We start from the raw sequence: 103,928 nt of genomic DNA, 5'->3' as shown, positions 1-103,928 counted from the left end.
TACCTAATTTATACCCTGAATAATCGTTCTACCACATATACATACACAATTTTTATGTTGTACAGTTTTATTAAACCCTTCGTGACCAAACCTTTTTTTGCATGGTTGGTTGCAATATTAATTCTGTTTTTTTTGCAGGAGGACTTGAAGATTTTAATGGCACCATTTTTGGCGACATTTATTTTCTGGGTTAATAAGATTTTAGCAATTTTAAATTTTTTTTTGCAAGCCATGCATGTACACCCACCGTAAGGTCTCTATTTGCCATCAAAACTATCGGCACCCAGCGACTGCATCATGAGGGAATCATAGGATAAGAGAGGAAACCCCTCTATTCCATGCTATTCTAAGATTAGACTGCTGTAAAAAAAACAAAACAAAAACTGTTTAGACAGTAACCAAAATTTTTAATTGATTAAATATTTAAAGCACAACTCGGACAATTCAATAGCTCTTGGGATGTAGAACAATCTTGCCTATTATCTTGATTACCTATGTGCACAAGTTTACATGCTCTCCTCCCTCAGTTTTACTCTTGTACTAGCTTGTCTCCTGGCTGTGTTGATTTCTCTTAGGATCTGTAGGAGTGGTGAATAAAATATGGACTAAATGAGGGAAGTGGCTGCTGCTCCCTGCTCAAAGAAGAGGAAATAGGGGTAGGTCATGTGACTATGCGCTCTGTGTTTAGCAGAGAGAGGTGTACCTGTTTCACTACTTGTTTCTACTACCTATAAAATGCCCCTCCATGTCATGAAAACTGGCAGGCTAGTCACCATAGATCCTGCATGTGCACTAAGCAGTGTTCTGTGGAGTTACTTGATGGAATCTCATTAGTAAAACCATTCTAATTGTGCACATGAGATCCAAGAGATTAAGATGATGTTCAATGTCTAATATTTAAATAAAAAAAATTGGTCACTAATTAAATGTATCTGTGCTTCAGAAAGGACAAGAATGCTCAGTGAGAAACTAATGATAATTCCTGTGAATACTCCTTTAATATCACACTTTAATTCCCTCTCACTTTGCCCTAGTAATCCTCAAATTGTGGTCCACACACCAAAAAGCAGCCCCTCAATTTGGATTCTACACAATATGCTCCAATTGTGGGCTCTTCTTTTGAATCCCCCTTAATGAGCCTTCTTTCCAACTAATACACCCACTTATATGCCCCTAAACTCCTAATGATACAGTGCGTACCATTTAATAAAAAAATTAATTGAATACTTAGCTTTCTTGTTTCCTGTTTCATCTTTTTGGTCTCTAGGAGGAGGCACAAAGTGGTCACTACATGTGAGCAGCTTAGAGCAAGAGGTGTGATGCTGTTACATCATAAGCAGGGCTCCAAGTTGCACATTAAGGTGGCATGGGCTCTGTAGTGGTGCATGGAGCTATGTGCCCCACTACAGTACTCAAATCTGTAAACATCCCGGGCTCCGTTCAACCTCCAGCAAACTGAATCTACAGTGCCACTATGCAAAAACCAAAAAACTAAACCAGCTATAGTATCTCTATACATAACTCCACACAGTTTTTTTTTTTTTTTTTTACAAGCACCATTTCCAGACACATTACATTACATAGTCCAAGTAAAATCACCACACTATGACCAGTACCATTGTCACTACATAGTTACTAAATAGCATCTGCTATATAAAGGGCCTGTATAACCACCATAATTTAACCATATAGTGGTAGATATGAGACGGATTTAACGTGTTTCTTAACTTTTTTTAAATTTGGCCCACTCAATAGTGCGTAGTGTCCCTTCAATTTTTCAATTTTATGCCATTTCATCTTATACAACCTTTTTAGTTCCTATATACTCCCTTGCATTTTATAGAACACCATAGTACTTTTAGTTTAATCCCTTATCAAGTTGGACCGTTTTCGTTTTTGTGTTTTCGTTCTTTACTTCCAACCTTCAAAAATCCAGAATGTTTTATTTTTCCATGTACATGTGTGTGCTTGTTTTTTGCATAAAAAATTGCACTTTCCAGAGACAGTATTTAATATTCCATGGTACGTAGTAAGTGGGAAAAATGGGAATAAAAATCCCAATTTGGTGCGAAAATGCATTTGCCCCCATGTTCTTGTAGGCTCTGTATTAACGCCTTTCACTTTTCATTCGACACCTTCACCAATCTTCTGATGCTAAAAACTTTGTCATACTACAGTGTACAGATAAGTGCATGGTCTAATTCTTTGCGGTACAGGATGACATCTTTATTTTGGGGGCTGTATGACCTTTTGATCACTTTTTATTAAAAATTTTATGGGTTGTGAAATCGCAAAAAGTGGCGCTATTGGGATATATGAGAGGTTTGCTGATATAGTAACTAAAATCCATTCACTTTCGCATTTGTGTTTAGTAAATGTCAAAAAGCTAAACCTCTAGACAGTCACATCTTGTTTTGCTACAGAGCAGGATTTTATTGCTCTTTTTTGCACCCTTTTCATCAGCTAAAAATCTGTATTAGTTTGCATACAACTCTGCAGTGCTAACCACAAATTTCCTGTGAGAGGTACCAGTTTTATTTTAGTTATAACACGTGTCTCACATTAGCACATTTTTCAAATTAAAGTGGCAAAAAAAGTTTTGCAACTATGCTTTTTTTATTTTTTAACTTCAGGTTTTCATAGTTTTTTAAATCTGGTACATAACTTCTTAAAGCACTCCAACTAGTGTTTATTCTTCATAAATAAATGTATAAATCTTAACATTTACTCGATAATTATTTAAAGCTCAACTATACTAAATAGTTCTAAAAGCAAAAAATAGCCGCACAGACTAAACAATTGATCCAAAATGTATGGGTGGACCAAGATACAAGTAGTGTCCAGCTTGCAATATAGAAATAAATGGTTGGATCTTACCCGCCACAGACAGAGGAGGGTCTGCTGAGTGGAGCGAGGTTGCAGTTTTAAACAGGAATCACTTGCCTTATTACACCCTAATGGATAAGCTAGAAAACCCTGAAGTGCCTGCCCTTACAAGCCAGTCCCAGAACTGTGCCTTACTATTTGGGTATCCCTAGTATGTCCCTAAAGTGCATCTGAAGCATTACCAGAGGCAGCATATAACCGCTTCTTTCAACTGGGAATAACTGAAGTAATGAAAACATAGGGGGGAAATTGCCCATGCGTCTCTTGACGTACAAGTCGGGCAGCGTGGAGGCCAAAAACTGGCATATAAGCGATGATAAATTCACCCCATAGTCTTCTGCTTCAGTTAAGGTAACAGTGGTAACAGGTGGTAATAGAGTAGAACACAGTGGTGCGGAATTAATTCAGAACCGATAAAGATAAATGCCAGAAGTGTTATTTCAAATTCCTTTAGATCTCAGAAAAAATATAAATATTTATTGAAGATAGCTTCTTTAGCTTTAGATAAGAAACTCTTGTGATAACATCTTCTGCCTCTTATTTACCTTATTCTTCATCATAAGGCTCTGTCCAGACTGTGTTTACTAAGGTATCAGAGGTATATACGTCAAGAAATTATTTATAGGCCATCAGTGGAAGCCGTTGACATATTCCATAACACAAACATACAATGGCATACATTGTCTGACTTATATTATTATAAAAATATGCATTCACACACCAAAAGGACACTGTTTTGGTATATGTGTGGTTAAACACTTTATGAACATGGCATTAAACCCTTAATGACCAGGCATTTCCATTTTTCACTCCCCACCTTAAAAAATCTTTGAAAACTGTAAATTGTTCCTCTTCACAGTTTGTTATGTAGAAAGCAAGCCCTCACACAGTTCTTTACATGGAAAAATAAATGAATGCAGTGAAATCAGTGAAAAAATGCATTTGCGCAATTTTCTTGTGCGCTTAGTATTCCCAGTTTTCACTGTGCGCCCCAAATGAAATGTCTACTTTATTCTTTGGGACGGTACAATCATGGGGATACCACTTTTGTATAGGTTTTATAATGTTTTCATAGATTTACAAAAGTTAAAACCTGCACAAACAAATTCTTGATTTTGCCATCTACTGGCGCTTATTACTGTATGGATTATTGATCAATTTTTATATGTTGCAAAATGGCGAAAAAATTTTATTTTAGAATTTGGGCCCTATTTTCTGTTATTATACTTATAGATTGGACATTTTGTATATGTATTAAAGAAGCATACATATTATAACCACAAGGAAACACACAATGTACAGGCGGTCCCCTACTTAAGGACACCCGACTTACAGACAACCCATAGTTACAGACAGACCCCTCTGCCCCCTGTGACATCTGGTGAAGCTCTCTGGGTGCTTTACTATAGTCCCAGGCTGCAATGATAAGCTGTAAAGTGTCTGTAATGAAGCTTTATTGATAATCCTTGGTCCCATTACAGCAAAAAATCTTTAAACTCCAATTGTCACTGGGGCCAACATTTTTTTGGCTGGATCTACAATGATAAAATATACAGTTTCTACTTACATACAAATTCAACTTAAGAACAAACCTCTGGACCCTATCTTGTACGTAACCCGGGGACTGACTGTATATCATCTACTAAAGAACATGTGATATACCATATGCATGCTTAATATGTTAATATTGGATAAAAAAAACTAAAAATAAAGTTATAAAATAAGATGGACTTGTGCAATGTGCCAGTGGGACAGACACATGTTTTGCGGAAATGCACAGTTTAGTAGTGACAAAGTATGTTTAAAAAAAAAAAATTATATATATATATATAGTGCATGCAATGAGGTGAATGGATGTGAAGGAACCGAATTCTATACAGTAACATAACCATGGCATGTATATCACAATGGCACCTAGGCTGTTTGGAAGCTCTCTGTAGTCTCTGCTGTGGCTTGAGAGAGGTTATTCCTATATATGCCCATCAATAAATATATATAGATATACTGTATAATAATTATTATTAGTTATTTATACACCACTATTCATTCCATGAATAGTACATTCAGTAAGGGGGTCACATACATTACATTAAGCCAAGAACAAATGCAAGTACAAAATACAAAACTACAATGATAAGGAGACAAGTGGGAGGAGGACCCAGCCCATGAGGGCTCACAATCTATATGGGGGGAAAGGAGACGTGAGGTGAGGGAGCAGAGCATAGCAGTTAATGTGCGTTGTAGGCGATCCTGAACAGGTAGGTTTTCAGGTTACGTCTTGTTTTGTAACACCATTTATATTGCGTTTCAGAACGCCTATTAGTCAAATGTGTAATCAGTTCATAATCTCTGTGAGAGCCCCTCTTGTAGACACCCCCTACTCTCTGATGAACTTTGCAATGGCCTCCCCGCCTGATGGTGCACTCTGGCTGTGAGGGCATGCCCAGATTGGTGTTTGATCTCCACGTGTGACTTTTGCCTGCCACTGTTATGTCCCCAGTATAACTAAATTGTCCCGCACTGATTCATACGGGTATGCGACTTGCAGGGGTAGTGCAGTCTCCCAGCTCAGCTACATGCAATACAATAAAACTTTAATAATCCCAAACAAGGGAATGTTTTTTTCGCCACATCAGAGAAAAAAAAAAAACCACATACATACTGTACATACATAAAAGAAAATACAAAAAAATACACATTTTTTAGATATAATATACTATCATAACATACCGGTATTACAATAAAAACAAAAAAAAAAAACTATATAGATAAAACATTGCACAAAATATTCTTCTTATAGGAGGACAGTGAACACTACCGAGAGCTCTCAGCAGCATTAAATAAATTAAATTGCTGTTGGGACAAACAGATTTCTAAACTTATTTGTCTTCTAAGCTGCCAAAAAACGACTAGAAAATAAAACACTTCTTTTATTTAGTAATTCATAGAGCTGGTGCAATGTCATGCTTATAATAGACCTAAATTTGCCTAAAGTTTTCTGTTCCTCCGTCTCAGCAAATCTCTCCAACTCCATAGCAATTATGACCCAAAACAAGCTATTACATAAAACAAACTCCTGATGTGTGTAACATTAATCACTGCACATTGCCCAAGTGAGATGACATTTCACCATTACACTGACCATACTGGATGCACTGCAACCAATCTACTACAGCCAAACACAGTGATGATCACATGACCATCCAGGCAGGTGCAGGACATGTGATGTGGAGATGTGACCAGGGGCCATCTTCTGTCCTGCACAGGGACAAAGTCACAGGTCTGATTAAAGGGCCAGTATCATTTTAATTCTCCATCATAGTGTAAAAATAACAACTAATGACATATTAGCTTATACTTTAATGACCCATTTGAATATGAATTCTGCTTTTTCCTGGAATACCCTTTTAAGTGTTTTTTACTTACATTAAACAGGCCGAAGTCTCCGCAGGATAAATAGCCACAACTGACCTTTAGCGTATACATTTTCCTGTGTTTAACTTCCATCAAAAATCCACACCCAAATTTTTATAAAGCGGTACTTTATTGGAGATATGTGTGCTTATTCCTACTGCTGCTAACCAGCATTTCCTTTTTTTGTTAACATCAGGACGTAAACCAGATCTCTTTGCCCACTCCACAAAATTATTTATCCTATTTGCGCCACATTATTCCAGCCAGTTCCTTCTAGCTTACAATAAGCCATACCTTATTGGTCAGTAGCAGCATTTTAGCCCATCCCTGTCTACATGGCATCACACCCAGACGAAGTTTGGCAGACACCCTGAGGTGGTTTTTTTTTGGCAGGCATTTAGGTACACATTTCCCCACGGAGGGGAAATTCACAGTGTTACAGCAACAGAGAGTACAGTACAAATAATAACAGAACAATAATATCAGTGATAAAAGAACAAGAAAAAATATAAAAAAGACAAAAAGACGACAAGCAATGATCAGCAGTAATACAGGCAGGAATCTTGCAAGCTGTCATGGCTGAAGTCACTATATTTAAAGTGACACTTCAACATTGAAACAATATTTTCCTTTTTACCAGGATAAGCTTATATCTATCTTTATATAATAAAGATTAAAAAAAAACCCTATCCCACCTCTTCATTCTTAATCAGTAGTGTTATTCTTAGTGATATCCTGTCTTAAGTATATCTGCACTGTAAATAGGCCTTTTATGCCCTTTTAATATATATGATAAAAATACATGCAAGGTTGGCTCTTTACATCTAATCTAAATGTGAGAGACTTCAAAAAATCAAGGCAAGAGATTTTAGTTACTGCGTTCCCTTCAAAAACAAGCCTTTAGCGCCTCCCAGTGTGCAATTTAGAGTAATGTTCTGTCACATTTTATATGCATTCCTGAAATGCCAATGGGGTAACATACACAGAGATTATTGGTGCTGGGTTTTGCAGAAGTACACCTTTAATGGACACATTACATATAGCTCCAAGTCTACTAGCAGGGGCAGTGTTAAAAAACACACTACTACATTTCCATATTACTGTACCTCAAATTTAAAGGGCCATTCATTTACACCAAGCAATTAAGCAACGTGCCCCCAACCAGAAGAGGGCGTGAGTGCTCCTCATCTATACATAGAAAGCTCAGCAGCAGTGCCACAAATGTGGACAAATATAGGACATATCCTATATTTTTCAGTGTCTCCGTCCACTTGGTGAGTTGTGTGCTCACCACACCGTAAGCATGCCATAGACCTCTATGGGGGCTGTGATTGGGTTGCAAATCGTGCAGCTAGATCATGGCCCCATTACGGTTGTGAGCACATAGCCTGTCAATAACAATCACTAGTTTATAAATAAAAATTGCCGAGTATACAGATCTATGATCAAGAATATCTATAAGCGCTGATAGTGCTCAATGTTCTCTTTACAACTTCACTCTTAAAAAATACAGTGCAATGCATTGTGAATGAGGCTTGATATCAGGAGTGTTACACAAACAGATAAAAAGTATATATATAAAAATTTCACTAATGGGCTAGTCTTACAAATACAGGAATGACCCAAAAGATGCCCTGATGTGAGGTGGATTTACACCTAATATGATGGTCATCATAGGACTGCAAAAATTTGTTCTTTACCATCCATAAAATTGGGAAAAACCTCAAATAAATTTGTCAACCTATATACCCTGTGCGCAGCGAGAAGGTACTGCTTCCCTATAATGCATCATTTCCTATAAATAGATGGTAGCAGCGTGATTCTATTATTATGAAACAATCCATTTCCTAAAAGTATGGTCACTTTGTGATTTGCGCTTACAATCCAACAGTAAAATGTGACACTTCCTAAATCTCTGGAGCCATTTCACTACTGTTGGATTATTAAGAAAGAAACTAAAAGAGTAGCAAAATAGTATTATGCTGGATTTGCACAAAATGTAATCTGCCGAGTTGATGAGGAAATCCTGGTGTGACAGCTGCTTGGACTGGTCTGTAAGTCTGTGAAATTGGTGGCTGCTATGGCTGCAAAGGATGGATTTATGTAAGTACCAGCAATCTCCTGCTTTCAGAACTCACAGAGCTGTTCACATATACAGATTCTGTTATAGGGCTGCGATGTGCCAGGGCGTTGCTGCGGACTCAACTGATTTTTTTAATTTTTTAATAATGTGCGAGTTTCTAATAAAACCAATAAGATGAGTGACATCTTCTTAAATGAACCAATTATAGCTGGGTGGTATCAGTACAATAAGTAATAAAACAATATTCCAACTTTCCACGGGAGGCCCCTAGCTATTCCCAGGCAGGAAGAATCTGATATCCAGGAACTGCTAAATGCAAACTACATTGTCCCCATAGTAATTCATACTCAATTCAGTTAAAAATGTCTGCCTGTAAGAAATGGAAAAACTCCAATCATACATGCAGATCCATTTACAAGAATGTTGTTTATAATTCAATTAGGTTTATTGGAAAAATAAGGTCCCTTACACACCAGCGTGTGTAAGGGACATGTCAGGTGTTCAATTCGCATCAGACTCGCAGCATGTCCTGGCTGCAACATCTGGCCCAAATGCTGAGAAACCAGAACTCAACCCAGCATGTCAGCTCAGTTCCGGTCGTCATTGTTCGGGACAGACGCTCCAGGAAGCACACGCAATGAGAGTGATATGATTTGGATGCATAACACTCACTAATGTGTAAGGGGGCTAATGCCGGTCACTGTAAGTGCTAATACACACCACTCTATATATAGATTCTGCCAAAAATATAGGGTTCATTGCTTCTTTTCCCCCCACCGACAGCAATATCCGCTTGCGGAGCCAAAAAACACACAGCAGCCATCCATTTATTTTTACAGTAGAGTAATGTAGAAAGTTGACCCTTATTCATTTGTGGAAAGTGATAAAAGAGTTTTCAATAACAGATTGACCGGTTAAGTTTCCAAATGCCTTAAAATCCCATAAATATAAAAGATGAGGGATAGATTAGGCACATCAATCAACAGAAGTGCAGTATCACTGGTGCCATTAATGTGCACTGCCAGGGTAGCAACAGCTCCACCAATCTTTAAATTCTTAGAAATATGGAGCAGCTGCTGATATTATATCGGACTTAAAATCTGTTAAAGTTTTTAATAAAAGTGTTCAAATGCTGCTCCACAGTAGAAAACAATGTGTAACTGCATATGAATGAGAGTCTATGTAGTGGCAGACTCAATTAGAAGAGCAGGATAGGGCTGAGTAATAGAGTAGCAAAGAAAATGGGTGCATAGCTGCATGAATAAGTGTAACTTCCTCCCGCTCTGACAAGGGCGCACTGTAAATTGCTGTGAACAATTTAGAATATTTGAGCCATGTACAGAAAAAGGTCATTTCCTTTGTTCCGCTTGATGGACTTTTTGCTTGTGACCCCAATACTTTGTTGCATACCAGTCAGATAAATACGTTTATTATGTATGCCATTTATTAATACATGGAAGAAAAAGGACAGGCATTAGTCAGATTATATGTGCATTGTACATTATGACCTGGCTTAGGAGGTCACATTTCAGAAGCTGAAAAATATTCTCCGAGTACAGACTAATTTGATGTGAAGGATCTTATCTAAGCTATCAGTGACAGAAGCATACAGGCATCCTTTATAACAGAATATATTACCGCCCAGAAGAACATTTCTTAGCTGGTTTGGGAAGTCATTTAAAATGTAGCAAGGGAATAGGGGGAGGGGATACCATATCACAAAAGGCAGCATACACATCAGTGTATATAGAGATATGGAGGATCTGATACAAGCAGGAAGTAAAAAGCTTATTTCAGCCAGTGGATCACATCAGGGCTCCACTGCATTTATCAAACTGTACTATTACATAATACTTGTAAATGTGGCTCTCAAGAAAAGTATTTTCTGATTTTAGAAAAACAAAGGAAATGTTTAGAGGAAACAGCTACAAGGGGTAACTTAAAATAAATTTACCACAGGGATAGATTATTCCAAACCAAACCTACTTACATGCTGGCATGCACCTCTTCAAACTCTTGTTCTTTTTGCTTCCAATTGCTTTTAGACAAAGTATTTTAAAATTATGCAGATGATCCTCGGGGGCCTCTGGCTGTGTCATAGAAGCCCCTTCTGGCTTTGTCCAAACCTCCATTTAGAATGGAGGTGTGAATAATTAGCACGACGATGGTGCTTCTGTGATGTAGCCAGGAGTCCCTGAAGCTCATTTGCATACATTTCAAAAGCTTTTTTTTAAACTTGAAGAACTGATCCAGTTTTTAGGAAGCACACTCCACCATGTAAGTGTACTTAGTTTATTTGCACTTACCGTTCAACGTACAGAAACAAATAATGCAGGCACTGCTCTATACTTTCCCATCTAAATAACACAGGGTGCAAACGCAAGTGTGAAGCCTTAGCAGCATTAATGGATGGGTTTTATACAAAATAATCCATGCTTTGGGTTTAGACTCCGCAGATTGGCGGAGAAGAAGGCTTGGTGCCCATTAGTGAGTTAGAAGAAGAAACACGCTCTGTGAGCTTTAGGAATTAGCCAGAGCGAACTCAGGTCAGTTCAATCCAGAGATACAAGATTTGATCTGGAAAATACTGGCAGCGCATGGAGTGAGCTTCTTGGACCAAACTTGTTCATGGGAAACAGGACTAAGTGTGGAATTCAGGCTTGCAATGTAAAAGCCTAGGCAGAGACCAGTTTTTGCCAAGGTTACATATTGCACAGCAATTCTGAAGTTTGAGGCCCTGTCCCAAAGTTATAGATGTAATGTTTTCCCTGGTGCTTTGACATCTAGGAAAGGGGAAACTGCTTCCTGTCTGTGCTATTTCACACATGTTTTTTATTATTTATATCACCGGCTGGCAATTCCCCTGCCAGCCAGTAACCGTGTAATGCACAAGCCACCATTCTTCATGTACGAATTGTCCTCCATTACTACTAGTTTCTTTTTTGGAAGGAAACATTCGAACATGAAGCAGCAAGGATTCTCAGCCCGTTTCCGTATATTTCTTACCTCAATATAGCACAAAGAACTCATCAGGTCAATCAGAAAAAAAGCCAGGAGTAAATGGGAGATTAAGTTGAATGCTGGATTAGTTTGTCTCGATCTGCTGCATAAGGAATCAGCGCTCAGAGCTATGCAGCTTAATACAGTTGTAACATTAAATCGCTCTTCCAAGAGAGTGTGCAGAAAGAGGTCACTGGCAGCGGGCCATGGAGGTGGTGACGCGGGGCGGGAGCGCTACATGCTAAACTTCAACTAGAGGGATTACACTGCAAGGGAATACATCAAGCCAGGAAAATCTTTGATTGTACAGCTGAAATATTATTCCACAATTGTCCAATCCATACATATTGATGGCAACTGTCAATAATATATTTTATGTATAAGTGAAGGTTGGCCAAGCCGAAAAGTTTGCCCATGACACAATTACAGTTATACGGATATTCCAGGAATAAGCATAATTAATATTCATTACAGGGAACATTAAATTATAAGCTTATAAATAGTTTTAAAAAAAAGTTTGATCCCCTTAGCAGAAAAAGGCAGTGATCATACACTATAATAGAGAATTAAAATGCTAATTATGGCTGCTGGTCATATGTCCTATAAGTGCACTTGTAGGACACAGTCATGTGACCATCTCAATGTTTGGCTGTATTTGGTTGCTTGCAGTGGGTTTGATGTCATGGAGGGGGCAGGGCCTATAATGATTAAGAGATGGGGCCGACATCAATCATCTGAGAAGTCTTTGATATCTGTGCAAGCAGGTCAGACAATAGTCACTTATTGGAGGCTCAAAGGAGATTGTGTTCCCATTGTGTTGGCGGGGGACAGGAGGGGTATATTTACATGGCCATTTTGGTAGGATTCAGGCAGTACCTTATATGTAGCACTTTGCTTGTTGGTGGATTCAAAGGGGTTGTCTTGGATTTCAAAAACATCTCTGCTCCCTACCATAAATGTATGTTATTGCAGCTCAGCCATATCATGTTTTCCACAGCTCAGCTGCAATAACAGCACACACTGTAGCCAAGCCAAGACATGGCAGACAGAGCCTTTTAGGGGAGAAGAGAGTGTGTTTGTACATGGGGCTGTATGACTGTATGTTGTAGGGATGGATTTTACTGGGATAGGAGGCGGGGGGGGGGGGTTACTGGATGATGATCTACATGGAGGCAACCAGCACATAGCTGGACATACTGATATGGGGGGACGGGGTAATATATAACACGCTGGTGCATGGTACCCCAGTAAAGTTTGTGATACATCCAGTGATGTAATGAGCAGTGAAGGCAGTTACACACATCGGGGGTGATTTATCACTTCTTCTACAACAGTTTTCTGGTGTAGAAGCAATGGAATAATCGCAAATCCTTGCGCAGTACAAGAATTTGCAATCAAAATTGCGAACATGCCACCTCCACGCCCAGAGGCGCGGCCGACGCTGGAAGGGGTGCCCTGTGCCTGCGTTCTTTTGCAAAACCAGCAAACTGTCCATTGATGTATCCGATGATGCCCGCTATCATATGCCAGCATATGATAAATATCCCCTATCATTACTATTAATAGAAAGGACAGTTGTCTGTTAGATCATTACTGGGAGCAAAGCATAACAGGAAGGAGCGGTTACTGAAAGGAAGGAGCGGTTACTGAAAGGAAGGCTGAGGGGGTAAGTTGTATTACGGCAGTGTATTGCTTTGAAAAAGAAATCAAATGAGTGGGCCAGTAATAAAATGTTAAAAATAATACTATTTAAAAAAAAAAAAAAAAAGTAATGAGTCTCCTCAATGCTCCATAAAATGGCCAAACCCCTACATATAAAAAAAAATTAAAAAATAAAAATCATAAAAAACATATAGCCACATCCTCAATAACCTATACATTAAAATAAAATTATTACTAAACTTGTAAAAAAAAAAAAAAAAAAAGAAAAACATGCCAAAAATTTTGATTTTTGCGCAACCAATCAAAATATGAAAATGACTCTTCCTGGTAATTGGCTTTTCTGTAGTCCTCCACAACGGCACAGACAGGAGGGATTCCCCGACTTCCCAGGGACAGAAAACAACGTGAAACCCTCTCAAACTCCAGTTTATATTTGAGGAAGTTTATTGTGTGAGCCTTATTAATAAGACTATCTACTTATACTATCAAATTTTATTTTTTTTGGGTGGGAAAATCCTGCACCGTTGTGGAGGACTACGGAACATCCAATTACCAGTGATAATAATTTTCACTTTATCCCTTGCCCTCCACAACAGCACTGACAGGAAGGATAACAGAGAATAAGGATTTAGAACAGGACAACTGCTGAAAGCACTTTCCTAAAAGAAAGAGCTGGGTTAGGGCCTATAATCAAGTCTGTAGTACCTGAAGAAAGTAGAAGGGTTTTCCAGGTAGCTGCCTTGCAAACCTGTACATGCTCTTTCCATCCAGGTGTTGATACAGTTGAGTGACCTTCAGTTTCAGAGGGATGGGTAAACCTTCCAGCTGGTAAGATTAGGATGTGGTAGATTTAATCCATCCTGCTACTGCAGACTTCCGGGCGGTAGCCCCTTTGCAGTTGTCTTGAAACTGTATGAAGAGGTGATCCAACTTCCAGAAGCTCTTTGTAACCTTCAGATTTTCAGAACACATCTTCTAATATAATGTGTGGTATGTTTTTTTTAGAAGATCGTTGGTTGCAAAAAAAATGTCAGGTAACCTTTTCGATGGAGGTGAAATTCTGAAACCACCTCAGGGAGGAAAGCTGGGTGGTGTTTTAGGATAATCATGCCATCTTGGATTATTAAATCTGGTTCTTTGCAGGAGAATGCTTGGATTTCCCCAATTGCTTTGGCTGTGGTGATCACCAGAAGGAAAACCGTTTTGTATGATGGTACTTCAGAGAGATGCTTCAGAGAGACTTTCTCTAATGGCTCAAGGGGGACGTTAGTTAGATGAAATAACACTATTGACAGATCCCATGTGGGAATAGACTGATGTACTGGAGGTCTTATTCTTTCCGAAGCTTTAAGGAATCTTTTAATGCATGAATTTTCAGATAGTTTGGTGTCCAGCTACAGGCTCAGGGCTGCAATATGTACTTTCAAAGTACTTGGTTTTAGACCTTTATAAAATCCGTTCTGGAGTAAATCTAGATTTGAAGCAGTGTTGGCTGCCGGTATATCCTCTTTCTTAAGGAAGGTCTTTTATGCATTCCATGTTTTTAGGTATACGCGAGTTGTGACTTCTTTCATGCTTTTCAACAGGGTGGATATGACTGTCTCAGATAGGTCCTTCCCTCTTAGGATCAGGACTCTAACTATGCTGTCAGTTAGAGTTGCTGTAGATTTGGATGATGGACTGGTCCTACTTGGGTTAGATCTGGTATCAGGGGAGCACTTGACAACTGTAGGAGTACCAGGAGCATAGGTCTTTTTGTCCAGAATGAGGCAATGAAGATCACCGAGGCTGATAAGCTGACTGCTGTATTGTTTTGGAGAGACAACTGAGTAAAAACATAAAGCAGGCACTGTGGCCAGATTTGGCTTCGTGGATCTACCCCATAAGGATGTTCAGTATAAGGAAGGGAACAAAAGGGTTGTAACTTGCTTGTTCTGTCTTTTAGCAAACATGTCCTTAAAGGGGGTCCCCCATTTTTCCACTATTATGGAAAATATTTTGGGGTTGAGCCTCCAATTTCCTTCCCTTATCTGTACTTGTCTCAGGAAGTCCGCCTTCACCTTTAACTCTCCTTTCAAGTGAACAGCTGAGAGGGAAAGGATGTTCTCCTCTGCCCAACTGAAGATTTGTTCTGATATCGTAATGAAAGACTCCCTTGGTGATATGTTCTTCCTATTGGTCCAACCAAAGCGACATGGACCTAGCAGTATATATAGATGCTATGCTCGGTCTTTGGATAGCCGTTGAAGCTTTCCAGGTTCTTCTAAACAAGGTTTCAGATTTTTTTTTTCTATACGGTCATGCCGTCCTGGAGATAACTGCTATAGGTGCGTCCACTTTCGGCATTTTGTCCCAATGATCACCATCTTTTTCAAAGAAAGGGCATTTCCTTTTAAAATTTTCTGTGAGGGCGGGCCTCCTTTGTGGGTCTCTCTATTCCTTTATGATTAGGCTCAAGATATTGTCATGGACTGGGAATACTCTGGATTTTTTTGTATCCCAGACCCTGAAACATCTTGTATTGGATTGACATAGGTGGGATAGGGTCCTCAATGTCCATTGTTGTGCGTATGGCTCAAAGAACTTAATCTGCATCTTCCAAGAGACATAGGGATAGACCTGTGTAATCATTTTGGCTTTCTTCCTCCTGTGAGTCTATTTCTCTCTCATTGAGGGGGTTGTGTGACTGGATGAGGTTTCCGGATTTAGGCCCTATATGTAGATGGCCCAGCTGTTTCTTCTTTTGGCCACTCAAACCTCATTTTTGATAGCATTTTTAAAGATTTTCAGGAACGACGGAGACTCATCCACAACTACTTTCTGAATGCAGTTAGTACAGAAGGCCTTCTTGTAGGAGGAAGAGAGCGATTTTTTGCAGACTCCGCATTTCTATGAGGGCTCTTTGGAATGAGTGGACTCCTAAAAATAGATAAAGGGTTAAGCAGGTTTCTTTAAAACAAGTACTCTTTTAAGATCAACTCCCTTAAGGTCGAGACCCCCTTTAATGGGGGAAGGGTCCCAAGGGAGGTACAAACCCGGGCAGTGGCATCGCAAGGTTCCACAGAGATGCAGGGATTTGGCTCCATAGCTAAACCTGAAATAATAGTGTTAGCAACACATACCTGTGCAGGAAGCTCTTAAATTTCAAATTTGGCGCAAGCTCTGATTCACTTTACTCCAAGCCCCGCCCCCCGAGCTGTGTGATTGGTCCAAGTGCCCTGGCACTGGAACCCGGAATTAAGGAGAGAAAGGGAGGACATTGCCCTGCTTCTCTCCATTCTGCATGCCGCAACCTCCAGGGGAGTACCAACGGCTGCCCAACTTGCCTTCTGGGGAGGTCTTACAGTTTAGGAGACATGGAGGTGTACCTACACCTCTATTGCCATGCTCCTTTCACTCCCGGGATTCCAGTAGGCTGATGCGAAAGATTGGCCCTCCTCCAGGGTCGGACTGGGGCCCACCAGTGAAATTGATTTTGGGGGCCCACCTACTACTACATAGAAATATTCTGGGATAAGGGAATTTCTAAGCACTGGCGGGGGCAGTGAAGTAAAGGATAAGCTAAGCCCTCCCTCTCTGCTAGAGCTCGGCTCTTGGTTTGTGTACATGGGCTGCAGGGGTGACGTTATCTGAGGGCATTAATGCTAGAGATAGTATAAGAGTTACCCCTGGTGTCCCGGGCTTTCTGCTGGTGGCTGGGCTGTGGTTAGGGATAGTATAAGAGTTACCCCTGGTGTCCTGGGCTTTCTGCTGGTGACTGGGCTGTGGTTAGGGAAGTAAGTGTTCGCACCAATAAGGAAATGCTGAAAACCTTTACAAGAACTGATGACAATAAGCCTACTCTGGTGTCCTCGCACCACATAGACAAGTCACCCCTGGCTCTCTGACCCTATAGATATAACAGTACATAAATCTGAGCGCTGTCTTACGCTGCATTCACACTGCCATTGCCCGTTGTACCGTAGCACAGTGGGCAACGACAGCGCACGGGGAGAGGAGGAGGAGGTGTGCGCAGCTCACCCCCGCCCCTCTCCATGGGAACATATGATGCATGGCGCCGTACTACAGAGAAAGATAGGACATGTCCTATCTTTTTCCGGGGTATGAAGAGGTATGGTGCTGCACCGTACCGCTCCCGTTGGGCGCCGTGCGCCCATTGCCGTCTGTGGTGGTGTGAATGTAGCCTTAGAAGGTAAGATCTACAATACAGATCTGACACAGGAAGAAGTAGGATCTAGTACCTCACAGGTGACTTGTCTTCTCCTTCACGTCCAGAATCGTCGTAAAATCTGGTTGCAGAATTTTCTGGCAGATGTGTTCAGCTCTGGGAAGCAGATCCCCCTTACTGCACCCCTAAAAATACCACAGTTACTTACAGTATAATGTCACCTGGATAAAACAATGTCATAAACATTGCCTCCCTGCAGATTTTAATAAGCTCCCCAATACACACTGCCATCCCCCTCTATATTTTATTAAGGCTCCCAATGAACACTGCCATTCCATGCCCTCCAAATTTTATTAAGGGCCCCCCTCCCCTCCATAATTTATTAAGGCACCCCCCTCCCCTCCATATTTTATAAAGGCCCCCCTCCCCTCCATAATATATTAAGGGCCCCCCTCCCCTCCATATTTTATTAAGGTCTCCCCCCCTCCCCTCCATATTTTATAAAGGCCCCCCTCCCCTCCATAATATATTAAGGCACCCCCTCCCCTCTATATTTTATTAAGGGCCCCCCTCACCTCCATATTTTATTAAGGTCTCCCCCCCCTCCCCTCCATAATATACTGGGGCATGCCCTCCTCTCCATAATTTATTAAGGCACCCCTCCCCCTCCATATTTTATTAAGGGACCCCCTCCCCTCTATAATTAAGGCACCCCCCTCCCCTCCATAATTAAGGCACCCCTTCCCTCCATATTTTATTAAGGCACCCCCTTCCCTTCATATTTTATTAAGGGCCCCCCTCCCCTCCATATTTTATTAAGGTCTCCCCCCCCCTCCCCTCCATAATATACTGGGGCATGCCCTCCTCTCCATAATTTATTAAGGCACCCCTCCCCCTCCATATTTTATTAAGGGACCCACCTCCCCTCTATAATTAAGGCACCCCCTTCCCTCCATATTTTATTAAGGCACCCCCTTCCCTCCATATTTTATTAAGGCACCCCCTTCCCTCCATATTTTATTAAGGCACCCCCTCCATAATTTATTAAGGAACCCCCTCCCCTCCATAATTCATTAAGGTGAGGGGCCTCCGTTGCATCCGATCGGAGGCCCCTGCCATAGTGACAGGAATCAGGGCCCACGGGCCAGACCGACCCTGGTGACAGGAGTCAGGGCCCCCCGGCGGGCCAGACGGACGCTGCCCTCCTCCCACACTCCTTATCCTAACAGGGACAGTAAAACGACTGGAGTCGAGAGAGAGGGACCTCCATTTATTGGGTTCACGTTGTTTCCTGTCCCTGGGAAGGTGGAGAATCCTTCCTGTCAGTGCCGTTGTGGAGGGCAAGAGAAAAAAAGCAATAAAAAAAATGATCAAAAAGTCACCTTTACACCACAATGATTCCAAGAAAAAGTTCAACTGATCACGTAAAAAATAAGCCCTAATACAGCTCATTTAACAATAAAAATATGAATGTTATGCGATTTTCTCCAAATGCATATTTTTCACCCAAATTATTCATGCATAAAAAAAGATATATAAATGGGATAGCACCACAATTGTACTCATGCATAGAACATAAATAAAATGTTATCTATGCTGTACAGTGTATAAAGAATAAATTAGGGGCATAAGAAGCTTAAAGAAGAGCAGATCTTATCAGTGTGCTTGATTTACAATCCTTCAAACTGGTGGTAGATGTTCTTTAACCCCATAGCGCAATAAGACGTACCCTTACGTCAACCCTCACGGGCTGAGCCTTCTTCATACTCATCGGGCGTTTGCTTCATAATGAAGCAAAAGCCCGTCGCTAACACCCGGGTGTTAACCCTTTGATCGCCGGCTGCGGCGGCATTAAATAGCCGGCGGCATGTGGGCGCCGCCATCTTGGCTGCGATCGTCACTCCCCGTGACGTCACCGGGGAGCGGCGATCCGTTGTCTTGACAGCCTCGGATCACACAAAGATCCAAGGCTGTCATGATAGAGGCCATTACAATGTGCGATCTGCACATTGTAATAGATGGTATGCAAAATCCCCATATACTGCCATACTGTAGTATGGCAGTGTATGGTAGGATCAATCAGACAACCTAGGGTTAAAGTACCTTAGAGAGTCTGAAAAAATAGTAAAAAAAAATAAATAAAAGTAAAAAAATAAATAGATTATATTAAAAAAACAAAAATTCTAATCACCCCCCTTTCCCTAGAACTGATATAAATATAAATAAACAGTAAAAATCATAAACACATTAGGTATCGCCGTGTCTGAAAATGCCCGATCTATCAAAATATAATAACCGTTTTTCACTGCGTTTTACCCCGTAGCAGAAAATAGCACCCAAAGTCGCAAATTGCATTTTTTAGCCATTTTGAAAAATAGAAAAAAAAATCTATAAAAAGTGATCAAAAGGTCACACAGTCCTAAAAATAAAAGCGTTGAAAACGTCATCAGAAGTCGGAAAAAATTACACCACCCACAGCTCTGTACACGAAAGTATGAAAAAGTTATTAGCGCAAGAACACTGTAAAATGAAGAATTTATTTTCTGTACAGGAGGTTTTAATTTTTGTAAATGTATGAAAACATTATAAAACCTATACAAATTTGGTATCCCTGTGATCGTATTGACCCAACGAATGAAGTAGATCTGTCATTTGGGGCGCTCAGTGAAAGCTGTAAAAACCAAGCCCACAAGAAATGGCACAAATGTGTTTTTTCATCATTTTCACTGCATTTAGAATTTTTTTCCCGCTTCCCAGTACACGGCATGGAATATTTAATACCATCACTATGAAGTGCAATTTGTTACGCAGAAAATAAGATATCACACAGCTCTGTACATGGAAAAATAAAAAAGTTAGATTTTTGAAGGTGGGGAGTGAAAAATAAAAACGCAAAAACCCCTTAAGGGGTTAATAAAATGTAACCAATCCGTCGCCAAGACAGCCTAGTTTAGTTTAGTTTTAGTGTATAGTGGTAGATTTCCTTTTACATCATGCCCACTCCTAGATAAAGTAGCAACGGATAATTTTAAAGCATTTCTGCATATGTACATACACTTATGCTACATGCACGTATCTGCCAGTAGCAAAGACGGTATCTAGTCGCTATAGTTGTGCATTATGCACTGACAATGCCAGGGCCCCATAGTAGACTTCTGAAGGGAGACCTCTACACCCTCAGAAAATATACATATATGTATTCTCACACATTATACACTCATGCGCACACATTTAGGCATATATACATTTATACACTAACACAGATCCTACAGTCCCAGCAGCTGCTGAACACATGGGGGATGTAGACAACAGGAATCAGAAATGAGAGATTCCTAGTCCTGTCGTTCTGCTGTGGAAGATGTGTATTATGTTGTACAATGTGCAGCATAATGTGTGGTGCACATCCTCCATTCTTTATTGTGTCTTGTTGGATTTCGAGGCCCCCATAGCAGCTGCCATGGTTGCTACTGCTGTATGCCCCTGGACAATGTACCATCTCTGAACTGTACGGCTGTGGCGCAACAGATAGAGCAGGTTCCATTCCTGCCCTTACTTGTGGTGCAGCCACTCAGCTCCCAATGGAGAGAAGGGTGAGGAGAACTCACCCCTCCCCTCTCCACACGGCTTGCGGCTCATATCTGCTCCTCCGCATGTAGCCTCTGCTTTTTAAAAGAAGGGTTCACACTTCCAACTGTTTATGATAGAATACATTGGAAATGTGGATTTAATGTGCTTTCCCATGAAACAAAAGGCACACAACTGGTTACTAACAAATCTATATATCGTTTTCTCAAATGAGAATGCACAGAAGGCTTTTAATAGCAGTTTTAAGACCTTAACGACGCGTGCTGTACTATTACACGTGTGCGGGTACACGTGCTGAGCCCTCTCCATAGCCGGTAAGTCTTTGCTGCATGTGCTCGCACCGATCGCGGGTGTTATCCCGTCGATCGGCACCGCCTTCTTGGTGACGATCGCTGCTCCACGTGACGTCATCGGGGAACGGTGATTGGTCGCCATGAAAGCCTTGGGTCTTCCAAAGACTATTTGCATATTTTAATGAACAAGGTGGAAAATCTAGTAAAATCCAAGCCAGCAAGAAAACGGTGTAAATGTTTTTTTTTCACCATTTTCACTGCATTTGGATTTTTTTTCCCGCTTCCCAGTACATGGCATGGAATATTCAATAGGATAACTATGAAGTGCAATTTGTTACAAAGAAAACAAGCCATCACAGAGCTCTTTATGTGAAAAAATAAAAAAAGTTCTAGATTTTTGAAGGTGAGGGGTGAAAAATGGAAATTAAAAGACAAAAAAGGGCCAGGTCGTTAAGGGGCTAAAAGGGAATCTCTAATGTTGAACACAATGGGTGGATTTTATTATCTCCTCCACTGGCGTACGGAATCAAACCTACAGAAGGATAAACATAGCGTACATTTCAGCTAAAACCGGCACAGGCTACAGTAAAAATTGCATAAAATGACAAAAAAAAAAAAAAAAAAAAGTTGCTATTGAAACCTTTTCATTCATTTTGCGCCAGAAAATTGCTCCACTGAGGCAGATTTATCAATGTGTTTTTGTCATAATCTGTCTGGACAACGCCTTTCATTAGATAACAACGTGATTGTGTAGTCCGACTGTTTAGACACCCCTGACCATGAGAAAAGGGGTCAGATTGTCAAAAATCGAATAAAAAAAATCAGGTTGAGCATTCTTCCCTATGGGATCGTCGGAGATTGCCAAATACTGTTGACAATTTCCAACAATCCATTAGTATGAAATGGAGCAGCAGAAAGCATGCCTGACAATCAGATTGTTATACTCTATTCTCACCAGCCATACGAGCACCATTCAAATGAAGCCAATATGGCTACTACCATAACAGTTACTATTACATAATACTATAAGACCCATGGATCCTCTGCTGAAACATCTATGGAAACTAGAGCATAGTATCTGGAGACAGGATAGATTTTGCTTATCATATGGTTAAGTTTACAAAGGACCATAAATGTAAAATGACAAAGCAGAGGTGCCACATGGAGCAACATGAAAAATGTAAAAAAAGAAGATGCAGTTCCATGAGGGCAACATGCCACTCTAACAAGTATACCATTCCGAAGCATATCTGTGTTATTGTACATAATATGAGGCATAAGTATCATATAAGCGATCAAACAACTCAATTGAAATGTAACCTTATGAGTCCGGAAAGTTGTAGGGGACAAGTAACTTCCTCACAGAACCAGATGTAATGGCAAAACGTCAGCCGCTACAGGGTTCGGTCCGTGGCCAAATCATGGGCCATCCAACAGCCCCTTCTAGACTGTACTGGATTTTAGTTATAATTACTTACATATTCCCATGGCATAGTTACACCCTATAGCCCTTTCTTCATAATTGAAAACTCATGTTTTGGATAATAATACAATATTTTTTTTAAATGATTTAGTACCCTACAGTTCAGTGAAAAACTAGATTACATCTAATAACCCACATTGTGGATTCACTGGCTCCACCCCAATTTACAGTGACTTTACTAGAGGTGTTAAAATATGCTTCATACATTTATCTTTAGAGCAAAAGGTGCAAGTCCAAGCAAGGTTAAGAAGATTATGTTGTGCTGTATCCGACTGATAGATCAACTATTAAGAAGATTATTTGTGATGAGATCAGCCCTAAGTACAATCTTTTAACTGGATTAAAGCCCTGATGAGAGAGAGAGAGAGAGAGAGAGAGAGAGAGAGAGAGAGAGAGAGAGAGAAAAAAAACATAATTAGCAACCAAAGATCAAGTTGTGCTCCAGTTTGTTACAGCAAGGATGAGCCACTATTACCCATGTACCTACCTAGACACAGCGTGAGGGGTTTACAATAAAGGATTATGATGAGAAGGCAGCTCCATGCAAAATATTAGAATTCATTTTCCTTTTTTTCTATTTGTCAAGAAAATGGGCCATCTGCTAAAAACACCTTTAGTAATATGCAAGGGGCTATATAATATATACACATTCGTTTTTATATGTTGTACAACTGTACATACATATAGACACATACAGCAGCCCCCACCGTCTTGCTTGAAACTTACATCATAGATCAGCATCATGCAGTGGGTTTGGTTTAGCCAAACTGTGGTTGGTCCAGCAAGAGCAGCATCCACTTAAACAGCATTACCCAGACCAAACGTAGATGTGGATAATTGGACGAGCCCTTAAAGATTCTTATAAACTACTTCTCCAGCTGTTATGGTGAATTACCTCAGACATATACCGCAGCTGCCACCTAGTGGTAGCCAGGAAGAAAGCAGTTGTTGCTGAGAGGAATATGTAATGGTTATTTGTGCTCACCCACGTTACAGATGACTGCAATCATTTTTTACCTTTAAAGATACATAAAATAGTTTTTATTATTCATTATTTTTCTGACCAGAAAGAACAAGATCGTATATATATATTTTTTAATTTGTCCACTTCACACTTCTGAATGAAAATCGCTATAAGAAGAAGAATGAAGAAATCAGGTGATACAATTTTGAGGATAACTAAGTATATGCAGTATAAGTTATGCATGGAACAGAAAATTCACAGCATTTTATACACACTAGGCAGTGATCATGAAAGGATATTAAAAAAAACTTAAAACAACAAATTGTTTATTGCTGTAATAAAATATTTATCAGACTAAAAACCTGTGAGGAGAGACAAGAGAGCCCTGACTTATCTGCTTATGGCCTCCTGGTAAAAGATAGGAGGTCATGAAGCTGGCATGAATGTTAAGACCACTTTGTAAAGTGTTGAATGTCCTCATTAATTTTTACTCCCATTCTTTCCTTTCCTTCTGTGAAAATTGTTATACCAGCTATCCAAAAATATCCAGTCCAGCGATCACTGACGTTGCTGGTGAGCAGCGGTGTCGCTTTAGTACTGCAGCCATTCATGTGACTGGTCAGCTAGTAATATATTGTCTTTTAGGGCCTCATTTCTAGACAAAAAAAACAGTAAAGACAGTCAACTTATGTGCTGTACACACCAAATATAGCCATTCACATGACGAAGACCAAGAAAAGGGTGAATTTGCTATAAAAAGTGACTTTCCTATAAAGTAGGCCAATGCATTGTGGCCAACGTATGCTAACCGAGTGGCACAAGTCAGCAAAATACATAAGAATATACACTTGTCGTCCACCTCCAATGCACAGAACAATCATAGTGTGAATTATGAAGAGTTACCTTTTCTCAGACCCCAAGTAAAAGTAAAACCCTTTATACAAAACATGCAGACATTGTTACTTTGTTAACACTGAAAATCAAGGGACATTTTGTAAATGTTTTGTGAATTCTAATAAAATATAACTTGCTTAGACTAAATTCACAGAAAAGTGTGCTCGCCGTCACGTAGCAATGCAGGCACATGTCGGTGCCTGGGAGAAGAGCGCTCACCCTCGCCCCCCTCCATAGAGAAACATGACGCACGGCGCCATATTCCTGGGAAAGATAGGACATATAAATAAAGCCACAGTTAATAAAGGCAAAAAAAGGCATTTTAATAGATCAGTTTAAGACATGAAACATAACACATTCATCTTAAATACTATTACATAAAGCATGGCAAAGATAAGAAATGTTGCTCCATAATTAGAAAACTTAATACGACCTGCCAGGAAAACTATACCGTTTTACAATAAATACGGTCCATGCCAAGTGCTAAGGGGTAGAATCAGAAGTCTCTTGTAAGAAGTGGGGGATGAGGCATACTCTACTTCATCTTCAGACAGTATTGAAAGGTCCTCTTCATCTCAGGGATTACTCTGTTGTTCTGACTTGACACTGTTTAGAATATGGGGGGGGGGGGGCATAAAGACAAATAAGGTCATAAATTTATGAATCTATTTATGAATCTGTAAGGTTGGTCTAGCACATGAGAGATACTCTGGTGGGCCTATAGACATCTGACATGCTTGCTTCTGTTGGCGCTCCCCTGTATGTCCACTCTCCCTCCATTAACCCTTTATAAACAGTAAGTGTATTTGTGTTTAATGTGTGCTTAATTTATGCTAATTGTGTGAACATGTATTAGAAGTTTCTATGTGTGTTCTATATGTGTTGGTATATGCTGGATGTTCCTGTGAGGTAGTGAAATGTATGTACTGTACAAGTAAACTTGTGTGTTTATTACATTAGTAATAATAGTAGTTACTTTATTACTTTAGTAGAGGGGTGACAGGTCCTCTTTAATCTGTGGAAAAGGACCATGTGCTCATCCATTTCCATGGACTATGCAGAGTCCATGGACAGAGCATCATAGTGATATTTAACAAGTTCCCAACCTCCCGTTGTGTATCCACGGTGCACATTGGGTACCGCTGAATAGAGAGGGCACACGCGCTGCAGCAAAGACCGATCGCTATCTGCGGCTTCAAAAAGATGGCGGCCCGTGATGTCATCGGGGAGCGGTGATCCGTCGCCATGACAGCCTTGGATCTTTTGGAGACCAGAGGCTGTCTCGTTTTAACCCATTCATTACAACGTGCTATCAGCATATTGTATTGAATGAGGTGGAAAATACTCATATACTGCCATACTGTAGTCATAAAAAAAAACCTAAAAAAAAAATCATCCCCTTTTCTCTAGCAATGATATAAATAAACAGTAAAAATCATAAACACATTAAGTATCGACGTGTCCGAAAATGCCCGATCTATCAAAATATAATAATGGTTTTTCACTGCATTTAACCCTGTATTGGAAAATAGAGCCCAAAGTCGAAAAGAGCACTTTTTTGCCATTTTGAAAAATATAAAAAAAATCTATAAAAATTGATCAAAAGGTCATACAGTCCTAAAAATGATATAATTGAAAACATCATCAAAAGTCACAAAAATTACACCACCCACAGCTCCGTACAACAAAGTATGAAAAACTTAGCACCAGAAGATGGCAAAATTAAAAAAAATAAATAAATTGTACAGGAGTTTTTAATTTTTGAAAATGTATGAAAACATTATAAAACCTATACAAATTTGGTATCCCTGTAATCGCATTGACCCAAGAATGAAGTAGACATGTCATTTGGGGCGCACAGTGAAAGCCGTAAAATCCAAGCCCACAAGAAAACGGAGCAAGTGCGTTTTTTCACCATTTTTACTGCATTTGGAATTTTTCCCCGCTTCCCAGTATATGGCATGGAATATTCAATACCTTCACTGTGAAGTGCAATTTGTTACGCAGAAAACAAGCAGTCACACAGCTCTTTAAGTGTAAAAATAAAAAAAGTTAAAGATTTTTGAAGGTGGAGAGTGAAAAATGGAAATGAGAAAACAAGATAGGGCCTCACATGTGAAGACACACGTGGCGTTTTTAGGCCATTTTTTATGGGCCGTTTTTTTTAAGTGCGTTTTCAGATTGTAAAAAACGCATGCGCTAAAAAACGCATCTGTTTTTCGAAAACGCATGCGTTTTTGTCCGTTTTTAATTGCGCAAATTCGGAAAACCAGACAAAAACGCACTAACTAAAAACGGCCCAAAAACTGCCTAAAAACGCCACATGTGTCTTCACGCTTAGGCGGTTAATACAAGCTCTTCAGCTGGAAGACGGGGACACCTGTTCTATGTACCATGCTCTGTCCAAGGAATCTGAACAGAACATACATTGTTTTCCACAGACTAAGGGTGGTGGCACACGTGGGGTTTTGAACCCGGTTTTAGGCAGTTTTTAAGCAGTCCGTTAAAAACCGCATCCGTTTTTGACCATTTTTCCCTATTATCTTAATTAGGATAATTGGAAAACTGACAAAAACGGTCAAAATACGGATGCGTTTTCAAAAGCATACGTTTTTAAAACGCATGCATTTTTTAACGGACTGCTTAAAAACGACCTAAAAACTGGTTAAAAACCAGGATCTTTTTTAGTTATTGTCTGTTGTTTCTGGGGTGATAGGATTTGCTGTACAGTGGTATTTATTATTTCTGAGGTGGCATTTTATGCTGTATTGTAGTTTTCTGCACGTTTAAGGATAATTTCACACTACCGTTCAAATCTCTGTTCCTTACCTCCGTTAATAAAAGTAAAGAGGTTTAATGGAGATTTAAAGGGGTATTCTAATTTCAGCAAATTAATGTTAAGGTCTGTATGATAAAAAGTTACATACAATTTTCCAGTATCCTATCTGTATCAATCCTCACAGTTTTCTACGTTTTCTGCTTGTTGTCATTCTATAGGAAGCTTCTCTGTTTGCTTCTATTGGATAGAAATCTGTCCATGGTCACACAGGTGCAATGCTCATTACAGGCAGTCCCCTACTTAAGAACACCCGACTTACATACGACCCCTAGTTACAAACGGACCTTTGGATATTGGTAATTTATTGTACTTTAGTCCTAGGCTACAATAATCAGCTGTAACAGTTATCACAGGTGTCTGTAATGAAGCTTTAGTGTTAATTCTGATTCTTATGACAACCCAACATTTTTAAAATCCAATTGTCGCAGAGACCAAAAAAGTTCTGGCTGCGATTACAATGATAAAATATACAGTTCCGACTTGCATACAAATTCAACTTAAGAACAAACCTACAGACCCTATCTTGTATGTAACCCGGGGACTGCCTGTAGTATCACAGAGAGTAATCAGAGCTTTTTTAAATGGATGTAAGGAACAGAGACTTGAATGATAGTGTGACCTTGGCCTACAGTGCTGGTTACTGGTGTAGCCCAATGAAATTGAGCAGTATGACAATGAGGCCCTTGGACCAATAGGACTGACATTAGGAATCATTTACATTAGAATTCAGACCGACTGGAAGTGTTCTACAAGATAGCGATATAGCTGAATTGCATATAGCCAACGGCCTCTAATATTAGCATACCTTGATTGGGGGCCCACATGAATGGGTGCTCCCCCTCTGAACTGGACCCCTAGCTACGCCACTGTTTATGCAAACCCGTATTCTAAGTTAGAGCAGCTGATATATTCACAGAAAAGTCTGAAGACTTGTGCCCCATGTGTTTACCTTTGCCCTGGTTTATCTGGTAGGGGAAGGCACCATATTTTCTATTCAATATCCTAAATACCATTACTATGGCCCTACCTACAGAAGCATGTATTAAAAATAGATCTGTACACTGAACATATTTGTATTAATCTGTGCGCATGTATGAAACCAACAAATTATTACCCCTTGGTGTCCATTTTCTCCACCACATTTTCCTTTGCTTTATCTTCTTCCTTTACATCTGTTAACAGAGATTTGGCGTTTGGAGTTTGTATAAAAAAGTTGACAAAAATATAACATACAGAGAACCTGTCACCAGAAGGCTGAATTTCACTGATGATAGATCCCAACAGACAATGCATAGGACATTCCATGACAATTACTTTCACAACTGATTTCCCCTCAGTTTGTGTAATATCCACGGCTAAAGTCCTGCTCGAGTCCTGGAGTGATGCCGCTATTCAAATCACAATGTTCGCTGGGTAATTAGCAAATCACTAATTCCGGCCCCCGCATGTTGATATTCAATTTCTTTCCCTCACAATATCCTTCCTATGACTAGCCCTCCCTTTCTGAAATCGGCTTACCGCACGGGAAACCTTGCAGTGAGCTGCTCAGTGGCTTGATGCGCCTCACTACGAACTGCACATGCACACCAGCTCTTTCTAACTCACTGTGAGGACGGTGCTGCTTCTTCCCCGGACGACCCCTCCCACTGCATAGGCCGATGGTGACTGCCGAGCTTAATGCAGCAGTCACCACCTCCTATTCCCATCAGATAATTAATCAGTTAGTCTCATCACATCCTGAAGTCATATTTCATCATCTGGCTTGCAAACTCCCTAGTTAGGATACGGCTATATATTTGGACAGTGTGGGCCATTGCCAATAGTCCATGTAATTCTAGTCCCTGTCGAGTTAATGAGAAAGTGGGAGGAGGACACAGAGTGTTGCCTAGTTTAATGACCGACCCCGGTGAAATATCTCTTGTACAGGCAGGGTTTTAACAGCAAGGGATAGCTGTGGACTGCCTTGTTAGGGCAGGAGTCATTGGGTGATATGCTGAAAATAGGTGTAGGGTCAAGTTAAAGCGGTTATCCGGGTTTAAGAAGTTACTTAGGGCCAGGCTGGGGCGGGCTATTTAAAAATAATAATCCTTTACTTACCTCCTCCGATGCCGCTGATGTCATGCACCGGGGGCCACTTGTTACAGGGGCACGGAAGCGGCGCACAGGGTGCTTCCGGCCGGCCCCTTCCATCCGTCCCTATCTCTCAGCATTGTAAGCGCTGGGAGATGGTGTCGGATGGGAGCTTCCGGTACATCAGCAGTGCTGGAGGAGGTAAGTACATGTTTACTATTTTTAAATAGCCCACCCCAGCCTGGCACTAAATTATTCCTAAACTCGGATAACCCCTTTAAGTGCCTGTGAACAGAGCCACTGACTGGGGAGTTTGCAAGCTGGATTATGACCTGTGGCCTCAAGATGTGGCGAGACAAACCCATTAATTATCTTATTGTCTCCTTCACAGTTGTTGTCCCTGTCGTGTTACTGAAACACTATTGTGGACTTAGTACAGAGCCCATATTTCAGTGAACACACTGACCTTGGCGATTCCTAGTCTTGATATCAGGGATTTTAATATTTCATTTTTTAGCCATACTGTATTTATATTTTAATTAAAGAATAATAAAAGTTATGTTTTAATAAAACCATCTTGCTTATATCTCGTTGGACATAGACGGCCTGGTAAAGGCTGGACCCAAAGATTCACCTTAGGTCTTAAGAGATTCTTGCTTCTTTCATAATGAGAGATGAATACTGCTGACTACCAGAGACTCCCCGTAGTCTCAGATCACAGTTGTGCCCTTATATGCAGGTAATCATTTTGCAACTTTACAGTCCCTGAAGATTGTGAAAAAAAAAAAAAAAAAAAAAAAAACACTACTTGCCCCCACAAATCTTGCACTAGGTATAAGGTCCCCTGCACATGACTGTGCTCAGCCTGTAGAAATAGACGTGTGTGCTGGTCAAATCCCACAGACCGAGCACAGTACAGTGAAAAGGGAAATATGATGCAATAATTACAGTGTGGGAACTGCTGTACGGCTGACATAAAGGGACTCCATGGATCATATTTCCATATGATGCAAGGATTCTCATTCATTGCACTCAATCCTTGGATCTGCCAAGAGCGTGGTCCATGTCAAAAGGCTGAGAACATGCATGTGCCTATCACAGTAAATCAGGTTTGCCTTAAGAACTCCTGTTCCGTCCTATTTATGTAACCTACTTCAACAAAACATTGTTATGTACTGAAAATACAATCAATATTATTTATGTACATAGATTATTCAAATTATTAATACTTTACCAGATTTTTTGTCATCAGGTTCCTTTTTCTCTTCTTCAAGTCTTGCTTTTTTGGTTCCCTTTTTGTGATCAGCTACATTACGTCTTCCTCCTTCACCTTCATCCTCAGAATCTGAAAACTCCTCCTCACAGGCTATCCGCTTGTCAGATGCCCTTACTAGAAAACATAAAAACGGCAACATCAGAAGACTGTCAGAAGGACCGTCATGTGGCCCTTACTTGTTTTATAGGCGCATAGCAAGGCACAGAAAGGAAGGAGCACCCTGCAGCTGCCAGGAATTTAGTTTCCTCATTGGCCACTTTTGTAGGCTACAAAATTTTAGCTTGGGGCCATGTGATGGCATTTTTTTGCAGGATGAGATGCTTTTCCCATTGTTACCATTTTGGGGTCAGTATCCCCTATTGTTGAAAATATATGACCTTTTTTCAGGTCAGGAATAGAAAAGCATCAATTCTGTACTGGATTGTTCTCTTTTTTTTGGTGTTCACTGTATATCCCAATAATCATGTTATCTTTATTCTATGGGTCAATACAATTACGGGGATACCATACATGAATATTTTTTCTTAAGTTTTACTAAATTTATAGGTTTTATTTTAAAATAAAAACTACGTAATAGAGTAAAAAAAAAAATCACAGAAAATACATATATAATATTCCCTGTAGTTCTATACAGTTCTATGGTGGGGCCCACGCACAAGTATAAACATGTAGAGTAACAAAATATATGAAATCAGTATATATAATGCATGCTCAATAAACACTTTTACCAGCATATTAGGATTGACTCTTACTGAAAAAACATATTGGGATCGTTTCTTATTGGAAAATCGGGACCGATTTTTGCTGCAAATACTTATTTTTAAGGTGACTTATTTTCATTATTGAGAATATACACAAGGCTTCCTTTTTTATATGAGGACGACTTTGATCATAACGCAATTGGTTTAATACCTGTGTTTATTGAGCATGTATTATATATACTGATTTCATATTTTGTTACTCTAGATCAGTGGTTCTCAACCTTTGTAATGCTGTGACCCCGCAATACAGTTACTCATGTTGCGGTGACCCCAAACCATGCGATTTTCAGTAAAAATGCAATAAAATCCTGGCTACAAAGGCTTTAGGCGACCCCTGTGTTTTGGTCGTTCGACCCCTGCTGGGGTCACGACCCACAGGTTGAGAACCACTGCTCTAGATGTTTATACTTGTGTGTTGGCCCTGCCATAGAACTACAGGGAATATTATGTATGTATTTTCAGAGATTTTTATTCTATTACGTAGATTTGTATTTTAACCGGTTAAGGACCGGGCCCTTTCCTGTTTTTTCATTTCCATTTTTCACTCCCCACCTTCAAAAATCTATAACTTTTTTATTTTTACACGTAAAGAGCTGTGTGACTGCTTGTTTTCTGCGTAGCAAATTGCACTTTATAGTGATGGTATTGAATATTCCATGCCATGTACTAGGAAGCGGTAAAAAAATTCCAAAAGCAATGAAAATGGTGAAAAATTTTCTTGTGGGCTTGGATATTACGGCTTTCACTGAGAGCCCCAAATGACATGTCTACTTTATTCTTTGGGTTGGTACAATAACGGGGATACCACATTTGTATAGGTTTTATAATGTTTTCATACATTTACAAAAATTAGAACCTGCTGTACAAATTTTTTTTATTTTGTCGTATTCTGGCGCTAATAACTTTGTTGTACGGAGCTGTGCGTGGTGTCATTTTTTGCGACATTTGATAATATTTTCAATGATATCATTTTTAGGACTGTACAACCTTTTGATCACTTTTCAAAATGGCAAAAAAGTGCCATTTTCGACTTTGGACGCTATTTTCCGTTACGGGGTTAAACGCATTGAAAAAACGTTAATATATTTTGATAGATCGGGCATTTTCGGCCGCGTCAATACCTAATGCGTTTATGATTTTTACTGTTTATTTATATTTATGTCAGGTCTAGGGAAAGGGGGGTGATTTGAATTTTTTAGGTTTTTTTATTATAATTTTTTTTAAAACTTTTTTTTATTTTTATTTTTACTATTTTTCAGACTCCCTATGGTACTTTAACCCTAGGTTGTCTGATCGATCCTATCATATACTGTCATACTACAGTATGGCAGTATATGGGGATTTTCCTCCTCATTCATTACAATGTGCTATCAGCACACTGTAATGAAGGGGTTAAAATGAAATAGCCACGGGTCTTCAGAAGACCCGAGATACCATGGAGACGGATCGCCGCTCCCCGATTACGTCACGGGGAGCGACGATCCTCTTTGAGGCTGCCTGCAACTTTGCCAGCAGCAATCGCTAGCACCGATCGCGGGTGTTACCGGTAAGTCTTTGCTGCAATATGCAGCAAAGACTTACCGGCTATGGAGAGGGCTCAGCCCGTGAGCCCTCTCCATGCAGCGGGACCCGACCACCGCCGTGAATACACGGCGGACGGTCGTGAACCAGTTAAAATAAAACATACAAGTACTGCCACAAAGAGGATTTTTGGTGTTTGAATCATAGCACCCATTTATCCTCCCATAATGCATTGGTGAGCGTCACCACACAATTCTAGATTTGTTTTACTAAATTTGCCAAATAAAACTCTAATGTGGGGAAAAATCTTTTTTGCATCGCCGTCTTCCAAGTAGCATAAAATTTTTAGTTTTTTGGCTACGGAGCTGGTTGATGGCTTGTTTTTTGCGGGACATGTTGTACTTTGTACCCCAGCATAATACTGTTGCAAAATTTTTTTTATCACTTTTTATTGCATTTTTTGCAAGATTAAATAGGTAAAAAAAAAATCTCAATTTTTGGCAGGTTATTACCGGTTTATTTCACATAGGTTCAATAATTATTTATTTTTATTCCAAGGGTTGTTACGGACATGGTGATACTATATATGTGGGGTTTGTGTTAAGATTTAGACTTTTGTGCATTACATGTATCTTTTTACGTTTTAGGTCTAATGGGCATTTTTATTAATTCATTTTTTATTTAAATAACCTTTTTTTTTTTTTTTTTTTTACATCTGATACTGATGTATTGCAGGCTATCAGCTGTGTCAGCCTATGCACATGCATAGGCTGACACTGTGCCTTTAAGATGACGTCATGGACGTCCTGATCGGACCCCAGGGCTGCCATTGAAACGATAATTCTTGTATTATGAACCACTTTGGCTCTTTTGGGGGAAAAATAGACTGTGCATTTGACTTTGTTCTTGCCGGAGCTTTCAGATATTCCATGCCGTACTCAGCCCATGAGCCCTCTCCATACACCCGCAGTGTGACGAACTATTACACCATACATCGGTAAGCGGCAAAATGACAGTATCTTTGGAACCACTTCACATGATAATAATTGTTACTTATTTTTGTCATAATATGCAGGAGTGTAACATGACAGAATACTTTTTATAAAAAATAGGTTTTATAGAATTAGCAGAAAAATGAAAAATGAAAAATGTAAAAAATATGCAGTTTTGTCATTTTTCCCATCATTTTTTAAAATAGGCAGTAAAATTATATACATCTTTGCAAAATTATTATATGTACAGTATTAAACCATCACCATTTTCCAGGTTGACAGAGAGGCAGAGGGTGCATGTGCTTTTGTAAAGTGTCTTGTCTGCTTTCTTGCCTTTCAAATGGCCATATCTCCTGTACAATGGCACCAAGAAGCACAATTCTGGTGCCCTATCAAAGGTGAATTTCAGGAAACAAAACCGGAGGTGTATACACTGTTAAAATTAGAATCAGTAAAATCTTTATTTAAAAATCACATTTTTTACTGCAAATTTAACAGTGGATATCTCCAGTTTTGGGTCACCTAAAGAAGCAAACACAATATTATTTAAACCCCTTAAGTGAAGCGCCTGAAAAGGTTCTTGTGACCGGCATTTTTAGCGTATTTTCGTAAGCAGTGGTTTAAGGGCCATAACTTTATTTTTTGCATGCTACCTTTAAATTTTTTTTACTTAGTTTTCTTTGAGACACATAGGGGGACATTTACTATGGTGTTTCCGCCAGTTTTGTGGCGCTCTCACCACATGTTCTGCTCTCAGACCTATTTATTAGCTGTCGGGGACAGAAAAAATAACTTTTTCCGTCTGCTCCGACTCTTCTCCGAAAAGGGGCGTGGCTTTGGCGGAGTGGAAACTCAGACAGAATTAATATGTGTCACAGCCATTTTTGGGCGCTGTAAACTGGCGGAAAGTAGACCAAAAGAAAACTGGTCTAGCAGGGACTGTTGGACATATTTCTGGTGCTCGGGACAGATTTTGGTCCCAGGGACAGAAAATGGTCTCGGGGACAGAAAATGATCTCGGCGCCAGAAATGTCTCTGCACAGCTCTACAATATTAAATGTGTGTCTTCTTTCCGAGAGCAGGTCGGTAACAAAGCCAATGCAGACACCGACACTTTAAGTAAATGTCCCCCATAGAGCTTAAAATGTGATAAAAGTTTAAAGTTTTTTTTCTTTCATTTTTATTTGGGGTTAATAGTGGAAAAAATTCCTTTGTCATTTATAGAATGTACTTTTTTATTTTCAAATTAACTGAAAATTAACATTATTAATGAATTCCCTATTTTGTTTGGGGCGTTTGAATATAAAATAGATAGTTTCGGGCAAACGGGGCAGTGTTTTTGTAGACCCCTGTGGGACATTTTCACTTTATTTTTTTTTTTTAATTTTGCTTTACTATTCTTCTTGTTTTACAAGTTTTCCCCTGTAACTGGGGCATCAATAAGGGCCCCAGTTACAGAGAAAAACCTCCACCTGTGACTGGTGGTGCTGATCAGAGCTGGACCTGGTCTAATTAGTAGCTCTGATTCACTCTTTAGATCCCGGCAGTCACGTGACCACAAAGTCTATAGAGCCAGCAGCAGAGCTACTTCAGAGTGATGCAGTGAGGAGCGGAGAAAGGAGAAGCAGTAATAAACCACATTTGCCTTCTCCCTAGGGTTTCTGGGTTTCACTGACAACCGGAGACCCATACCTGTTAGCGTGGGAGCAGTAGAAAACTGCACCAACGTCTAAAGACTTTTGAAACAGGTTAAGGGTGCACCCACACGTTCAGTTTTTTAAAATAAAGTTCTTGAAGCCAAAAGCAGGGGTGGATCATGATGGGTGAGAACATGCCATTAAGAAGTGCTGCTCCTACTTTATTTTCACTCCACTCCTGGTTTGGATATCAAAAACTGCACCTGAAAAACTGAATGTGTGGACACACCCAAAAGGATTCTCCTCTTTAAAGGACATCAACCATGAGTTTAGTGAAGGAAGATGTGTCCTAGTAAATATACTTATATACTTCCTGAGAAACATTGTTCTTAAGGATTTCTTTTATTAGAACTATATCCTGCGACCCTGGAAAAAGAGAATTCTAAAAGTTATGCAAATTACCCAGGGGCGCTCAGGCTAGCATTTTAATGTATGCACACCTTCCCAGTTCCGGGCTGGAGATACAGGCATTACTGAAAAACCCTGACTCAACAAAGGCTAAATGTGACTCTTCTCTGCTCATTTTCACATGACTTTGAAGATTTTTTTTTTTTTTTTTTTTTAGGTAAAATGGTGAGTTTTTCACAGAAGAAGAAATTCTAGGGTGGTAGTTTAGTGGGGTAAAAACTGGTGACTGGTTCCCTTTTATCATTTACGCAGATGTCATCAAACCACAACTCACTTCTTTAGGACACAAATAAGGCTCATAGATACTGGGCCATTTCACTTGGCAAGAGATACATTTGTAGAGTTGATCATCTGCTTAATTTCAATGTGAAATCTATAATGCCGTTACAAATAGCAAACCAACTTACTTGAAATTCGTTTGTCAGGATCTTCACCTTCCTCATCACCACTGTCTTCTTGAATGGCATCCTCTGGTATAGCCTGCATCTGAACACCAGGTGCATGTGGCAACATCCGCAGGTTCTCAAACAGACGCTGCCTAAGATAAATAGAAAAGAAAATTCATGGGGATAGACCACAAAAGAATCTTATTTAGTCCACAGTGCTATACATAACATCTTACAATTCACATTTTTCAATATCCAACAATAAGAAGAATGTTAGTGAGATCTGCACTGTTTGTTTTCCAGTCAGGTACACTCACCAAACTATGCATCCACAAATATCAATAAATTTAAAGCAGGCTGTGCTCATTAAACATATATAAAATATAACTTTTAATCAATATCAATAAAATATTCAACAATGAAGGTAAAGTATCAACTAGCCAGTCACCAGAACTAGATTAAAAGAAGCCACAGGTCACTAAAAATCAGAATTACAAGTTCAGATATGCCAGTGACACGTTCCCTTTTATTGCAAACCTTGAAATTATCACTGTGCAATAATCAAGACTCCTTATAAGGGAATCAACAGCAAGGAACAGCAAGAAGAAAAATAGATTGGATCTCACCGGTCTTCTGTGTGTAGGTTCCTGAAATAGTCCAGGTGCGTAGGGCCTATTAAACCCTACAATCAGCTTGTTACCTGGTGACCCAAGTGCTCCTATGCACCTGGACTATTTCCCAATTGGATCAGGAACCTACACACAGAAGACCGGTGATATCCAACTTTTTTTTCCTTTTTGCTGTTCCTTGCTGTTGATTCCCTTATAGGAGTCTTGATTATTGCACAGTGATAATTTCAAGGTTTGCAATAAAAGGGAACGTGTCACTGGTATATCTGAACTTGTAAACACCATATAGTTCTGATTTTTAGTGACCTGTGGCTTCTTTTTATCCAGTTCTGGTGACTGGCTAGTCGATTATGCACTTTACCTTCATTGTTGAATATTTTATTGATATCGATTAAAAGTTATATTTTATATATGTTTAATGTGCACAGCCTGCTTTAAATATCCAACAATAAAACAAGGACGGCACAAACTAAGTAGATCTTGACATGGGACAGTTTGCCCCTGGCAGACCTACCTGCTAGGATATTCGGGGCAGGGGATTGTATAATGAAACTTAACATATTGGAAACCTTGGAGACTGGTACTTGTGATGAACAAAGTGAATGGAAAACACAACCTACTTTATTCCTTATGTCCAAAGTGTGGAGGGAGATTGAGTCCCTCTGGAATCTGGTAGATATATTTCCATTCACCCCTCTGTGGAGGAACCAGAGTTTGGGGAGGCCCAAGCTCATGGCTTTCCCATGGATTGAAAAAAAGGTTATATATATTCATCAGATAATTAGGTATGGAAACATGAAATCTTTCTCCTCCATCCAGGAAGAATTTGGGATTCTACAATCCTGTTACATCTCAAATGTGCAATGTGCACTACTAGCAATAGGGCCTTAATGGAATGGGATAGATTACTGTCGGTTATAAATGTAATGTGGGCTTCAGTCAAAAAAAAAATTAAAAGTAAAAAAAAAAGTTTTATAGTATATTGGTAACTCAAAGACATCTCATGTTCTCAAATAGAAAAATTGGTAGTGGAAGTGGGGGTTTTAGAGGACCAGATTTGGTCAGACACCTGCAGAGATATTAGTAAGATACTCAAAATGCCTGCACACCGACTGGCTCAATTGTCTATACTTCAAAGAACATATTATACATTAAAATAAAAAATCTCAAAATTTTGGGGGGAAATTTGCTGTAAAAGATGTGGTAGGGAGAATGCTGATGATGTGCATATCTTATGGATTTGACTGTTAATTAAAAACTACTGGGTAGAGATCATTAAGGTCTTGTGTTACTCAAATTCCTTTGAATTTTATGATTTGTGTTGTGGGTATTTGGCGAGGGGACGTTTGTTTGGATAAAGGGAAATATGTAGCTAAAAAAAAAAATTGTTGTTCCTTGCCAGGTTTCGTATTATAAAAAAATGGACCTCCCCGGATCCACCCTCACTTGTTTTTTTGGAAACAAACAGCCAACAAGACAATTTTGGCCAAACGTTTTTGTGTCCCAAAATCAAAAGGCTCACATTAAGTTATGGTCCAAATGGCTGGAGTTGTTTTTTTCACCGGATCAGAAAAGGTTAGTGGGGTAACTCAGCAAAACTTTGATGACAGGGGCTGAGGCATAGGGGAGGAAGAGAGATCTATTTTTTTTTTCTTTTCGCAAGGCGAGAATAGATCAGATTAGTGCGATGTCATCAACTGAGGGTGGGAGGGAGGTGGGGTAGAAGGTATAATGTGGCCTCCATAATCCTTAAATGGAAGAGGCCTGGGACGACCACAACTCTGTCAGTACTTGGCCATCCAGCCTAACTAAGCAATCGTGGGAGAAGAGCCTTGGTGAGAGAGGTATAGAAGGGCCCCAAGATCACTGTGGCTGAGCTCCAGAGATGCAGTAGGGAGGTGAGAGGAAATTCCACAAAGTCAACTATACTTGCAGCCCTCCACCAGTCGGGTCTTTATAGCAGAGTGTGCCTATGGAAGCCACTCCTTAGTGCAAGACATATGAAAGCCTGCATATCGTTTCCCCCCCCAAAAAAAACATATGACTCCCATGAGAAATAAGATTCTCTGGTCTGATAACGATTGAAATTTTTCAGTGTTAATTCTAAGTGTTATGTATAGAGAAAAGCAGGCCCTACTCGTCACCTGCCAAATACAATCCCAACGGTGACACATGGTGGTGGCAGCATCATGCTATGGGGATGTTTTTCAGCTGCAGGGGTTGGAAAAGAGGAAAACCTCTTTCAGAGTGCTCCAGAACAACTCTGTGACCATTCCTGACTGGCCCAGTCAGAGCTCTGACCAAAACCCAGTTTAGCATTTCTGGAGAGACTAAAAAAATGGCTGTACACCAACGTTCAACATCCAACCTGAGGGAACTGGAGAGGATCTGCTAGGAAGAATGGCAGAGGATCCCCAAATCCAGGTGTGAGAAACTTGTTGCATCATTCCCAAAAAGACTCATGGCTGTACTAGCTCAAAAGGTTTTTCTACTCAATACTGAGCAAAGGGTCTGAATACTATTAGTTATGTGATATCAAACAAGAAAAACTGAAATAAGTTAGCAAAAATATCGACATTTTAGCTTTTTTTCTGGCACTTCATTGAAGGATCATTTATTTAGGTAATAGACAAATTTTCTGGAGCAATAAATGCAATCGCTGTGGGTATATGCTGTAGTTATCAACCAGAAGCCCACTACAGCCCCCAAGAAGAGTGAGAGACATATGTATTTGATCTGAGACTTCCAGTGTTATAGTTTGTATGATGCAAGGAGTCACTGCCTTCTCGCAAGAGAACTGTCTGGTACTATAATCCTGTTTCCAGCATGGGACATTAATCAGTGCTCCAGGGGCAGTGCCTGGTCCATGAAATACAACCTGCTTATGGTCTGTATATCACAGACAGAATATCTGATCTGTCAGATTCGCCCATGGTGTCTGTCATTTGCTAGAAGGAATCTGCCATGGAGCATTGTGATGTAGCCTGTGGTGCAAAAGATAAGGTGGGCTGGCAAGAGGAAATAATAAAAAGAATTGTCAAAGTTGCCACTTCAGGGTACATACGAGCAGGTTCTTTGCTGTAACCTGTCATGAATCTGTGCTAAAATTCCATGCGATATACATGGATTTCTCGGGAGATTGTGATGCAGATTTTACTGTATACAATGCAATGGGTGGAATCAGTTGAAAAAAACCTCAGCATGACTTGACCGTCTGCAGATTTATAATCTGTAAAATGAAAGCTATAACATGTCAAGTCCATATCCTGTCATATGAAGAGCCTTGGAAGATCTAGATACATGCTGAGTTGCTGGTTCATAACATCAGTGATAAAATATGACTCCATTACACAATAGCCTGCCAAGATCAACCGTCTTACTTTATTTTCTCCATGTATTCAGGGGTATTTTGATTGGTCATATTAGAAGGACTAATGTGCAGCTTAAAGTCTGGACCAAAATATTCAAAGTAGTCATTGTACGGCAGCTCTGAAAAGACAGAACAGAAGACAGAACATAAAACTACAACCTACAAAATATCTACTACACTACTACTACTATAACCGTAAAGCAAAAGGAAAAAAACACCTTGGAGGCTTTGTGTGTCAAAGGAGCAAGGAGATACCGTAGTGTCCCCTTATTATTCTTATTAACTATTAAATACAAAGACATTATTTTAACAAAACTCAACTAACACCCATATGCAGGATATAAAATATATTTTTATATCATTCAGTTATTAGATCTCTATCTGCACCTTACATTTGAAAACTTGACTTTAGCTTCCTGTATTTCCAGTTTAATAACACAGATTTAATGCATTTGAAATCTGAAATTCCTATCTTTGAAATGGACAGAACCAAGGTTCTATGTGCTGAAAAGACCAAGATAGGATGATGTGATGCCCCCCCATCTAGCTCAAGCAAAAAATACTTTTTTAGAGCATTTACATATGCGTTTGGAGCCGATTACATATTGGTAAGCAGGAATGTTTCAATATAAAATATATCAATATTTCAGAAAAACTTTATTGTCTGAATAATCCTTTAACATGCAAGAGTCAGGAGATTTAAACTACCCAGCACCAGGCGGGTCACAAATGGGCTGGATTGGGAATGATTCAGTAAATTTACTTACCATTGGGGATTTCACAATCCAGTGCTACAGCAGTCTCATAGGTCCAGCAGCGAGCTACATTGCGGATGGTGTACCCACCTCCACCAAGCATCAACAGAGGCAAATTAAAAGTCTTGACAACCTCAACACATTTTGCGTGACCTGTAGAAATCAATGATTCTGCATCAGTCACAAGTATAATAAAGAAATAAAAGGTAAAAGTATATATTGCTGGTCGCGCATATCTTTATTCTCTTGGCATAAAGGTGGCGTGAAGGGGAAAATAATCACAATTACTGGCAATTTGTAAGTTACTGCTTTTACACCACAAAACTTCCCAATACAAGTCCTGATAAATGTCCTCCCATGGCGCTATTCACCCGACCTGTGTGCAATCCTTTTCAAAAACATAATACAAGAACATTGTGGGAAAGCAGCCTAGAGGAACACACATTCCCAATCTATCTATCAAAGCTTCATCAGTTACATCAGAAGTGCTGGAGACCAATTAGGGGTTTGCTGACTGTGATGTTTGATTTCATGTAAGAAATATGGCAGAAGTCCGGTCCAAAAAGTGGAGAGCACTGGCTGCACAGCAGTAAATAGCTGTCACAGCAAGGTATACTACTGTATACCTGTATATACTACTGGGGGCTGGCCGGCTGTATACTACTGGGGGCTGGCCGGCTGTATACTACTGGGGGCTGGCCGGCTGTATACTACTGGGGGCTGGCACCAATGCATTTCCTACCCTCGTCTTATACTCGAGTCAATAGGTTTTCCCAGTTTGTGGTGGTAAAATTAGGGTCCTCTGCTTAAACTCGGGTCAGCTTATATGGCAATTATTTGCAGTTAAATGGGGCCACTGCTAAAACAAAAAAAAAAAAAAAAAAAAAAAAAGGGGCTAAACACACTGGTTACAAAGTGGTTAAAAGTGACTTTACTGTAAAGTAGAGGTGAAACAATACATAATGCTGTGAATGACAGGTCACACAATTCAGTTTAAGGTTCCATTCACAAACACATATGGGCGACGTATATAAAACATATATACGTCCTCCATAGCCGGCAACGGCCACACGGCGTCGCAAAGGAACGGTACCTGTTCCGTAGCCAGTAGAAAGATAGGGGCGGGAGTGAGCGGCGCTTACCCCCTCATCCTCTCCAGGGCGCCAACATGTGCCCGACGTGCTATGGTACGGCGTAGTGTGAATGTAGCCTTAAAGGAATACTCCAGTCAAAGCGAATTCATTGAATAATGCTTGGTGCAGGAGCTGAAGGGAGGAGAAGGATTCATTCACTTTATTCCTAAAAAACATGCTTTTGCCCTTCAGGCCTTACACAAGGTATAATTCACTAAAATTAGCTGTGACAGAAGTGTTCCCTTAAAACATCACACAATAAATCATCTTAAAAGCAAAAGGAAAATTCAGTGGCAGTTTAAAAAAAGATCCTTTTTTTTCAAAATGCTAAACTGGAAGGCCTTGGAGACAATTAAAACATTTTCTCAGATGCAATATTTAAAGATTTTTTACCTTTTACTGTCAAGTTGAAACATCCAAGGCGATCCCCAGACAATGAATCTGCTCCACATTGTAATACCACCGCACTGGGCTGGTACATTTCCATCACTTTCGATATAATCTAAAATGTGGAAATGAAAATCAAGATGTTTTTCCAGCATTTATCACATGAAGCAGCACAATGTTGAGAAACAGTACGCAATATACTCACTGGTTTGAAAATCTGTCCATAAGATTCATCATCAATCCCATCCCTCATTGGGAAATTAACAGCATAATACTTTCCTTTACCTGCCCCAATATCCTAAAAACAAAATTTGGATCAATGCAAAACTGATTTCTTGTAAAGACTTTAAACAATTACAAAATGTAATGTAAAAACACTATATAACATAAAAATAATATTAATATATTATCTTAATTAAGATAATTTTGAAACAAGGTCAAAAAACGGACTGCTTAAAAACGGGTTCAATATGCCATGTGTGCCACCCCCCTTACTCACCCCCACCCACTTTGCCCTTGTTGAAAAGAGCAGTGCAGGTGTCCCAGCTTAATTCTGCCTCCTCCCACCAGAATGTGTGAAACAGTGAGAATATCAGCGGTATCCCACAAAATACTCTCTTCTAAATTCACCATTCAGTGAGAGGGACAGCTGCATAAAAAATAAACACATACTTACCTCCGTGGTAACCTCCTGGTGTTCCGTGCCGCAAGCTGCGTTCAGACCAGCTTCCAGCTGGCCGTGGTGGCCTGAGCGCAGCTTTCATGCCCCTTTATGGCACGAAGAGACCACGGAGATAAGTATGTATTTATTTTTTAAACCGACGCCAGTCGACCACATAGCAGTTTTTTTGGGGACAACACCGTTAAATGGAGAAAGTAATGGAAAGTCCCACACAGGTGTGAATTGGGTTTTACAAACAAACTGTGCCTCTGTATTGTAAAGATACAGATCAGTCACTGAATCTGAACATTGGGTTTGAGCTTATGTCAGTTGGAGAACATGGCAGCTATGGTATTGTAAATCTGTTTTTGACAGAAATAATCAATAGCATCTCAAAACAGCAGATAAATGGGCAACGCAGTTAACATTTAGTAACTCTATACATACTCGAAGATCTCCAGTGCCTGGGAAATATTCCCCATATTTATGAAAAGACACAGTCATGACACGGTCAGTGGTATAAAAAGCCTCTTCAACACCATCACCATGATGGATATCAATATCAATATACAACACTCTTTGGTGGTACCTTGAAAAAAGAATATTGTATAATAAATTGGCAATACTGCACATATCACTTTGCAACAAAAAAATGTAATCTCGTAGTACATAATGAGAAACCACATCTTTTCTATACAGACACTGGTAGCCACACTGTTAGATTTTTTTATTAAATTATTTTTTACTGTTTCCTTATAAAGAATGGCTGGACCATTGTACAAGCTCTTATACCTCTTGTGTCACCGCCTTCATCCTCATAGAATGTAAGTTCTTGTTTCTTATTGTCCCATGTGACTGTTTGTTCTGTGTAAATGTAATACTATATTTGTATATGTCCCCTATGATTTATAAAGCGCTACAGAATTTGATGGCGCTATACAAAAAGATTATTATAATAATAATAAAACGGGTTGGCAGCCTTTCAATAGAAAGTGTCAGTGTAATATTGGGACACCAACCATTAAGCCTATGCATGCTTTAGTGTCCCACATTGCACAGTGTCCGCTTCCCTTGGTCCGGAGTGCTCAGCACCAGAGTACTCCCCGGCTTTACTGTACATCCGCTGTAGGCGTACAGAGCACCAGAGAGGATTCCTTTGCATCTACATTTTTTTTTATTATACAGGGCAATTTGGGCCACTAAATCATCAGTCCACAAAGACATGTAGTTAGTTAATTGGCCTGAATGAAAATGAATTCTTATAGAGAACCTAAGTGCCCAGATCCGGTGGTGCCTCCAGTCTTCGCTATGGGTCAGACAGCCCATGACCAATATAACTACAGCTATGATGTAAAGCGGTCACTGGAGCGATGCCTCCACAACAGGAAACATCAAGGCAGTTCCTTGATGACTGATTGTCATGTCCCATCTGGCCCATAGCAAAGCTCAGCTCCCATTACGCACCTGAAGAAGGGTATGCACAGTACTCTGTTTCTGCACCCAAGATGACCATTTCTCAGTTGTGCTTTGGTAGAAATGAATCTAATCTTTCCTTATGGCCTTGGGCATTTTTGTAACAGGATTACAGAAGAATAAACCAAAGACAGACAAGAAAACAGAGCATGTGCAGTGAGGTATCCAGATCAACTGCTGCAACAGGGTACAGTGACTGACAGCCAGAACCAGCGGTACATGCCAGCTACAGGAAATTCATTAAAATTTGTCCAGCCCAGCCATTTGCTAACTTCTAACTTGATCCAAGAACCACATGGTCTAGGATTCACAGTCGTCATCTACTTCTAACCGTAAACCCATAATAAGGCCAACAGATATGAACAACTTCAAACTCACTTTAGTAATTCCAGAATGGCAAGAACAATATCATTGACGTAACAGAACCCAGATGCTTCAGATTTCTTAGCATGGTGTAGCCCTCCTGCCCAATTTACAGCCATGTCTGTTTGCTGGCGATTCAGTTTCACTGCACCAGCTGAAAGATAACAGGGAAAACATCATTGTTATAAATTTCCATCTATATATCATGTACTATACACTGGTTATTAGCAGAATATACTGTACTATTCTTATTTCTTTCACATGGGAAGACAAGTGAAGAGGTTAAAAGACATCTAGCACCAGGATGAACGATGAAAAACTGTATGCAAATGAGCCCGCAGGGCTCTGGTCACCTTTAAGACATATGAAGCCAGTAGACCCTCAGGCTCAGTTGCATACAGTCCTTCCTCCTGGTGGTAGATTCCCTTTAAGCTACACAGTGAATGAAGCATTCTATAGGGGTTGTGCCAGCATGAAAAAGTCTCTGGGATAAAAATAAATTTAAAAGCAAACTGGGTTAACCATGCAGACGGGGTCCCTTGTAGCCAGAAAGAGTCCCTACCACAAAAGGGGACCGTGGTGATCTGTGTGGCCATATTTTTCTGTGGGGTGTTAAGCAAGACTGTGAAACATTGATTTATATTCCAGGGGTGTAGCTGTAACTGCTCCACCCACACCTTCCATATGCTATTAGTGACTGCTGTAGTAATCAACCAGAAACCGGCTACAGCTTTTACCCAAAGCTGAGATGAGGGGCTGTGGAGAAGTTTGAATGCTGAAAACTTAAATTAAAGCAATGTTAGGCCAGTTTGCCAGTGGATAATGGCTAGCTACACTTCTGGAAGTTAAAGGCATTGTAAACATACACAAATGTAATTTTTGCATTTCACTGGCATAAAATTCGCCAAAAAGATGGTGTAAAGCTTGACTAGACAATCTTAAGCATTGCAGATCTATCATTCAGCATAAGAAACTTTGATGAATCTGGTGCAGTCGAAGACTGTCTATTCTAGTAGGAGTGCTTTCCAATGCACAAAGCGCCAACATCAATGCTCTTTCAGTTCAATGTAACTACCTTCAATATCTTTTCACTGAATAAATTAGAGACACTAAAAATTAACTTTTTTATTTTTTAAACAATACTAATAAAAGTTATATTTTAGCGTCTCTAATATATTCAGTGAAAATAACCTCTGGAGGGACGTAAACTTGATCAGCTTAGGATAATCAGTGATACCTCCAATATCTTGTTTATAGATACGTACAAATGTAGTGAAAGCACACTTACCTACAGAGCCTCCAGTAGACAGTTGACAGAATTCAAAAAGGCCATCAAATACAGGACAGTCTTCCCCTACATTAACTGAATATACAGGCAATATATGTGTTATATACAGTTCCAAAGATCTAGGTTTACAGATTCAAGAGATAGTACATGACTTCACATAAACGAGACGTACCTCTTTATTACAGACCAAAATAGGCATTTTAGATTTAAAAAAAAAAATCTGCCCCTGAAACAAATCGCACAGCAGTTTTCATTTTTCCAAAACAGATTAGAAAATAAAAACTGCAGCCTGAATGGTGTGGAAAGGATCAGTCATTTCTTACCGGATAATCAAGAAACAAAAGCATGGAAACTGTTATTGCAAATCTATTGAAAATGAGGGTTTGCAAAGATTTTTTTTTTCCCGCTGCTTTTTCTTTCTCTTACTTTGACTGAGCAAAACTGAAAGCACAATGGAGATGTTGCCAATATTTTGCCAGCCTATGTATAAAAAAAAAAAATTCTGGTAGCATTTTAATTAAAATCATCTATACAATGAAATGTAATGGTCATTTAAACACGTTGGTATTTTGTAGAGGGAAACATTAACATTTGTTAAAAAATAAAAAACCAAAAATCATGAAATATGTTATTAAAGAAACCATAGAAGTTTTGGTAAGGAATTCTCTAAGTAAGCCGTGCTAAGGAAGTTCTGTATGCAGAGTGCATGGCTCTTACTTCTGTAAAATGCCTCTGCCCTGCCACACATACAGGGGATCCCCAACTTATTGGGGTTTTCCACTTTCAAAAAAGAATTGTTGTTTGTGTAATAAAAAGTACAATTTTCCAATATACATTCCGTATTGATTCGATTGGAGTACAATGGAGGTATGGTGGTCCTTGGGTCTCCTAGTCGAGACCAGTTGTTCTCCTGTAGTATTTGGGTTTTACAGATGGGGTTCCCCGTTCTGATGCATTTGTACATTTATTAAATTGTCAACATTTATCTAAAGCTAACATTTGCAAAATGTACCACATGTATGTATCTGATCTCATAAAATCACAGGAAGTCCCCATGGAGGATGGGGAGAACTAGAAGTCTATGGAGGCATGCTGTGATTTCATGTGATCAGATACATGGGGTAGATTTTGTAAAGGAACTTAAAGGAAATGGCCCTGGTCAGTTTCTACTAGTCCAACATGAAGGATGCACTTCTGTGAGAACAGGAAGGAGAGACGTTAAAGGTCCCTCTCCCACATCCTCCCACCAGTGACTACCAAATAACCACACTGGGAAAGGATGCAAAAATTATTTATTTAGTATGTTAACTTCACACACTAAATATATAACATAACATAATCAAAGAAAAAAAATGGGAAAGCATATATACGAGGGCGGTTCAATAAGTACCCATGTTAGAAATGAAGGCACCATTTTTCCAAAAAAATTTATTTTCTTATATTTTCTTTTCTTTTTTTTTATTTACAGTACCCTTTTAGAAAGATACACTTCTCCCAATGTTCCTGTCATTTTTTAACCCATCCATAAAATAGGATTAGACGAACTCTCGAAAATACGCCTCTGTGTTGGCGAGGACTTTCTCGTTTGAGCTAAATTTTAAGGGAACAAGAAAAAGTTGCAGGGAGCCAGATCGGGTGGATACAGAGGTACGGCTGCAATTCATAATGCAATTCATGCAGTTTGGCAGCGGCGGCAACTCCGGGTGAATATGCTGGTGCACCTTCTTTTTCACCAAATGCGGCCATGTCTCCTTCAATTTCTTTTGTCGAAGCGGTCAAATAACTCACTGCAGTATGGTCCGTGTTTAAATTCGTTGAACCAATATCTAACTGTGGTCAGAGATGGCGAAGTGTCTCCATAAACAGCAATTAACTTTGCTTTTATCTCCTCACATTTTTTCCCATCCAAAAAAAAAAAAAAAAGCGAATTACCGAACGATACTGCTCTTTTTTCATCTTGGCGAAACAAGTCTTACTCAAATGGCTGCCAAATCCAAACTAACCAATCAATCAGTCTGCAATTTGTTTTGCTGTCGTTTGATAGATTGAAGCACACGATGATAACACCAACTTCCCTCAGGAACGTCGTCAAACACAGGTACTTATTGAACCGCCCTCGTATAGGCCGTCATGGTGGACTAGAGGAAACTAAATCTACATTTCCCACTATGTCCCCCATGACGCCCATGGATACCAATCAAATGAGACAGGCCTAGTGTGGGATAACAGACTGAAGAACCTTATATACAAAGGTCTCTAGATCTTGGAATATCCAATCTGTAATGTTTTTAGAATGTAGACATGGACAACCAGGTAGCTGCGCTACAATCTGTTCCATTGATGCTCCTCTTTTTTCGGCCCAGGAGGTAGATATAGCTCTGGTGGAGTGGGCTCTCAGGTTGATGGGAACGGTTCTGGATAGAATAGCAGTCTGCTATCGGCGCCTTCAGCCATCTAGATATGGTTGTTTTACATGCCTTTTTTCCATTATTTTTCCCCTGGAATTGAACAAAAAGATTATTATGCAATTAATCACCAAGGATTAATCATTTCCAGATGTTTAAAAACAATGCACCTTACATCAAATGTGTGCCACTCAGCTTCTCTGGACGATGAAGGCTTTTCACATAAAGATGGAAGAATAATTTCTTGATTCTTGTGGAACTCTGGAGACCACCTTAGGATGAAAGGTAGGATCAATAGTTATTATGGTTCTATTATCCAGAATTCTGAAGTATGGCTCTTGAACTGAAATGGCCTCAAGTTCTCCTAATCTTCATGGTGATGTAATAGCGATTAGAAATACAGTCTTTGGTTCAAAGGGCCCTTTGGATAGGGCTCTGACTTGCTGAGGCCATAGTCCTTGAAGGAGATTGTCTTGAAACGTAGCACTCCATCCTGACAGACTGGCATCTGTCTTTATTGTTATCTGAGGATAACGAATCCAGCTTACTCCCCTGGCTATATGTGACTCCTAAAGCCACCAGCAAATTTCTGGTTTTACTGCCATAGAAATGGAGATCTTCTCCTGTAGGCCAGAAGGAGTTTTGTCCCATGCAGACAGGATCCAGTGCTGGAGAGTTCTTGTGTGGCTTTGGCACCAGCAGGAATGCATGCTGTTAGTTGACCTAGCAGTCTCATCGCTGATCTGACTGAAACTCAGGATTTCTTACTGAATGATCTGATCTGATTTGAGATGTTGATCTTCTTTGTATGTCTGGAAGAAAATAAGTTTGTGCAAGTCCAACAGTACTCCCAAAAACTTTGAGTAAGGGGATTTAGATTAGAGATTTTTTGGAAGTTTATTATCCATCCAAAGTGAAGACAGTTAAATTTCGAGATGAAGTTAAGTCTGCCTCTGATCTGGCTGATGATGTATACCCACTGGGTCCTTAGGAAGGCCACGATCTCTAGCATTATCTTTGAAAAAACTCTGGGAGCAGAGGAGATACCAAAAGGTAATGCACAAAATCGAAAGCGATGGGTTACCTCTTCTGGAGAGATAGTAGAAAACTTCAAGAAATTTTGAGAGGAGTGATGGATGGGTATGTGATAGTAAGTGTCTCTTAAATCTATAGTGCATATATAAGAGCCTTGGTGAATGAGAGGTATGGCGTATCTTACAGACACCATATTGAATAGTCTGTAGATAATTAATCGGTTTAAATTATTCAGATTTATGATAAGACGGTTTGAGCTGTTGGGTTTTCTGACAGTGAAGAGAGGCAAGTAAAACCCACAACCATGGTACTCTGCAGGAACCTGCATTACAACAGAAGTTGTTGAACCGCCTGCCAGATTATTTGTTAAGAAGCAGATAAAGATGGGTTGATGAATTTTAACCCCTTAAGGAAGCAGGGTTTTTCGGCTCATTTCTCGCTCTCCAACTTCAAAAATCCATAACTTTTTCATTTTTACGTGTACAGACCTGTGTGAGGGCTTATTTTGTGCATAACAAATTTTACTTTCCCGTAATGTTATTTATTTTAACATGCCATGTACTGCGAAGCTGAAAAAAAATTCCAAATGTGGAAAAATTGAAAAAAAAACCGCGCGTTCCCGTCATGTCCTTGTGGGCTCAGTTTTTACGACTTTCACTCTTCGCTCCAAATAACACGCCTTCCTTTATTCTTTGGTTCGGTGCGATCGCGGTGATACCAAATTTATATAGGTTTTATTGTGTTTTAATACATTTTCAAAAATTAAACGAATGTGTACAAAAAAGAAAACACATTTTTTGCCATCTTCTGACGCTAATAACTTTTTCATACTTTGGCGCATGGAGATGTGTGAGGGGTCATTTTTTGCGAAATGAGGCAACGTTTTCATTGCTACCATTTTGAGGTCTGTGCGACATTTTGATAATTTTTTATTTCATTTTTTATGTTATGTAAAAAGGTGTAAAAGTCGCATTTCGGACATTTGGGCGCCATTTCCCGCCTCGGAGGTCACCGCCGCCTGTAACCGGTTTTATATTTTGATAGATCGAGCATTTTGGGACGCGGCTATACCTAATATGTTTGTGATTTTTACTGTTTATTATGTTTTATATCCGTTCTAGGGAAAGGGGTGTGATTTGAATTTTTAATATTTTATTAATTTTTTTTATTTTTTAAACTTTTTTTTTTTAATTTATTTTTTTTCACTACTTTTTAGACCATCTAGGGTACATTAACCCTAGATAGTCAGATCCTTCTGTATTGCAATATATGGCATTTTTGCAGCACATTCATTACAATGAGCCACTGGCTCATTGTAACGAATCTGCAGATGCCAGATAGACCCGAGGCTACCATGGCAACCGATCGCCTCCCCCCGATGACATTCGGGGGGGCGCGGCGATCGTAATAAAGATGGCGGCGCCCACGCGCCGCTGTCTTTTAAACGCCGCCGGCGGTTTCATCGGCGGCGTTGAAAGGGTTAATAGCCGCGATCGGTGCAAGCACCGACCGCGGTTATTAGCGGTGGGGGTTTGCTGCAATATGCAACAACCCCCACCTCTGTATGAAGAGGACTCAGCTCGTGAGCTTCATACATCCCTTATACCTCTGCGCCGTAGAGCTACGGCGCAGAGCGTTAAGGGGTTAAAGGAAAGAAGACTTGAGAATTCTATCCGGTGGTAGATGTCCTTTAAGTTCATTCATCTCATGTTAATTTATCTATACACCACTTGCATACCGATTTCCTGTACATATTAGATAATTTGTTCTAGTATTTTGTGAGTACGAAGATTTAGCTCTAGGTTTTGCTGTTTTTTCAGTATATTTCTCCTGTTGCTTTTCCTTGCCTTTCCTTTAACCCCCGATTCCTCCTGGAAAGGAAGGAGAAAATTTGATCCCAACAGATTATATATATGTGTGTATGTATGCATGCATGCATGCATGTATATACTCGATTATAAGCCGACCCGAGTATAAGCAGAGACCCATAATTTTAATCACAAAAACTGGGAAAACCAATTGACTCGAGTATAAGCCTCGAGGGTGGGAAATGCATTGGTCCCAGTATACAGCCAGCCAGCGCCATGTAGTATAGCGCCAGCCAGCCAGCGCCATGTAGTATACAGCCAGCCAGCCAGCGCCATGTAGTATACAGCCAGCCAGCCAACGCCATGTAGTATACAGCCAGCCAGCCAACGCCATGTAGTATACAGCCAGCCAGCCAACGCCATGTAGTATACAGCCAGCCAACGCCATGTAGTATACAGCCAGCCAGCCAGCCAACGCCATGTAGTATACAGCCAGCCAACGCCATGTAGTATACAGCCAGCCAACGTCATGTAGTATACAGCCAGCCAGTCCCCAGTAGTATCCGGCGAGCCAGGCCCCAATAGTATATAGCCTGTGTACACTATGATGCGGCCGCTGATGATGTCATATCGGAGAAGACAGAAGACGAGCCGCGCTGAGCATCGGGGACGCTGCAAGTGGTTTTTTGGTTTTTTATTGACCTTTAACCTCTCTCCTTCCTGTTCCCATAGGGGTCAAGGGCATCCCCCAGGTTGCCGTCATGAGCAACGTAGTGAGAAACAATTTTTGGCTAAAAGAAGGGTGGCATTTAGTCAATATGGCTCTATGGGAATCTGTCATCAGCTGTATTTGTGAAAAATGTGCTGAAAGGATCCATTGAAAGAAACATTTAAAAAGCAGATTTAACCCCTTAATGACCGCCCTATCGGCTTTTTACGGCGGTCATTAAGGGTACTTCTTCTGACGCGTACGCCTTTCTACGGCGGCGCGTCAGAAGAAGTTTTCGGGACACTGGGTCTCGCTGGTGCCGGTGTCGTGCTGTGATATCACAGCCCAGACCCGGCACTAACACCCGGGATTGGAAAAACTCTGATCCGGGGTGTTTAACCCCTTACACAAGTGTGTCCCCCGTGTAAGTGTGTCCCCTGTGGATCGGACCCCCCCAGTGTGCAGATCCGGGGGATCTGATCCCTCCTGCCGCTGCCCCGGGTTCCGACGAGTGACCCGAGGCTGTCGGCTCCTCTCTGTGCCGGGTTCCGCCTCCTGGCAGGACCCGGCTGTGTGTAACTGAGCATGCTCAGTTACTTACAGTATACACTGCAATACAAGTGTATTGCAGTGTAAAGGCTTGAATAAGCGACCGGATGATCGCTTATTCAAGCCAAGAAGTAGAAAGTGTAAAAAAGTAAAAAAAAAAATTAAATCTTTTTATAATATAATTAAATAGATAAAATAAAAGTCCCATAATCTCCCCAGTAACACATAAAATGCAAATAAAGTATATAAAACACAAAAAGACGTACATATTAGGTATCACCGCGTCCGTATTAATCTGTACAATAAATCGAAATCAATATTGAACCCGCTCGGTGAACTACGTAAAAAAAAAAAAAAAAAAAACTCGAAAAACTTCCCATAATATACAATTTTCCATCAAACACCATCACAAAAAATGTTCTAAAAAGTGATCAAAAAAAGTTACGTTCCCTAATACGATACGACTGAAAAGAACAACAGTTTTCGCAAAAAATAACCCCTCAACCAGATCTGACAACAGAAAAATACAGAAGTTATGGCCCTGAAAAGTTGTCAATAGTAAAAACAATGCGATTTTCTCCAATATTGGTTTTGCTCAGGAAAATTGAGCAAAAATAAGAAAAACTATATAAATGAGGTAACACCGCAATCGTAGTGAACCAGAGAATAAAGATAAAATATTATTTTTACGTTACGGTGAGCGGGGGGAAAAAAATGCTAACAATCCAAAATAAAAATTGATGATTTTGTTTGTGTCCCCCTTGAAATAGTTAATAAAATCTCAAGAATAAGCTTTAGACTCCCAAAATAAATTATCTATACATTGTATCTCATCCCGTACAAAATAAGCCCTCATATATTTGCATTACCAAAAAAAAAAAAAAAATGTATAGGTCGTACAATGTGACAATACAAATCTGCTGTGAATGGCACCTCCATTCATTCTATACTTGGCCGTGCGCCCGTACAGCAGTTTACTACCACATATGGGGTATCAGTAAACTCGGGAGGAATTGGGCATCAAGCGTTGCAGTGCGTTTCATCATTTAATTTATTCTGAAAATGTCAGTTTTGGCCTAAATGAATGTATTTTCCAAAAGAATTCTATAGTTTCTAAATCGCAGGTCCATAATTTTTAACCCATGTGAAACACTTAAAGGGTTAATAGACTTAATAGAAGTTGTTTTACATATGTTGAGGGGTGAACTTTCTATAGTGGGGTAATTTATGGGGTTTTACCATTATTTAGGCCTCTCAAAGTCACTTGAAAGCTGAGTTGTCCCTCAAAATGTGAGTTTTGGCAATTTTCATGAAAATAAGAAAAATCGCACCTAAAGTTCTGCACCTCATAACATCCTAGAAAAATGACCGGAAGCATAAAATATCATCCCAACATAAAGCAGATATTCTGTAAATGTTAATTATCAAACTTTTTGGGTAGTTTTACATCTTGTCTGGAAACCAGAACATTTCAAACTTGGAAAATGAAGAATTTTTACAAACTTTTGCCAAATTTTCACTTTTTTTCAGAACGAAACGCAAAACTTATCACTTAAATTTTATAACTAACATGAAGTACAATGTGTCACGAGAAAACATTCTCAAAATCACCAGGATATGTTAAAGCGTTCCGAAGTTATAACCAATTATCGTGAGACATGTCAGATTTGAGTCATTGAGCTGAAAACTAGTGTCGGTGATAAGGGGTTAAAAAGCAGTAATTATTCAGAGGCACAACAAAATCATTTTTGAAATAAATATTCCAGAGGCTGTTGGTAGCTTCCATCATGTAAAAATGGCCTTTCTGATGACAGGTTCCCTTTAACAATTTTCAACATAAAACTTGATACCATTTATCTCTGTTTAAGACCTCTAAAGGCAAGGTTGTTGTCCTAATGCTTGTCACTGCTTTTGGAGAATGACACAAGATAACTTACATGTTAATTACAGTGTATGTGTAGAGTAAAAGGAAGAAAAAGAAAAAAAACAACTTACATCTCTGCATCTGTTTACTATATTCAGACATGTTGTCTGGTCTTATAGATCGTAGAAATTTGATGTATTCATCACTGTGATACTTTGTCATCTCTTCAGCTGTTGCCTTGTGAGGACGCTAATAAAAAAAGCAAAGTAAAATAAGCAAACATAGGGGCAGATAATCCCATGCTTTAAAATCATTGCACCATATTTCTAATAGCATGTGAGGTTGAGTGCTGTCTAGTCGGACTTAACACATCTATTTGGTGGGGAGTTTGGGTGTAAAAAAAATGTGCTAAAAAGTTTCTGCACACAGTCGCAACCCAAGCTGCTCGTGCTGTCATAAAATTGTTTAAAAAGAGATTCCGATTGCCGATGTTAACCCTTACATGCCACGGTCAAGCATAGTCATTGCGTGTAAGAGGCTTCCGATGAGGATCTGACCTCTTCAGAGAGCAGGGCCCTTCCTCCAGACAGGACCCAGCTGTAATTTACTGAGCATGCGCAGCATCCTCAGTGAATTAAATAACATAGTGCAATACATTTGGATTGCAGTTTATTAGCTCAACATGAACAAACAAAGGTTTTTATTGATTAAATAAAGTGAAAGTTAAAGTCCCTTAAGCGCCAACATTTCCCATACCCATCTAATAAAGTGCAAAAATTAAAATCGAGCATCCGTAACAATATGTGACTAAAAGTACCACTGAAAAGAACAACTCATCAAAATATGGCGATGCTAAAACAAAAAAGATTTTCTCTATATTAAAATTTCTTGTGTAAAATTGTAAAAATATACATAAACCTACACTCACCGGCCACTTTATTAGGTACACCATGCTAGTAACGGGTTGGACCCCCTTTTGCCTTCAGAACTGCCTCAATTCTTCGTGGCATAGATTCAACAAGGTGCTGGAAGCATTCCTCAGAGATTTTGGTCCATATTGACATGATGGCACACAGTTGCCGCAGATTTGTCGGCTGCACATCCATGATGCGAATCTCCCCTTCCACCACATCCCAAAGATGCTCTATTGGATTGAGATCTGGTGACTGTGGAGGCCATTTGAGTACAGTGAACTCATTGTCATGTTCAAGAAACCAGTCTGAGATGATTCCAGCTTTATGACATGGCGCATTATCCTGCTGAAAGTAGCCATCAGATGTTGGGTACATTGTGGTCATAAAGGGATGGACATGGTCAGCAACAATACTCAGGTAGGCTGTGGCATTGCAACGATGCTCAATTGGTACCAAGGGGCCCAAAGAGTGCCAAGAAAATATTCCCCACACCATGACATCACCACCACCAGCCTCAACCGTTGATACAAGGCAGGATGAATCCATGCTTTCATGTTGTTGACGCCAAATTCTGACCCTACCATCCGAATGTCGCAGCAGAAATCGAGACTCATCAGACCAGGCAACGTTTTTCCAATCTTCTACTGTCCAATTTCGATGAGCTTGTGCAAATTGTAGCCTCAGTTTCCTGTTCTTAGCTGAAAGGAGTGGCACCCGGTGTGGTCTTCTGCTGCTGTAGCCCATCTGCCTCAAAGTTCGACGTACTGTGCGTTCAGAGATGCTCTTCTGCCTACCTTGGTTGTAACAGGTGGCGATTTGAGTCACTGTTGCCTTTCTATCAGCTCGAACCAGTCTTCCCATTCTCCTCTGACCTCTGGCATCAACAAGGCATTTCCGCCCACAGAACTGCTGCTCACTGGATGTTTTTTCTTTTTCGGACCATTCTCTGTAAACCCTAGAGATGGTTGTGCGTGAAAATCCCAGTAGATCAGCAGTTTCTGAAATACTCAGACTAGCCCTTCTGGCACCAACAACCATGCCACGTTCAAAGGCACTCAAATCACCTTTCTTCCCCATACTGATGCTCGGTTTGAACTGCAGGAGATTGTCTTGACCATGTCTACATGCCTAAATGCACTGAGTTGCCGCCATGTGATTGGCTGATTAGAAATTAAGTGTTAACGAGCAGTTGGACAGGTGTACCTAATAAAGTGGCCGGTGAGTGTATATAAGTGAGGTATTACCGTAATCAAAGTGATCCATAGAATAAAGATAACATTATTTTTATGGTACAGTGAACAAACAAAAAAAAACAAAATCCGAAACCAGAATTGAGGATTTTCTTTTTCTTCATAGCAAGAGTTAATATAATTGGGGGGGGGGGGGGGGAGGGAGTTAATATAATTGGGGGGGGGGGGGACGTGGATGTGATGTACATACGTCCCTGAACGTCCGTGTGAAGGAAGCATGTAACTATTGTAGCAGTTCCTTATTTTATTAAAATATACAAATAATTATCCTGCATGGGAAAGGCTGAAATGTTAAGAAGCACACAAATTTCCGAGTCAGAGTTTTAGTGTTAGGACATAAACATTGAAGGTAAATGAAAATATAAAAACAACTATGAACATAAACATGTTTGGTTTGACAGTGTCAAACCAAAGGCCTAATCTATCAAACTGGTGAATTAGTACTCACTGGTAATTCAGTTTCCATCTAGTCCTCCATGAGGGCCCACTTGGAGGATGCCCCTTGATGTCTGTAGGAAGAAAAAAGGTTAAAGGACTCCTACACTCTCCCGCCAGTGTCTACCAAATAACTACACCGATGGAAGAGACAACACAATTTATTTAGTATTTTCAAGTCACATATATATTATAGAATTATTGGCTGCTGCAGAGACAAGGCTGTTAGCAGGGGATACCAGCTCTTCTTTGGCCAGTTTGGACAGATTAGAATCACCCTTGCCTGATATAGAAGGATCTTCTCGAGGACCCTCACGATCAAGGGAATAGGGGGAAAAGCATAAGAGAGAGGCTCTTTCCAGTTGTTCTCTGGTCTCGTTTGACTCTAGGGAATAGTACAGACGGCACTTCAAGGATAGCCCAGATGCTGGTTAGATGAAGGAAGTCCTCCTGATTGCGGCACCACTCGTTTGGTAGGACATCTCTCCTGCTAAGGTAGTCTGCCTCCCTATTTAGAACACCCCTCAAGTGGATGGCAGAGATGGAGAGGATGCTAGCTTCTACCCAGGAGAATATGGTACGGGCCAAGTTGGAGACGACCGGGGATCTTGTTCCCCCCTGCTTTCTCAGAGAAGATACGGCCGTGGTGTTGTCCGAAAGGATTTGGACAAGGTGGTTTATCAAGTGAGCCGCGTTCAACCTCACGGCTTCCCAGACAGCTCTTAGTTCCAGGTAATTTGAAGGCCTTTTGGATTGGGATAGAGTCCATGAACCTTGGGCGAAGTGAGAAGGGAAGACAGCTCCCCAACTCGTACTGCTTGCGTCGGGCATTATGGTTACACATGGAATGCAGTGCCAAGTGACTCCTTTCCCCAGATTTTCTGACTTCAGCCACCATTGGAGGTCTCTTTTTATGGAGGATGGGATGATGACTTTCTTGTCCTGGCCAGACGGACTCCTATGCCAGGAACGGAGAATTCAGCTCTGCGGGATACGGGAGTGGCTCTGGCTCCAAGCTACCGAAGGGAGGCAGGATGTGAGAAGGCCCAGGATCTTCATAGCTCCTCTCATCGATATGGAAGTTCTCCTCCCAAAGGATTAGATCTGATCTTTTAAGTTGTCTGCTTTTCCCTGAGAGAGGAAAGACATCTGATGAATAGAACTCAACAACACACCGAAAAAGATCTTTTGAGTGGAAGGTGATAAGTCTGATTTCTGTATATTGACTAGCAACCCCAGGTCTGAGAGTTTTTCCAGGGTAACGCTTTTGCAGCTGTAAGACCTGGTTTGTCCTTCCCTACTATTAGGAGATCGTCCAAGTACGGGATAATGGAGACATTCTGTAGCCTTAAGAAGGCTACCACCTCCACCATAATTTTGGTAAAAATTCTTGGAGCTGAAGAAATGCCAAAAGTACAGGCACAAAATTGGAAATGAAGAATAGAGCGCTGTGAAGAGAAGACTGAAAATCTGAGATATTTTTGAGAAGAGGGGTGAATTGGGACATGTTGGCATCCCGAAGATCTTTAGTGCACATACAGTAATTATAGTGAATAAGTTGAGTGGCGAATCTTACAGACTCCATATGAAATTTCTGATAGGTGATGAAGTGGTTCAGCGGCTTTAGATTTATGAACATCCGATTTAACCATTGGTCAGGAACAGTGGAGAGTAGAAGCCCGACTTCTCTTGATCTTGAGAGACTGGAACCACCACAGAGATGGTCACAGATAAGACAGTGAGTGGAGGGGGAAGCAGAAGATAAAGGGATGGACAACCCTTGAGGGGGGAGGGGGGTGTCAGATTGAATTCTATCCTGTATCCCTGACTGGATAATGTTTAAGACCCATGGATTTGGTGACCCTGGCGTCACTGCTTCTTCCTGGAATCCTCCCTTGGGGTAGCTCCAGCGACTCTGTTTACCTTTCCCTTGAAAGGAGTCCATGGGGTTCTTGAAGGGACGAAAGGATGCCTTCTTAGAAAGTGCTTTGTTCTCCGAAAATCCCTTCTTTTTGTCGGAGGCCTTCTCCAGGATGGCATCCAATTCATGTCCGAATACAAAAGCTTCAGAAAAGGGACACTGCAGAGCTTGGTTTTAGAACGAATATCACCGTCCTATTGCTTCAGTCAAAGAGCCCTTCTTGTAGCGTTTGTTAGGGTGCCCTATTTGGCTGCAAACCGGTTACCTTCAGCCGTTGCATCCACAAGGAAGGCAGTGGCAGACTTCAACAAAGGAACACTTTCTAGAAGAGCATCCCTAGGGGTACCCTCCCGGATGTGGAACTCTAGCTCTCTTAGCCAGAAGAAGAGTGTTCTTGCTACAGACGTAGCAGAAAGATTTGACTTGAGGCTAAGCGTGGAGGTTTAACAGGCTTTCTTCAGCAGAGCATCAGGCTTCCTATCTATAGGATCCTTCAGCTGCGCTGAATCCTCAAATGGAAGGTCCGTCTTCTTAACCACCTTAGTCACCTGGACGTCCACCTTTGATCAAGAGGTTTCCAAGGATTGGGATTCATTCCCAAAGACGAGACGTTTTCTGAAATTACGATCTTTTTCTCAGGGTCCTTCCACTCCTCCATGATCAACCCCATCAAGGTATCATTTACAGGAAACACACGTTGCTTTTTGGCTTTAAGACTGCCAAACAGCTCGTCTTCCCGAGACATGGTGGGAACATCGTCCTCAATTTTTAGAGTCTCCAGCATAGCCTTCAAGAGGTTATCCAGTTCATCAATATGGAACAGGTGATGAGATTCTGTTCTCTGACTAAGTTATCCTGATCATGAGTATCAGCTAGCGAACAGGTGCCTCTGAGTCACAGTCCTCATCATCCAGGTAGGAATCCAACACAAGTCTGGGCTTTTTCTGAGGTTGATCTCTTTGCGTGGCAGAGGAGACAGAAGAGACCACGTTTTCCTCAATAAAGGACTTTAGCTCGTCCATAAAGACCTGCAGATAGGTTTCTTTTACGAGTCCGGCATGGAATGGAGACACATGTTGCATTTTGGAGCAGTGGCCTTACTCTTCTCAGACTTGCTAGATTTCTTGGATCTTTCCGTTCTATCTTCTCTACCTTTCCCCTTAGACTCTTGATCCTTCTCCTAGGAGGGAGGGGGGAGGGGGCAGTAAATGAGATACTAACTTGTGGTTCGAAGAACATAAGAGCAATAAAATAGAACATGCCATACAGCACCACTTACATGAACAGGGTGGAGTAGGCCCAAGTCTGCCTCATCAGCCATAATGTCTGGGACGGCAAGAAACACAGAACCACAGACCTCAGATCAACTACCTTCTCTAGAGGTTTAAATACTTTAATCGGGGAGCCCATCCCCCATGCAGGTGGCTGCCATCAGTGTGCAGTGTGTTAATTTCCGCGTTCCGAGCGAAAGCCGCGTCATCGGAACGTAAAGAACTGTAGTTCCGGCGGGGTCGCGCATCCTTGCGCGCCGCTAGAGGACGTACACCTGATCAAGACCCAGGGAAGGTGCACTGGGAGAAGGCACGGCGACCGTGGATTGATCCGGAGGGGAATTTTGACCAAAGTAGGCATAACACCAGGTAAGCGACGTCTCTCCCCCCCACTTAAGAGGAGATAGACCCTCTCTTGACCTGACCCCTCTAGGGATAGGAAGAACACTGGCAGGGAGGCCTTTAAACTCTTCTTCCTGTCCCTACACTTGGAGGGGAATCCTCCAAGTGGGCCATCATGGAAATATGAAATGATTATTCCCTGCAATGGAAAATAACATCAAAATAAACACTTTTTCACCATTTTGCAACACATAAAATTTGATTAAAAGTGGCAGAGCTGCCTATCTGAAATGATTAGTGTTGAGGTGGGAATATCATAGATGAATGTACAATACTGTCCCATTTTTGGCATGAAATCCCCTTTAAAGGGAACCTGTCACCAGGGATTTGCGTTAGCATTACAATATAAATTGCATGTGTTTTAACTTACCTTGCATCCTAACAGAATCCTAGGGTAGTCAAAGGGGCTGGGCTTTGGTTTGGATGCATTTCAAAAAACAACATGTGATTTGTCTGTACTGCAGGCTGCCTCCATCTTTGTGCTCCTATGTAGCTCCTCCCTCTCCCACTGATCTCAGCTCACCAGGCTGTTCCCTCTGAAGGAGCAGGAGGGAGGAGCTGTACCGGAGCACAAAGGTGGGGGCCGAAAGCTGAGTAACACAGACAAGTCACATGTTTTTTGAAATGCCAAGCCCCTGTGACTAGACAGAGGATTTTGTCAGGGCGCAAGACAAGTTATAACACACAATTTTATTGTAATGCAAATACTTATAAAAGACAGAAAGGTATATTTGCACTGCAGGTGAAGCTTCTGCCTTTAGTGAAAATGAGGTCCCTGGTGACAGGTTCCCTTTAGTAATGTATATACAAAACTTGATTTTTTTTAATGAACTTACATATATTTCCATCTTTCTGTAAAGTCCATAGTTTAGAAGCAAATTGTGAGTCATTCGTATCCGGTGAGGCTTCATAGGATGCCCTTGGCCATAGTAGTAATTTCCAATGTCACCTGTAGATAAAAATTTAAAAAAATATTTACATTTAATGTCATACAGGTGGTCCCCTACTTAAGGACACCCAACTTAGAGATGACCCCTAGTTAAAGTCGGACCCCTCTGCCCACTGTGACCTTTGGTGAAGCTCTCTGAATGCTTTACTTTAGTCCCAGACTGGAATGATCCGCTGTAAAGTGTTTGTAATGAAGCTTTATTAATAATCCTTGGTCCCATTACAGCAAAATTTTTTGAAACTCCAATTGTCAACAGAGCACAAAAAAAAAAAAAAACAAATTATCTGGAATTACAATTAAAATATACAGTTTGACTTACATACATATTCAACTTAAGAACAAACCTCCAGAATCTTCCTTGTACGTAACCTGGGGACTGCCTGTATATAGAATTTAACTTGACAAGATGTCCCCAGTTGAGCCAAAACTATTTATACCCTCATAACTATTTTATTTTTCGGCCGCCAAGTCGCCTGCGCACACTCCTGTCTGGTGCACAGTATCACAAGGTACTTGCATGCGCTCTAGTCTGGCATCAAAAAACACAAATCTCCTGCTTGCTCGAGTCTGGTATAAAGAACAATTCCCCTGCTCACTTCAGTCTGGTAATAAGTTCAAAAAGTCTCCTGCTCGTTATGAGTCCGGTATCTAGAAACACAAGTCTCCTGCTCGCACCAGTCTGGTATTAAAAAACACAAGTCTCCTGCTCACTGCAGTCTGGTGTACTGTGCTACAAGTATTCTACTTGCTCCAGTCTGGTGAAATGTAATACAATCAGTTGATGAGGGGAACTTATTTTTTTCTGAAGTCTGTGATGGTGTAATTTATGAATTTAGCATATTAGATGAATTTGTTGCATTTACAAGCTCTTACACTGTTCTGCCAATTCAACCTCACTGAAATACCACGCGCACCGATAAACTGGAAAACCCCCAAAAGGGGTTTTCTCATTAACCCCTTAAGGACGCAGGGTATTTTCGCTCATTTCTCTCTCTCCGTTTTCAAAAATCCATAACGTGTACAGAGCTGTGTGAGGGCTTATTTTGTGCGTAACAAATTTTACTTTCCTGTGATGTTATTTATTATTCCCTGCCATATAGTGGGAAGGAGGAAAAATATTCCACATGTGGAAAAATTAAAAAGAAAAAAAAAAAAAATGTGCGTCACGTTCTTGTGGGCTCAGTTTTTACGACTTTCACTCTTTGCTCCAAATAACACCTCTACTTTATTCTTTGGTTCGGTATGATCGCGGTGATATCAAATTTATATAGGTTTTATTGCGTTTTAATACATTTTTCAAAAATGAAACGAATCTGTACAAAAAAAAAAAAAAAAAATTGCCATCTTCTGACGCTAATAACTTTTTCATTCTTTGGGGTACGGAGCGGTGCGAGGTGTCATTTTTTGCAAAATGAGCCGACGTTTTCATTGCTACCATTTTGAGGACTGTGCGACGTTTTGCAAATTTTTTATTACATTTTTTATGTCATGTAAAAAGGTGTAAATGTCGCGATTCGAACATTTGGGCGCCATTTCCCGTCTCGGAGGTCACCACCGGCCGTAACCGTTTTTGAATTTTGATAGATCGGGCATTTTTGGAGGCAATACCTAATGTGTCTGTGATTTTTTACTGTTTATCACGTTTTTTCATATCTGTTCTAGGGAAAGGGGGGGCGATTTGAACTTTTAATATTTTAAATTTTCTCTTTTTTTCACCATTTCTTAGACCATCTAGGGTACATTAACCCTAGATGGTCTGATCGTTCCTACCATACACTGCAATACTACTGTATCGCAGTATATGGCATTTTTGCACATGATTCATTGTATCATGTGCAAATTGTAACGAATCCTCAGAAGCCATTCAGCCTCGGGTCTCATGAAGACCCGAGGCTACCACGGCAACCGATCGCCGCCCCCCCCCGATTACGTTCGGGGGAGCGATGATCGCAGGTAACAGTTGCCAGCGGCAAACAACATGGTGACTCCCGCAATCGGTGCAAGCACCGACCGCGGGTGTTAGCAATGGGTCTTTAGGCCCTCTTCATACACCCTTCATAGCTTTGTGGCGGATATATCCGTCACAGAACGTGAAGGGGTTAAAGAAAGCTCTCAAATCTTAATCCCCTAGAAATGCTGGCATGATAAAGCTGGCTTACTGTATATACTTATTTATAAGCCGACCTGAATATAAGACGAGGCATATATAAGACGAGTACACACCATTCCGTGCCCTGTACGGCTCCTCTTCTATCTTCATGGTGGCAGGCTCTAGGTCCGTGACAGAACAGTGGGCAGAGCCTATTCTTTCTTCACATGCGCCAGGTCCGTGACAGCTCATTGTACACTCAGAGCTGTCGCGGACCTGCCGCCCACTGAGTTGTCGGGCATCTAGAGCCCGCCCCCCTGAAGATAGAAGAGGAGCCATCCAGGGCACCGGAATGGTGTGTACTTATATTGCGCTGAAAAACTCATAGTACAGCAGATGCTGTTCATGTGAGAGGAAATTGACTGGACAAGAAGATGTGCCTGACCATATGCAGGACCGATATAGACAGGTTAGAATGAGATCTGTGAAATGCTGTATGTTTTGTTAACATTAAATTAGAGAATGTGATATTCTGAGTAATATTATAACCACTGAGTTTCAGTCACACAAATAGAATTATACAATGGTCTTCTACAAATAAATCATCTGCCAAAATTCTATCAGTGTATGAACAGCAGAGGTTTGCCACATCTTTAGTAATAAAGTTCAAATGAATATTTTGGCACCATTTAAATACTGGTGCAATAAACAGTGGGTTGCAAATGTGACAAAATCAACAAAGTATCAAAAAGTTGTCCAAAAAACAAAACATGCTTTTGCAAATTAAAATATTGCGCCATGTGGGGTGCATATGTATTCGGCTTCCACAACACAACTCTTTGTAGGTCCACCTATAGCTGCCATGACAAATCAGTATGTCACTACCAGATTGCACATCTAGAGGCTGGAAGTTTTGCTCTTTGCATAATAATGTAGCGGAATCACATTGGTTGGAGAACACTTCCAAATGGCAATTTTCATGTCAAGCCACCAATTTTCAATGGATTAAGATTTGAAGACAGAATAAAATGAAAAACCCCAGGAAAACACTATGGAGGGAATTTATCATACAATGTAAGCCACCCACCCCCTCACCCCCCTTTCCACACGGCACATACATCAAGAGGCTTAGACCTATGTATCGGTCGGTAGTTACGCCAATGGGCAGAGCCTGCCGTAGTTTTGTGCAAGAACCTGTAAACATTCAGCAGTGAATGTTCACAGGGCAGGATCCCCTCTGGGAACCTACTCTGCCAATGGCCACATCCCGTTCATGTCCGCTGCACACTCACTTTATTATTTATAGAGCACCATTAATTCCATGGTGCTGTACAATCAGTAAGGGGTTCACATACATTACATTAAGACAAAAACAGGTGCAAGATACAAAATTACAGTGACCAGGAGACAAGTAGGAAGAGGACCCTGCCCTCGAGGCCTCACAATCTATATGGAGGGGGGGAGAAGAGATGGAGATGCAAGGTGAGGGAGCAGAGTAATTAATGTGCGTTGTAAGCTAACCTGAACAGGTGGGTTTTCAGGTTATCAGGATTGGAAAGAGGGGGACAGTCTGACACATTTTGGTAAAGAGTTCCAGAGTATGGGAGCTGCACTGGGGAAGTCCTGGATGCGGTTGAGAGAAGAGATGATGGTAGTAGAGTGAAAGTCCCATGAGGAATGGAGATTAAGTGTGGGGCGACAGGTTTTGGATGCTTTGTAGGTCATGGTTAGTATTTTAAATTGAATTCGCTGTGTAATGGGTAACCAGTGGAGAGACTGTCAGAGAGGAGAGGCTGAGGAGAAAGGTTAGCTGGATGGATTGAAGGGGTGTTAGAGAGTTAACTGATGTTGCAGTAGTCCAAGCGAGGGATAATTATAAAGGCATTGACTAGTAATTTTGTGGACTCTGGATTGAGGAAGGGTCGAATAAGAGATATGTTCTTGAGATGAAGGCGACAGGTTGTAGTAAGGGCCTGTATGTGAGGCTTAAAGGATAAGGCAGAGTCAAAGATGGCTGCAGGGCAGTGGACTTAAGGACTCGGGAGAATGTGGAGCCATGAACTGTCATGGTTAGGGATAGTGGGAGGGATGTATTCGGTGGAGGAAAGATTATGAGTTCCGTTTTGTCCATGTTAAGTTTAAGAAAAAGGGTAGAGGATTATATGGCTGATAGACATTCTAGGAATTCTGACTAGAAGAGAAGAGATATCTTGACCAGAAATTCAGATTTAGAACCTACCGGTAAATCAGTTTCCACTAGTCCACCATGATGGCCACGTGGAGGATGCCCTTTGACCTCTGTGGGAACAGGAAGGAGAGAGGTTAAAAGTCCCCTCCCAGCATCCTACCACCAGTGTCTACCAAATAACCACAACTGGAATGGTTGCAACTGTATTTATTTAGTATGTTTAGTCACACACAAGAATACAACAAAAACAATCAATATTATGGAGGGGAATAAATAGGCCGTCATGGTGGACTAGTGGAAACGGATTTACCGGTAGGTTCTAAATCTGAATTTCCACCACGTCCCCCATGACGGCCACCTGGAGACTTATCACATGAGATGATAAGTTAGTGTGGGATAACCGATTGGAGCACCTTCTTTCCGAAGGTCAGATCTTTATTCTTTGGAATGCCCAGTCTGTAGTGTTTTAAGAATGTATTTTGGGAAGCCCAAGTTTCTGCCCTGCAGATTTGGTCTAACATAGCTCCCCTTCTTTCTGCCCACAAAGTACACATGGCTCTTGTGGAGTGAGCCCTTATGTTCGATGGTACTGGCTTGTTCTGTAGACTGTAACACTTTGAAATTGTCATCTTGAGCCATCTAGCGATAGTGACCTTAGATGCCTTTTTTCCCTTGTTGGGTCCCTGGAATTGAATGAAGAGGTTATTATCTACTCGCCATTCCTCGGTGGATTGAAGGTATTTTAATACAATGCGCCTTACATCAAGCGTATGCCATTCAGCCTCCATGGAGGATGTTGGATTATTGCAAAATGACGACAGGACAATTTCCTGATTTCTGTGGAAATCCGAGACCACCTTAGGAAGAAAAGCAGAGTCAAGAGTTATAACAATTCTGTCATCTAAAATTTTTAGGTAAGGCTCTTGTATGGAGATGGCTCAGAACTTTCTATTGGTTCGAATGGACCTTTAGTTAAGGCATTGAGAACCAAAGTAAGATCCCAGGTAGGGATTTTAGTAAGGACCTGAGGACGGATTCTAGAAGAGGCGGTTATGAATCTTTTTACCCACCTATTATCCATAAAGCAGAAGTCAAGAAAGGCATCCAGGGCAGACACCTGCACTTTTAAAGTGCTTGTGGATAGTCCCTTTTCTAGTCCAGCTTGCAGGAACTCCAACACCTGAAAGACATAGGGTTATCTTGTGATGGAGGTTTATCTCCACAAAAGGATACAATTTTTTTTCCATATTTTATGATATATGGCAAATGTCACTGGTTTTCTACTCGCCTGTAGAGTGTTCACCACTTTTGAGGAAAGACCTTTCCTTAACAGGAGTTCCCTTTCAGGATCCATGCCGATAGGTCGAAATAGCTCGGTCTTGGATGAAGTACTGGGCCTTGAAATAGGTCGCTCTCCGGAGGAAGTAGGATGGGTTCCTGAAGAGCCATGGATCTCAGGAGAGGGTACCAATTCTTTTTCCTCCAATTTGGGCAGATTAGTATTACCCTGGCCCTGTCCAGGTAGATCTTGCGTAGCACCTTTGAAATCAGGGGAATTGGGGGAAAGGCATATGCTAGTGGCTGGTCCCAAGTACGGCTGAATGCGTCCAGAATCGAGAATGGATCTCTTGTGTCTAGAGAATAAAAATAGTTGCACTTTGTGTTCTCTCTTGAGGCAAACAAATCTATGAGTAGCTGCCTCCATAGGGTGATCAGTTGGTCGTAAATCTCCTGCTTTAGGCACCGCTCGTTCGGTAAGAGTTTTTTTGCTCAGGAAGTCGGCTGTTAGATTTTCTCTTCCACGAAGATGAGTCGCAGAAAGAGATAGGCAATTGTCCTTTGCTCATCTGAAGATCTTTTGCGATAGAGCCAGTAAGTCTGGAGACCTGGTTCCTCCTTGCCTCCTCAGATACGATACAGTGGTGATGTTGTCGGATAGTATTAGGAGGTGTGAATTCCTTAGGTGAGACTTGTTGGATCTCAAATGTCTCCCAAACCGCACGCAACTTGGAGGTAAGTTGGAGGATCTGGTACTGATTTCTTGTGTCCATTGACCTTGTACCAGCTGATCCTGGAAACAAGCGCCCTAACCTGACTTGCTTGCATCTGTCTGGATGGTAATCAAGGGCTGTTGGATCCATGGGACACCCCTTCCTTTGTACTTAGCCACCAAAGATCTCGTTTCACACTCAGCGGGGTCTGGACTTTCTTCTCTAAACCTCTTGGTGACCTGTCCCAGGATGAAAGGATCCAGCTCTGGAGTGGCCTGGAATGGTTTTGGCACCATGATACCGCTGGGATACTGGCTGTCATCTGTCCTAAGAGCTTCATAGCTGTCCGGATTGAAACACTTGGCTTCTTCCTGAATGATAGTATGAGGAGTCTGATATTGTCCTTCTTGTCCTGTGGAAGAGAAGAAATTTGACAGCATGAATCTAAGATTACCCCCAAGAATTTTATCTGGGTAAGGGGGGGGGAAGATTTGACTTTTGAAAGTTGACGATCCACTCCAAAACTTGTGAATGTAGAAATTGTGAAATCCCGAGACTTGACTAGGTCTAAGCACCCGAGTGAAGTTGCCCCCCCCCCCACCTTGTTGAAATCAAACAAAATTGGTGTCAAACGTTTGTGCTGGTATGTGCAGCAACAATTTTCGTTTGTGCCGCTATTGTTTTTAAGATTTTAATGAGTTTCCAGAGGTCATCAGAGGTCAACCAGCCCCCCCACATTGCCCAAACCAAACAAAGCTGGTGCCAATCAATTCTGCTACGTTTGTGCTGCTCAAATTTTTGTTTGTGCTGCTTTTGTTTTGAATATGTGAACAAAAAATGAAAGGTCAAAAGTTCAAGCAGCCCCCCCACATTAACCGAATCGAACAAAACTGGTGTCAAACGTTAGTGCTACGTTTGTGCAGCAAAACTTTTTGTTTGTGCTGCTATCATTTTAAATATATTCATACTTTTTTCCAGAGGTCATCAGAGTTCTTTTCTTCCAAAGAACAAAAATGTGTTTGCTAGCTCCCCCTGGTGATCAAACCAGGGAAGTGTCACTAGGTTTGTTTTTTACCAGTTCATCCTAAATACCTTTAACCTATGTAAACACCTGAACATACCTTAAAAATGATAGCGGCACAAATGAAAATTTTTGCTGCACAAACGTAGCACTAGCGTTTGACACCAGTTTTGTTTGATTCAGTTAATGTGGGGGGGCTAGTTGTACTTTTGACCTTTAATTTTTTGTTCATTTATTCAAAACAAAAGCAGCACAAACAAAAAATTGAGCAGCACAAACATAGCAGAATTGTTCGGCACAGTTTGGTTTGGGCAATGTGGGGGGGGGGGCTGGTTTACCTCTGATGACCTCTGGAAACTTTCATGAATATCTTAAAAATGATAGCAGCACAAACGAAAATTTTAGCTGCACAAACGTAGCACAAACGTTTGACACCAATTTTGTTTGATTTGGACAAGGTGGGGGGGCCAACTTCACTCAGGTGGTCTAAGCTGGTACAGGCTATAAATCAGAAAGTCGTCCAAGTAGGGAACGACAGACACGTTCTGATCTCTTAAGAAAGCAACCACCTCTATCATCAGTTTGGAGAATACCCTGGGAGCAGTAGAGATTCCGAAGCGTAGTGCACAAAATTGAAAGTGGAGAGTTTCCTCTTCCAAGGAAAGAACAGAAAATCTTAAATATTTCTGAGAGGAAGGGTAGATAGGAACGTGATAATAAGCGTCCTTTAGATCTATGGTGCACATAAAGGAGTTTCGGTGAATGAGGGGTATAGCAGATCTTACCAACTCCATCTTGTAGTGTCTGTATATTATGAAGCGGTTCAATCCTCTCAAATTTATTATGAGGCGATTCGATCCGTTGGGTTTCCTCACTGTAAACAGAGGGGAGTAGAAACCCTGTTTTTCTTGATTGACCGGAACTCTCAGGATGGCCCCCAGTTGTAGCAGGTTCTGGACCTCCTGCCAGATGGTGACCTGTGTAGAAGGAGATGACGGTGATGGATTGAAATATCTTTGGGGGTGGGAGGGGGGATTCTATTCTGTATCCATTTTTTACAATGTCTCTTGGCCAGAGATCTCATGTTATCTTCTCCCACTGTGAGGCATAAAATGTGAGAGTCTTCCCCCAACCCTGGCGTCACTGCTTCTTACTTTTTGATGGGTCACTATTTGAGGAGAACAAGAAGCCACGACCTCTGCCTCCCTTGGGATAGCTCCAGCAGCCTTATTTGCCCTTTCCTCTGTAGCTCTCCCTTTGGTCCTTGGGGCCACGAAAAAAAAAATTTGATTCCAGGTCGGTTTTCCGGAAATCCCATCTTCTTGTCGGCGGCTTTCTCAAGAATGGCATCGAGGTCCGGGCCGCAGACGAACTCACCAGAAAAGGGGACTCCACACAATTTTGTTTTGGAACGGATGTCTCCTCCCCATTGTTTTAGCCAAAGCACTCTCCTGGATGCGTTGGATAGGGCCCCTTCTTTAACTGAAAATCTGATGGACTCTGCTGAGGCATCAGCTAGAAAGGCTGCCGCCAGTCTAAGGAGAAGAATATTTTCTAGGATTATTTCTCTAGGAGTATGATCCTTAACGTGATTTTCCAGCTCCTTCAGCCAGAAGAGTAGTGTCCTGGCTACAGAGGTAGCCGTAAGGTTAGTCTTGAGGTTCAGCATAGATGTATCCCATGTTTTCTTGAGTAGTGCTTCAGATTTCCGATCCATAGGATCCCGAAACTGGCCTGCATCCTCAAACGGTAAATCCATCTTATTAGACACCTTAGAGACTTGTACGTCCACCTTAGGACAAGCGTCCCAAACATCCGAATTATTAGGCTTGAACAGAAGTAGTTTCTTGAAATTTTTGGAGACCGTTATTTTCTTTTCAGGTTCTTGCCATTCTGCCGTAATCAGATCTTTCAGTGCATCATTGACGGGAAAGACCCTTGGTTTTTTGTTTCTCAGTCCTCCAAAGAGGTCCTCTTCGACTGATCTAGGAGGGATTATGTACTCGATATTTAGCATATCCCTTACTGCCTTGAGCAGTCTTTCCATTTCCTCAATAGGGAACAAGTACGTGGCTTCTGAGTCCTGTAAATCAGAATGCGTTATTTCTGAGTCTTTATAGGAACAGGATGGAGATTCTGAGACATCTGAATCTAACGCAGGAGTGGCTAAATCTAGATCCACACGGGCTCTTTTAGGGGAGGGATCCTGAAGAACCTGAGAGGTTGTAGCAAGGGATACGAACTTCTCTTCAATAAACTCTTTAATCTCATCCATAAAAGAGGTTTTTTCATCTCTCAGTAATTTATCTATGCAAGATTTACATATTGGCTTTTAATGTGTAGTGGGTAACTTGCTAATGCACATATTACATCTTCTGTAACTCTGAACATCAGATGATTTAAATTTGGATCTTGCCACTTTTCCCCCTTTCTCCTGCTTCTCCTCCTTGCCTTTCCCCTTTCTACCAGATTCCTTCTGGAAGGGAAGGAGGAGAAATTTGTTGCAGGAGACCGTAATAAACACATATATACATATACACTCACCGGCCACTTTATTAGGTACACCATGCTAGTAACGGGTTAGGCCCCCCTTTTGCCTTCAGAACTGCCTCAACTCTTTGTGGCATAGATTCAACAAGGTGCTGGAAGCATTCCTCAGAGATTTTGGTCCGTATTGACATGATGGCATCACACAGTTGCCGCAGATTTGTCGGCTGCACATCCATGATGCGAATCTCCCGTTCCACCACATCCCAAAGATGCTCTATTGGATTGAGATCTGGTGACTGTGGAGGCCATTTGACTACAGTGAACTCATTGTCATGTTCAAGAAACCAGTCCGAGAGGATTCCAGCTTTATGACATGGCGCATTATCCTGCTGAAAGTAGCCATCAGATGTTGGGTACATTGTGGTCATAAAGGGATGGACATGGTCAGCAACAATACTCAGGTAGGCTGTGGCGTTGCAACGATGCTCAATTGGTACCAAGGGGCCCAAAGAGTGCTATGAAAATATTCCCCACACCATGACACCACCACCACCAGCCTGAACCGTTGATACAAGGCAGGATGGATCCATGCTTTCATGTTGTTGACGCCAAATTCTGACCCTACCATCCGAACGTCGCAGCAGAAATCGAGACTCATCAGACCAGGCAACGTTTTTCCAATCTTTTACTGTCCAATTTCGATGAGCTTGTGCAAATTGTAGCCTCAGTTTCCTGTTCTTAGATGAAAGGAGTGGCACCAGGTGTGGTCTTCTGCTGCTGTAGCCCATCTGCCTCAAAGTTCGACGTACTGTGCGTTCAGAGATGCTCTTCTGCCTACCTTGGTTGTAACGGGTGGCGATTTGAGTCACTGTTGCCTTTCTATCAGCTCGAACCAGTCTGCCCATTCTCCTCTGACCTCTGGCATCAACAAGGCATTTCCGCCCACTGAACTGCCGCTCACTGGATGTTTTTTCTTTTTTGGACCACTCTCTGTAAGCCCTAGAGATGGTTGTGCGTGAAAATCCCAGTAGATCAGCAGTTTCTGAAATACTCAGACCAGCCCTTCTGGCACCAACAACCATGCCACGTTCAAAGGCACTCAAATCACCTTTCTTCCGCATACTGATGCTCGGTTTGAACTGCAGGAGATTGTCGTGACCATGTCTGCATGCCTAAATGCACTGAGTTGCCGCCATGTGATTGGCTGATTAGAAATTAAGTGTTAACGAGCAGTTGGACAGGTGTACCTAATAAAGTGGCCGGTAAGTGTATACCATGTGGAGGACTCCTCCAGTGCACTTACAGGTACCAGCGGGTGGAGAGAGCCTGCATCTGCCTCTTCAGACATGGCTGTGACAGCAGGGAGACAAAAACACACGGCTGCACGAGTGTCCAGAACAAACTTTGAACTTAGACCTCAGATCAACGTGTACCCGCAATAAAATGAGCTTAAACACCTTCTAGGGGAGCCCATCCCCCTGTTGAAGGCTGCAGCCGGCGTTAATGCTCCGAGACCCGGCATCGGAGCGTCACTTCCGGTTCGCGACGGAAGTCGTCATCTGCCTCCGCGCGACACACCAGGAAATGATTTAAGGCGCACGGAGCGCCACCGCTCTCCCATAGGTGCCGGATGCCAGCGGGACTAGCAGTGTTTTCTCAGGCCAGACAGGGATGTCCAGGGAGGGCCGGAACCGCCCGTGGACCCGACCTGCGTGGCTTAGTCGAGGACCGCGCGACGGTGAGTGTTGCCATCCCTCCTCACACCTGGATGATGCAAGGGAGAGACCTTCTCACAATCCTGACCCTGTGGGAACAGGAAGAACACTGGTGGGAGGATGCTGGGAGGGGACTTTAACCTCTCTCCTTGTTCCCACAGAGGTCAAAGGGCATCCTCCAGGTGGCCATCATGGGGGATTTGGTGGAAATATAGATCTGTGTGTCATCTACATAGGAATGGTATTGGATGCCATGTGACTTAATTAGATGTCCCAGGTCAGAGGGACAATGTAAAGGAGGTAGCGTAATCACAAAAGTTTGTGCAAAAATTGCAATTAATTTAGTGCGTCTATGCAAGAAAACTGACATAGAACCACTGGTAAATGACCCCCTACTCTAGTAAGTTCAGGAACCTTGGGGAGGGGGAATTTAACACAAACTCGGAGTAAAGCGTTTATCAAAGGTTTTGGGGCATGAAGATTTTATCAGCATGAAGATGCCATTTTGGATGTTAGCTCAGCTTTAATTACCAGTATGTAAGTATTTTTTTCCCTTTAACCAAGTTGGTTGCTAATTAACATTTACCATATGTCTGCTTTAGGTTGACATAATTTTTGTAATGTTACTTTTAAGTATGATGATAGAACACCCCATTCACCCCAAGATCACTAGTAAAACTGTGATATACAGTCCTAGGCCAGTTGCCTTAGCAATGCCACCTCATTGCTTGTTCTTGTAGAGTTACACGGCTGGCTCACGCATTCAAACAAGAGGCATCTGCCCATCATCTCCAGCTCCAGTTCCGGTTTGAGTAATGATACGAAGGGCAGATTTTGAAGTCCTTGTTTTCAGGTGACGGATCATATTTGAAAAATTCCTGAGGTACCAGAACAGTCAATCAACCCACAAATGACTGTATTTTGGAGACAGCACTCAAGTAATTGACCATGGGTATTTTGAGCTTTTTACCACCTCAGATTTGTCATAGAAAGTATTAGCATTGGCTCGTGTGACTGAAAAATGTTTCCCCAAAACATTGCTTTTGCCCCCAAACTGTTATTTTTAGGAGTTAAAAGGGAAAAAAATGCAACTCATAGTTTGTTACCCAGTAGATAACATGTTACTTATGTTTATGGGTCAATATGATTACATCAATCTCATTTATATGATATTTCAGCCGTTTTGCAGAATAAATAACTAGGAGGCATAAGATTTTTATTTGTTGTCATTGATTGCGCAGTTTTTAGGCTTATTTTTTTGCAGGATGAGTTTTTATTGGTATCGGGAAGGGGTATATGTGCCTTTTAGATTCTGGATTATACATCTAGTGTCTGACTGTCTAGACTAAGATTATACCCCATAGGGAGAGAAGATCTCCCAGCAGGACGGAGAGGAGGAGACCATGATGGCCATAGCCACAAAAAGAAAATTACATTTTCTGCACCAATGAAAAGTATTTGTAGGTAATACCGAAACACCATATATTGATAGTAAAAGCGAAGGAAGAAACTGTGTGTCATTGAGGCTAGAAAACAACATTCACATAGTTCATTTGAATTATACAGAAACTCTACACAGACAATGAAATAAAAACAATTAAAATCGTACCAAAGTACCTACAAATACACATGTTGCTTCATCCGGATCTATGAAGCAACAGAACACCTCCTATTAAAGTCAAGTATCACCAACACTACCCCAAAATGAGTGAATAAGATAAATGTTTGACAAAACATGCTCAAGCCATTAACACGTGTGTTAAGGACATGGAAATTAAGCAGATTACAAAGTTTACAATGGTTATCTGCATAAGCAAAGAAGACTGGTACATAGTCTGTTAATGCTGGCGACTAGTACACAGATCACCACGCTGGTCATCAGCAAACAGCAAGGAAAATACATAGAGGAATACAGCATCTTTAAAACCTTCAAACTTTATTAATATGTAGACGGGATAAGAGTCGGACTTGGCATTTGAAGCTCTTCACCATTTGTCTTGCTTGTCAAACAGTGTACTCTTGAAACCGGTAACTTAAGAGAACTTTCCAAGCAAATTAACCCATCCAAACTAAATACTTCATTAAAAACTATGATTTGAAATAATTAAACTTATCCCTTAATTGTTCCTTTCCATGGATGCAATGTTAAAAAAAAAAAAATCAGTCTGTAAACTTATTTGAAACTCACCTGATGTGAGTCCAATGACACTTAGCGAGTCCTGCATAGTAAATTTTACTAGATACATACATGGGCTAGACTAGCAAAAGTAACAGGACCTTAGATGATATCACTCTGGTTGCATGACATGCAGAGACAAGGATATAATGTAGGTAATAGGGTTCTATGGAAACCAGTCACTAGCGGTAAATGTTGAAATATGATGACAGGTTCTCTTTAACCATACCAAGTTCGCTTTTTTTCTTGTCAACATCTTTATTGTGTTACCATGAATTGTATTAATTTGGAGCATTTTATAAAAACATTTCTGAGGGTTACTAAAGATTGAAGGTTTTACATTTCCTGGATTAATCCATAGTTTTCCTTATAAATTAAGTGTGCCGATGATAATTTTTAAGCCTAGCTACGCTTTAAGTGTGGAAGCACATTAAGGGGTTTTCCAAAAAACATCAACAACATGTATACAGGTACAGAAGAGTATACAGTGCAGGGTCCATATATACAGGTGCATAGGCACCTGAATACATGTACCTTACACTGTATACTCTCCAGTATATAGTCACCTGCATACATGTGACCAGCAACGCATGAAATAATCTCACAAAAATTGCAGAATATTTAACTTTTGCATTACATTTATGGAAAATGAAAAAGTTCACTCCATATACTATAGCAAAAAAAAAAAAAAAATTTACAATTTTAGTAAAAAGCATGTAATAGTGATTTCCTTATAGCAAACAATTTGACACAAAAGCCAGCAACAGTGGTGGTACCTATATATACTGTTGGTATGGAAAGTATTCAGAACCTTTGAAATTTTCCGTTTCACTGCAGCCAATTGGTATGACCAAAAATGTTCTATTTTTTTTGCTTATTAATGTAATATTGAAAGAAAAAACTGAAATGTATATATTTTACATGTATATAAATTTCTTAAACAAGAAAAACTGAAGTAACACATAGTTCTAAGTATTAAGCCCCTTTGCACACTATTGAGTAGGAGCACCTTTTGAGCTAGTACAGCCATGAGTCTTCTAGGGAATGAGGCAACAAGTTTCTCACACCTTCATTTGGGGATACTCCGGCATTCTACCTTGCAGATCCTCTTCAGTTCCCTCAGGTTGGACGGCCAGTGCTCTGGCTGTGCCGGCAAAGAATGGTCACAGAGTTGTTCTGAAGCCACAGCTTTTTTTTTTTTTAATTTTAGCCTGTGTGCTTAGGGTTATTGTCTTGTCGTAAGGTGAACCTTTGGCCCAGAGGTTCTAGAAGGTGTTTTCACCCAGGATCTCTCTGTACTTGACCTCATTAATCTTTCCCTCAATTGCAATCATTTGTACTGTCCCTGCAGCTAAAAACCTCCCCACAGCATCATGCTGCCACCACCATGTGTCACTGTCGGTATTGTATATGATGAGCAGTGCCAAGTTTTCTCCACACATACCGCTTAGAATTAACACAAAAAAGTTCAACCTTCGTCTCCTCAGAACAGAGAATCTTATTTCTCATAGTCTGGGAGTCCCATGTGTGTTTTTTTTGCAAACTGTATGCAGGCTTTCATATGTCTTGCACTAAGGAGTGGCTTCCATAGGCACACTCTGCTATAAAGCCCTGACTGGTGGAGGGCTGCAGGGTTAGTTGACTTTGTGAAACTTTGATATGGGGTTCTTCTCTCACGATGGCTTAGTTTGGCTAGACAGCAAGGTTGAGAAAGAGTTATGGTTGTCCCACACTTCTTCCATTTAAGCGTCATGGAGGCCATTTTGGAGGCCGTTATGGAGGCTCTTAGGAACCTTGAGTACTGCAGAAATTCTTTTGTGACCTTTGCCAGATCTGTTCCTTGCCACAATTCTGTCTCTTAGATCCTTGGGCAGTACCATGTGCTCTGACCTGCACGTGCGGTCTTACATAGACAGGTGTGTGCCTTTCCTAATCAAGTCCAATCAGTTTAATTAAACACAGCTGGACGCCAATGAAGGAGTCAAACCATCTCAAGGAGGATCAGAAAGAAATTGACAGCATGTGAGTTAAATATGAGTGACACAGCAAAGGTTCCCAAAACTTATGACCATTTATTTTTTAGTTTTTCTTGGTTGATAAATAAGATAAAATATGAATTGCTATTATTATTATGTAATTTTTCTGTCAAGATTGGGTGCAGAGTGTACATTAATCAGCAATAAAAAAAAATAAATGGCCACAATAAAACATTGTGAAAAATTGAAAGGGGTGTGAATACTTTCCATACCCACTACAAATATCAATATCTTATGTGACCTTGACTACGTCTCATGCTGTTCAGAAGTTAACTAATTGTATGTTAAGGTGGCATCCCATTCTTCTTGAAGGGCAGCACCCAGGTCACTGAGCTCTGAGCCTCTATAAGTGACTCAGCTAATCCCAAAGGTTTTCAATGGTAGTAATAGCAGACAACTCCATTTCATGTACTCCATTCTCCAGCAGCCTTATAATTCAACCTCGATCGGCTGGCTCATTGTCATCCATGGAGATGAAATAAGACCTGTTTTTCAGGCAGAAGCGTAATGTATGAATTAAAATTATATAAGTAATATGGGCCTGTCACTCTACTCCAGAGTGTAGGGCAGTTCTGTATAGACAAGACACACATGCCCCTAATTTAACATACCGCCCACAGGTGAAAACAGTGGAGAGGTAGCATTTTCCTCAATGTCTCATTATTTATGGTAATCTTTTCTACTCAGCATGAACCGACATTCATCAGTGAATAGCACTTAGGCTCACTAGCCCCTCATAGATGCCCCATGGCCCTTGCAAGACACCTTTACCTTGTTGTGTAAGGTACACTTTGAGGTCATCTAGCACACAGGTGGGAAGCATGTGTTAATGGCTATCAATGATCTGATATTACACTTGGATGCCCCCTACCCACTTTTAAATGTCCCTGGAGTTATGTGAAATTCATCATCCCATCCTGCAAGGAAGTGCTCACAATGAAGCTGTCATCAGTGTCCGATTTTCTCCAAATTACATCAACTTTTAGGACTTTCCGTGACTCTTCAGTCACAATCTGCTGATGACACTGACAAAATAAGCTCAAGGGCCACATCTGCCTAATAACATCCTGCTTGAAGCCTCACAATGGCTAGGTGCTTTCAAGCAATGATGGTTAGGTGTCGTCTTGGTCTCATGATGTCTCAATGTGAACAGCATCTGTCTCCACGACAGCCTTTGGGGCTTTGTAAGACTGTATGCCTGCCCCCCTCCCCGTAAAGAGCTAGTGTCTCCCTCCTCACCCTTATATAGCAAACTGAGAAAACCTATTGACTCGAGTATAAGCCGAGAAAGGGAAATGCATTGGTCACATGTATACATCAATATAGCTAGCAGCCCCCTGACCCTAATGTATGACCAATGCCTGCCCCCCCCAGTATATGTCCAGCACCTGCCGCCCCCCCCCATATACAGCTAGTGTCGTCCCCCCCACACCCGTATAGTCACCAGCCCCCTGCCCAGCCTTAGAAAAAACAAAAAACAAACAAACAACTCGCTACTCAGCTTTCCAAAGCCCCCCCAGATCCTCTTCTGTCTTCTGCTCCCCGTTGGTCCCGTCCATCGCATACATTTCAGCCGCTTACTCACATCATAGTGTGGGCCGATGGAAGCACACACTGTGATGTCGGCAATCGGCTTACCTCATGGTGTGTGCGACGGCACCACACGGGGAGCTGAAGACAGAAGAGGACCTGTGCGGGGCGTCGGAAAGGTGAGTACCGAGTTTTTTATTTCATTGATTTGAGTATAAGCCGATTAAGGGTTTTTCAGTACATTTTTTTGTCCTGAAAAACTCGGCACATAAGATTTCAAATGACATCCCCTTTCCCAAGAAATATAAATAAAAAGTAAAAATCATAAACAAGTTAGTTCAGACATTTTAGGACGCAGCGATACTTCTCCAAACATAACGGTTCCCAGCATTCAACCCCATAATGGAATATAGCACCCAAAGTCGAACATGACTCTTGCTCGCCATTTTGCAACATATAAAAAAATTTGATAAAAAGTGAGCAAAGAGCCGTAAAGTCCTCAAAATGGTAGCAAGCACTCATCTGACACTGCACACAGCTCCCTACATTGAAAAAAAAACTTATTAGCACTAGAAGATGGCAAGATGTACAGGTTTTAAATGTTGTATGCATGTATAAAAAACATTATAAAATCTATTTAAATGTTGTATTCACGTGCAATGAATCAAAGAATGTAGGAGACATGTAATTTGGTGCGCACATTGAAATCCGTAAAAGCCCAGCCCACAAGAAAATGGTGCAAGTGCGTTTTTTCGCCAATTTCACTGCATCTGGAATTTTTTTCCCGCTTTCTAATAGACGGAATATTAAATAAAGGCACCATGAATTGCTATTTGTTACACAGAAAACAAGCCATCTCAGAGCTCTTTACTTACTGAAAAAAAAAAGTTAGATTTTTGAAGGTGGGGAGTGGAAAATACAAATGCAAAAACAAAAAAAGGGTCTGTCGTTAAGGGGTCAAAATATTCACCCGGATCCACAAAGCTCTGCATAATCCTGTACAAACCAGTGTTCTTCGATATGACAGTGATCATAGATTATTCTCTTCCTTAATTTGAACCTTACGTCTCAAGGACTTCTCACGATCTGCGCTTATTCACTGGAATGATCTACCCCAGACTATCAGACCAGTGCTCCAAAGCTTTAAATGTGCTCTTAAAACCTCTTAATGCAAGCTAATCACACTCCCTAAGTACATAAAACTACAACTCTCCCTTTAGCAACCAGTCCTGCATCCTCCTCCCGTCTGTTATCCGGCAAACACCAGATAGATATGCAGCTCCTCTGCAGTCCCATTGACTTTGGATTTTGTATACAAGTTGGCGGCTGAGGCTAGTTCAAGCAACAGCTTCTTTATTTATTAAATTATTTACTTCTATTCCCTTATAAAGAATAGCTAGAATATACAAGCTATTATACCTCTTGTGTCACCCCCTCATCCAGGGGTCAGAATGGTAAGGCTCGAGAACCAGATGCGGCTCTTTTGATGGCTACATCAGGCTCGCATAGCGATTGGCACTGTGTGCGGCTCATTAGGTGCACCATTTTTTAGCTGCCTGCGTCCTTTGAGTGCCCAGGCACCTCGGTCATAGAGGAGTGCACAAAAGAAACGAAGAGCCAGCTGCATGGAGTAGGTGAGTGACTAATGTGCTGTACTGATGGGGGGGCACGTGCTGTGCCTACCTGCCTACCTACCTACCGGGGGGAGCGGTGGCAGGTACATATTATATGGCTCTCACACAATTCCATTTTAAAATATGTGACTTTAATGGCTCTCAGTAACAAAGGTTCCTCATCCTGTGCGAAGGAATACGGTGGCACAATATAAAGATTATTATGTACCCTGTACTGTAAACGCTCATGTACCTGCATGCACCGTACACAGAAATCCTGTGCCGTATACCCCCACGGTCCCGCCCCGCATACTCTCCTGCACTATACACGTATCCTGCCCCGCATACTCTCCTGCACTATACACGCATCCTGCCCCGCATACTCTCCTGTACTATACACGTATCCTGCCCCGCATACTCTCCTGCACTATACACGTATCCTGCCCCGTCTACTCTCCTGCACTATACACGTATCCTGCCCCGTATACTCTGCTGTACTATACACGTATCCTGCCCCGCATACTCTCCTGCACTATACACGTATCCTGACCCGTATACTCTCCTGCACTATACACGTATCCTGCCCCGTATACTCTGCTGTACTATACACGTATCCTGCCCCGCATACTCTCCTGCACTATACACGCATCCTGCCCCGCATACTCTCCTGTACTATACACGTATCCTGCCCCGTATACTCTCCTGTACTATACACGCATCCTGCCCCGTATACTCTCCTGTACTATACACGCATCCTGCCCCGTATACTCTCCTGTACTATACACGCATCCTGCCCCGCATACTCTCCTGTACTATACACGTATCCTGCCCCGCATACTCTCCTGTACTATACACGTATCCTGCCGGGCATACTCTCCTGCACTATACACGTATCCTGCCGGGCATACTCTCCTGCACTATACACGTATCCTGCCCCGTATACTCTGCTGCACTATACACGTATCCTGCCCCGCATACTCTCCTGCACTATACACGTATCCTGCCCCGTATACTCTGCTGTACTATACACGTTTCCTGCCCCGTATACTCTGCTGTACTATACACGTTTCCTGCCCCGTATACTCTCCTGTACTATACACGTATCCTGCCCCGTATACTCTCCTGTAGTATACATATATCCTACCCTGTATACTCTGCTGTACTATACACGTATCCTGCCCCGTATACTCTCCTGCACTATACACGTATCCTGCCCCGTCTACTCTCCTGCACTATACACGTATCCTGCCCCGTATACTCTGCTGTACTATACACGTATCCTGCCCCGCATACTCTTACAATAGGGCTGCGACTCTACATATGCTACAGGTAATGGCCCGTAGTGAGCCGTGAATGGCCAGTTATCAGTGTGGGGCGTTAATAACGCGGTACCCAGCAGGTGTGAACAGACTGTGCAGAGTACAGGGCACGCACAGCGCTGGAGGCCGGCCCAGGAGCCGCAGCTCAGTAACTTTTAGCGCACTTGAGGCTGGAGGCAGCGGGCGCATCACTCCGGAGGAGAGGCCTCCTTCTCCCAGCCCGGGCCCAGAGGCAGCGGCATGGGTCAGACGTGCGCTGCTGGTGCGGCCTGTGCCCAGAGCTGTGCCGGGCACCGTGCTCCTCTCTTACCATCATAATAGTAGCAGACCTTCTTCTTTCCGCCCCCCTGACTGTACGCCATGGAGTGCTGTGCGTACGCTGCTTACACTAGGAGCTGGCGGTAGACGGGACAGGCCGGCTATATCACCGGGACAACACTGCCGTGCGCGGCTACCCGTTATTCGGTGATCAATGAGAATTTCCCGCTCGGCCGGGAACGCGCACATACACTCATATACAGACACGGTGCAGACAGAGGTGGGAGGGGCTGAAGGCAGAGTAGGCGTTACCTATCTTTTAGGTATACGAACAGACACTGCAAGATGAGGCGGGGTCTAAGTGAATGTGGGGTGGGCTAATCTCTAAAAGGCGTTAAAAAGGAGGGGCCTCACTGAACTGTTCATTTTAGGGCGGGACTTGCTACTTGAAGTGGGCGGGGCCGAACCGCCTCAAAACATCAGCCACACTAGGGCACGTAGGTTGCGCGTTGCCGTAAGGGAGAAACCAAAAAGCTGTTCATTAGAGGGGGGATTTTACCGGAAGCCCTTCTGCCTGTGCGTCCTAGTTGGACGCTCCTGTGTGCTTTGTACTTCAATGGTTGCCGGTTTCACCACCCCCGGACGCATTGATGGAAGTGGTGTAAGCTGATCTTTATATTGGCTTGAAGCGAAGAGCGCATGAAGCGGTAGGGTCTGGATGTTACGGTTATTTGCTTGAAGAGCACGGCTGTGTTATATGTATATACATAATGCTCCCTCCTTTTTAGTCCTGGGAGATGTGCGGGGCATGATGGGAGCTGTAGTCCACTTCTGTGACGTGGGGCTATGCGCTCACTGTATGACTGGACTACTAGTTGTCACTGTCATGCGTACTGCCGGGTGTATGTGTAATGTGATCTGCCCTCTGTATATCCAGGGCGTGGGGTCACGTTAAAGGGAAGCTCTACTAATATTGTGCTCCTTAGTCTCACACTCCCTAGCATAGGACTGTATGAGAGAAAGATTATTCTAATAATAATAATTCCTTTATATAGTGCCTACAGATTACACAGCGCTGCACAGAGTTTGCCTAATCCCTGTCCTAAATGGGGCTCACAATCTAATCAACCTACCAGTATGTTTTGGAGTGTGGGAGGGAACCAGGAGACCTGGAGGAAACCCACGCAAACACGGAGAGAGCATACAAACTCTTTGCAGATGTTGACCCTGGGACTTGAACCCAGGTCCCCAGCACTGCCAGGCTAACCACTAAGCCACCATGCCGGCCCCACTTCTCTATGTATCTGCAGTCTCCTGTGTATACTGGAGGACTTCCTAGTAAATATGGATTGGTCTAGTACAGTGATGGCGAACCTTTTGGAGACAGAGTGCCGGGGCTACAACCAAAACACACGTATATGTCGCAAAGTGCCAACATGACAATTTAAGTAGTAACTTATTGATCCCTGCTGTATCACAGGTTTTAATCGTATTGGCATCCTGAATTCACCAAACAATAGAAAGATGATGGAGAAATTTGGATTGTAGCTTCCCTCCAGGGTCCCCTGAAGAGAGAGAATCAGGGGACCCAGAGCAGGAGCTACATTGACAATCCATCTCTATCCACAGCGTCTCGCTCCTCCTGTAGTCCTGGCAGCCAAGGATGTTGCTTAAAAATAGCGCTGAGCATGGCGCATCCTGGGCTGTATTGGATCACAGGAGAAAGCCTTGAGTCCTAGCTGGCAAACTCTGTGTTGGGTTGAAGGCCTGGGTGCCCACAGAAAGGGCTCTGAGTGCCACCTCTGGCACCCGTGCCATAGGTTCGCCACCACTGGTCTAGTAGGTTACATACACATCTCAAATCTCAGGGTGCTGTCACATGGTGCGTTCTTGGACAGGTTTTAACCCCTTAGTGACTAAGCGCATTTTGCACCTCTATGACCAAGGCCTATTTTTCAAAACCAGCATGTGTCACTTTATCCGATAATAACTTTTGAAGGCTTTAAAGGGAACCTACTACCATGATTCTACCTATAAAGGTAGATCGGGTGGTAGGTGGATGTAAGGTACGTGAGGATAGCTCTTTTTAGAGCTAATCCTCACGTTCCCGCTAACTTTTGATACACTTTATTGAACTAATATGTAAATTTCGTTATGTGGCTACTGGGGCGTGGAGTAGCCGGGCATGAGGCTATACGGCGCGGCTACTCCACGCCCCAGTAGCCACATTACTTCTCCTACCTTGTTGCGTGCGGCGCGCAGCTCCTCGTAGCTGCGCGCCCTCGTCCTGCGGGGCTGGGGCTGCTCATGACGGACGAAGGCGCGCAGCTCCAAGGGTAGGAGGAGTAATGTGGCTACTGGGGAGTGGAGTAGCCACGCTGTGTAGCCTCGTGCCCGGCTACTCCACGCCCCAGTAGCCGCATAACGAAATTTGCATATTAGTTAGCTGTACCAAAAGTTAGCTGGGACGTGAGGATTAGCTCTAAAAAGGGCTATCCTCACGTCCCTTACATCCACCTATCACCCGATCTACCTTTATAGGTAGAATCGTGGTGGTAGGTGCCCTTTAACTTACCCAAGTGCATTTTAGTTAGTTTTTCCATGAAATTTTGTACTTCAAGTTAATGGGAAATTTTGGTTGATATATTTTGAAATTGTTTACCAAATTCCCATTTTTTTCATAAATATTTTGAAAAAATTGCTATTTTCAAACATCAAGATGTTCTGTTTTTCAAACTGATAGTCTTACTACACAAATTAGTTACAAACTAACATTTACCATATCTCAGCTTTGTGTTGGCATCATTTTAGAAGTGTCCTTTTGTTTTATTACGACCCTAGAAAGATCACAAATCAAACGGCTTTCTCTAAAATTTTCAAGAAAATTTTAGAATCAATTATTTTAGAGACCATTTCTATAGGGGTTTTAGAACTTCTGTTAATAAAAACCCCCCACATATCACCCTGTTCTATTAACTGCACCCCTCAAACTATTCAAAACAGCAGGTAGGATGCTTGTTAACCCTTTATGTATTTTACAGAAATTCAAACAAAATGAAGGTTTGATATGGAATTCATTAATACATTCACTTAGCTGCAAAATGTACCCACATTAACCGAATAAAAGTAGAAAATGCACCCAGGAATATATTGGGTAGTTTTTTCCGAGTAAGAGGACACCCCAAATGTGGATGTAACCCACTGTCAGGGCACATGGCGAAGCGTGAAAGGGAAGGAGCACCATTGAGCTTTTGTTGGGCAGGATAGTTTTCAGGTGCCATGACGGTGTTTGTAGGACCCCTGAGGCCATGTTCACACGTGGCATTTTGGTTGTGTTCTGAAACAAAATCCAAAGGCTCTACCTGCGATCTCACGTTGAGGTAAGATTGCATTTACTTTGCGTTTAGATAACGTGTTGGAGACACAATGTTACCAAAATATGTTATCACGAGTGGAGCCTGTGGATTGCGTTTCCTCAGGTACCACAAAGCTTTATCCCAGAGAATTTGTAAACTTTTTATCATGTGGTATAGGGGGCATATTAACTCCTTGCCACTGATGGGCTTTTTCCATTTTACACTCTGTTTATCGCTCCCTACTTTCAAAAATCATTAACTTTTTTAAATTTTTTCCTTGTACAGTGCTGTATGAGGGCTTAATTTCTGCGTAACAAATTTTGAAATAAAATTCAAAATGCGGTAAAATTGACACGAAAACGCACTTGCGCCATTTTCTGGTGGGCTCTGTTTTTGCGTCTTTCACTGTACATTCCAAATGGCATCTCTAATATATTCTTGGACATTTTGGGACTTGGTGATACCTAGCATGGTGTTTTTTTTTTTTTTTTTTTGTGTTTAACTTTTTTTCCACTTATATTTTTTTTTTTTTTTTTAATTGTTTTATGTGTTGTGGGCTTTTGGGACATTTTTATGAATTTCATTTTTTGGTGTTTTTTTTAACTTTTGTTTATTTTCACATTACTTTCATATGAGCTAGTGATCACATGATTAATAATTCCTACAAATGCACTGCAATAACCAGGTATATACAGCCAACGTGTGTATATGTGTATGTATGTGTGTGTGTGTGTGTGTGTATGTATGTATATATGTATGTGTATATGTATGTATATATGTATGTGTATATGTATGTATGTGTATATGTATGTGTATATATATATTTCTGTATATATATTAATATTAGTATGTGTATATATATTAATATTAGTATGTATGTGTATATATATTAATATTAGTATGTATGTCCCCCATACACCACAATGGGTGCACAGTGTCGTGCGCTCTGTAGCGCGTAGAAAGATCGGACATGTCCCATCTTTCGCCGGAATACGGTGCTGTGTATTTCTGTGGAGAGGGGCGGGGTGAGCAGCACTCGCCCCCTCCTCCTCTCCCGGGCTCCGACGTGTGCCCACCATGCTACAGTACGGCGGGCACACGTGACTGTAGCCTAAGGGTGATGCCACACATTGCGTTTTTGGACCGTTTTAAAACATGCCTTTTCAGTCCTTTAAAACGCATCAGTTTTTGACTGTTTACCATGCGTTTGGCTTCTTATTTTGGGGATAAATACTGAATGACATATTTAACATCAAAACCCCCTATATAATCAACCCATTCTCAAATCTGCACCCCTCAAACTATCAGAAACAGCTTTTGGGAAGATTGTTAACCCCTTGAGATCTTCATAGTAATTGAATCAAAATGGAGGTGAAACTTAAAATGGTCAAATTGTGTCGGTTACACGTTCATTTAGCCCTAAAATTTACACATTTCCAAAAGATAAAAAGAGAAAACCAACCACACAATATGTTCTACAATTTCTCCCGAGTATAGAGACCCCCTCCCCCACATGTGGCGTAACTTGTTTTATGGGGGTACGGTGAGACGCAGAAGGGAAGGAGTGCCCTGCAGCTGCCAGGATTTTAGTTTTCTTATTGGCCCCTTTTGTAGGCTATAAAATTTTAGCTTTTTCGTTATTGGGGCCATGTGACGGCATTTTTTTTGCGGGATGAGATGCTTTTTCCAGTGTTGCCATTTTGGGGTTGGTATCCCCCATTGTTGAAAATTCAGGAATATTTTTTTGAGGGCAGGAGAAGAAAAGCATCAATTCTGTACTGGATTTTTAAACCGTATAGCCTAATAATCATATTATCTTTATTCTATGGGTCAGTACGATTACAGGGATACAATACATGAATATTTTTTTCTTACATGTTACTAAATTTGCCAAATATGTGGGGAAAAAAATGTATCATTTTTGCATCGCCATCTTCCAAGTGGCATCACATTTTTACTTTACATAACATTGTTTTTTGCTGGACGTGTTGTACTTTGAAACAGTATCATTCTGGAGTACATATGTTTTGTTGATCACTTTTTATTACACTTTTTATGTTGGATTCAATAGGATCGAAATCATAATTTTTGGCGGGTTCTTAAGTTTTTTTTTTAACGGCGTTCATCGTGCGGATTTAATAATTATTTACTTTTATTCTATAAGTTGTTACAGATGCGGTGATACTATTTATGTGGGGTTTGTGTTATGATTTTGACTTTTTTTTGTGTTATATGTCTCTTTATATGTTATGGGGATTATGGGCATTTTTATTGATTTATTACAGGCAGTCCCCGGGTTACGTACAAGATAGGGTCTGTAGGTTTGTTCTTAAGTTGAATTTGTATGTAAGTCTGAAATGTATACTTTATAATTGTAACCCCAGCAAAAACTTTTTTGGTCTCTGTGACAATTGTATTTTTAAAATGTTGGGTTGTCATAAGAACCAGGATTAACACTAAAGCTTCATAACAGACACTTGTGATAACTGTTATAGATGTTTATTGTAGACTAGGACTAAAGTACAATAAATTACCAATATCCTGAGGTCCGCTTGTAACTCGGGGTCGTATGTAAGTCAGGTGTTCTTAAGTAGGGGACCGCCTTTACTTTTATTTTTTATTGAAAACTTTTTTTTTTTTTTGCTATTTCCACCATGGAACATGAACAAGCAATCATCTAATTGCTTGTTCATTATAATACTCTGCAATACTGATGTATTGCAGGGTATTAGCTGTGTCAGCCTATGCACATGCATAAGCTGACACTCTGCCTGTAAGATGACCTCATAGACGCTATCTTTCAGGCAGTGCCTACAGGCAGCTCTGGGATCCTTATCAGACCCCAGGGCTGCCATAGCAACGATCGGCGCCCAGCAAAAACGGCACGGGGGGAGGGGCGATCGTGGGGGAAAGACACCCCCCCCCCCCCCCAAAGGCATTTTAAATGCCGTGGTCACGCTGACCGCTGCATTTAACAGATTAAAGACCCACGATCGGAGCCCACTCCGACCGTGGATATTACACTGGGGTTTTCGGCTGTTTATTATAGATGTCACCCTCTGTGTCCCAATGCCTGTTCGGCTCAGATCTTGAGCTGAACTGGCATCAATGCTGCACTAAGTCACACTAAGATGCGAAGTCGCTGCACTCAGCGTCCGACGATGAGCGGCAAGAGGTTTAGATGCTTTTTTAAACGGACTGAAAACAGCAGCTTATTCAGACAGCTGTATGCTTACCTGGACTGGATCCCGGGAGAGCAAGAGATGGGAGGAGGATGGTTGTGCGCTTTGGACACCACCTCCCTCCCCCATAGGAAGACACGTGACCACGGACTTGGTCATGATGTGATGTGGTGATGTTTCTGGAAAATGCTTCTTATCCTGGAAAAATAAGTCCTCATTTGTGTACATTAACAGAAAAAATGCAACAGCCAGTAAAATCGGACAACGAAAAGCCTGGACTGGCTGCTGTATAATAAAAATATCTATATCTCAAAGAAGTAACAAAGGAGCACTCAACACATCCTACAACTTAATGAATTAAATATTCTCATTGAATACTTTGTTCTGTAAGTTGAATGTGCTGACGACAAAATCACAAAAAAAAAACGTCAATAGAATTCAAATTTATTAACCAATGGAGTCCTGGATTTGGAGGTACCCACAGAATTAAAGTGAAAAAACAAACTACAGGATGATCTAACTTTAATTTAATGTCTGTAAAACAAGACAAAATTAGGTTTGTGTATGGCCTCCATGTGCCTATATGACCTTTCTACAATGCCTTGGCATGCTCCTGGATGAGGATGTGGATGGTCTCCTGAGGGATCTCCTCCCAGACCTGGACTAAAGCATTCGCCAACTCCTGGACAGTCTGTGGTGCAATGTAATGTTGGTACATGGAGCGAGACATGATGTTCCAGATGTGCTCAATCTGATTCAGGTCTGGGGAACAAGCAGGCCAATCCATAGCTTCAATGCCTTCATCTTGCAGGAACTGCTGACACACTCCAGCCACATGAAGTCTAGCATTGTCCTGCATTAGTAGGAACCCAGGGCCAACTGCACCTGCATATGGTCTCACAAGGGGCTTGAGTATTTCATCGCGGTAACTAATGGCAGTTCGGCTACCTCTGGCAAGCACATTAACAGCTGTGTGGCCCTCCAAAGAAATGCCATCCCACTCCATCACTGACCCTCCCAAACAAGTCATGATGAAGGATGTTGCAGGCAGCAGATTGCTCTCTGCAGCGTCTTCAGACTGTCACTGTAACATGTGCTCAGTGAACATCTGCTGTCATCTGTGAAGAGCACAGGGCGCTAGTGGCATATTTGCCAATCCTGATGTTCTCTGGAAAATGCTAAGCGTCCTACAAGGTTTGGGGGTTGTGCTCACAGCCCATCTGTGGACGTCGAACCCATACCATACTTATGGGGTTAAAAAAGGAAAAAATTGGATCGCTCACCCAATCACCTAGATGTCCTCCTGCACCCGATGCCTGTGGTGGTGCACGCCGCCAGATCCTTGACTGTTGAGATCCCAGAGCGTAGAGCAAATTCACGGTCAGCGGCACTCTTGAAAACCACAACGGAATTGGTGCAAACGAGTCCTCTTTATTTGGCTTTAACCATGCATAAATACATGGATAAAAAGAATGCGTGAGATCGACGCGTTTCGACGTTCACAACATCTTAATCATGATCTCCACCATGATCTCACGCGTTCTTTTTATCCATGTATTTATGCACGGCTAAAGCCAAATAAAGAGGAGTCGTTTGCACCAATTCTGTTGTGGTTTTCATGAGTGCCGCTGACCGTGAATTTGCTCTATACTTATGGGGTTGGTTTCTAACTGCTTTGGCAGACATTTGCACATATCAGCCAGAAAACATTGGTACTGAGATTTGGTCTGTGGTCCCCACCTGCAGAACCACTGTTGTCTATTCCATTTGCACAACAGCATGTGAAATTGATTATCAATCAATGTGGCTTCCTAGATGGACAGTTTGATTTCACAGAAGTTTGAACTTGGAGTTATATTGTGTTGTTTGTATTCCCTTTATTTTTTGAGCATTGTGTGTGTGCAACTATATATACACGCAGGGTAAGATGACATCAGATCATACCCCAGCATGAACCTAGAACCTATTTTACCTAGAAGGAAAAATAATTTCTCTGAGCTCGTTTCTATAAACAATTGATACAAATGTGATATAGTCTTAGCGTGAACCTGCTGTTGGGTTAACAAATTTCCCTAGAACTGATATAAAACGTAATAAACTGTAAAAATCACAAACCTGTTTGGTATCGCAGCATCTAAAATTGCCCGATCTATCAAAATATGAAACCGGTTAATCCTGGCAGTGAACCCCATAATAGAAATACCCGCAACGCTACTTTTACACCATTTTATATCTCAGAAAAAATGTAATAAAAAGTGGTCAAAATGTGGCACACTCCTCAAAATGGTAGCAATGAAAGAGTCCGCTCATCTTACAAAAAATTACACCTCACAAAGCTCTGTACACCATAATATGAAAAAGTTATTAGTGTCAAAAGATGGCAAAAGGAAAAAATTTTCGTACACAAGGTTTTACTTTTAAAAAATGTATTAAAACCTATATAAACTTAGTATCCCCGTTATTGTACTGAGCCAAAGAATAAAGCAGGAGGGATATTTGGAGCACACTGTGAAAGTCGTAAAAACTGAAGCCGCAAGAAGATGCTGCAAATACGTTTTGTTTGTTTTTTTCACCGATTTCACAGCATTTTAATTTTTTTTTCCCCCCTCCTTCCAGTACAATGCATAGGATCAATTTTTTTCACGCAGAAATAAACGCTCATAAAGCACTGTACACAGAATAATGAAAAATGTATACATTTTCTATAAATGTAGCCAAATTGTCCCTTAGAAACTAGAAAGCTGTCCTTGAGTCCTGCCTGAACCCCCCCCCCCCTAGATTCGGCTTTTATTACCACAGAACAGCTGTGTGACATGCCAAAAATGGGGAAAATGTGTTGACTTGAGTACAAGTCTAGGGTGGGAAATGCTGCCATTATTCTCTAAATAAAATGTCCATTAGTCTCCCCTCGTCAATAACATGTCCACTACATAGTGCCCCCCCTTAGTGTAATGTCCACGGAAGTGTGTCCCCCCTTAGTGTAATGTTCACGGAAGTGTCCCCCCCCTTAGTGTAATGTCCACGGGAGTGTGTCCCCCCCCCCCTTAGTGTAATGTCCACGGGAGTGTCCCCCCCCCTAGTGTAATGTCCACAACAGAGTGCCCTCCCCCCTTGGTGTAATGTCCATGGAAGGGTGTCCCCCCTTAGTGTAATGTCCACAGCAGAGTGCCCTCCCCCCTTAGTGTAATGTCCACAGCAGAGTGCCCTCCCCCCTTAGTGTAATGTCCACAGCAGAGTGCCCTCCCCCCTTAGTGTAATGTCCACAGCAGAGTGCCCTCCCCCCTTAGTGTAATGTCCACAGCAGAGTGCCCTCCCCCCTTAGTGTAATGTCCACAGCAGAGTGCCCTCCCCCCTTAGTGTAATGTCCACAGCAGAGTGCCCTCCCCCCTTAGTGTAATGTCCACAGCAGAGTGCCCTCCCCCCTTAGTGTAATGTCCACAGCAGAGTGCCCCCTAAAGTAAAAACAAATAGTACTCATCCTCCGGCGCTTGTCCCCGACGCCCTCTCTTCCCCAGCACCACCTCCTTTGGTTCCTGGCTGGGCCGCCAAGGGCACGTCTATGTGATCTGCCAGCACAGAACTATGAGGTCTGCAAATGGTGACACTGCTGCATCTTTGTTTTTCTGCCAGCAGATCGCATAGACCCAGCCTGGCCAGGAACCTGGTAAGAGGACGCCGGCGGACCCCCAAGACCTACTGCTTGGAGAAGTGGACGCCGGGGGACAGTGTCGGAGGGTGTGTACTAACTTTTATTTTTTTATGTTCTCAAGCATAATGAGCTTATACTTGAGTATATATGGTAGATAAATTCAATTAAACTATCGATGCCCAGAGAAAAATATCCCTTTAAGTGTACCTTTTATTATTTTTACTAAAGTAAGTCCTCGGAGTACATAGTGTTATTTGTCTTCTGACTTGCTCTATTACTTTTGTGGTGGTTGAGTTGTTTATTTTTCTCTTTCTTTACTATAAGTCAGAACCGCTACAGTCAGAATGGACCATAATGAGAATACATCGAGAATGGAACATAATGTGAATACAGTCATTGTGGGAGATGATGGGAATACATCGCTTCCTCCTGTAAGACTACCATCAGTACATATGGCACTTCTAGTACTACTGGCAAGAAGAAGAAAGCTGAGAAGACAAGTAAGCATTCAGTCCATTTACACAGAACTGTATTGTCCACAACTCAGAAGATGTGCAGATTTTTCCATGATACTTTTTCTTTGATCATGTTCCATTCCTGATTTGTCTTCAAAATGTTGATACAAAATAATGGTAAAAGAATAGCTGTATGAGAGTGTTTGTATGCCTATTTGTTCCACTTTGGGCTGCATTCATAAGGAGATGCCCCTTCTAGTGGGTACAAGGTTGTATTGATCCAGATGTGTGATGTCACTTGGCAGTGGTCTGCTCTTCATTTAGTGTATAATAATTCTTGTATGGGCAAATTCACACTGCCGTGAGCCCGCCGCACCGTAGCACGGCGGGCACACGGCAGCGCAGGGAGAGGAGGAGGAGGAGGAGGAGGTGAGCGCAGCTCACCCCCGCCCCTCTCCATAGCGATGTATGGCCGCGGCACCGTAATACGGGAAAAGATAGGACATGTCCTATCTTTCCCCGGGCTACGGAGCGGTACGGTGCCGCACGTGTGCTGCACTGTACCGCTCCCGTACAGGGCCGTGAGCCCATAGAAGTGTAAGGGGGACGTATATCGGCCGCATATACGTTGGCCGTATATACGTCCCCCATACTGTAGTGTGAATGTAGCCTATTTCTGTAGCGCACACAGATTTTGCTGCGCTGCACAGAGCTTTCCAAATCAGTCCTAACCCTTGCATGCAAGATGTCCCAAATCTACATTTATGTTGTATTTTGATGATTGTAATTCCAAGACCAAAAAAATTTGGCAATTGGATTTCCAAATTTTAATTCTGTCATGGGATAATAGATGATTATCAATAAAACTTCAGTACAGACACCTGACAGCTGATCATTGCAGTCTGAGACTAACGTGAAGCATCGAGAGAGGTCATAGAGGGGGGGGGAGGGGAGACGTCCATCTGTAACTAGGGGTGGTCTGTAATTGTGTCCATAATTTAATATAAAGTAAAGTAGCTGCAGTTACATTTCTTTTCATAACTTTTTCCTTTCAATTTTATTGGTCTTCCAAACAATTTTCACATGTTATCTTTAGGAAGAATGTTCTTTACAGCCATTTTACCCACAAGCGGTAAAATATCGCTCAGTTTTCTTGGACAATAAAACAACGGTTTCATTTTCTTTCTCCTGGCCAGGGAATATCCTCAAACTGTACGCAATACCATTTAATTGCTTCTTTAGTTTGCTTTGGCAAGATTAATCATTGTGGCTGATGCTGGATGATTAATCTGGTACAGTACAGTCAGCATACATAAGAACACCGGACTTACAGACGACCCCTAGTTACAAACGGACCTCTGGATTTTGGTAACTCACTTCCCTAGTCTGCAATAAACAGCTGCAGGAGTTATAAAAGGTGTCTGTAAATAAGCTTTTATTAATTCTGGTTCTTATGACATTGACAAACCCAACATTTTTTTAAAAATCCAATTGTCACAGAGACCAAAAATTCTGTCTGGGGTTAGAATTATAAACTATGCAGACTTGCATACAAATCTACGGAACCTACATTGTACGTAACTTGGGGGCGGCCTGTAGAAAAACGATTATTCCTGGTGATGAACCCTGTAACAGAAACTAATGCCGACTTGTCAGAGTCACTACTTTTTTCCCTATTTCGCAGAACACTAAATTTTCATAACAAGTAATTAAAAGGTGGTAAAGTATCGATGAGAATGTCATCTTGTCCCACAAATTACAGCTTGCACAGCTCCATACACTGAACTATCAAAAAGTTATTGGTGTCAGAATATGGCAAAACTAAGAATTTTTTTTGGACGATTTTTTTTTTAATGAAAACCTACGTAAATTTGGTATTTTCGAGATTGTACTGACCAAATTAATAAGGGAGGTGTTATTTGGATTGCATGGGAAAAGATTTAAAAACAAAGCACATAGGTATATGGCACAACTGTATTTTTTTGCCAATTCTATCCAGCTTCCCTGTACAATAAACACAATATAAAATGGCGCCACTAGAAAGCTGAATTTGGCCCACAGACAATAAGTCGTCACATATCTGGCTTGTGGAAAGAGGGGAGTAAAAAATGGTTACCTTCCCCTCCTCCCCATTCACCTCCCCAATGTTGCACGGGCCCCTGCTGCTTATCCCTTAGGCCCCCCTTCACACGGAAATTCAGTGACAGATATCTGGCCGCACAATTTGCGGATGGATATCCGTCCCCATCAATGTCTACGGCAAGCACAACGCGTGTCACCGTACCGGCACTGTGAAAAAGAGAGCATGCTCTATCTTTACCAGTACGTACAACTGGACACCAAACATCCCCATGGAAAGGGGAAGCCTCTCTAGCCGAACCAACAGACATATTCTTTTTTTATTTTGTTTTTGTTTGTTTTTTTTTGTATGAATGTTTTTGTTTATAAACTAGAGATAAAATTCCACCACCACACTAGCACACTTTGTAGATAAGTATTATAAGTATTAGTTTGTATTATTACATTTATACAAGTGGAGAGTTTAAATGGATATCTACTATGTGTGTTCATATACAAATGGTCCCCTACTTAAGGACACCCGACTTTCAGACAACCCATAGTTACAGACACACCCCTCTGACACATTAAGGTGTCTGTAATGAAGCTTTATTGATAATCCTTGGTCCCATTACGGCAGAAAATGTTTAAACTCCAATTGTCACTGGGGCCAAAATTTTACAATTATAAAATATACAGTTTCAACTTGCATACAAATTCAACTTAAGAACAAAGCAAACTGCCTGTATATGTGTTAATTTTGCATGACTATGACCAAAAAAAGTGTCATATGGCCGTTGGTGACTACAGGTAAAAATACTGTAAATATGGTCCAGGGTGTAAATGGATTTATGGATGTATCTACAGGAGGCGGCAAGGCAAAAGCGACTATGGATTCATCCAGAGATCAGAATGAAGCAAGAAAAGGGTCACTTTGCGATGTTATATGCAGATCTTCGCAGGTGAGATCACTAAATGTATGTAAAAAAAAAATTTAAGAGTAGATCCAGAATATTGCTTGATGTGTTCTTGCAGAGCAGCATCCCGAATACTATGTATTTCCACTCCTTCTCTTTCCACATTTTTTTCTCATCATTCTGCACATAATAGTCCATAATAACAAGTCCAAACCAGTCGTATGGAGCAGTATACAGAGTATCTTCAGTGTAGTTGGCTTTGCCTGAAAGAGACACTAACATCTAATTTTATAAGTGTGTGTGTAACTAATATATAAAACTAATATAAAGCAACCAATCGCAGCTCACCTTCTATTTTGCCACAACTTATTAACATGAGCTGTGAGCTTTGATTGGTTTCTAAAGGCAATGAGTATAAGACCACTCTTGTGTGAGGTAATGGGGAGAGAGCCAGAGGGAGGAGAGAGGGAGAGACTGATATAAAATATTTTTGTTAACCCATTCTATTTGGTCATAGCTAAGAGCAGTTATTTAGTATCCTGGGCAACACCGGGTGCTGCAGTACACACTGAAGATTAAAATTGGAGAACAATTTATGAGTTTTCTTCAGAAGTAATGTAATCTCCATTGATCAACATTCAATTTATTTATTTATTTTTTATTTATTTATTTTTTTGTAAGGGGTACACTATGCTACTAGAGCAGTGTTTTACATAATTACCAAAGTATATCAAGATAAAACCTTTTTTTTGCAAAAAAAAATTATAATTGGAGTACAGTAATGTTTGTAACACAGAGAAAGATTATAACAAAATTTTGCATTGGCTGATGGGGGTCACTCCTTCATTTGGGCAACCTGCTGCTGTAGGGTTTCAGACATTGTGGAACGGCACACTGTTTTTGCAGTCAGTGCAAAATGTTAGGCTGTCAGTTAAATAGAAAATAATAATAATAATAGTTTCATTAATTATTAATTTTATTCTGTACTTTAGAACATATACAATTTATTAAATGTGTTTAAAATGCTGCTATTTTACTTTTGTCAGGATATAGTCACATAGGACTACACAATGACCTTGACACTCTGGATTTCATCAGGCCAGAGAATCTGGTTTCTGAAAGTTCATAAGGTGCTTTTTGCAAGCTCTAGGTGGGCTTCTACAAGGTTACATTTTTTTTTTAAAATAAATTTTGTACCCTTCTCCAGAACTGTTTCTCCACAGGATCTTGTCTCCAAGCTTAAAAGGAAATACCTTTTGGGTTGGTGTTTGGTCTGAGATGCGTCACTAGCTGTGAGGCCTTGTTATAAACAGGGATGTGTGTTTCCAAATCCTGTTCACAAGTGAATGTACCACTGTGGACTGCGATCAGAGCATTGCCAGGTCAAGTTTGTATAAGTTAAAAAAGTAAAGTTTAAACATTAGAATAAATAAAAAATAAATACATAAAAATATAAGCACCTAAAATGTCACTTGCCCATAAAAACACTTAAAGTATAAAAACCACAAATACACATAGAAACCTCAAATATTTGGTATTGCCGCGTCCTTAACAATCTGTATAATAAAACAGAATCGTTACTGGTCCAGCAAGGGAAACGCTGTAAAAAAAAAAAAAAAAAAAAAACACATGTTATGAATAAGAAAATTTTAAATTTAATCCCTTTCAAAAAATGCTCTTAAAAGTGATTTAGGCACACTAAAATAAGACCACTAAAAAAAAAAAACTCTTCTTGCAAAAAATACACCCTTAACCAGATTCGTTAGCCAAAAAATAAAAAAGTTCTGCATATGAAAAGATGGTGATGCTAAAATGAACAAGATTTTCTCCAAATTAGTTTTTATTCAGTAAAATGCACAAAACCCCCACATATTTGGTATCCCTTCATCCATTACAATCTGCATAATAAAACAGAATCGTTATTGGACCCGCTAAGTGAACCCTGTAAAAAACAACCTCAAAAAACTCTCCAAAAAACGATAATTTTTAATTAATACCCTTTGAAAAAATGCTCTAAAAAGTTATGCAATCTAAAATAAGACCACTTAAAGGAACAACTCTTCTCGCAAAATATAAGCTCTTAACCAGATTTGTCAGCTAAAAAATAAAAAAGTTATGCATATGAAAAGATGGTGATGCTAAAATTAACATTTTCACCAAATTCCTTTTTACTTAGTAAAATTTGGGGAAAGAAAGTTCAAAAATCTTTATAAATGAGGTATTTTCTTAATTATGGCGACCCATAGAATACAAATAACATACTATTTTATGGTATGGCAAATGACCTAAAAAAAAATCCCCAGAAAAAATCTTCAAAAAAATTGATGATTTTCATTTCCTCCACCATCAAAGAGTTAATAAAATCTCACCAATTAACTATAGATGCCCCGAAATTATGTAACAGAAAAGTGCATCTCATGTGGCAAAAAAAATAAGCCCCTATAGGTCCACATTAAAAAAAAAAAAGAAAAAAAATTATATCGGTGTACTCAGGAGAAATTGTGTATCAAACTTTGTGGAGCCTTTTTTCATTTAATCCATTGGAAATGTTTCATTTTCCACCCAAACTGAGTGTATTGTCAAAAATATTACAATTTGTAGACGGCAACTCCATTTTTTTAAAAACCCTATAATACATTTGAAAGGGTTCTAAAAAAAATTTTCAAAAGTGCTTTTCATACGTTGAGGGGTGTATTTTCCATAATGGGGTCAATTACAAGTTGAGCAGAACCATCTAAATACAGGTTTTGCTGATTTTCGGAATTTAAAAAATAGCAGCCAAATTCGGAGCCTCATAACATTCTAGTAAAAAAAAAAAATATCCAACATAAAGCAGACGTTTGGGAAATGTAAGTAATTTGGGTGCTATGACTATCTGCATCAAAAGTAAAGAATTTTTCAAAATTTTTACCAAATTTAGTTTTTTTTTTTTCATAACTAAACACAAAAGATTTCCTCCAAATTTTTAAACTAATTTGAAGTACAATCTCAAAATCCCTTGGATATCTTATTGCGTTCCAAAGCTATAAGCACTTACAGTGACACAGGGCAGATTTGAAAAATGGGACCGCGTCCTAAAGGCCAAAATAGTCCCGAGGGGTTTAATTGGTAGTGTATTATGATATTATGAATTTTTTTTTCTTCTTTTTTTGCAGGTGTCCCGAGAAATTTCAAGAGTTCATTCAAATGTCCACATCTGCATTTGATGGATTGCTTGATCTCCTAAGACCACAGCTTACTATGCAGCAAACTCTACTGAGAAGGTGCATCAGTCCTGAGCAGCGGCTGCTCATTACTCTACGGTAATTTCATAGCTTTTGTCTGTTTGTTTCATATGGCCATGACCACGTTAAGTCATGGGAAAAAAAGTCCACCCTCTTTAAATTATAAGGTTTTATGTATCAAGATACAATTCTTATCTGCGTGACAAAGAATGTATGTTATACTATGAGTCACTGCTGTAGCTGGCTTTAGTTTGAATACTGCAGAGGTATTCAGGGGAGGGTGCTGTGTTCGGTGAAGAGATCTGATACATTAGTGTAGACAAGTCCAGCTATGATTAAGGACGGTAAATCCGTCCGAATCGCGTAAGCTGTTTTTGCCCCCCCACAAGTGGGTTTTGTACTTCCTTCATGCAACAATAAAGGATCAAAAACCCACTGCCTGGAGCTTGGCTGAGACGCATATTGTTTTTAGACAAGTCCAGCTACAGTCTTGGAATAGAAATGCATTTTTCACAGTCCTTCTTCTGCTAACATACACAAAGGTATAGTACATGGATCTCCATTGAAGCCACCTACCGACCAATTCCCTTTCGTTAAGAGTTTGGTGTAATTTGTCATTCTCTATACAACTGTATATGGTCCCACAATCATCGGCTTCCTAGCCAACACACCAATACCAATATTGTTTTATTAAGAGAGCTCAGCTCTGAAGTCTTTATGAAGTCACGGTCCTCTTATTATACAGAACGCATCCCCCCCCCCCCCCAGCATCCAGGGACATGAGCAGCCAGCACTTGTGAAGGACAGAATGACATTGGAGTGGATGTTTTGAGGCAGGAGAGAGCTTGGCATAATTTGGAAGGGGCTAACCTGCCTGCTAAAGTACTATTGGCTCATTAGATTAACTTCTGCTGACAGGTTCCCTTTAATAACATTTCATATTTATTTATTTATTTTCATTTTTAGGTTCCTATCAACTGGTGAGACCTACTCTTCACTCCATCAGCTCTTCCATGTAGGGAAATCGACAATCTCCGGGATAGTCAGGACCACTTGTGAGCTGCTCTTTCAGAATTTACGGCTTGCAGTGATGCCTGCTCCCACTCAAGAAACGTGGCTGCAGATTGCAGAGGGTTTTGAAAGTGCAGCCTCTTTTCCCAACTGCATAGGGGCGGTTGATGGAATTCATTTCCGTGTGCACCAACCACCGCACTCAGGATCCAAAAGCTTCAATAATAAAAAGTTCTTTTCAGTGATTTTAATAGCCGTGGCAGACACAAAATACAGGTTTCTTGCCATGGACGTTGGTGCCTACGATAGTTCAGGAGATTCCAGGGTGATGGAGGCATCACTGATAAAGCAAAAGTTGCTGCATGAGGAGAATTCGCTGCCACCACCAAGGCCTCTTCCGGGTACAACACAAACTTTGCCCTTTGTCATGGTTTCTGATGAAGCTTTCAATGTGACACCCTGCCAGCTGCGCCCATTCCCAAGAAAAGGCTTGGACACGCGGAGGAGAGTATTTAATTATCGCCTTAGTCGGGCACGGAGATACATTGAGTGCACCTTTGGGATAATGATTAAAAAGTGGAAGATCCTTGGCACTTCAATACAATTGGATGTAGCCACAGTGGATGCAGTTGTCAAGGCATGCAGTGTCCTTCACAACTATGTTCTAGACCATGATGGTCCTGATGTGGGTGCTGAAACCAGCATACCTTCTCTTGGCACAGCCATCAACTGGCAGACCTCAACCACTCATGATTCTGGATTAGATGTCCGGGATCTGTTTGCTGATTATTTTATGACCCCCGAAGGATCTGTGCCCTGGCAGATGGCATGTGTTAGTGGAACAACCTAACTAATATGGTGCATTTACATTTTGTATTGTTCTATTACTACTTTTTTTTTTTTTTTTTTTTTTTTTTTTATAATTCTCGTGTATTATGATGCCTTAATCAAATCCAGTATTTTTTTCACCAGTCTGTAAACATATTATGTGCAATTACCATGCTACTTATTTTATGTGTTCAAGAATTAATTTTCTGTCCTGGTGGACAATATGGCTGCCTTTTAAATTTAATGATTTAATAATCAAGGTCAATAAGACATTAAGCACTAGGAAATGCTCTGAATTTCATTTTTCTCTTGCAAATAAGTAAATGATAATGCTGATTAATTTGGGTGTGTGTGGTTTTTGAGCTTCAATATATATTCATACCATTAAAGAATAATCATATTTTTAGATGATTTTTGATATTGTGTGTGTTGCAGAGAGTGATGTGAACTTTTTTCTTCTATACTTCATTAAGGAATTCTGCTTGGGCTACATTAACACGACAGTGTATGTGCGGCCACAAGCTTACGGCCGTACATACGTCCCCATAGACGGCAATGGTACCCCTCCGTACACGGGGGAAAAAGATAGGACATGTTCTATCTTTCCCCGTGTGCACAGCTGTGCGCCTTGCCTCTCCAGCATGCCGGATGTATGCCTAGCTGGCATGTCCATGTGAATGTAGCCTTAGTTTGTAAAGAAATCGTCTGCAAAGTGCTCCTTAGTTACAATGCAACTCCTATGTTGCTATTGCAAATATGTCTGCAGGATTAATGAGGGGTCTCTCCTCTCCTGTTTATTACACAGCTGTGAGAATTAACCCTACTTACTCTCTTCCTGGCTATAGTATGCTATGAGCAGTATTTTTAAAGATCAAGTTGAAAGTGGTTAATCCTCCCTTCCCAGAGATATTTAATCAAATACAGGTAGATTACATGTGAGTTCTTTTAGCCTCCATAGACACACACTGTACAGCCTGGAATATGGATATCTATGGGAGGAAGTAGCTGTATTTTTTTCTTTTTATAAACAAAGCAGAATTGCTAATGAAGTAATTTTTAAAAAAATACTATATAAAACATATCTGGATTTAAAGAGAAGTGTTTGAGTGCTTTAAACAAAGTTTATTTGATATGCATAAGAATATATTCTCACACATATGGATAGTGTACTGTGAGTAACTGTTGATCCAATTAAATATCACTGGTAGGTTACATGGCATCTAATTGTGTAAACTCGTACATAGATGTGGTTGGTATAAATCAAGCTACTAACCTCGTAGATTATTTAGGGGTTAATGTCATTCTGTACTTCACGTGGAGTTGCAACTCCTTATGAATGGTCTTTTCCACGCACATAATAAAACACTAATAGTTTGACCAAAAAGTGATGTAACCCTTACAAAGAATAAATTTAAAAAATTACCATCTTTATTAGTAACATACAAATAATCAAGACACACAATAGATGAACTACAATGGGTTAAAAGCCATGTGTGGTACAATAAATAATTATGTCTATGTATATGGGTAGGTAATAAGTTTGTCATATAGCATAGCCCCAAGTAAACATGCATAAGACAATGGGGTTAGAATAGATGCACAGACAATCCTGCAGGAAAAAATGACAAAAGGAAAGTGGAAAACAAATACCATACCAAATCAGATCACACATGGGAAGTTGCCCCGACACGTGTTTCGCTATGAGCGCTTTATCAAGGGGAATGTAGGAGAAGAGGGACTCATGGGTGTAAAAAGGGGAAGCGGACCAATGAAGTTGTTTGTACACACCTGAATTATGAAAGTACCTGAGTGCAGTGAATGTCCGGACCGGAAAGGAGCCGCACACACAAGTAAAACGGTCCGGCTCACTACATTGCGCGATTGCCCAGTGCGCATGCGCGGGATTTCCACAGTGTCGCGAGATTTCGGTCTTGCTGGAAAAGTGTCGCACGCGCAGAAAAGTGTCGCAGAATACCAGGTAAGTATGAAACCAGGCGCATAATTGTAAAGAGAGGACCAAGACGGCCACCAAGGGTAGATTAGATCAAGGAGTGATATAAACGTGGACCAAAAGATGTATCAATAAGATAAAATGGCCAGTGGTCAACCCATGCCTATATGAAAAAAAGGTGCAAAAAACATGAAAATGGTCCAATGTAATTTGGATATGTGGAGCATGATAAAGTGCAGGTGCTATAAAAATGCATCAACAGTAATACGGATAAAAATGACACACGAATATGACAGCCTATAAATATACACTAGGCATAGGGTTTAAGAACTGAGAATGTAAAGAATAAAGTGCTACAATGAATAAAGCTTCAATACTATAAAGTGCAAGACGGTATAAAGTGCAGAGATGAGGTCAGCAAAAGGTGGAATATACATATATTATTTCACTGAGAAATTGTTTAGCGGTGTTAAGCCAATAGCTCCTTTTATTAGGCTAGGTTCACTGACTTTGGAGTTATTTTTGAAATTAAAACGTAGCTTTTATTTCACATAAATAAAAGAGGGCAAAACTGTGATTGTCAACATACAACATAAATGTGATTGTTTTGTTAGTTTTTCTTTAAGTAGGTACATAGACTGAACATGCTCGTGTGTCCTACTTTAATTGTTGCATCTCTTTTTTGGCAACATTACTAACAACAGATTAAAAATGTTTTATACAGCACAGTGGTGATTTTGGGTATGTTGTTACATCACCACTCAGTGTTTGTGGCAGGGCGACTGCAGCAGTACTAGGTCTGAACTGCTGCTTCTTATCTGATAGTTTTTCGGAGTAGCTATACGGTGTTGTTAACTGCCTTTGGTTAATAGAGACTGTGTTAGAGCCATAGGTGAAGGTTGGCTTGAGCCATTTGTG

At 41.0% G+C, this 103,928-nt stretch overlaps 2 protein-coding genes across 12 annotated transcripts; one reads left to right on the top strand and one right to left on the bottom strand.

The window, feature by feature from the left end:
- Positions 1-24,734: 24,734 nt before the first annotated feature.
- Positions 24,735-82,699, bottom strand: HDAC2 (histone deacetylase 2). The gene is made up of 14 exons (XM_072141747.1): positions 82,432-82,699; positions 61,841-61,953; positions 54,943-55,060; positions 46,442-46,516; positions 45,169-45,307; positions 43,765-43,906; positions 42,862-42,954; positions 42,663-42,771; positions 41,149-41,289; positions 40,392-40,500; positions 36,404-36,534; positions 30,576-30,731; positions 28,386-28,443; positions 24,735-25,038 (listed from the first exon to the last, which is right to left on the bottom strand). The coding sequence occupies exons 1-14, from the start codon at positions 82,481-82,483 to the stop codon at positions 25,008-25,010; spliced, it is 1,467 nt and encodes a 488-aa protein (XP_071997848.1). The 5' UTR covers positions 82,484-82,699; the 3' UTR covers positions 24,735-25,007.
- Positions 82,700-82,775: 76 nt separating this feature from the next.
- On the top strand, positions 82,776-101,399 carry LOC140121752 (uncharacterized). Of its 11 annotated transcripts, none has more exons than XM_072141750.1 (6): positions 82,776-83,040; positions 92,551-92,652; positions 92,895-93,066; positions 95,947-96,041; positions 99,152-99,298; positions 100,187-101,399. In XM_072141750.1, exons 1-6 carry the CDS (start codon positions 83,030-83,032, stop codon positions 101,079-101,081), a joined length of 1,422 nt encoding a protein of 473 aa, XP_071997851.1. In that variant the 5' UTR covers positions 82,776-83,029; the 3' UTR covers positions 101,082-101,399. The 11 variants fall into 11 exon arrangements, with proteins under 11 accessions (XP_071997851.1, XP_071997849.1, XP_071997852.1 ...); XM_072141748.1 differs by having other exon boundaries at positions 92,548-92,652; XM_072141751.1 differs by having other exon boundaries at positions 82,776-83,086.
- Positions 101,400-103,928: the final 2,529 nt, after the last annotated feature.

The sequence above is a fragment of the Engystomops pustulosus genome, chromosome 3, assembly GCF_040894005.1.
Source record: "Engystomops pustulosus chromosome 3, aEngPut4.maternal, whole genome shotgun sequence".
In the NCBI taxonomy this organism is placed as follows: Eukaryota; Metazoa; Chordata; class Amphibia; order Anura; family Leptodactylidae; genus Engystomops; species Engystomops pustulosus.
The sequence above is the reverse complement of the archived record's forward strand: the minus strand, read 5'-3'. Positions and strand labels throughout refer to the sequence as shown.

Excerpts from the sequence above, each read along its gene's own strand:
- HDAC2 (XM_072141747.1), bottom strand. The coding sequence starts at position 82,483 with ATGGCGTACAGTCAGGGGGGCGGAAAGAAGAAGGTCTGCTACTATTAT. Across the intron at positions 43,907-45,168 it reads GCCATTCTGGAATTACTAAA|GTACCACCAAAGAGTGTTGT; the intron begins GTGAGTTTGAAG and ends TCTTTTTTCAAG. Across the intron at positions 42,772-42,861 it reads ATGGACAGATTTTCAAACCA|ATTATATCGAAAGTGATGGA; the intron begins GTGAGTATATTG and ends TCCACATTTTAG.
- LOC140121752 (XM_072141748.1), top strand. Across the intron at positions 93,067-95,946 it reads GAAGAAAGCTGAGAAGACAA|GAGGCGGCAAGGCAAAAGCG; the intron begins GTAAGCATTCAG and ends ATGTATCTACAG. Across the intron at positions 96,042-99,151 it reads TTATATGCAGATCTTCGCAG|GTGTCCCGAGAAATTTCAAG; the intron begins GTGAGATCACTA and ends CTTTTTTTGCAG.